We start from the raw sequence: 140262 nt of genomic DNA, 5'->3' as shown, positions 1-140262 counted from the left end.
GGATTCGCTCTGGGTGCGGTTGTTTCCGTACCCATTTTCTTTTTAATTTCGGGTTCGGCTGGGATACGACTTGGAGTGGCTTAGTTTGGCTGGGATACTTCTACAGTACTGCTGGGCCAAATTCTCAACATTATTTAATAAAAATTGGGCTGAAACTAATAAAAGCCCATTAGACAAATCTTTTATTATATGTCTATCTGCCCATGCCCATTGAAATAAGGGCATTAGGGCATCATATATTGCTTCATTATTCATACCACGACGACAGACTGTGGAAGACTAAGATAGAACGACGGCAGAAATGCTCTGATCTCTCCTTCTATGCCGACGTTACACTTCTTTGTGCTCTCCTTCTATGCCGACGTTACACTTCTTTGTGCTCTCCCTGAAGTGAAGGTCGACGAAACACTGCTCTCTGTCATCTACTCGTCTCCATTACAAGGTCTTTATCATGAACTTAGGTCATAGTATAAACTCTACAACTCCTACTAGTCCTACTTCTTCTGTAGATAATGAAGATGAAAATACTACTTTTGCCCCACTTTGGAAGTATGTAGCCAGAAAAGAAAAGGTAGGTGAGAAGGGTAGAAATTGAAAATGGCAATGCAACTTTTGCCATGGGATTTATACTTCATCCCATTATCGAGTGAAGGCACACTTGCCAAAAATAGGTGGTTATGGGGTAGCAGGCTGCAAGAAAGTACCTCTAGAATCTCTAAGTGAAATGAAAAAGGTCATTGAAGAAACTGAATTGAGGTCAAGACCTCAACATGTACCACTTCCAACTTCTCAACATTTAGGGCAGCCATCCCCGCCAATTACGAGTCGAAGTTCAGTTTTTAGTACAAGCAATATGGAGTGAATAGGAGGAAGGAAGAGGAAGGAATCTCCTTTGGAGAAGGCTTTTAATAACGAAGCCTGTGAGGAGCTTCGAAGCTTAATTGCAAGGATGTTTTACTCAGGAGGGCTGCCATTCCACTTTGCCAGGAATCCATATTATATTAAAGCTTTCACATTTGCTTCTAACCATAATATAACTAGTTTTGTCCCTCCAGGATATAATGCCTTCAGAACAACTTTGCTCCAAAGGGAAAAAACACTCATTGAGAGATTACTACTCCCAATCAAGGGAACTTGGAGAGAGAAAGGGGTGAGTATTGTTAGTGATGGGTGGACTGATGTTCAAAGGAGGCCTCTTATTAATTTCATGGCTGCCTCAGAGAGTGGGCCAATATTCCTTAAAGCTGTTAATTGTGAAGGTGAGAGAAAAGATAAGCATTTTATTGCAAACTTGATGGAGGAGATTATTCTAGATGTTGGTGAGCAAAATGTTGTGCAAGTTATTACAAATAATGCTCCTGTGTGCAAGGCTGTAGGTTTGATCATTGAGACTCAATTTCCCACTATCTTTTGGACTCCTTGTGTGGTTCATACTCTTAATCTTGCTTTGAAGAATATATGTGCTGCCAAACATACTGGTTCTGAGAGTAATATTATGTTTGAAGAATGTAGTTGGATAACAAATGTTGTTGGGGATGTTCCATTCATCAAAAAATTTATCACTATTCACTAGTCACTCTATGAGGCTTGCAATGTATAATAAGTTCGTTCCTCTGAGCTTCTTGCAGTTGCTGATACTAGATTTGCTTCTAACATTGTGATGTTGAAGAGGTTTAAACTCGTGAAACGTGGACTTCAAGAATTGGTTATTTTTGATATGTGGGATACTTATACGGACGATGACGTTGGCAAAGCTAAATTTGTGAAGGAAAAGATATTTGATGATGCTTGGTGGGATAAGATTGATTATATTCTTTCATTCACTGGTCCTATCTATGGCATGCTTCGATTTGCTGAGACGGATATACCTACACTCCATTTGATATATGAGATGTGGGACTCTATAATTGAGAATGTTAAAAGGGTTATATATAGACATGAAGTCAAGCAAATGCATGAGGTCTCAAGGTTTTTCTCGGTGATATATTCTGTTCTTGCAGATAGATGGACCAAGAGCAGCACACCTCTACATTGCTTAGCACATTCTTTGGATCCTAGGTATATTCTAGTCTAAATATTACTTTTCCAATTTCTTTTTAATTATGTTTACATGATACCAGTATTGCAGTATCTTGTTTGCTATTAAAATTCACCTTTTATTTTAACATCTACACTACAAGTATTATAGTGCCACATGGCTTAATGAGGATTCTACTAGAATTGCTCCACATAGGGATGAAGAGATTTCATAAGAGAGAAACAAATGTTTGAGGAAATATTTTCCAAACAATGAGGATAGAAAGAAGGTGAATGTGGAATTTGCTAGATTTTCAGGAGCTATGGATGTATTTTCTCAATATGATTCCTTGCATGATAGAGGAGCTCTTGATCCAAAGGCATGGTGGTGTGTTTATGGTTCCTCTACTCCTTATTGCAAACTTTAGCATTGAAGTTGCTTTGTCAACCATACTCTTATTCTTGTTGTGAAAGAAATTGGAGTACCTACTCATTTATCCACTCGGTAAAAAGGAACAAAATTCAGCCACAACGTGCTGAAGATTTAGTGTTTGTACACACTAATCTTCGCATTCTTTCAAGAAAAAGTGACCAATATAGCAAAGGAGAATCGAGAATGTGGGATGTTGTAGGAGATAGTTTTGACCCATTGGATGGTGTTGGGAAACTTGAAGTTGCTAATCTATCTCTTGATGAACCAGAACTAGAAGCTGTGTTATTTGGTCAGGGTGATCATGCTCAAGATGATGTTGATATTGTTGAATGATGAATGGTGGACTGGTGGTTGATAAACAATATTTTGTTCTGTGTTTTATGATATCAACTTTTGTTTTTTTGTTAAGGACGATGTATCTTTTGTTAAGGTCCTTACGGATGATGAATTGATGAAGCTCTTTTGTTTTGTTTTATTGTACTTGTGTGATGAAAGTATGTTCATGATATTAATATGCGATGGAATTTGGTTTATATAGTTATTTTATTGAATATATTTATATAATGTTGTATCCCGTCGCACCCATATCCTAGTTCTTGGAAGAAATGACGAATCCTCGTATCCCGTATTATGTATCCTCACACCCATATCGGGGCTTCCTAGCGGAGAATATACTAGAAAGAGAGTGGTGATTGATGATTCAAATGTTAGGCAGCTGAATCTTGAAGTAATAGTTAGCTTCTTGAAGGTATAATAGCTCAAAGGAGAATCGGATCTACAAGGGTAAGTTTAATTTCAACTGGAAACTTGTATTTTGTTCTATGAAATTACTTTTGTTGGGATATAACGTGAAGAGAACAAAAGGGTTGGAGGGGTTTGGTTTTGATTTAGATGAACATGGTTCTTGTAGGGGCAAATTCTACAATCGTTGAATAATCAACTTTTATCTTCGAGGGGCTCGTCTGCACATTTGAATCCTGAAAACGTCACAACAAGAACAACCATGAAAACTCTCATATCGGACTATGGGGTGTAGTTATCAAAAATCGTGTGGCCTCATGGGCCATATGACGACAAATCCAAGCTGGACTACCCAAGTCCACGGGTCTAGCCAATACATTTCGGCCCACACTAGGGCCCACGTGCAACCTTCGAGGCACTGTCTAGTGATAGTACAGTCACACAAAGCATGTCTGACTGTAAGTGCTAATATCTCCCTTTATACTTACTTTACTGTATTCACAGTAACTTTCCCTTAGACAAGAACTATATCTCACAGTATCTTTACTGTATTGGCGCCTGCACGGTGGCGTCGCCATAACAAAAGGCGTAGGCACACTCTAGCGCCAACTTGTCGTATGATCATTCCCCAAGGGAGCATCATCCAATCCCATTCACACCAATATTCGTGGACATGACATGTACATATCTCCAGGTATGATCTTCTATCATGAAACATCCATGCATTAATTGTTGCCCACACTACTATTATACCCCGACCAACGTGTCGCAATCACCTTATATATCTAACATCCTCACCTTACTTTTTGTCTACCAACCCTGACACCACCGAGATACTTGACTTTCATACGCTTACACCATGCAGTCCCATCCAATAGGAAAAAAGTGGGCAACACAACTTCAAAGGCCGGTCCTCACTCTCATATAAATAGTTTTTTCCTACCTTGGAGAGGAGATTCGCAGATTGTGAACTAGAAACCTAAACTCTCCAACCCCTCACTGAAACATCCAGCTTTAAACACTAAGACCATCGTCGGTCTTCCACATCCGATCTGTACTGACTTGATTGTCGGAGCCTTTACGACCGACACCCTCAGTCCGATCTGAGAGCTTTCACGGTTGTTCTTGTTATGACGTTTGCAGGATTCAAAGGTGCAGACGAGCCCTTCGAAAATAAAAGTTGACTATTCAATGATTGTAGAATTTGCCCCTACAATTTGACGTGCCAGATAGGGGGCATTTGCAGTCATTTGATCATAAAACTTCACGACAGTTATAGCCATGGTCGATATTGGTGAAGCTACCACGAAACAATTAATGGAGCTTACGTTGGCAATGAAAGAAAAGATGTCTAAAGGTAGAGAACTGACTAACACATGTTTGGAATTGTTGGCTAACGATAGTGCGGCTAAACTATCCACTTGACACTCATTTCGTTCCTGGAACTACCCCTGGCCAGTACAACGCCTCCACCTCAAAGGGTAAGGAGCCTGAGATGGTGGAAATCCATTAGAATGTAATTGGAGGTTCGCCTATCAATCTAACCAGTTCTCCTAGATACAGACCTCCACCATCAACACGTTTTCCCGCTCCTTTTGTGGGATCCAGTATGGGATCTGCTGTCAACGCGGAAATGGCTCGCCAAATTGTTAAGATAGGAGTAAAGTTAGATAAGCTTACAAACGCCACTCTTATTTCAAGTAAGATTAATGTCAACTATTACGCTGGGGTAGCATCGCTTCATTAGAGAAGTAGATTGAGAAATTTATGGTACAGTTCTCAAGCAGTAGAAAGATTCATAAGTGCTCAAATGACCTGGAACTGCCATCCAAGCACTTAGGAGCTGTTTGCTCCCGGATGGAGAGTTATACAAGGAACTCACCAAGTGCGATGTGAGGAGTTACGATGAAGCCCTCATAAAAGAAACAGTGTTTGTTCGATGGGAAGAGGATGCAAGAAGAAGACCCTCTAATCTCTCCAAAGAGGAAAAGGGTGATGACAATTGCCAAAAGAAAGAACAATCTGGCATTGGTGAGTCAAGTAATAATTGGTGCCCCCACAAGTTAGGACCATCAAACTATGTCAAGAACTGCCTCGAGTTTCCACTTCGGATACACCAAGTCGAGGTTGTATCAGTCTTGAAGAAAATGAGAAACAGCGTAAAGTGGCCACCCAAGAAGGAAACTGGCAAATGGAAGGATCCTAACAAATGGTGTGACTTCTACTAGGACACAGGGCATACTACTCTAGATTGCTTTGGTCTTAAGTACAAGGTGAATGACCTGCTAAAAAAGGGTCATTTGAGAGACTTGTTGCCCGAAAAGGCCAAGGCCATTCTGGAGAAGAGGAAGATTGATGGTGAAGAGGTGCCACCACCAGAGCCCATAGATATTTACAATGTGATTTCTGGAGGGTCAGAAATCAGTGGACTCTCTCATACCTCGACAAAGAAGCAGGAGAAGGAAGTCAAAAACCCCACCGTAAGATGGCACAAACACTTGAGACTTTCACTAATCAGGTGATGGTCTTTACTAACGATGAAGCCACCCAGCTTCTACACCCACATCATGATGCCTTGGTGATCACGCTTCAAATTACAAATTTTAATGTGAAACGGATCTTAATTGACAACGGCAACTCAGCTAACGTCCTATTTTTGGCAACTTATAAAGGGATCGGGTTAGACGAGACTCTGATTCTACGGAAGTCAACAAGATTGGTTGGCTTCAATGGCGAGGTGAGCCATTCATTGGGAGAAGTCATTTTGCTGATTTTTTCTAAAGGAATAAATAAGCAGACCAAGTTTTCGATCTTGGACTCGCCATCCATTTATAATGCTATTTTGGGTCACCCCTAGTTGCATTCTATAAGGGTCATTCCCTCCACTTACCATCAAGTACTACCTTATCCCACAAAGAATGGCGTCAAGGAAATCATGGGAGATCAACATTCTTCTAAAAGTTGCTACAGAACTACCATGAAGGGAAGGAGAGAATCTTCATAGCAATTACAGAGCCAAGTGGCCAGTCTGGAACCAGATGAGCCAGGGATGGAGAAGCTTGATGAGATACAAATCCACCCTAACTTCCCAGACCACAAAGTGTTAATCAGTGCGCAGCTGCTTGTCGAAATGAGGGAGAAGATGATTCACTTCCTGGCCTATCATTACGATTGCTTCGCATGCACTCATACAGATATGACGGGAATAGACTCAGAAGTTGTGATGCACCAGCTTAGAGTTGACCTTGAACATCCTCCAGTCAAGTAAAAAAGAAGGAAGTTCACTCCTGAGCGAAACAAAATAATCAATGAGGAAGTTCAGAAGTTGATAGATAATGGTTTTGTGACGGAAGTGCAATATCCTGAATGGCTGGCAAATGTTTTCGTTGTTAAGAAGAAGAGTGGGAAGTTGAGGGTATGCATCGACTTCATTGACCTAAACAAAGCTTGCCCTAAGGATCCATTCCCGTTGCAGTATATAGACATGAAGGTAGACGCAATAGCTAGACATGAGCTTTATGGACGCTTTCTCTGGGTACATTCAAATCCACAAAAGGAGCGGGAAAACATGTTGATGGTGGAGGTCTGTATCTAGGAGTACTGGTTAGATCAATAGGCGAACCTCCAATTACGTTCTGATGGATTTCCACCATCTTAGACCACTTACCCTTTGAGGTGGAGGCGTTGTACTGGCTAGGGGTAGTTCCAGGAATGAAATGAGTGTCAAATGGATAATTTAGGGTGTTTCGAGGTGGTGTTTGGTCGAAAGGTTGGATAGGTGGAATTTGGACTTGAGTCGGGTCCTGAAGTTGGGAAGTGTTCTGGTTTTTCAATTACAACACTTCTTCCAGCAGAGTCGCACTATCATTAGCCAACAATTCCAAACGTGTCTCTACCTTTAGACATCTCTTCTTTCATTGCTAGCATAAGCTTTATTAATAGTTTCATGGTAGCTATGGCTATAACTGTCGTGAAGTTTTATGATCAAATGACAGTAAATGCCTCCTATTTGACGCACCGAGTTGTAGGGGCACGAATGTTGGTGTGATCGAGATCGGATGATGCTCTCTTGGGGAACGATTATACTACGAGTTGGCGCTCGGGTGTGCAACCGCCTTTTGTTATGGTGGTGCCACCGTGCAGGCGCCAATACAATAAAGATACTGTGAGATATAGTTCTTGTCTAAGGGAAAGTTACAGTGAATATAGTAAAGTAAGTATAAGGGGAGATATTAGCCGTTATAGTCAGACATGCTTTGCGTGACTGTACTGTCACTAGATAGCCTCGAAGGTTGCACGTGGGCCTCAGAGTGGGCCTAAATGTATTGGTTAGGCCGGTGGACTTGGGTAGTCTAGCTTGAGTTTGTCATTATATGGCCCAGTGCGACCACATGATTTTTGATAACTACAATTCTAGGCCAAAACTAAGGCTGGTTCAACTTGGTACAAATTGAGGATATGAAGGCGACAAATTACTTTCACAGAAGAATTTTATTAACAGAGGAAACAAGAAAGTGCACAAGATTCACTAGTAAAGGAGAGTAGGGGTGCTAGGCAACATTTGATTTAAGATGACTAGTGAAGTGAGGTTTTTCTGCCTTTTGGGAATCAAGTAGCACCGCTTGCAGGATTGTCCACACGGAAGGAGTCAATAGGATTTTTGTAAGGTATTTGTAATATACTATTAATATTTCTTTTGAAATATGAAGTAATGGATTTATGTATGAAAATCCCAGGAGTAGCTGTCACATGCTGTGTGAAATAGGCACATTATATGGTGTCATTTTATCTATGAGGACATTGAATATTAACTGTCAACCCATATTGAATTATTGGTCCAAATTTTCCCATAAAACACAATACCATAAATTCATATACACACACCAACAATATTGGAGGAACATAAACGCCAAACCCATTGTAAAAATAAATTATCAGGAACATAAATGATTGCAAAATTGCCAATCTTAACCTATGCAATAACATCAGCAAACACAAAAGGTATAAGCAAATGAAAAATGATAGTGTTCTACGAAAACAATTTGTGATTTGTGAACAAGCAATCAAAACATGAATCGAGAATTGGAGGAGGTACATGCTTTGACAATGTTCTGTGAAAAGGGAACAGTCTTGAATGTGAACTAGTCGGAACAAGAGGACGATCAACCCAAATTAAGAAATGTCATATCTTGCTTTGACATTGTTTGGCAAAAAATCGTTGTGAACCATCAAGCAAACACAAGAATTGAGATTTGCACGAGGTACCTGCTTTGTCAGTATTTTGTATTTCTGTGAAAAAAGAAAACAATCGTCAACTCCATTTTGGTCAGGAAAAGGGAGCCATAGTGAACTCTGATCACATAATAAAGTGAGGGCAGGCAACGAAAAATGTCCTTTGTATGAAAATACACTCGATGAAGTAATGTTGTTTTTCATAACGGAGTGTTGGTCACAAGGCGTGGCCTGGCATTTCCTGCCAGTGATATCACTGGACACACGTCTTATCAAACAGAGTCATAATAAACACTTAAAAATTTAAAAGATAATAATTGTGATTTACATGTATATAAATAATTATATGCCTTGTTTTAAAACCTCGCAAAATATATTAGGGGTTTTAATGGTTAGTTTTTTCGATTTTTTGACATTAAAATAATCGACCAATCGATTTATCAATTGATTTTTTAGAAATATTTTTTTAAAATGATCAAACATACGGTCGGTTTGATGGCTTGTTCGGTTTCAATAGACTCGGCATTGTATAGGTATGTTATATTTTACTAAACGAGGTCGTTTTTGTGGTCGGTTATCGTTGTCGTTGGTGAAGCATCGTTTGTTTCAGATACATCCCACTGACAGAAACAGCAAGATTTGGGACATGGCAAGTATTGCCATGGGAGGCTTAATCAACAACAAATCTCGACACCAACATCCTCCTATCTGCACTCGCACTCATCAGATCGGCGCTCTTTTCCTGGTCATATCAACCTTCTTCCTCACTCGCCTCTTCGACCGCTCATTCTCTCCCTGCACCCTCGACTCCTCCCTCGATCACAGCCGCACATCGGAAGATGGGGTTGTCCATTTCACCGACGGAGGTTATCTCTCCTGGCCTTCCCGGGGCTACGGTACCCACATCTCCCTCAAGATCTACGTGTACGATGAGTCCGAAATCGACGGGCTCAATGCTTTGTTGCGAGGCAGAGATGGCTCCATCTCTCCCGAAGCTTGTCTTAAAGGCCAGTGGGCCTCTCAGGTGGATTCAGATTCCTGATTTTTTTTTGGTTTTGTACTGTTGTTGTTTCAGTTAATGATTTTTATGCATATGACATTGTGAGTAACAGCAAAATTTGGAGATAATTTAGTTCATGGAAATAAACTCTTTTGTAACTCAAATGGAGTTTGAAGTTTTCTGCTTAAAACTATGTAAGCTGATTGAGTTTGAAGTGTTCTGCTTAAAACCATGAAAGCTGAGGGAAATAGAATGTAGCTCATAAGGAGGGAAAAATTCCTTTACTGTTTGGTTAAACCATGCTTTTCAAGCTCAAAAGTTTAAAAGAGAGGGCTTGAAAAAAGAGGAGCATGATTTGGATAAGATCAACTGGGAACTTTAAATTGGTGCCTGAGGATTACCATTTAGCTAAAATTGCACATGGTAATGTCATTGCATATATTTTTTTTGTACAAACTACAGAGAAGCCAAGCCGGAACAGTCAATTTGATTTTCTTATTTTTTCTTTGATTCTTTTTTGCGTCAGTTAACAAATTAGGCGATGTAGTCTTGTTTTGGATTGATCGAACTCATAAGACACTTCTTTTCTTAACTATACAGTACATTTAGACCTTTTGTAATGCGATCATATACATGTAGATGCTCACAAAGAGTTATTTTATTTATTTGATGTAACAGGAATTACCTAATTTTCGTAGCTTGCTGTTCCTTTAGCTTTTCTCTCTTATTATTCTTCTCAGTTTTTGTACAAGAGCATGAGGAACATAAGAAAACTGGGCAAAAGATAACTGGATTGAATAACAGTTATATGTTCTTTTAATTAATTGTTAATTAATGATTTTGATCACATTCTTTATTTAGGTTAAAATACACAAGCTGCTTCTGCAATCAAGATTTCGGACAAAAAAGAAAGAGGAAGCAGATTTTTTCTTCGTTCCAGCATATGTGAAATGTGTTCGCATGATGGGAGGTCTTAATGATAAAGAGATAAATCAGACCTATGTCAGGGTACACTTTTCATTTGATTGCTTTAAGCTACAAATCGTAGTTCAAAAAATGGTCATTAACCATGTAAAAGACTATTCCTTTGTAATGTGATTTTGTGTGTTGTAATGTGATTTTTGTGTGTTTGTAATTTCAGGTGTTAAGTCAAATGCCATATTTTAGGAGATCTGGAGGCCAAGACCACATATTTGTTTTCCCTAGGTAATCTTTGGGGCTTTTATTACCTTTTGTGACCTCAACAACCATTGCAATTTTATGTTAGATGACTGATTGAATGTGTATAATCTTGCATTATGGTTTAATTTTATTATGAACCTTTTCATTTAACCTATGGTATATGCTTTGTTTCTCATCATAACAGATTCTCCTTTTAGTTCAAGTCCAAATTACTATTCAAGTACCCTATCTATGGCATCTACACTTGTATTGGTTTATTTGACTGGTTAATTTTGCAAGCTATATTCTGAAGAACCTTATTATATAGTTGTAGTACCCTTCATATGGCCTAGTGACTATGTTTTGAAGTATTCCTCTTCTAATGAATCTGCATCAAATGTACATACGTACAATTTCCCCCCTTCCAAAAAAAGAAAAAACAAAAACGCACTGCCCCACTCCCATGCAGACATATTTATTTGATGTAATATTCATCAGAAAACATACACACAAACACATTTATACTTTGTGGTGAACCAAGCCTCATGCAATTACCTTGGGAAGCTGTGGCTTGAATTTGGAAGCCTGTAACCACAATTTCAGCAAATGAGCAGCTTTGTTCTATGCCACTATTTGGGTTGATGAAAGTGCCAACAGTTACACTTTACATTTTATATTTTCCTTAGTGATGCATGGTTTTGTTTGCAATAATATGTTCTCTACTTCTCTTCGATGCTTTGTAAGGTTTTTCTTGTTGTTGATGTGTGCATACTTTGCTTTCATTGAATTGCAGTGGTGCTGGAGCTCACTTGTTTAGATCTTGGGCAACATACATAAACCGTTCCATAATTCTTACACCTGAGGTACCACGAAACTAGTGAATTCTTATTATAGATCCAATGGGTCATGGAATATTCTCTCAAATACAGTAATAAGCATTTGCCTCTTTATGTAGTTAGGTACAAATACCTTTCAAGATTAATTGCAAGTGTTGCAGTGGAAGAATGTCGTTGTCAACCATAGATTTGATGGCTTGAATCTGCAATTAAAATTTGATTTCATAGTACTTCTTATATGTCCTCAACCCGATTATTGTTTTGGTATGCGCATATTGTTAGATTTCTAGATTGTATTCTAGGTTTAATAGGACAAGGAGATGGAGAAGATAGAAAATATTAGAGCAGAATGCAACTCTTTCCTTTCACGTTCTATATTAGATCTGTTTAGGTTACACTGAAAAAGACTCAAAATACTCTATATTCAAAAAACTAGATACACAATGCCTAACACTCTCAGTCGAGCTGGACAATAGATGCCCTGTACTCTTGGCATGGAACATGTAGTAAGAAGATTATTGCTTGAAAGAGGAAGCGAAATCAATGAACCTTAGCATTTTTGGTCTTTTTTAACACACCATCACCCTTATTCAATAATTTTGTATTTTTGAAGCGACTCCTAACACATATTTTGACAATCGCACTATTTGTGGCAAATTTCCAAAGTGGCTTCTCTTTTCTCACTATAAGTGAATGATTTTATTTTAATATAGTCCAAGCTTGTTCTTTGCCTTTAAAAGTTTTTAAGCTGTTAGTGTAGGGGGATCGGACGGATAAGAAAGACACTAGTGCCTTTAATACATGGAAAGATATAATCATTCCTGGCAACATTGACGATGGAATGACTAAAAGTGGTGCTAGGCTAATCCAGCCTCTTCCTTTATCAAAAAGGAAGTATTTGGCAAATTACTTGGGTCGTGCCCAGGGAAAGGTCGGTCGTCTTCAGTTGATAGAGCTTTCAAAGCAATATCCTAACAAGGTATGTTATTTTCTGGGGTCTCTTTGGTTTCTTTAAAATGAAGGTGTCTGCTAATAGTGTTTCTTTGCTTGATTTAACCGTAAGTTGAAACACGAAATTCAACACATACATATTGTTCTTAATATATCTGTTTCCGTTGTTAACTGTAAGCGAGACATTAATGTAATCAAAGTGTTGAAAGACTATTGGTTGATTGTTTGAGTTTTCATTAATTCATCTGGGTAGCTGGAAGTCAAATTGGAAGGATTATGCAATATGAATACTACTTTTAGTAGTATTAATTTGTAATCCTAATGGAAATTTTTTTTTGGACAGGCATGAAACTAAAATTAACATTGTTTTGTCTTCGTTATTGCATATCACCCTCTTTTTTTTACTTTTTTTGCCTTTGGGCAGCAATTGATTCAATTTGTTTGATTAAGACCTTCATTGTCATGGTTTTAATTCGTGTGATTAATTGATAAGTAACATGGTTTGTATATGTTACTTTTATGGCTATTTTCTTTCTCAGATGCTAATGAATAGCATTATTTCCGAATTTATAATGGGAAGAAAACGTTGTGCAGTCATGAAGATATGACCAACTTACCTTTGTATGTCTTTTTTTCATGCTTTTACTTGGATTCGGGGTTTATTTGGATTACCAGTGATCTGAATCTGATGATTAAATCATCGGCAAGGTGATTAGTTGATTTCTTTAATTTTTGTTTGTGTTTATGCCTAAATTGCAGACTGATACATTGGTTTCATTTGCAATGTGCACCATGAAAGACAGGGCAATAGTCTTTTCAGACATGATTGACATTTTGTCCTCAAGCTCATATATACCTATTACCTTCCGTTAAGTGATAGAGCACATGTGTGTTGACATTGTAAACAGTTGGAATGTCCAGATTTGAAGTTCAGTGGCCCTGACAAGCTAGGAAAGATGCAATATTTTGAACACCTGCGCAATGCCAAATTCTGTTTTGCTCCACGTGGAGAGTCGTCTTGGACACTTCGCTTCTACGAGTCCTTTTTTGTGGTCTCTCTCTTTCTTTCTCCACACCCCACATTCACACATGTTATATCGGTCTGTTGAATAAATTTAATGTTTTTGCTGAACAGGAGTGTGTTCCGGTTTTATTATCAGACCAAGTGGAATTACCTTTTCAAAATGTAATTGACTACACCCTAATATCAATCAAATGGCCATCCACGCAAATAGGTCCCCAGTTATTGGAGTACCTGGAGTCAATACCAGGTCAAGTTCAGCACTCTTTCTTCTTACTTGGTTTTATATGGCCTTAAACTTCTAACATTGAACATTGTGTTTTTTTTTCAGATAAAGATATAGAGGAGATGATAGCCCGTGGTAGACATTTACGGTGCTTATGGGTTTATGCCCCAGAATCGGAGCCATGCTCTGCCATGCAGGGAATAATGTGGGAACTTCAGAGGAAAGCGAGACAATTTCACCAGTCAGCTGAAACGTTCTGGCTGCACAACCAATCTGTTGTAAATAGAAATTTAGTCGAGTTCTCTCGCTGGAAACCTCCCATGAATTTGCCCTGATTTTGCCTGGATAACTTTAGCTGACCTGCTAATTTCTTTCCCCATTGTTGAGCGCTGTACCAGTCGCCTCTTAAATTTCGACTCTAGTACTTTAAATTTAATATATATATCTTATGTATAAACATATGTATGACGTGTATCCGATTATGAGGGAAATTGTTGATAATAGTATAGATAAATTTTCTTCCACATCTCTTCAATTCATGGTACGTGTACTTTATTGATCTTCGCCAATCTTCTCTTGAAAATCTGTTACCATCTGATGAAGACCAAGGTGCGGCAAAATACGAAGATGAGTTGGATACAACCGCTAAAGTAAACAATGAAGCCAATCATGTATAATCAAGAGGAATTGGAGGTAGTTTGTTCCACCCACGACCGCAAAAGGAGACTTGTTTGATTAGGGACTCATTAGTTAATCTCCCATTATTATTAGTATTGGAAAATTTTCCAATAGTTGTTGCTAGTATTAGTTAGGATTCCTTACGGTAGTTATCTATTGGTTTACGTACTTAGAGTAGGAATAGGAGTTACATGCTTTCTTGGTTATATAAGCTGGTTATAGACTATTGAGTTTGGAATTGAGAGTTTTCTGTCAATCCAATATTGCTCTTAATTCTACATTTTTATCATTGGTGCTTTCATTGAGAGAACTTGTCATGACAACCGTTTCGCATAGAGATTCAATAGCAATTTGTCAAAATCCAACAACAGCTAGCTAGGCTTGAGGACTTACTCGTCAAGAACAAAAGGAAGAAGGACAACAAGGTGGATTCCAACAAAGACGATCATTATAGCGATGATAGGCGAGCGAGGTCTACGTCGGATACATCAAAACAACCATCAATTGAAGATGAAGAGGATGATCTGAATGAATTATCGAAGTCTATTTTCGATGAAAAAAAGAGTAAGACTTGAATGTGAATTCTACTGATATGGGGATAGATGAACTAACAGTCCCAGTATTCAATGAGTATCCGGATGAAGATCTATTGTTGAAAGAGAAGATCAAAGAAGAAATAATAGAGGAGAAATCTCACATTATTCAAGAAGCAGATCTTAACCATATTATGGTGCTTGTTAAATATGTCAATTTTGTCATTCCCAACAAGTTTAGCAAAAATCATGTCAAGAATAGCATCATTGATACGAAAAAAAAGTATGTCTCCGACCAATACTTCCTTGAACCCTCAACTTTAATTATCAAAGAGATCGAAGGATTCTTGACCTTGCTAAACCAGTTGGGAATGACAAAATCGACATATTCAACAGGCACCATAATATGGTTAAGATTTGCTTCTTGAATAATTTGAGATTTCTCCTCCATTATTTATTCTTTGACCTCCTCTGTCAACAATATATCTTCTTCATCCGGATAGTCATCGAATACCGAGACTGTTAGTTCATCTATCCTCAAATCAATAGAATTCACGTTCAAGTCTTCCTCTTTTTTTTCATCGCAAATAGAGGTCGCTAATTCATTCTAATCATCATGTTCATCTTTAATTGATGACTGTTTTGATGTATAATGATCACCTTTGTTGGAATCCACCTTGTTGTCCTTCTTCCTTTTGTTCTTGACGAGTAAGTTCTCAAGCCTAGCTAGCTGTTGTTTGATTTTGACAAACTGCTATTGAATCTCCATGCAAAACGTTTGAAGGTTAGCTTTGATACGATCCTTGTTAGAACCCATGACGAGTTATCTCAATGAAAGCACCAATGATGAAATTTGATATTAACATAATTAAGAACAAGGTTGGCTTGAGAGAAAACTCTCGGTTTTGAGAATAAGTCTCAATTTTTGTTTAATTTGATTGATGAGAAACGATTACAAACTAAGTTGGCTATTTATAGCCAATTTCCATGAATTCTACTCCTATTAAATATGCAAAATACTAGTCCTATAATTAAGCTCCACAACTCGATATCTTTAATGAAAATAGGAAAACATCTTCTACTAGATATATCATTGCAAAGCAAACAAATAACCGCTTGTCCTAACTCCTAAGAGATATTAACCTCCTAGACTTTTGGAGTTGTCCACTCTGCTTTCATTGTTAACTTCATATTCCACACACAAAGCTTTTGAAACTTGATGTTCTGACTTCTGAAACTTGATCCGCACAGCTCAACTGAGTTTTCGTCATCTTCATCTTATGTTGCCAGCTCGATTATAAGTATTCCTGAGCTTGTGCCCCTGATCCTCATCACCATCTCAGGGCACATTCTTTCTTATAGCTTTGTTACTTATTTTTTTGCTGGATTAATACAAATACTTAGTGTGAACTGAACTGAACAAAACATACATATTTGAACTTGACATCACAATCATCCTTCAGTTTTTTTTTCTTTCTTTTCTGAATTTTCTTACCGGATGAATTTAACTTTCAATTTTGGCAGAAGGGAGGTCCTTTGATTTTTTTTTGTGTTATTAAAAATTAAGCATAAAATGGGAAAAAAACCAAAGAAAGTAAGAATGAACAAATAAACAAAAACTAGCCAAGAGAAACTTGTTGCATGTCTTGTGACAGTGTGTCAGTGTCGTCATATAGGAGTCTCCGAACAATACAAGGCGAGGAGCTAACCACTGAATTAGTGGTGTAAGATATGTTATATTTTAACTTGCATATATTTCATTAATGTTGAATATATTTGTATTAAAATTAAATTATCATGATTGACATTAATCCCAACGATAGTTTTATTTTACAGAATTGACTTGATAAAAAAATTAATTGATATGAATGATAACCAAGTAAAAAAATATAAATGTTTTTATAAACTAGCCAACTAGGCGTGTCCTCACGTATTAACAACAGTAAAAATTTTCTTATGCACACCTAAAAACTACACACCACTTTTTAAGAGTATAGATGAGTGAGACCCATTACTTTGGATCTCACATGTTCCAAATCAATGGTGAAAATATAAGTGCGCATAAGAGAATTCATGATTATATCAAATAATTTAAACAATATATATATATAAAGTAGAATACACTTCAATTTTTGTACCCTCCTAAACTTCTAACTTTTTTATCCCACGTTTTAAGTTATTTTAATACTTAATCATGTTTTAATCTTCTATTATAATAGTTGTTTTTAAATTCTACACAACAACATTTATGATTATCTTTATCACTATACAATTTTTTATCAACTTTTTCAAATTTTAAATATTGGTTAGTAAAATGTTTTAAATATTTATATTGAAAATTTCAAATCATATATAAATTCCAAAAAATTCACTACTTCTTTTTAATTAGGATCAAATATAAATACAGCATATAAAAGTATAAGACAATTCAGTTCTTTTCTCTCCTAAACTTACAAATTTTTTATCCTGCATTTTTTATTTATTTTAATCCTTACTATATTTTTAGTTATTATTCTTATAACAGTATGCCTGTTTGGATATAATTTTAATTAATATAAAATTTTGTGAAAAATTCACAATGTAATAATTATAGTTGTAATATATATGACTATCTTTATCATTATAAATTTTTTTTATCTTTATCACTATAATTTTTTTTGCCACTTTTAAAATTTTAAAGGGAGAAGAATCGAAAAGGCCCCTGAACTTTCATCACTGGGTCGATTGAGTCCTTATACTTCATTTCAGAACAAAAATGTCACTGAACTATTACGAAGTGTCTCCATTAGCCCTGGGTTACATAATTACATTTGTCATCCAAAATCGTTGATGTGACATTGTTTTATTGACATGGCACAATCATTTTATAAACACAAAATGACATGAAAAATAATATAATTAAAACCTAATACTAACCCTAGAAACTCAAACCTCAGCCGAAGTTGCTCATATGTTCTCTCAAGACGAAGTGCGAACCTGAGGTGGATCCATCAGCTCCTATCGACATCGTCGGAGATAATCCAGTTTGGAGTTCATCGTGACATATACGGAGGATACCCACTTGATTTTTGTTGTAGTTCGAAAGGTATGTTTACCATTTCAGAAGCTAGGGTTCTTGAAATTGTTGTAGAGGTTGTTCGATTTCTTAGCAGTTTGGTCTTTGCAGGTTTCAATTGAACGATGAGTGGTTCAGATGGTGGATACACAAGTGATTCGAGCACCGATGTTGAGGATCAATTCTCAATGTAAGTGAACCATATAAATCTCATTTTCATGTTCCATGTTTAATTTCAATATAATGACTTGTGTATTTGACAATTTTTTATAGCCGGGAACTTCAATGCCTCGAGTGATTACACGTGGATATTCAAAGAAGACAAATGCAGCTACTGGTGGAGATAATGGCATAGGAAAATAGATATTCTGGTTGTGTTGTTGGAACATAATTTATGTTCTTTCTATGTGTTTGGAACTAAATGAAGATTCTGGTGATGTAATATTTAGTTTGTGTTTGAATTTTGGAGACTATTTGGTTATGGTATGAGACTATTTAATTTTGGAGACTATTCTGATGTATAAGTTTGTGTCATTTTATGAATATACAGGGGTTCATTGAATCTTGTCCAGTTTGTTCGAGGGGTTTTTTGACCCTTTATCAATGTTCAGGGGTTTAAATGTATCATTTTTTAGAATACAATGTAGTTTTTTTACTCAACTTCCATGTCTTTAAGTAGACATCAAAAAGTGAAAAAAATTGACACGTGTCATCTAATAAGTGGTCGGAGACACGTGGAATCCAAGTCGAGAATATGCTATTAATAATAAAAATTCCATGTCATTTGTTTAATGGCAAAACAATGCCATGTCAGCAATTTTGGATGACAAATGTAATCCAAGGCTAATGGAGACACTTCGTAATAGTTCAGGGGTTTTTTTTATCTGAAATGAAGTACAGGGGCTCAATCGACCCAGTGATGAAAGTTCATGGGCCTTTTCGATTCTTCTCCCAATTTTAAATAGTAGTTAGTACAGTGTTTTAAATATTTATATGAAAAGTTCAAATCATATCCAAATTTCAAACAACTTACTTCTTTTAATTAGAAATAAAAATCAAGTAATAGTGTGATAAAGATAATTCAACTTATATCTTTGATTAACAAAGTAGATAATTCTTCTTATTATCACACCAATAATTAATTATTTTATTTCAATGTACAAATTTGTTAATTAATAATCAACATAATATTTAACAAAGTAGAGAAATAAATTACAAACGTAATATTTAAAACATATTATTTATCCATTCATTAGATAAGGTGTGATAATCATTGATCAACTCTCATATCTAATCAATTTTTTTTTCGAAAGTTGGATAAATTTTTTAAAGAATTTTTGTGCGTTTAATTCAATGAATTGTAAAATTTTGAAAAGTCATAGTTGATAATCATATTACTAATTAATAATTTAATAATGTTATGTTAATGACGACTAAAAAAATCTACTTTTCCAATTATGATAAATAAATTTCTTTTGTGATAATTTTTTCAATTTAAATTTTAAAAATTCAAATACCTTATGATAATATTTTCTTTTAAATTTTGAATATGACAATATTGCGGTTAAATTGTGAGGTTTACGCATTCATCAAATATCTCTTTATTGTCTCTATTTTTTTTTATTTCCTATCTATTGTAAGCTACGAATGTCTCCAATGTTTGACTTTATTGATATTATCACTCATTATAGACATAATTAGAAGTTGAAGGTTCATGTTATACGGTTGTGGAAGGTTCCAAACTTTATGAGACCTGATCAAACAAACACAATTGAGATGATTCTTATGGATGAAAAGATAATCTCCGTCCAAATTTTTTATTTAATACAAATTAATAATCATATTTGATTTGATGTTTGATTTGTTTTTTCATAATAGGATTGTAACAACCTCTACTTTTGAAGTTTACTGGTTGTGTGTGTGTACGAAAGGTATTTGTTTGGTCTTGTAAAAGAGTTGTTGAATTATTCGGTGATGAGTTTTAACTCCATTTGGTAAGTCACTAAACTCTAGGGTTTCATGTAGTACTAATGCTTCTTCCTTTTCTTAAATATTCAAACCGGACAACCTTTCATTCTCTAAACACAACCCTTCCCTATTCTAAATACGCAAAGCAAGGGAAAGGTATTTGGTTGCTCATTCTTCCCCTGGTACTAGGTTGGGATTTGGGTTATTTGGAAGAATTTTGGATTTGACGAAAACAAGAAATTGAGGTAGGAAACTATTACTCTCTCTAATTTGGCGTCTCTTAATTTAGGTGTCAAGTACTGGAGATTGGCACTACCTCCATCGATTGATAGATGTCGCTTCCTATTGAAATTCTCGATACTCAAGGTCTTTTCTTGAACTCTAAATTCAGTTTTTCCTGTCATGATGAGTGATGTGTGGATAAATGAAATATATATTTCTTATTCTGTGTGAAAAAGAAATTTTGAAAATTATACTATACTTGATCGGGTAAGTGTATTTGCAAGAACTGGAGAGTATATATACATATAGCCTATCTTGGTTAGGTATCTGGATATCCTTGTTGTCAGGACTATAAATTCTTTAAATGGATCCTCCTAAGTGCGAATGATAAACATGTTAATCTTCACACCCCACCTTATACAGATTGTGACAATGGTGGAAGAATTCACACCTGTATGAAAACATCTTTGCTTGAACGATTCAAGGATATATTGATTGAGAGTTATGGTTACGTGGACTACAATAATGGAAAATTCAAATCTACAGGTCATAAGTATAAGTTGAATTTCATGCCAAAGACTGATGTTTCATCGCCGATAGAGTTGAACAATCCAAAGGAAAGTTTCCTTTTTGTTTATTGCCAAGAAGGATGAAACTTTTTTAATTGTTATATAATTATGTTCAAATTATCATTCTTAAATATGCTTCCTATCATTATTGTTGTGATTGACATATATGATTGAGCTTTTTTGATTTAGATGTTATTGACTAAATTATTGAAATTGATGATCTCATTCAAAGTTCAAAAGATAGAAAAATTACTAAGCGATTGGATAATGTATTAGAAGATTTGGAGAGAGTATATAACATAATAAAAAAAATTTCCCTATAAGGTGGGCTAATTCAATGGTCTTTGGCATGTAGGATTTGATTAAAGAAAGACAATTATATCCGAACAACGTTCATATTAATTTCAATAATAGGTAGGAATCTTTGTAACGTGTGCAACCATCATTGAAATCAATTCATCGTATGGTTAAACCGATAATAATGCAATAAAAGTTAGGTAGAGCAAGTAATTTTTTACATTGTTTTGTAAGACTTATTCCATGTGAAGTTGAACCAACAACAATACAAAATCATGTGTGCCTTTTACATTGACATTCGTATTAATTTCCATTGACTGTAGTGTTAATAAAGGATAAAGACCTTTTACATATGTATTCAATGGACAAAATCATCACATGATTGGATGCTTACTACCCAAGTTAAGTTCAACCCCAAAATTTGCACAACTTTATATATATGATACTAAAAATGAGGTCGCAAATAGAATAATTGCTTTAAGGTTTGTTAACTAACTAAAATATTTTCATTGGAAATTACTGTTAACATTTTCTTTGGATTTTTAATTATGTTTCATTATAATTTTTTATTTAAATTATTGATTTTACATATTAAAGGATATATACTTCTGCATATATATATATATACACACACACATAAATAGATATGCAAAAATAAAGGCTAGGCCCATTGGTCACTTCTTATACAAGTTATGAGTTATGAATTGTCAAATAACCTTAAGAAAAGCCCACTATCAATTTCTAAATAAACTAAGGCCCATAAGTGATGAGTGATGAGTTCATGACCATCTAAGATGGCCTTCACAATCACCTCTTCGACTCTTTCCATAGTATCCCTTGGTCGTGCCGTTGTGCGAGATTCAATCCACTGGTGCGACTCTGCTCATTTGATGGGTCTTTGGCTCTTTCCACTTCCGCCTTTGCTCTGCTCATCCTATGCTCATTCTCTGCTAGTTTGCTTCTGCTTATATAAGGTTTGAATGGTGGTATTCCACCTGTAGCCCACTAGCCCTTAATTGCATTTTTTATTGGTTAAGGAATTTAGATTTTTGTAAACAATATTATACTATTTGTAATTGTAAATGTATTGATTGTTTATGCTCAAATGCTCAATAATTGGATAGTTTTTGTAATGGTCCTAATGGAGTTTTGTAAACAATATTATACTATTTGTAACTTTAAAAGTAGCTTTTTTTATGCTCAATCGTGACAATTTTTTTATTGTAATAGCTACAACGTCATTTATTGCTTATATTTGCTCACAATGAAGTGGCCGGCGAAGATATCATCCCCTTATAAAAAGGTTAGAGTTCTTGCTATTCCCAGGCATGTGGGTGATATGCCATCTGTTTTAATTTGGAATAGAGTTTTTCTTTAATCCTAGGCATGTGCGTGACATGTCATTTGTTTTAATTTGGACTATAGTTTTTATTTAATCCTGGTCATGTGGGTGACATGCCATTTGTTTTAATTTGGAATAGAGTTTTTCTTTAATCCCAATCATGTGGGTGATATGCTATTTGTTTTAAGTTTCCTTAGATAACTAAAATTGTTCTCCTTACTTAGGTTATAAACGTAATGGCCCATCATCAACCACCACCTAAAAGAGGGGAACTCTATTTTCCTTATTTAAAAAGAAAGATGATATTCCTGATGATCAACAAAATGCAACAACACAAACTTCAATTCCTAATTTGCGCACTTCTGAAATTGTTGTGGTTGAAAGTTCAATTACTAATGTGCACACTATAGACACGACTTCTTTTCAACGAGATCCAGGCTTACATATCCCAATTAGTGATTATCCAATTAATCAATGAGATGAGATTAGACGTAAATATCTAAATGCAGAGCCTTTTCAACCAAAACTTTCTGAGTATCCTGGAACAGAAGTTGGGGACCAACATCGCCGATTTCAGTATGCTTGGTACAAACTATTTCCATGGTTAGAGTATTCTCCTTCTAAAGATAAAACATATTGTTTTCCGTGTTTCATTATTGAGACTAAAACATAACAATTGTGTGAGATGTGTCCAGGATTTGATGAAACCAACCCAACATATTGACAAGGTAATGAATGCACAATCAAAGAAGGATGTCATGAATAATAGGTTGCGCCTAAAGACAATAATTTAGAGTTTCGTTGGTTTGTATTTCAGGGATGTGTTTCTAGAGGCCATGATGAATCCCCTCGTTCATTATATCGAGGGAATTTTATTGAAATAGTAAATATGATGGCCGCTTTAAATAAGGATATTGTAAAGGCTGTATTGGAGAATGCCCCTCAAAATGCAACATATACAAGTCCAAAACTACAAAAGGAAATATTGCACAATCTTGCTAACACAGTGAAAATGGTGATTCGTGAGGAAATTGGGGATGCAAGTTATTGTATTCTTGTTGATGAAGTGCAAGATACTGCTAAAAGAGATCAAATAACAATTGTGTTAAGATTTGTCAATCGCGCAGACATTCTAATTTAGCGTTTTTTTGATATTGTTGGTGTTAGTGATACTGTAGCAATTACTTTGAAAAATGAAATCTCTTTATTCTTACAAGGTACAATCTCTTGTCACTATAAGCTCTACAATCTTCAACTATTAATGTTTGAATTATAGCATTACTTTGAGCTTTCTAATATTCTTACAAGGTACAATCTCCAAGTTTAAATGATGCGTGGTCAAGGGTATGACGATGCTAGCAATATGCGGGGTGCTTGGAGTGGACTTCAAGCATTATTTCTCAAAGATTGTCCATACGCATATTATGTACATTGTTTTGCCTATTGACTGCAACTAGCATTAGTGACAGCAGCTAAGGAGATGCCTTGCATTTGGCAATTCTTTTCACATTTGACTTTCGTTGTTAATCTTGTGGGTTCCTCTCCTAAACGCATTAGTGAGTTACAACCTACTCAACGGGATGAGATTGCTCTCATGTTGGCTATTGGAGAAAGACAGTTTGGTAGAGGAGCTAATCAAATAAGTGCACTTCATCGAGCTGGAGCCACTCGTTGGAGCTCTCACTATGACTCTGTTAGGAGCTTGATAGAAATGTATGGTGCATCACGTAAAGTTCTTGAACATCTCAGTAATGATGGGGCAATTGGATCTATACGTGGGGTGACTAGTGGTGTTTATGCTGCAATTATAACCTTTGAGTTTATATTTATCTTGCATTTGATTGATAAAATCATAGGAATCACAGATATACTTTGCCAAGCCGTACAACATAAATCCTTGGATATCTTGAATGCTTTGAGATTAGTTTCAACAACGAAAACTCTCCTTTCTAGATTTAGACAAGATGATTTGGATACATTTTTTGAGAAAGTGAAGTTATTTTGTACCAAAAATGATATTGATATTCCTGATATGGGTTGCCGTTATAAAGTGCATCGTTCATGTCAACGACAAGATCTTATTAGAATCGAACACCATTATCACTTTGATGTCTTCAATAAGGTAATTGATTTTCAGTTGATGGAGTTAGATAGTAGATTCAACGAGAAATCAGTGGAACTTCTTACTCTAAGCTCTACTTTGGATTCGAGTGATTCTTTCGAAGCATTTAAAATTGAAGACATGCAATCTTGCAAGCAAATTTTATACTCAAGATTTTAGTTCACAAGAAATCCATGCTTTGATATGTGACTTGAAGCATTATCAGTATGATGTAATACTTGATCCCGAGTTTGAAAGAGTTTCTACACTTTCTGAATTATGTCACAACTTAGTTACATCAAGTCACAGAACTATTAACTGACTGAGAAATTGATTCGTCTAGTATTAACTCTTCCTGTTTCGACGGAGACTACAGAATGTGCATTGGATGATAAATTTCTTGCAGATTGCATGGTTCTTTTACATTGAACGGGAACTTGCTGAGAACGTCAATTTAGATTCTGTAATAGATGATTTTTATTCCTTGAAGTCTCGTCGGGCACAGCTTCAATAGATATTATCTCATCTTATGTAAGGTATTTTGTTTCATCAACTTTAATAATGTACTTATACTAATATTTTAAGGTTATTTTATGGGTTAAATAGGTGTAATGTCGTAGATAACTCTGAAAGAAAATTTCGGGGGTGCTGCCCCCGGACCCCGTCAACTTCTAGTAGCCCCCCAACTCCAATTCCTAGTTCCTCCCTTGAGTCAAATAAATAAGTTGAACATTCAAACTTGGGATTTAAAGATTTGTTAAAAATATACCGGATGGTGTGACAAAAGATGAGGGTTATAGTGCAATTTGATATATTGGGTTACAATTTAATGTTTCTTTTAGTGACCTTTGGACATTCAAATGGTAATAACGTTTTGTATAAAATTCTGATTGATGAGAAACTAATTTGTTAGAAACTAGACACAAATATCTTTCTAACGGTATCTAATTCGTCGCGATCGAAGCTCAGATGAATTAGTTATGATTTTTGAAAAATCTGTTCGGAATGCAGCCCATAGTGCAGTTTCTGGGCTGAATCAAAGCTGTCCGGACATATTAGGTATCCGTCCGGGCACAATTTCAGGTCTTTAAACAACATGAATTTGAGCTGGTCTTTCATTCCTTCCTCACCCAAAACACTCGAATACCATTTGCTCTCAACTCTTCCTACTCTCAAGAGTCCAAGACCAATGGCGTACCTGAGTCTATGGGGGCCCTGGGCAAACTCTAAAAAAGGGGCCCCTTATTTTTTTTCCCATTATTATCATATAGTTCTTAAAAGTCTAACTCTAAAAAAATATTACTTAAATATGATTCTTCTAGCATTTTGAGATGTAAAATCATGAATTACGTTAGTAAAATAGAATTTTTTCCGCCAAATCACTTTCAATAGACAACATAGCTAGCCCATTTAACCTTTCTTGAGACACGGTGGACCAAAGATATGATTTTATCAACTTTAACTTTGAAAAACTTCTCTCTGCAGAGGCTACCGTTACTGGAATAGTTAACAATATTCTATGCAATCCATGCATTTGGAAAACCACCATCTATTGTTTGCAAATAATTTAGTATTTCAATAGACTTTTTTATTTGTTTAGGTAAAACGTTGCACAAAAATTTTAATTATAAAGCTAAATCTCTTCCATCAATATCATAAAGAGTGCCACACTTCAAAAAATTCTCAAGTTTAGTGTAATATGGATCAAACTTTCATTATCAATTGATTGTAACTTCTTAAAATCAAACAAAAACCCAAAGGTCTCTCCATATAATTGAACTTGTTCAAACCTACTTCTAAAAGGAGAAATAGATTTATCCACTATGTATAGAAAGTAATCAACTCTAAAGGATTCCTCAGCTGAACGTATTAAATCTTCATTATTAATTTCATCAAATTGTCTCTTTTTTCGAATTATTCGTTTTGCTTAAAAAAAAGGTTCAATATCTATTGAACTAGCTACTTCTTTAGCTTCAATCATGGCATTCACAAATCCACTCTCTCTATATTGTTCAAAAAATAAGATGAGTCCACTTAACTTTTTTACGACAATCTTAATACGTTCTAACCAAATGGTCTAAAATCTTAAAGTGGTCTTTCTTACTTTCTAATTGGGTTAGGCCCCTCATTTTTATTAGTTTTTTTAACTCCCAATTCATTTTCTTCATGGGCTTTATAAGTAATATTTGTAGGCTTTAAAATAGGCTGGGGTGGGTTTTAAAATAAGCTATCCTAACTAAAAAATTTCAAAAATTGGGAGCCTTGGGGCAAGGGCCCAGCCCGCCCAGGGTCGCCCCTGTCCAAGACTAATATTCAAGGTGAGAATCATCTAAAGAAACTCGATTTCATGAGATTTATGTATTCTCTCTCTCAATCTTACTTGTCCCCTCTTTCATCTTCAAGATTTCCACCCTAATTTGAAATTGGGGTTTGTGGATCATTGTAACTTTGATATATTCTACTGGGTCTTGTCTCTCCATCCTTGGTAAGTCTTCTATGTCCTAGAACTTGTTTTGATTCGATTTGATTAAAACGAAGAGTTAGGGTTTTGGGAGAAATTTAGGGATTCTTGGGTATTAGCTGTTAAATCTTAGAATCAGTGTAGTCAGGTTTTAAGATATACTATTTATCGAATTTTATCTTGGAATGAGATGGAAGGTTGTAAATGGATGAAGAGAAGTAAATTGTGTTGATGTTGATATGTAGTACGTGTTGATGAACTTCAACAAGATTTGCGGTAGTTATGGGTATTCGCTACTAATATGAGATAGGAATTTCTTATCCTTTTTATTTCAGGACACTTTCAAGCCACCGAATTGCTTGAATGGTAAGCTTTGGTTTCCGTCTCGATTATTTTCAAGGGGAAACAAGCCTTGAAGGCTAACCATTATTTCTTTGTATTATTGTCAACGATAGTGTTGTTGGTGATTTAATTTGTTGAATATATATAACCCTTGAAATGCTTGGCCATAAATTGAGCATTGTGTGATTCTTCATGCATCATGATAAATGGGTGTTTCTGCATATGTATGTTGCACGAATGACATGATTTTTAAGAATTTACACTAGACGCATGGTGAGATCCAAGGATGGACCCATGCTCATGTTAGGTGATAGATTTTATTTGGGCACATGCATGGATGATGGATAGGAGCCTTGTGATGGTCCTAGTCCATAGGATTCCCGTAGCAGTATTTATTATTGCACGCTAGCTAGTTATCCAATGCTAGGCCAAGCATGGCAGGTTGAGGTATCATTGTGGGGCCAGCAGTGAGTGGTTGCGATCACATATATGTCAACCTTCTCTCTAGCAGTTTGAAATTGACGTTGATGGGATGATTGGTGTTCGTTTCTTGGTATTGATTGAATGCTAGAGAGAGAGGTAGCGCTGGTGGATTCTCGTCGGTTTGTCACCGTAGGGAGGGAATCTGATCCGCTTGCTTGGGTGTCATTGGAGGTGGATATGGAGGTTCAGTTGGGTTGATCGAGTGCATTTGTTATATTGCATTGCATATTGTTGCATCAATTACACGTTGTTACTCTTTCAGCCTTAATATTCTTTACTTGTGTTCCACTGTTTTGTCCCTATTGAGCCTCCTGCTCACCTTATCTATCTTCCCTCCCTGCAGGTGAGACAAGACCTAGTGCATAAGCTGCAGATCCACAAAAGGGCGCGTGACAGTGGTGGCCTAGATTTTTATTTTGTTGTGTCTGGATATCTATATATATGTATGTATGACTTGTTGTTTGCATGTCATAGTTGTGTGAGTAGGTTATTATACTAGAAGTTCTATATATGTTTTGGATGTGGATTGTGTTTGGTTGGTCGAGAGTGGTGTCCCGTGACTATTGTGTGTCTGATGATGATGATGGGATATGTGCATGACTATGGACTCTGAAGGTCGGTTGATTTTTTAAAGTGTCGGATACTAGTTGGCTTGTTGTGTGTTCTGTTACAGGTTGGGTTCCCCAATTTATGGGGAGATTTTGTCGAAATTTTGAGTGAGATCATAATGACTTGTGATATAGCACGTGAGGTGCTCGTTTGTGTTATCATTTTCTTCACACTCCATGGATCGGGGCGTGACACTTACAGAGAAGCATGGGAGAGGGAAATGAAGGAGATAGAGAGGATGAATCCTGGGGCATATGCAAAGCCCAATACAATTGATCCTAGGTTGTGGTATAAGTCCCGTTTTGGTGGTTATGCTAAGTGTGATACATTATTGAACAATATATCAAAAACATTCAACTCAACCATATTGCAATTTAGAGAGAAGTCACCAGATTACAATTTAGAGAGAAGTCAATAGCTATCATGTTGGATGAGCTAACTGTTACTTCATGAAAAAGTGGGCAGAAATAAAGAAAAAATTGGAGATTGAGCATAAGAAATCTTGAAAGTGGTTGCTAAAATGGGCAGTAGAGATGAAATTTGAGGTTCAATGCATATAGGAGAAGTTTGTGGTTGATCTTGATACCATCTATTGTAGTTGCAAGAAGTAGGAGCAACAGGAATTCCATGCAGTCATGTTGTTAGTTGTGTCTATAGTAGAAGAAGAAAGATAAATGAGTTTGTGCTTGCTTGTTTCAAAAGGGAGGCTATGCTCAATGTTATACTTTCATAATATACCACACAAAAAGACCAGAAAGATGATCCAAGACACAACAAGATGAAATTTTGCCCCCAATAGTATACAAAAATATTGGTAGGCCTAGGAAAACGAGGAGAAGTTAGGTTGGTGAACCATAAAATGAGAAAGCTTCCAAGGTTGTCATGAGGATAAGCTATAGCAAGTGTGGTGGTAATAAGAACAAGGCAAGGATTTGTAGTGATGTAGGATTCCTAAAAATGTCAGCCCTATTGTAGGTGTTACCCTAATGGAAGTTGCCGGAGGGACTGTGAGGCCTAGGTCAGGTGCATCTCCAGTGGGAGTTGCTGGAGGTAGTTTGAGGCCTGGGGCAAGTGTGCCTCCAATGGGAGTTGTTAGAGGCAGTGTAAGGCCTAGAGCCACTCCAGTTAGTCTAATTGGAGTAACATGAGACATTGTGAAGCCCAATGTAAAATTTAGATTAGTTAGGCCACTTACAATACAAGCAATAGAACAGTGGAAACCATTTGATACTGGTAGTGGTGTTAGGCCTTCTGGAAACTATGTGAGGCCTTTTGGAAAGAGTTATAGACCACTTGTTGCGTCAAAAATTTCAGTGTTTGGACCTCAAACAATGCCAACAAAGTACTATGGCCTCAACACCTACACTGTGAACGATCCACATACTCGAGCAATAAGTGTTATTCAAGGAGCAAGTTATTCAAAAAGAATTATTTCGTCAACTACCCAACAAGTATTATTGTTATGCATTTTTCTTACTTTAATTTCATCAACGAATTATCTCATATTCTTCTCACGGGCTTCTACTATTGCTTATGAGAAGGGCAATACTGGAGGATCATTTTCAGGATCCACAATGAGCGCTAGTACTCAAGAGTCCATGAGCAAGTGAGAATCTTTTTCTGAGTTGATTTGTAATGGAGCTTATGAAAGTTTGTAATTGATATTATGTTGGTTTGTCATTGAGCTTTTATCTGGTTTGTAATGGTGTTATAGAGCTATATTGATTTCTTTTTGCTCTGTTGGATTAGTAATGGAGCTTCTTTTAATTATGTTATGGTTGGAATTTGTTGAAGCACTGCCACAAAAATTGATTAAATATTACCTTGAAATTCTACAAATAGAAAAATCAAGAGAATGACTAATTGCTGCCCTGACTTAACTAAGTACACCTCAAAAACCCAAAAACACCTTCATCTAATGACACTCTACTTGACCCTACCATTTTGTTTCCCTCTTCTTCCCTTCAGTCTCCTTCTTCCCTCATTCTGACTGCACCAGCGAAGATTACACTACCCCCATCATGTCTTTGATGATGAAGATTGGTCACTCTTTTGACCAGAAACAAAGAAAGAGATTGATAAAGAAAATAATAGAGAAAAGTTGTCCCGTTTGATATTCTATCTTCTCCTATTGAAAGATAGTGAAAGAAATACTCTTCCTTCTCTTACTATTATATCTGCCATTCTTCTTTTCTCTCTCGCACTCTTCTTCTTGTCTTCATGTTGGTGATGGGTCTTTGAGATTTTTGAGTGGTCTTTGTGAGTCAGTTCTGTCCGTGGTGCGCATGTGCTAGATTTGGAAACTGTAGTTGGAGAGAAGATATTGGGAATTAGGGTTCAAGGGGTGCAAATGACTTTTTTGTGAAAAAACACAAATAGGGGTGTACTTATAATTTATATGTTTTTAGCTAGAGTTTATTTAGATTAGGGTGTTCTTAGTTAAGTGAGGGGTGCAAATAGCCCTCATCTAAACTCTAAACCATAAGCTTGAGATGATGGCTAAGTCACGAACTAGGTCACTATTTTTAAGATGATTTTGTGGCTCCACCTCTAAATTGTGCTAGCAGTGAATATTAAAGTCGCCCCCAAGATAAAACATCCCAAAATCTCTGTAAGAATCGTCTTTGTACATGACGAAAATCAAACTTCTTGTGTATTTCAAGGAGAATAATCTAGCATGCGAATACTACTTAGTTAAGGACTCTATATGGTAGTTACTATTAATTAGTGTTTGCTTTCAATTAGCTTAGTTTGGTAGCCAAGGAATAGTTTTCTATTTGGTTTTGAAGTAATAGTTTGAGCAATATTTGCTTTGTCTCTCTATGGCTATATAAGTCGAGAGAACATTAGGTTTTTATTCATTGAATTAATCAAACAAAAATGAGAGTTTATTCTCACATCCGTCTGTTCTTTACTTCAATTTAGTCCAAATTATATCATTTGTGCTTTCATTGTGAGGTTCCTTTGAATGGGTTCTCAAAAGGAACAAATTGAGGGTTCAAGCCTCCACCGCCGATCTTCAAGCTTCAAATGCAGAGATACGATTTGATATCCAAGATATACGACAACAAATACACTGCTTGGAGGAGTTGATTGTGAAGGGGTTCGGGAAGAAGACTAATGCTCCAAAACCAGTCCACAAATCACATGTTCACCATCATCACAGTAGTGACCCTTGCTCCATGACTAGATCTGAGAGTGAATCATTGTCCGAAGAGAAGGGGACACTGACCATAAAAAACCATGACAAAATTCCAGCAGCAACCAAACCAATGATAAATTTTCCGTCGTTCGCTGGAGAAGATCCGATAACATGGTTAAGTAGAGCCAATCAGTTCTTTAAATTTCACAAGATAAAGAAAGCAGTGAGGGTGAATTATGTAGCTTTTTCTTGGAAGGAGAAGCCAACTTGTGATGGCAATGGATTAAACGAATCTACCATAAGGACAAGAAAGAAGTCAGATGGAAGGATTTTGAACAAGAGGTGTTTACTCGATTTGGCATGACTGGTTACATGAATCATAATGTGGCGCTGTCTCAAGTCAAACAGACTGGCAAATTATGAGATATTTTGAAGGAATTCGAGAAGTTATCCAAACCAAGTTCATGGTTGGCCTGAGAAAACCCTGGTCGACACTATGATTAGTGGGTTGAAATTGGAGTTGTCATGAGAAGTTAAAGCCCATAGGCCTCGAATTGTTAGAAAAGCTATTGAATATGCTCGTTTGGAGGACAAAGTGAAAACAACGAGCAATGACGAGCTTCCACACCTTTCTCAGAGACACAAAACCCATAACCTAATAGTGCAACCCCAAAATCTCTACCACCTGGAGTTAAAAGACTTTCGTGGGATGAGATACAGAAGCGTAGGGAAAGGGGATTGTGTTTTAATTGTAATGAGAAGTTTATGCCGGGACATAAATGCAAGTCACCCCAGGTATTTATGATCGACACTCATGAATCAACCTTTACCCTTGTGGACAAGGGTTGTCTTGAAGAGGACGAGAATGATGAAGACCAAACTTCTCGTGTATTTCAAGGAGGATAATCCGGCATACGAGTACTACTTAGTTAAAAATTCTATATAGTAGTTACTAATTTAATTAGTGTTTGCTTTCAATTAGGTTGTTATTCATTGAATTAATCAAACAAAAAAGAGAGTTTATTCTCACATCCGCTTGTTATTTACTTCGGTTTAGTCCGCGTTCTATCAGTATACAAGAACACCAAGAATTGTTATACTTGTTTTTGTCTTTCTCAAATTGTAAATCTCATAGAGACTCGTCCTTCTATTTATAACTAGTGAAAAAGTACGTCTTTTTCACTAAAAACATAACGACATGATCTTAAAAGAAAAGTTGTAATGTTTAGTTTTAAAATGAAAATAGGTTAAAGGATTTGAACTTTGATCTAGGGCACAATTTTCAAAACTTTAACCACTATCCTACCCTTCAACTCATGTTTAAGACATGCATTAAAGTTATTTTAAATATATATAAAACATCAGCAAAATTCAATTGCATCATTGTAGGTTATTTATTGTGTGTACAAGGACAATGTATGTATTTTTATGTAAATTTAGGGACTAAAAGTCTCACACTTAAATTGTTTAGGGATATATCGTTGAACTTTTCCATAATTTGCAGTGTTATTGAACCTAGCCCGCGAAGTGACTCGTGATAATAGTTTTTGAAGGTCAACCGGTTGACCCGAAGGGTCAAGCGTTGAACCGCACATTTCAAAAATAATTTATTATTTTAAAAAAATAATAATAGTACAATAAATCAAATCTTCATTTAATTATACACTAAGAGAGAGACATGGGGTTTTTTTCCTTGTGATTTGGGTCCCACACCTTAGAAGAGAACTGTTATTTCTTGTCTCTTAGGTTCCACGCCTAAAAAGACTAAAAGAGAGTGTCAAAGTTGATTTTTTCAGTTTGAATTCTCCCACATCGAAAGAAAATCAACAAGAGAGATGAAAAACTTGTTATAAATTAGTTGTTTAAGTTGCCAACTGCCATAGTTATGTGTTAATGTTGTGAAGAAATGGGACCCGTAAACGTGCGGGCCTCAAAGTTAATGGTAATAGCGTGGGTCTTGAGTATGATATTGCTATTTTTCGTTAACCCGCAAGCCGTGCATATCTCACGGTTAGTGGGTTGAACCGTAAACTCGGCGGGTAAAAAAAGGTTGATTGCTTAAAGGGGATGATTAGTGACTTGACCCATTTTTTCCAAAAAAAGAGGTTGAACCTAGTCTGACCTGCAGGCTGAGCTAGGTTCAATAGCATTGTAATTTGTCACATTGAAATTCTCCCATGTGCCATACAGGCTGAGCTAGGTTCAATAGCATTGTAATTTGTCACATTGAAATTCTCCCATGTGCCATATAGGTGTTACGCATACATTTTTCGATCTCATTCTCACTTAAAGCATGAAGGTGTCATGAATGCATTTTTTGATCTCATTTTCACTTAAAGGATGAAAGGAAAGGAGTACTTTTCCAACTTAAAGGACGAAAGTAATACTTTTTCATAATTGAGACATAAAAATAAATAAATAAATGTTTAGGGATGAAAATAAAATCATGATTGAGGGGAGAAAAAATCTTTTTACCGATCAAAAACATTCTAGAAATTTGAAATTTCAGCTAAAAGGGATTTCAACCCCCTATCCCATCCTAAATTATATAGAACCAACACCTGATCAGGTTGAATCATATTTGCACCCAAGATTTTGCTAAGTACACCCCAAAATCAACAAAAACCTTAATCTATACACACCCTCGCCTGACCCTACCCTTTCCCTCCGTATTCTCTCTTTCTCCTTCGTTTCTTTCCTCTCTCTCACTTGCACAGCTTCTCTCGCGATTCTTGGGCGATTTCTTCGCCGGAAACGTCGATGGACTGATGGGCAGAGGCGACGATGATGTTATGGATTATAAGGCAGTGATGGAAGACGATGAAGACTCCTTCGACAGAGAAGAGAATGTTGATGATGAACTGGTAATCATAACCCTAACCCAACAGAATGTGCTTGTTGCTATGGTTTAGTTCATATTACTCTTGTGGTTGTTGAAATGACATTGCATTTGCATCTATTTTCAAGGCAATGTTGTTGAGTCACCTACCCCATTGATGGTTGAAGCAGACACAACCCAGTTTTTTCAAACAGAGATAGTATGGACTACAACCTAGTTTCTTGTAAACTATGTACGAATTCCCTGGTCTTTTAGAAGTGATTTTCAATTTTTTTGATGGTTGGTTTATGGATTGTGTAGGAATTCCACAGTAAAGAGGTTGTTGTTGAGTATGCTAGGAGATGTAGCTGTAGGCATTGGAGTAGTTGGGGTTGTTAAAAGATCAGACTTGAATGATCAGAAGAGAACCCCTAGGATTTTATTTGGGTGTGAGAGGAGTGTTGGATACAGGGCAAAATGCATTCCAAAGAAGAGAAGATCATCAACAAATAAATGTGGATGCCCATTTCTCTAAAAGCTCAAGTGACAGATACAGCAACTGGGACATGGGGGTTGGTTGTTATGAATGGGCAGCACAATCATGCTTTGGTAAAAGCTTTTGAAGGGCATTCATATGTAGGTAGACTAAGTGTAGAGGAGAAGGAAACTGTTGAGAGGCTAAGCAGATCAAGGGTAAAGGCAAGAGAAATACTGAATCACCTGAAGCTCAACAAATGTATCAACAATCAAGACACTCTACAATGCCATAACTGCTCTAAGGCTATCGGAGACGGCTAGTAAGTCACATATGCAACAATTGTTCAAGTTATTAATTGAGAATGGTTACGTTACAAGACATCATTATGAACCAGCAACAAAGGTGTTACAAAACTTGTTTTGGTGTAACTCTACTTCAATTCAGCTGGCCCGTGCTTTTCCTTTTGTTTTTATGCTAGACTACACATACAAGACCAACAAATATAGACTATCTTTTTGCAATATGAGTGCAGAGGAAGAAGCAATTATGTGTGGGCTTTGAATTGCTTCAGAGACTAGTTTGAGATAGTATTGGCAGGTGTGTTCATATGTGATAAAGATATTGCTTTGATGAATGCATTGAAGACTGTTTTTCCAAGTGCCAAGTATTTGCTATGTCGAGTACATGTATCTAAGAATGTCCTCAGCAACTGTGTTGGCTTATTTCGATTGAAAGCTGAGTTTGATGATTTTATGAACTGTTGGGGAATTGTCATGCATGCAAAGACAATTGCAAAGTTTGAGGAGGCAGTGAAGGATATGCAAAACAAGTTTAAGGATCATCCAAAAGCATTGAGTTATTTTAATGATTCATGGTTGAGTAAATACAAGACCTACTTTGTGGCTGCCTGGGTTGATCAGTTTTTTCATTTAGGGAACACAACAACCAACAGAGTTCAGAGTAACCATTCTAGCTTAAAAAGTATCTCTCTAACTTAGTTGGTGGATTTGTCCAGTCTTTTAGCAAGATTAACTTGTTACTACAAGGTCAAGTTGTTGATATAAAGGCTTCATTTGAAGACAATCTAACTAGAGTGACAATTCGATTTAGGATTCCTTTGTACAAGGAATTGGTGAATGTGGTATCTACTGCTACCTTGGAGAAGATTGAAAATGAATGTACTTCCATTGGCAGTGTAGGAGTTAGTGCAGAGGACTATGCAGAAGACACTTTCTAGGTCGAGGCCACGTAACATAGCAATCGTGGAGTTGATAGATTGATTCAAGGTCATCAAATGAGCTAGAGGACTATGCAGAAGCTCAGGGCAAAGCCTTCTTCATTTTGTTTAAGACTGATATAACTTCCATGTTCATTTTGTTTAGGACTGATATGACTTCTCCTTCTTATATGATTCTGGCTTCATTTTGTCTTTCATTCCAAGTTGTTCTATAGGTATAATACATGGGATGAGATGCTTTGTTGTTGTTTTATGTTATAGGTAGGATGCAGGTTGTAAAATTAAAAAAAAATGAGGTGAACTCATAATTATTTTAATTTTATTTAGGATTTATTTAGGATGTGGCATATCCAACAAATAATAATGGGGTGCAAGTAAGATTGATTTCGATCAGACCACAGGTAGGACAAGCTGAGTCAGCCAACTCGGAACGTGCAGGGCGAGACGCGTTGTAGATCAAATTATACAACTAACACCGGCTATCGCCGGTAGATTCGAGAAAACCCCCACACGATTCATCCCCTCCTCCGCCATCCTCACTTTTCTTTCTCGCCGGATTTCTAGTCTTGTCGGAGACATACCATCTCGTTGAGAGAAGACTGAGCATAACAAATCAGTTTGTTTTTTTTTTTGGTATAGAGGGAGAGAGACCTACACGTCATTCCAATCTTCCTCCCACATATTGAATTTTTTTGCATCAGAGAGGGAAAGGAAGAAGGAAAAGGTGGGCTTGCTTGATGGGGCGGAGCAGCATACAAGTAGGTGGAGCGGTGATGGCGTACAGTCTGAAAGAGGCGTCGAATTGGTGGGAAGACATAAACAAATCTTCATTTTACGATCGCATCTTTAACGTCCTCGCCGCCCTCTATGGTCTCGTCGCCATCGTCGCCTTGGTCTGCTTTTCTGTCCCTCTCTCTTTCTCTCTCCTTATGTGCATTCCTACACGTACGACACGTACGTTTTTACGGATTGATGTCAATTAGGTCAATATTAATTGAACAACGAATTAATTGAGCACGAATTTATGAACACAAATATATGAACAAATTGAAACCATCGTATGTCTATTTGTTGTTTTATTTGTATATTAATGGGAATTCTTATATCTGGAAGGAAGAAAATGGAGGAGTTTTGTTGGGTTGGTTATTTTTTTTGTGTATAAATGAGAGAAGGAACTACCTTTTAGCTGAGGTTTCTAAGGTTTATAATCATATGTGATGAATTTTCGAATTTTGGCTCCTCATCTTTTCTGTTAGTTTATGCTCCTATGTGTGCATCTGTATTTGTCTTCTGTTAATGAGCTATGGGTCTATTGTTTCAAACTTGTTCTTCGTGTTTCCCCAGCGGTAGCGGTGTGCATTGGAAGTGATGCTTATATCAGTCTCAGTTCTTGTAGTTGTTGTACTTAATAAGGAATTTCATTTATTGACTTGCTAATTTATTTTTGAAAGGTTCAATTGGTAAGGATACAATTGAGAGTTCCAGAATATGGTTGGACCACGCAGAAGGTTTTTCATTTCCTCAATTTCCTTGTAAATGGGGGTCTGCATTGAAATCTCTCTCTCTTTTTGCATTCAATATTATTTTATTTTCTATTATGTGGATGTTAAACTTGCATTTACTGTGGTTTCTTTTCTTTTGCAGTTCGAGCTCTAGTTTTTGTTTTTCGCCGAAATGTAGAACAGTTACATCCACAGGTCTGCAATGCGCATGAATTATATATATAGTTTTTCTTTTCAGTACATTGGTTTTTAGAGTTTTTCTCGATTTAGTGATGGATATTGAACTTGTTTAGATTGTCCAACATATCCTGCTTGACTTGCCAAGCCTTGCTTTCTTCACAACATTTGCGCTTTTGGTTCTGTTCTGGGCAGAGATTTATTATCAGGTGATGCTTATTTGCAGTCCACTTCCAATCACGATTTGTAGCTGCTACTTCAGTGTAATTATATCATTAATTTTTTTAACAGGCACGTGGTGTATCGACTGAAGGACTTAGACCGAGTTTCTTTACGATCAATGCAATAATTTATGCAGTTCAGGTTAAGTTTCTCATTCATAGTTTCTCTAATAAGTTCCAGAACGAGGGAATTTTCCAAGTTCAGTTTCTGCTATGTGGAAGCTACTAATGTCGATGACAACATCATAATACTATATAGCCTTTAGCTTATAGTAAATCTATTTTTATTGGTAATTTGTTTGGAATGATAATAAATTTTTTTGGATGGAAAAAATGATCTTGTGGGGCATTGGTTTTGTTTCTAGCCTAGTGTGATTGCCTGATGCAGCAAACTTTGCAGCTAAAATACTTATGAAGTCCCTCAGCTCATAGTTTAGTTTCCTTCTTTAGTTTTCATAGTCTTATTTCGATGTGATATTTCATGTCTCAACTTTTGTTGAATCCTTTGCTTCCTGCTCTCTTAGGTTCTTTCCCCCAAAGAAGTTAGTCTATCATTCTCCTTCCTGACATGGTGAAAACAACCATCTTACTTTCTTTCCTTCTACTTGTTGTTCTTCTTTATTTTCTTTCTTTTTTGTTTTATGGAGGGATTTTCAGTACTTGATCACATTTTAGAAAAAGTCCGTTCCCTTTTTGAGATCGACTTTTTTTGTACTTGCAATACCATGGGCTTGTCCAACAACGGATTCTGACATCTATCTTAGATCCTCTTCCTATAGTTTAAGAATGTGTGGTTGCAGCTAAGTTTGGTAAACACATTGGCGAATAAGTGTTGTTGCAAGTTTTTGTTATGCTATTACTCATGCATATTTGTGACATCCATATTTCCATTATAGGCCCAGTCCTATCATGTAAGGAGTTTGTGCCAATCCAACAGGCTGTGTGTGTCTGTGACAACTGACAAGTGAGAATGAGGAATGGAATTGGCACCACTTTATACTTCAATTAATCTCCAGTTCAATTTTAGTTTAATTCCATTCGCAAAGTTAAAAGCATATTATAGGAGTTCTAACTCCTCATCTCTCTGGCTCAAATATTCAGCATTTTTTACTACTACGAATGCTTGTTTCTTTATGAGAACCAATCTGAAAAAGTTGTCATGGTTAATGAAAGACCTTCTGAAAAAATAGACTCAAAATTTCCGAGAGGAGTGTGGCGGAGTTTGATGTGTTATGCCTGAAGATCTTACTCCACTCCACCTTTTCCTTTCCAAATTGCATTGGGGAGACTTTAGAGAGAACGGTTCTTTGGCTCTCACAGATTTATGCAGATGTGTTCGTCGGGTTGATGAATTTCACATCTCTTACATCAATTTTGAAGAAAAGTTGAGGCATCAATGTCAAGAATTTCCATATTAATGTGGAAAATGTGTACAAGTTGATTTCACCTTTGGTGGTTGGTAGACTTGAAATGGGATATTAACAAAGTGGCCGTCCATTCTAAAATGTGTTGATTTTGGGAAATGTGAAACTGATGCCTCCATTGCTAAGGAGCCAATAAACTACCAAATGAAGAAGTCAGATTGAGTTATCTGCAAAGTCAATAAAAGATAAGTGGGCATGACATGAACTTCTCTTCTATATAATGGATTAATGGGATTTTACGCTAAAGGATTGGTGCAAGTGGATTAGTCAATGCATTTCCAATTTCTATCAACAGTGTTTCTTCTTGTTCTCTGGGTTTTAAGCAAGAGGATTATCTTATCTTTCTTTCTTTTTTGGGGTTATTTTGCTGATGGATGTTCGTAGTAGAATGCAATCCAAACCTGTGGAAAGAGGTTTGTTGAATGGTTTGTAGGTCGAAGGAGAAGTAAAAGGTGGGTTGGTTGGTGGGCACTCAGGGAGAAGAAGAGAGGGGTGGGGGTGGGATTTGAATGGTGTCAGATCTCCTTATGGTAGATGATCATCGAGTCTTTTTTGGGGCAGAAGTACAGCAAATTAGTCACTGGAGTAGCATTCTACTCTGTTATGAAGTTGTTACGAATCTACTGTAGATTTTCATAAAGGTAATTTGACCCCTTGTAGCCAATATCTACTGTGTGAATGCTAACACACTGATGGATTTGGGTTGGTTTAGGATCATTTTATCAAGATTAGGTTTGAGCTTGTTTGCTACTAAATAAGCCGATCCCTCAATGAGTAGCTCTCGAACGTCCTTTTCTGTTTACACCCATACGGTGGATGTCATGCACACAAGGAGAAAAAGAAATAATTCGCTACAACAAAGTTGGGAATTCAACTCTAAAATAAAGCATTTTTTTCCAACTTAAAACGATTATGAGCTGAGGTTCCTATGCTTATATTGACTATGAAACACTTGGATGAGATTCTAATGGGGGCTATATACGGCATGACAATTATTTATTTTTGACTTTATATTTGTTTTTGTTTTTCCCAAATTTTGGACTAAATAGTTAGCTAGGTTGAGCTATTATTTTGCTGGCAACTAGTTTTGTGACTCCTTGTTCTTCATAGTCCTGCATCTAGTTTGAAATAGGGTGCCTTCTGTGTCGGTTAACCAGACTATAGTTTGAATTGTTTTAAGTTTTGGTCTTCTTTGTCTTGTAACAATGCCGTTGAGGCTATTTGGTTAGCGTGTTTGTCATTTTGTTCTTCCACCTTTGTGCTTTGTAAAATTTATTTTCATTTAAAAAAATAGATACGTATATGCTGGAAATTGAGTTGGTAGCAGAACTATTTGAACAATAGCGATGAAATGACTCCTCTTTTCTATTGTTGCCCAATGCATAATAGGGTTGGAGGTTCACTCTCTTTTATGAGGTCTTGGACCTTTTTGTTTGTTTTTCTGTGTGGATGTATATAATGTGGAAGGGACACTAAGTCGATGTGCCTCATTCCTAGACAAGAGATCAGTGAGATCTATAAACTTAAGTTTATTAAAATTGCTTTCGTACTTGACTAATATCAACAGTAATTAAGATGCTTTATTACATAATATGGATTCTATAGGGTCAATGTTTTATAATGACGATGGTTTTATTAATTTAAGGATCGTAGTTTTTAGTGTTGCTACTGGATTTTTTTTTCTGGCTCTCATTTCTTTGATTAAATGTTTGTAGATCGCCATGTGGTTTGCATTATGGTTGAGACCTACCCCTGTTGTGATTGTCGTCTCAAAAATGTTCTTTGCAGGTTCTAACCACTCACCCACTAAATAAACTCTATGTACTGCTTAATAAACTCTATGTTCTTTGATGAGTACTGTTATTCACTCCAATAATTTTATTCCCCCGGCAGGAGTATCTCTGTTTGCAGCCCTTGGCTTTCTGCTTTATGGTGGGAGGTAATATTTATGGCAGTCTATTTCTTATTACATTTGAACACAATCGGTGATTCTTTGTTGTGGGGTGGTATAGAAGATTTAGCAATATGACTAACAAATTCAACATGTCAAAAAACAAATGTAAAATCTTTTTTTTATCATAATTTTGAAGTTGTTAACATCAGGGGAATCCGTATAAGCTATGGATTTAAATGTACTGTAACTAGACCATCAAGAGAATCTATTTATACCGGGCATGTATAGTAGCCGCTATTGTTTTTTGTTGAATCTATTCTGTTGTTCTGATTTAGAAGTCAGACTAAACAAAAAAGTTCATAGTATTATAAGTTTTACCGTGGTCTAAATAACTTTAGTTGTGAGACTTGTCTTGTAAAAGAGTTCTGGGTCTCATTTTCTAAAGAGCTTGCGATGTCACTGTGTCGTACGTGTTGTCCTTTAGATGGAATAAAGGTTATTTGTATAGCGAGTGTTTAGTCGTGGAGCTTGTTCAACCATCTGTATCCCCTGTCTTTGCTATAGATGTGGATATGGAGACCTTGCAAGAAATATAACTAATTGGAGTTGCCAAGTTCTTAGCACCATTATGTGCTGTCACTAATGGGTCCTTTTTGTGCATCATGTTGTCCTATCTCTTGGGAGAGGTGATGGTTGATTACATCATTTATAATGCTTTGGGGCATATCTTTCGCTACATGCACAGAATAATCGACATCAAGCTTTTAAGAATTTGTTTTAGTTTTATTGTGCCACCAAAACTATATGCCCATTCAATATCCAAGCATTTGGTTTGAAATATGCATCTAAGGGGTCAGCTATGCCTCGAGTATTTTGGGTAAGTTCTAGTCATTTGCAGTACCTGAAAACTTTGCCACTTGGGGCCATATCTAACTACTTGTAGATAGAAATTTACATGTGATACATTTCCATGTACAGAAGTAGCTTGGGACATGTTTTTACGGTAGTAACTTGGGGCATGTTTTCGATGTATCAAGTTATTGAAAACATGTCCAGTAGTTATGGAGGAGACAATGTGGTGGGTAGTGAATTTACCTTAGCTTGTTGTCCATGATTTGTGCAAAGCCAATGCCTTCACTTCTCTTTGTGATCTTCTGGCAGGCTTTTCTTGATGTTGCAGCGGTTCCCTGTAGAATCTAAAGGTCGGCGTAAGAAGCTTCAAGAGGTAATTATTTGATTCCAAACTTAGTATTATTTCTTGATTATGTCTGTGTACTTTTTTGATTTGTTATTTTTGTTTGTGATTGTGCAGGTGGGATATGTAACCACCATATGTTTCTCATGTTTCCTGGTCAGATGCATTATGGTGAGTTTATGTTAAGCTTCATTATATTGTAGTTGCCTCTTGGTATGCTTGGGACTTGTAATATGTTAGCCAACATGATGAGCCAAAAATAAGAAAAATGAAGAAAGGCTATGAGGATGGTCAATTTGATATTTTATAGAATCACATAATATCTGCAGTAATGTAAAATTTCAGGAACCCATAACATTTTCCATAAACGTGTAATTTGTTCAATTATATCTATTTACCTGTATCTCCAAGGTTCACATGTGTTAAATTTTATTGGAAATTTAAATGGTTGTATCGTTTAATTGATTCAACGCAAACCAAAGTCTCCCAAAAGAAGCAATGCAAACCTTAAGTTTCCCAAAAGAAATAGCAAGGAGTGGAAAATGAGAAAGCAAAAAAAGAAACAGCAATGTATAGCCCAGAGTTATAGCTTCAGCTTTTAATCTCTGTATTTGTTTGATTCTTTCAGGAGTGCTTTAATGCATTTGATAAAGCTGCTGACCTAGACGTTTTGGATCATCCAGTCTTAAATTTCATATATTACTTGGTAAGTTATGGTGTCTTGTTATCTTTATGCTTGTTAGCTCTAGTAATGAGGGGAATAAATTTATTCGGAATAATATGTATGGCATGTTTTTCACATATCAACTAGTGGTCGGGAAGGTTGATTTCTTTGTCCTATTGCCACGTGGCAGCTGGATGGAAAAGCTAAAGGGTTACATTTGTGTAATCTTTTCAATTTATGTTTGAAAATGCATACTGTTGTGTTCAAACTTTGCAGTACTAGTGGCTTTGCAACATTCGGCAGGTTAAAATTTTTTAATTAAGAGTGTGGATATTCTTGTCAACTGTGTTTTTACTTTGGGGAGGAAAGATTTCCTCATTGAATAAAGATCATGGCTTTTAGGATCTGAATTCAGATGGCTGACTAGTTGCTCCGTTTATTTGATGGAAACTTCATTTTAATAATTTACTTGACAGAATATTCATTTTGAGGCTCTTTTGGATTCTATAAATGTGGAGAGTTAACATAAGGGGAACTGCCTAAAAGCCTCTTACCCTAGTTAAGGTTTTTGTATAGGCAGTTTGGCACTCAAAGTGGGTCTCTTGTAAATAGCTCTCCCTGGTTTCCAATGGTAACATATAGATGATGTTCGACATCACCGACTTTCTTTCTTTCTTTCTTTCTTTTTTTACTAGTGAATGAACAGGATTTTTGACTTAATGATCAAGACATGACAGATCTTGGCTTGAGAAATTGAGTTTAGTTTGTTGGTGACGGACTAATTGATATGCCTAGTGCCAACTACAGTGTCTGACATTGTGTTTGTGATCCAATTGCCATTTTGAATGGTTGGGTCACAAGTTCTTCAAGTGTTTGTTGGTTTATAAAAGTGGAGTGATGCATTTCAATTCTTGTTGTTTCACTTGCTCTTCCAAAGGATTGTGTTTTCTCACCATCTGGTTTGTGTTCCTTTGCCCCTTGCTGCAGTTGGTGGAGATATTGCCATCTTCTTTGGTCCTCTTCATTTTGAGGAAGTTACCACCAAAACCCAGTATCACTCAATATCATCCAATACGTTAAAGGACCATGTAGAATGGCAGCATGAGGGAATTGTGTTGACATCAGAGACTGGTTCATAAACAAAGGGGGGGAACAAACATTGAGCATTGTGTTTGGAATCACAAGCTAATCTTGCGGATTTTTAGAGTGAGTATGTTTTCACAACGGATCATGGATAACGTTGTAAGGAATGACCTAAAATTGTGAAATATGTTGTGATTGTTGCAGAAAGTGATTTACTTTCAGATACCAATACTACTGACTGGAAAGAAATGAAGATTTATTTTTTGGTGGGGGTCGGGGTTTGGATTTGTTTGGGGAGAAGAAAATATCCTGGTACTTGATTATTGAGATTTTTATGTGTATGTTTACTGATGATAACGTAATCTCTTAACCTATGCCGGATTTTTTAACGGTTTGTCCATTTGTTTCCTATTTCCTTATCTTCTAATTGCAATGGATATTGAATTTTTGAAAGCTCGTAAACAGGCAGTTTGATGAACATCATAAAGGTGGTAAGTTGTAGCCCAGATTATATCAGATGCAGTTTTTCTTGTATCATCAGGTACATCAAATGCAGCAATTAAGAACATATGCAACTTAAGATCAATGGGAGCGAACCTGGACGTGCAAGGCGCTTGCCCTGTGATGCCTGCCTGGACGAGCGAGGTTTTTTCCCTGTGATGGGTGGGATCTTGTTTTGATTGTAGGACAGGGAAGATGAATGGCTGAAGGAGGATTAGAATGTTTGGGGAAGATAACTTTGCAGGTGCAGTTATATGAATGTTCCTCCACTACCATTCAAACCCCTTGTGCATGTCTCTGATTTATTTATTTTTTTGAATGTTAGGTTTTACTGAAAATTATGACTACATTTGAATGGTAGGTCTGATTATTTCTTTCGAAATCTTGGAAATTAAGTGGACTGATAGAATATGCTCATCACTCACTTATTTTTAATTGAGCTCTTCTTTGAAAGTGGAATGGTAGTGAAGTTCGGAGGATTTGAAAAATTCGTTTCACACCAATATCCCTTTGCAGTCCACAGATCCTAAGTTCACACGGAAAAGAGATGGCACTGTTGAAATTGCTTTTCCGACTCCTACTATGGCAACTGCCCCGATCTTTCCTACCATTGCAGTTATTGAGCCTTCTCTTCCTATAGCTGCTTTTGATGGTACTGGCCGACAAGTCTACGCCTTTAAAGATCCAGTTTCTCGACATTGAGGGTGTGTTGGATTGAGCTCATGTAAACATGTAGTCAAGCAATAATTGACCACCTTACCTTCATATTTATTTCCAATTGATTAATGATAAACTGACCTGTCATTAATTAGCCAACAACTACATAACTATATATATATTTATCAATTTATATACTCATGGAGTAGACGTTATAATGCAAATGAGTCATTGGTTGAGTGATAATGACTTTGCATGTACCTGACTTTAGGTCATGGATTCTAGTCTTACCTCCTCTTGAATATTTATAAAGAGGTATGTGGGTTTAGTCTATTCCTGCGTGGGCTTGGTTTGTGTCCCTGTTTGGGGCCTATTGATACCTGTACTTTCCTAGGTTTGGGCTTGGTTTGTCCCCCTGTAAATGCGTGATTGATTTGGTTCAACTAATAGGCAAAACACAAAATTACGTATTTCCAAAAACAAAACAATGAAAAGGTGGTTACAAAATGTGTAGTCATTAACTTTACATAAGTGAAAGAAAATACTAAATTAACAGCCAAAAACGAACATTGGTGAGCTCCATCGGCCCCAAGTTTCATGTGCCCTATGGGTCCATCTAAAATACTAAACTAAAAAATTGTTATAGCTGAGCTACCGTGATCTGTTACATAGCGATTAATCCTTTAAACAAGATACACGACCGTTTACAAAAAAATTGAATTGCGTAGTTTTTTTTTTTTTAAGGAATTGCGTGGTAGTTTTGTTGGACAATAATGTTGTTATAATAATAAAATTGATTTAGTACAAACAATAATACTTGTTTTACTATGAAACAATTATTTGTTTCCCATATGAGTTTTTCTAATAAAATCTTGCAAAATTGTGGTTATCAAATGATAGGAAGACGTGGAATCCATTTTGAGTATCAAAAAATCACAAAAACAAAACCGAGTGCACCGATGACCGATCCATCATCGTGCCCCAAAATCAATTAATTTATTTTTGAACAAATAATAGATAGCATATATTTATTATGGTGAATGAATGATATAATTATTTATTTAAAAAATGATACACAGTGCATCAGACTAACCTTCAATCCACCGACTTGTAGGGTCTCCTATAAAAAAAATACATTGGATTTCGCTGTAATTTAATTTAAGGACTCTACAATTTATTTACTTTTTTTACAAAAATTATGAATATGTTGATCCGATTTACGAGTTTAATAATATATTTTTTATTCCAAATACAAATTAAATTGAATGTGAAAAAAAAATGAAAATTTTAGTTTGTTGAATATAAATTTTATGTTTTGTATATATAATGTTATTTAAGATAACAAATATATAGTTGGATTCATAAATCTAGTAAAAACTAGTAGTGATAGTCATCCATAGGAATAGTATCCATAAACTCTCCATAATGACATGGCATGTTATGTCAAATGATGACAAAGTAACATTTCAAATAAATAAAAATTTCAAATTTCAAAAAATCAAATATTAAAACAAAACATAATATTCTCTTTCTACTCTCTTTATCTCTTTCTCTCTCTCTCCTCTCTCACTCTCCATCTCCTCTATCTCTCTCTCCAACAACATCCTCTCTCCCTCTCTCACGACCACCAATGGATCTCCTCTGTCCGACCACCAATCGGACCACCGTTGATGCCACAAGAAGCGTCTGGCTAACAGGAGCAAAGCCTAGTCACCATTCACTGTCAACCGTTACTAGTTTTGTCGAAAATCTACCGTGAAGTTGAAGGCAACCGCGAACAAAAAATACCAATCCAACTAATTTCGGTGTCGGCTTGACAATCCGACACCACCAGCGAACTCCCCTAGCTGAGGAGCAACTGATTCTAGTGTTGATTTCGTTTTCGTTTTATCTCAAGAGTTGAGCTTCATGTTTTATTCCATCTGCTTGTTGGGTTTATTGGTTTTTTAGTGGGTGATTTGGTTACTCTTTTGTTGGTTTATGATGGTCACCAGTTTTGGGGTCTTGATTTAGGTGTCAATCTTGCTTCTTCACCTTTTTTTTGGTTATGTAACATTACGGTGTGTTATTACATTGTCATGAATACCAATGTAATTATAATTGTGGTGAATAATGGTAATCATTTATTAAGCTTATTACGCTGTGAAAATGACATAAAATACAAGATTTCTTTTGTAAACAATATAGTGTTAGCATAAATACACTGTCAATTGTGCTCTATAATACGCGTCTGAGATAAATACACTATCGAATACACAGTGTAATAATCAACTAAGAAAAACACACTATCAAAACCATAATGTAAATAATCTGTTGGGCTAAATACATTGCCACATGCACAATGTAATAATCCATTGTGAAAAAATACAAAGCTAAAAGGTAAAATGTGTGTTAGAGAGATAAGCAAAAAAGTAAAAAATAGAAAAGTACAATAAAAAAAAGTACCATCTAAAAAATTTTATGAGAGAGAGGAGGGAAACCTCTCCTCATCTTTAGGGTTTTAATAAAAAAATCTATGTGACATGCTTACTTGATATGCCATATAGATTATAGAATTTATGGATACCAATTTTTGTGGATGTATATCATTTTTCAATAAAAAAACATTCATGATTTTTCAAAAAAAGAAAAAAAAGAAGCAGCAAATTGTGGAGGCTAGTTCGCCTAATACGGCCCGAAAGGACTGTACAAACATATGTACAAAGTACAACAATCCTTCTCAAATTTAAATGCTACGTCAGGTGGGGCCCATAAGAAGTTAAATCAAATGATCAACGGTGGAGCTGATGCGGTACTGACGGAACAAGATAAATATGTATCATTGTGGTTCACAGCTAATGCGCCAAAGGTGTCTTGTCAGCAGTGTGACACAATTATCCCAGTCACTGAATTTATTCGAATTGAATTAGATGAAATTCAAATATAAGTTATATGGATCAAAATAAAATTTTTTTGTCTGAATTAAAATGAAGTGTAAATCTAAATACATAAATCTTATTCTATTTATTTGTCTAAACTCTAATCTGAATTAGATTATTATCTAATTTATTTATCTGAATTTAAATCAATCCAAATTTGATTAATTGAATAAATCTCAAAATTTAATCCCTATTAAAATATTTTATAAATATATGCGCTGTTGTTCGTTCCGGAAACAACCCATAACGTTTTTTTTTTCTTTTTTTTTTCATTCCTACTTGTCACTTGTGTTGGTTTAGATTTAGTATCCGAAAAAAATAAAAATCCCAACAGTTGGGATTTTAGTTATTCCAATTGTTGAGGTGTATGCACAGAATTTAATGTGCATGTGATGAGTGTCATATACGTATTAAATTCCTACTGGCATTTTTTTTTAAAAAAAAATAAAGATTGTTATAACAAGAGAGAAGAAAATCAGAATTTTCAGGGAAGGATTTGTGAGGAGTCCTTGGAAGGAAAATATGATAAGGGCTCCGACACTTGGAATTCTCAGTGAAGGACTCTATCCAGCTACTATAAATACTTCCCCAAAAATCATGTGCGATCATCACTACCATCTCCTCCTCTTATTATACTTGTCTTTCTTTTCTCTGTTTCTTTCGTTCTCCGTCTGTGCGATTCAGGATGACTATCCTCGTCGACGATCCTGCATTTGGTACCTTTTTTGTCTCTTAATTTCGAGTTTTTTTTAGTATTATTCTGAGGAGTTTATTTGATTTAATTTTGATTTGTTTGTTTTTTGTGTGCAGGAGTTGAAATTGAGGAGAAGAAGGTCGCATGCGAGGAGAGTGAGCTGGTGTTGGACGCCGGATTTGCAGTGCCAGACTCCAATGCCTTCGGTCACACTTTTAGGTTAATAATCCTGCATCCATCATTGTCGATCGATCTAATAATAAATTATAATTATTGCTCTTCTTCTTATTATCATTAAAAGAATTTTAGTTTTTCTTAATCTGCTTATGCCATTCAATTTTAGGTTAATGGACTACGTTTCATTGAATGTTTTTTTTCCTAAAAAATAGGTATTAACTTTTCATATCAAGCTGAGATATCCATGACCTGGTTACATTTATTTTAATTTGAAGCAAAAAAAGAAAGAAAACCAAAGTGTAATTTACCCTATATTTGAAATTTCAATATTATCGATAATGGCTGATAAAAAAAAAACTATTATAGGTAATGGGCTGGGTGGGAAATGGGTCAGGCCCAACCTAAAGATTCTTTAGGGCCTCCAGAAAAACCTACTCAGCTTTGTGCCTTTGTTTGAAAATGCAGGCCTATTAATTGAATTAGAGTTCCCTTTTAGCCCTTTGGGCCTGGCCTATACTACTTACTGTCTTGCACTATTTTTGCATGATTGCTCTACTTTCATGGTGGTTGAAGAATTCTGTTCCATTTATGTTCTGATCTACAACTGATGGAAATTGCAAAAATCATTGAAAAGGATTATGCCCATTGGTAGAGTTGCAAGGGTGCAATCTAGACGTCGTCGGTTCAATTCCTGGAAAAGCTTCTCCACGTCTCATGTGGGGGTAAGGGGTAAGGTCCTTGTGCACATAAGTTGTTTAACTGTTTTTTTTTTTTTACCATTGACAGGGATTATGATGCAGAGAGTGAGAGGCGTGACCTCGTTGAGGGTTTCTACCGAGTCAATCACATTAACCAGACCTATGACTTTGTAAGCAAGGTTTTTTTTTTCGTGCTGATTATATCCATATATTGAAGTGTTTTAATATGTGTGTTAGTCATGTTGAAGTTTATGTTTAATTAATTAATTCAGGTGAAGAGGATGAGAGAGGAGTATGGGAAATTGAATAGGGTGGAAATGAGCATTTGGGAATGCTGTGAGCTTCTCAATGAATTTGTTGATGAGAGTGATCCTGATTTGGATGAACCCCAGACTGAGCACTTGCTTCAGACAGCTGAGGCCATTAGAAAAGACTACCCCAACGAAGACTGGCTACATTTGACTGGCCTTATCCATGGTAATTCCATTAATTTATGTTTCTTTTTACTAAATTTTTAGTATATGATTGTACTATTTGAAATGGAAAGTAGTTAAAAATTGTTTCTTAATCGGTTTTAGATCTTGGAAAAGTTCTTCTTCATCCTGCTTTTGGCGAACTTCCACAATGGGCCGTTGTAGGTAATGTTATCTCCATATATACTGCAGATTATGCTGTCAGGAAAGTGAGTTCTTGATCATGCGATTTTTTTTAAAGACTAATTGTGTGATTGTTCTCTATGTCTAATGTCAATCACTTATTGATTAAGATTGTTTCTACAGGTGACACATATCCTGTTGGGTGCGCCTTTGATGGGTCAATTGTTCACCACAAGGTCATTCATCTCAATTAACAACATGATTAAAATCAACCCTAGATATCCAACATCTTCAGTTAGTGTAGCGTTTCTCATTAATATTATTGGGAATGTTTTGACAGTACTTCAAGGAAAATCCAGACTACAATAACCCTGCTTATAACACAAAATATGGAGTGTATTCTGAGGGTTGCGGACTTGACAATGTGCTGATGTCTTTCGGTCACGATGACTACATGTACTTGGTAATTTTGCATTCCTTCACATTCCTTTGTATATGAATTTTCAGTCGAGGAACTGCCCCAGAAACTCATATTTGTGTGCCATTTCTTCAGGTTGCCAAGGATAACAAGACCACTCTTCCTTCAGCGGGACTTTTTATTATGCGATATCATTCCTTTTATGGTAAGTAACCACTTAAATGATATTGATGTTGATGTTGATGTTGATGAATATATCAACGTCAATGATCTTCTGAGCATGTTGCTTCTTTTTGCAGCTTTACATAGGGCAGGAGCTTATAGGCACTTGATGAATGAAGAAGATGTTGAGAATCTCAAGTGGCTGAAAACATTCAAGTAAAATATTCAGATAGATTATTCTTAGTACTTTGTCTTTTTGCGTTGCCAAAGAACTTAATAATAATAATACAAACTTATTGATTGCAGCAAGTACGATCTTTATAGCAAGAGCAAAGTCCGAATTGATGTTGAGGAAGTGAAGCCTTATTACCTTTCCCTCATCGAAAAGGTAAATACGCCAAAGGAGTTAACTTATAACTTTTCTTCTCTAACTAATTGCAATGGTTACTGTGTAACACATATAGTTACTCTTATTATTCCAGTACTTCCCAGCAAAGCTAAGATGGTGAATTTGGGAGCTTTTGAAGGATGAGAATGAAATTGGTGGCAGTTGAAGAAGAGTCAGATTCTATGGTTTTTCAAAGAGGGTCTTATATTTGTCATGCTTTTTCCTTTTTTTTGTTTTGGGTGGTGGTAGATTGGAACCTCCTCTGCCTTACTCTGAATTCAATAAGACTCTGAATTTCTGCCTTAGTGCTTCCTTTTGATGTTTTAAGTCATCACGTATTTTAAAGCATAATACACTTCTCTACCAAACAAACCACCATCAATAACAGGTTGATACAGCAGAAAAATCGAAACCAATCTGGTAATTGTAAAACTGTTATGAGAACACAATTATACACATGTATGTATACACTAAGAGGTTTAAGTCCCATGGTCAATTAAATATGCAAGGATAAAGAAGCCAAAATTTTTACCATTATTTTATTCTGATTCCGGTTTCAGTTCTCTGAGACTATAAGAAGATTGTTTGGTTAGTCCTTTGACTCGAGAAGGGAATGCTTCATTTCCATGATAAAGTACATTTCATTGCTTGGTATACGTAAAACAATTGGAATGGAATATATAATTTTTCCTTCAAGGATTGATTGATTGATTCCTTTTTTCAATGTGGTTGTGAAGAAAAAAATTATCACAATACATGTCAGCCTTAATTTTTCGGTCAAATGTCACTACAACAGTGATGTCTTTCATAGCGCATTAAAAGCATAGTGAGTAACCGAAAAGTGATGTAAAAGGATGTTGTTGTCGCTTTGGTAAGTGTCGTACAAGTGTCGTTAATACTGGTGTCGCGAATGATGTCGCAACGCTTTTACGTAAACGTCGCTGAAGTAATCAATTTACGACGCTTCTAAACGTTAGTAACCGCCGTGATCTCGACAACAGGATTGGTCTTTGCCAACACGATAAGCGCCGTTTATTTAGTCAGTTATGACGCTTCCAAAGCATCGCAGAAACCAAAAATGAGACCTACAACCACAGATAATAGATGTCAAATAATTTTCTTTGGGCGGGGGACTCTCTAATGCGTAAGTTAGACAAAATTCATAGAGAAATTGAGAGTAATAGTAGAGAGAGTTGGGTGTGTTTGATTATAACTTTAAAAACTGTTTTCTGTATTTGAAAATAAAAAAGGATGTAAAAACTCATCTAGTAGCCATTTTTCATGAAATTGTTTTGTAAAATTGTTACTCACATTTTGTTTTCAAGAACCAAAAATGAAAACATGGAATGGTTGTTTTGATCAGTTTCACAAAAAACTTGCGAAACCCTTCCTGAAAAACACGGGGAACGCGCAACGAAGAATGGAGGAGAGATGGAGAAAATTTACATAAATGACACATGAGTTCCAATTATACCCCAATACTTTTTGTGGAAACACCATATTGTCTTTTGCTTTATAGTTATGTGTCATGGTCTTACTCGATCATGCCTAAATCCACGTGGAGACCAATCCCCTTTGTCTGTATACCTCGAAGGTCTTATATACCATAACATTGTAATAGAGATGTTCTTTAGTATTAATTGTTTGTAGTTGTAAAATTGTACGCTAAAAGAGAGAAAACTGATAACATCTTAATGTTATGGTAGTGGGGTAGTGAAGTATCTATCCCAGAACTCCTTCATAGTTATTGATAATAGTAGGAGGTGATGTAACCTCTTTTCCATAATTGTGGGTAGTGGTGTAAATTCCACACCACCTCTTGATAATTAATAGATTAGTACCTCTTTTCCATAATTATGCTACCTTGGCCTACATCCTAATGAGGGTATTGACATGTCTCCTTACTAGTCTACCTCCGGGTAGATGGTCCTTTGACTATCCTTTCTCAGTCTTTCTGTCTTAACCGCCACGTCACTTATCGCATATTTGGTATGTCCTTTGATCAAGGAATGTAATTGACTATGATATATTACAATGCAAATGTTTGGTAATAAAGTTGGCCATTGTAATCGTAGTTAATAGTCACTTCAAACTACAGAGAGTGCTGTAATGACCATTTTTCCTGGTAACTCCATGAATGCCCATTCCCTTGCATGAGGGTACTAAGGTTAATAAAAACTTCATTCCCATTCCATTCTCACATATATCCAACATATCGAATGTTGTAATCCATCATTACTATATTAATTATTGATGCAACCAAACACATTCATTGTAATGATCATTCTCATTCACATTTGTCAATAATCTCATGCCCATTCCCATGCCATCGATTTCTTTTTCTTTTTCCCATGAACAACCAAACTAGCAGAGTTCCTTTTATTACTATGGTTGCAGATATGTTACATACCCATATATTTGCTATTTTATCATTGATTCCCTGGAGTTTTCTCTGAGTTTGAGTTTCTCATTAGATGGCGTGTGGGCTTTGCTCCTAAAAGGCGGGGCCAGTACTAATTACGATGGAATAATTTGCAGCTCAATGTCGTTGGACATACTCAAGATAATTTGCAGCTCAATGTCGATGGAACAAATGTAATTTCCACTATTTACCGTTATGGCAAATCTGTTCATTTGTTTAAAAAAAGGGAAAAAATAAAAAGAAAAATATTACTAATTTAGAGATTTGTAATGGTAAATTGTTGTTGGGTCAACAAAGATATTGTCTTTTGTTGATGTAATTGTATTGAAAAATGTGTTTTGCTGATATAATTGTATTGAGAGATGTGTTTTGCTGATGTGGCTGTATTGTGATTGTATGTTTTGATGTAGTTTTATTGGGCACAACATGGAGGTATGAAATAATGTTGTTGTCCTCCATGTTGGATGTGAAGAAATAATGTATATAAATTTGTGTTTGTTGATGTGGCTGTATTGAGAGATGTGTTTTGTTATGTGACTGTATTGAGAGACGTGATTTGCTTGATTTTTTGTGTAATAGAGATGGAATCGGGCCAATATTTTTGTTGGCCCAACAAATAGGATACCATTAAAGCACTTGCAATAGTGTTATTTTGTCTGCGTCAACAAATATGTATGAGGTTTTGTGTTTTGCTGATGTGATTGTATTAGGGGATGTGTTTTGTTGGTGTGGTTGTATTAGAAGATTGTGTTTTAGTATAGTTTTATTGTGGACAGACATCATGGAGGACATGAGAATTTGTTAGCCTTCATGTTGGGTGGAAAGGAAAAATGTATAGGAATTTGTGTTTTATTGATGTGGTTACATTGTAAGATGTGTTTTGTTGATGTGACTGTATTGAGATATGTGTTTGATTTTACTTTTATGTAATAGAGATGAGATCTAATCTTGATTTTTACTCGCCCAACAAATTATTCCCATTGCAATTGCTCTTACAGTTGCCCTTACTGTCAGTTTGGCGAGAAAAATAACATAGATGCGAGTTGGAACAGGTGTCTCCTTTGGGAACGTAGTAGTACCCTTGGTAGGTGGTGGGTGGGGTCCAGGCGACGCTTGGTCTTTGTTGTTAGGTGTATGACTTGAAAACTTTTTTTGTCAATAACCCAAATTTCTCTTACAGCACATTTGTGTTCCCTACATATTGGGCTCTTACTCTTTTTGTCCATTGCATCCTTTTCTAGACAGAGAAAGAGAGATTGGGATTGATTTTACAGCGAAGCCTCTGATTTTTTTTTTTGGGTGGGTTTTTTCTTTTTGTTGACTACAACCCCCGATTGAATACAATACTGGCTGTGCATTATTCTATTTGCATATGCGAAGTATAATAAACGACGTATTGGTTTGGTCATTGGTGGGTTTTTTCTGTGAATTACAAGTTTGATTATTTGATGTGAGAGTCGTGCAGTTTTGTGTTGAGAGCAACGTGTTGTTGATGGCTTGTTTTATTGGCCTTCACTGCCGTTGGATTTCAGTCAGACAAATTCGCATACACAGTTTGTGCGTACTTTCAATTGTTAAAGCTCGTGTCTTTGAATTGGGTCTTTGATTACTAGGTGTTCGAAAGCATTGGAAATCACATTTATACTCTCGTGTTGTTTTTGGTTTACTGTGTTTTGTTGAATTCCACACAACCCTGCTGCCAGAGCTAGATAGTTGGAATTTTGCCATAGCCGCGATTTATGATATCTGGGTCATTACTCATTAGGATTCTATCAGGTTAAGGAGATGAAAGAAAAGTCTTGCAGTCCAGGGAATTGCTTTGTGTTGAACACAGGAGCCAAGATCCCTGCCATTGGGCTGGGAACATGGCAGAGTGGCGGTGACCTTTGTGTTGAAGCTGTTAGGACGGCCTTGTCTGTCGGCTATCGTCACATAGATTGTGCACATCTTTATGGGAATGAGATTGAAGTTGGGGAAGCACTGGCTGAAGCATTTCAAAGTTCATTGAAGAGGGAGGATGCTTTCTTGACTTCTAAGCTGTATTGTACCATGAATTCACTCAATAAGATTGAGAATTATGTTAGAGTTTCCCTTAAGAATCTTGGAGTCACATACCTTGATCTATATTTGATGCATTGGCCTGAGATCTCTGCATTTGGGGATGCAACTGACCCTCCTTCAAAGTCAGGGCGTGAGTATAGACAATTTCTTAGTCGTTTGAAGAAAGCATGGAAAGCTATGGAAGGTCTAATTGATTCAGGTTTGGTTAAAGCAATTGGTGTTAGCAATTTCAGTGTTCAACAGTTGAAAGAATTGCTTAAATTTGCAAAAATTGTACCAGCTGTCAATCAGGTTGGCTTCATTGTGTTCATTCTTGTTGTATTTCAGTTTTTTTATCTTACATATTGAACTGCCTCATGCGTTTGATTGATTTTGAAAAATGCCGTCTCCATCAGCGGATAGATGCTGGGGACGTCCTTCAATCTTTCTGTCTTGATACTGATTTTCATTATATATGGAAGTCTATTTGCTTTATGTACATTGCTGCTATGAAGGCTGGTAAATTTGTATCACTAGATAACACAATCAACGTGGTAACCTTTTTAGCTTATACAAGGTTTTCTACATCATACCCTTCTCTTTTATACAGCACAATGTGTTGGAAGGTGCTATTCAATTCATTGTGGAGTACCAACACAGGTCTATTTTGATAGCAAAGCACATAGGTCTATTTCGCAAACATACCATTTGATCTATCTAAATTCTAAACTACCGGTTTACTAAGGTGCTCATGGTTTGAACGTCTTTTATCTTTTTGAGTGTATGGCTGGAACTTCTTTTGGCTGCCATGACTGAGGTATTCGGTTTTGGGTAAAAATGAACCTCCCTAATTAGTAATTAGTCTTAAATAGGGAGCTCAACTAAGAACAAGCAGGAATGTAGTTAGTAGGAACATGAATAATGAAATCGTGGCATAGTGTAATTATGACATACTTGCAGTTACTTATCATTATATAGCTACTTAGCTAACGAAGCTTAGGTTGTACGGACCAGAACACCTTGATTACTGCTTACGTTTCAAGTTTGTTCATTTTTTGTTGCATACATCTACATGCACTTTACTTTTCTCCCTCAACTTATCCTAGGTAGCACTATTGTATTTATTATGCTAAGGCATCTTTGGGGAAGTGATTACAGACACACAGACCTCCACTAGGAGTGATATTTGATGAAGGTAGGATCTTTGTCAGGATTTGTGGCTATTTGTTGTTAGTTTGTTACTAGTGCTCCTTCTCATGAAATTAATTCTACCCACTAATAATTATAGATAAATACTTGATGTTAAACGTGAACTTCTCAACATTTCGAGTTAAGATTGCATGTAATTGAGCTCTTCATAAATATGTATTTCTTTTCTGTGATCTAGCTATGGGTCTTCTACCATATTTGCTCAATAACATGAACCATCTCTAGTTATTTCTTCAATGGATTGCTGTATTTTAATGGAAGTAAACTGTAGCTTTTGAAGGCTTTGTTTTGTAAGTTCCCTACTTTCCATCTTGTCTGACCTGTAATTTTGTTAATAATAGAGCATGTTCTCTCTTGTCATCATATTGCTACCAAATAATTTTGTTAAGAATAGAGCATTTTTCTCTCGTCATCTTATAGCAAATATTTTATTCAAATGTTTTGGCCATGAATTTTAGTAATTGTCTTATGATGTTTTAGCCACGAATTTGAGGTTCGTGATTATTGTATCTTTCAGGTTGAGTTACATCCCTTTTGGAGGCAGGATGAACTAGTAAAGTTCTGTCAAATGAAAGGTATTCATGTATCTGCGCACACACCTTTAGGAGTACCTACTTCAAGTCCTGGACCATCTGATAGTGGATCTGGGGAAGATGAACCTGGAACTCCTTGCATATCATTTAGAAGATCAAGATCGGTACATGGACCAATGCTGAAATTGTCCATTGTTTCAGAGATAGCGGACATACACAAAAAGACGCCTGAACAGGTATTTCAACTCAGTTTTCTTTCTGATAATTTCTTATATATTATCCATTATATACAGTATATTCTTTTGAATATCATCAGAGTTCCTTTTCTGCCAGTGATAGAGCTAGCTACTTGGATACATTTCCTGTTCTTATCTGAACAATAATGCTTCATTAGGTTTTTGAGAATGGAGGATGTGTAGGAGCTTACAAACCATGCTTTAGAAGTGCAATATCTCTGATACTGCTTATTTTCTGGTGGTATATAATTTACTGGAATTCTTGGATCTTTGGAAAAAATTGTAGTATACCGTATCTTAAGCCATCACATCTCCAGTCCATAGGTCTTCCGCACCCCAAAACATACTCCAGTAGCATATCATTAGTATATTGTATAAACGCCTATCAGCTAAGGACTTCATTAGCAATGCTGGATTCTTCTGTTATATATGTCCATGAATATGTCTCTCACGTCTGAGTCTTGTTAATATCTAGATCCTATATGCTATGTCTACTTTGAAATTGAGGAATTTGACAGACGCAATACCAATGCCAGTTGCACTATTTCAGCCATCCTAGCCAATAAAACCCCTATTCAATTGGCTTCACCGTCAGGTCCGTCACAGTCCTTAATAAGATGCATTAGAGCCATCCATGGTTTAGTCTCGTGTACCAATCTTGAAGTTGTATGCCACACATTCCGCTTATTGGAGCCCAGTAGGCATTGGCTTCACCCAGTCTACTCTTCTACCTTTCCAAGAGACTCCAAGCCCCTAACAAGAAATGTGTCCTCCCATCTTGTGATGGATGCCACTTTACTGTACTTGGTTCTGCTGGAACAACAGGACTGCTTAGCATTCATCGTACATATGAGGTGTGCCTGCCTGTTGTGTTATTAGCTTTAAAGAAAAAGCTGGAGGTAGTATATTCTAGTCACAAAATTTCCTTTATACTTGATAGTCGGCGGCACAACAATAAGGTTGCTCTGTTGTTGCGAATGAAGTCCTAATTTTATGTACCCCACAAGTGCCAGGAGTCGTACATGTTGCCATATTATTCACTTGCATATGTCTGAACTCTCTTTCTGAATACAAATGTCATGCATAATTGTTAAATGTATGCCTCTTTGTGCTTATCATAGAATTTGCTGATGTTTAATTTAATTTTTTATTTAATCATTTTTGAACAGAGTTTGCCTTGTTTTCCATTTTGAAATTTTGGCGAAGGGAACCAAGTTTTGTACTAAATTGATTTGTATATCATATAGATTGTTTTGTTAGTACTTAGACCTCTCTTTGATAGAATACATTTAGAAGAATACAAGATGAATTTTAGATCGTGCGAAACTAGAGGAGATTAGATTAGATATTTTCGATTTGAGTATTGCAATGGTGTACTGATGCCTGCAATTCAATTAATTTGAGTACTGCGGTAGTCTTTGCAATTTGATTAAAGGGATCGGTTAGTACATTATGTCTCTCTTCCCCAAATATCTCCACACCACAACAGGAGTTTCATCTATTCCTTCATATTTAACCACCTTAACTTTCTTCAAAATCTCCTTAATTTGAATTACAAATATACATTTTGCCAACATATAATTCTTATCTCAAAACTTAAACTTTCGTAGGTTCTCCTAATATTCTCTATTGAGCAGCCTATAGAAATAGCTCCTCTACGTATGTTAATTTCTAAAAACATTTTTAAGTTTCAACTTTTCTTTTCCTGCATTTGAATTAGTTTTGTAATATCTTTTTCCTCATCCTTTTGTTAGTTTGCCAGTCTCTTAGCTTTCCTTGGTTTTACAATTATGTGGCTTTCAGTCTAGTTTTCTTTGTGTCCCTGCAGCTGCTTTAGCATCTTAATTGGACCCTTAGAGACTCCCTAAAAATATCACTAGCTACTTTTTTGAAACAAACCACCATCCTCTCCTATATGGAGTTTGCATCCTCAACCCAAGTCGCATCTAGCTTTCTTAAGAAGTTCTTGTCTAAGGCTGTCAGACTGTCTCCTACTAGTGCCAAAAACTAATGCAAATGCCATAAGAATTCTACTTGTTCTTTGTCACTCCTTAATGCGACCTTCTACTGGCCCCTATCCTATGTTGTGTGGTCAGCATTTTGACGGGATTGCTTTGCAGTACTTACAATGCATCATGTTGGACTAAATATATTTGATAATATTATGTCAAGTGTAATCAATGTGATACTGATACTTCCTCCTAAGCCAAGTATTAACTAGACACCATCTTTAAGAAATGAAAAATTTTAGAATGGCTTTGCCTTCTTCTTTTTTTCCCCTGAACTGTATTGTCGTGGACGCTCATCAAAACCTGCACAATATTTTTTTACATGTCCATATGTGTCCTTCTATAACTATGTTTTCCGCTCATCAAAACCTGCACAATATTTTTTTACATGTCCATATGTGTCCTTCTATAACTACGTTTTCCATACTAGGTTTCACTCGTATTAGTGAGGCCTTGAAATAATAAAAAGGATGTAGACACTAAGTATTGATTGAAAAGCTTTAGACAGGAACAAACTGCAAAAAAAATCCATTTAGTAGATTACCACGAATTATTTCTTAACAATTCCTGTACCTGACCCAAAAATGTATAGAGTAAGTTTTCTGACGAATATAATTTTCAAGGCCCCATTTTTTACGTTTATATTCTTCGGTGTACCAAAGCTTATAACTTGTATCTTCAATCATTTTTTAACCTCTCTATTTAGTCTCTTATAAACATATTATGTTAATCGTTTGTCTAAGCATAGTATAAAGTATAAACTGATTTTAGTAATCTACTCATGAGTCACCGTATGTTCCAACATCCAAGTCCCTACCTGAAATCCTATGATCACGTGTAACTGTAATCTACCCATGAGTCACCATATATTAAGTCCCGACCCCAAATCCTATGATCATGTGCAAGTGTAATCTACCCATGAGTTACCATATATTCCAAGTTCCTACCCCAAATCCCATGATCAAAATTTGGAGCTTCCATTGCTAACAAAAGCTTGCTTTTTATTTTCATTTCTTTTTCCAGATGCTGACCCTTTCATTGTTAAATGAATGTCCACTCAACTCCAGCTGCATTCTCTCAAGAAATAATGTAACACAACAGTATGATTGATGCTTCGTTTAATGTGAAACTTGTGTTTTGTGTGTATTGCTTAGATTTTTATGCATCATAACTATCATTTGTCATTCATTCATCTTCTCTTCTTATAAGCAGCACAGCAAATGAAAAAGAAAGATCCAACTAATTGTATTTGTACATGTTCTTGTCCTCCACTAAAAGATAAGTCTCATCTGTTGCTTGTAATGTAAATTTATGGGTTATTGTGGTTTGATCTGTTGTAGGTTATACTACGGTGGGGACTGCACAGAGGAACTAGTGTCTTGCCTTGTAGCTTGAAGCCTGATCGAATAAGGAAAAACATCGACATCTTCAGTTGGTCTCTATCAGACGATGAGTGTAATCGCTTGAACCAGATCGAGCCTCAAGTATGTTTATTCGGAAATGGTCCTCCTAATAATCTCTCTGAAAGTGGTTTCATATTAGGAAGTGGTCCCCTTCAATCCGTCCGTGAGATGGAAGATGATGTGGAGTCCAATGCCTTATTGTGATCAAGCTTGTCATCATAATATATTGTATGTGATTTCTCCATTAATGGTTTGTGAGGTTTTGATTTTGTGGATGCTGATAGAAAATTGAAAGTGGTATACCACTGATCAAAGTGGCAAATCTTTATCTGTAACCAAGGTTTAGCTTATTTTAGTTTCTTCTATGGAGGATCTTTTGCTTTGCACAGCCACTTGGTAGCAGCAACTCCTACACCTACACTTTCTCTTATAGTGATTTGATGAATGTAAATATCCGTGCGGGAGAAAATGAGGCTTTTAACTCCTCCCCGGAAGTGGGCAGCCCATGCAATAGGAAAATCTAGGAAAATAATCTCAGTTGGTTCGAACTCTCGATTTTAGTATCATCCACCTTAAGTCGAGATATAATCAATTGAACTATCGTTCCGTGGATTACTTTGACTAAAAAAAGAAGTCGAAGATTTTTAACTCCGTCTAGTTCATGATTTTGATATGTGGCTCCATTTTTTTTCCTCAAGCCTTTTAATAATCATAGTGTAGAAAAGAATGAGAGAAGATGCAAACCTCTTTTATCATGATATCATAGAAAAACTTTGTTAGTGCTCGTAAGATTGTCTTGTTTCAATTAGTGTTGTGATTAGAGAATAAAATAGAATCGAGAAATTAAAGAATTTATGCTTTTTTGACGATGTTTTTAAAACGTAACTAAAGCTTCGATTGTTTAATGAAACTAGTTGCATGCTCGCGCTTCCCGCAGCACATAATTAATTTGAAAAATAAAAATTTTTGATAATTTTTCGGTACTTTGTTACCATGATGAACAACAGAGTTTGAATTGTAGAAAATGGAGATAATTGTGAGATGAACAAATAACTACAATACATTTTTGTTAGTGTGCTAAGAAATAATTTTCTAAGAGGGAGCGATAAATTTGATGCATAAGGAAAAAATATGCTCAAAGTAATAGCAATTCTTGTTTGCGCAAAGGTCACCAAGAACATGTGTATGGACAACATTCTATGCATGGTAGTAAATGGGCAAATGATGAATCACATTCTAAACCTGAGTATTCAGTAGCGTCAACAAAGCGAAAATATGTGTCCCCATTTGTTCACTCGACTAAAAGGTAAAACTAAAAGGTTTTTAAAAGTAGCCAAGTTTGAAGTACAATACACTTTATAAAGATTTTAATTATAATGCGAGTATATTCGATAGCAAGATAATAGCACTGCGATATATAACATGACATTATTGAATTGTAACATATGGTTGATCACATGAGACGGAAAAAGCGTGATGATTGAAAACGTTTCTTAACACAACTTCAATTTAATTTGATTTTATTTTATTACATGTGACAAGAGTTTGAGCCATACAAAAGCAGATGTGACAGCTTCTAAAACACTTCAGTATTTTGTAATACATTTATCTTAATTATATGATTATGATTATGATTGTTCAATTGCTTAGCCGTTACTTTTCATTATTTTATCTTTTTTTTTATCACTTTTTGTTGTTCCTAATAGTATTTATGCACATTTAATTGGTGTTTAGTCGTTACTTTTCATTATTTTACCTCTTTTCTCGCTTTTTGTTGTTCCTAATAGTATTTATGCTCATTTAATTGATTATCATTAAAATAACATTGATTTTCCCATAATTAAGGAGAAGTTTTTTTTACCTCTCTCCTTGCTTCTCTCCTCAATTCATGGGGAAGCATTCTTAGGCCTCCATTTTATATATAGAAATTGAAATCAAAGTTTAGGAAAATTTATAGTGTTTCGGAGTTTTTTCAAAATATATTTTGTGTGCGCTTGATTTTCAAAATCTAAAATATGTATTGTGTTCTTTTTAATAATTATAGTTTCAAAATTGTACAAAAATATATATATTGAAAAACTAATTATTAACTTTAAATTTTATTATAACTAGCTGATAGGTTGCGCAATGCGTAGAAAACTCGTGCATGAGATCCATCAGCATTAATTTGTAAGCTAATGAGAAATAATTGGGGATAGAGGGGCTCTTATTCTCTCCCAAAAGTATGTTAAATCATGAATTAAATGTGTTATTAATTGCTTTTACAAATTAATTAATATTGATTTTTCTTTTTAAATTTTTCTTGACGCTTTTTAAATTTAGAGAATTTTAATTAAACTCCTTATTATTATTTTTTTCATTATTTATTTGTTTATTATTAAGTGTCATGTGACGCCACGTATAAATTCTAAATTCTTCGACTTTTATGTAGTAGTATAGATATATTTACAAAAATTGTCAACCCATCAATAGAATATATATGAGATACTAGTGTGAAGAAAAGTTTGTATCTAATATACAATAAATCCACCACACAATTTCTTAAGATTTGGGATTTTTTTTTATAGTCAAATTGTCGTGTGTAGGTTAGAAAAGAAAAGATGAACGCGCTTTGTTGGGTTTTATTTTGTATGCTGTTCTGCTTTGACAATCAAGGATTCGGTAAAGGACAATTAGTACACAGTCTATGCTTTATAAGCGTAGACACAAAGAAGAAGATTTAGACCAAAACAAAAAAAAAAAGTCTGGTTTTCCTTCATTGAGAAAATTTGAATGAAAGGTTTCACTCTTGGGTTGTTGAAAGAGACTTCTTTGTTGGAAAAAGTGTGTTGAACATCATGAAATGTGGATTTCATTCATACATATGTGGTTGTTTTTGGTTTCCCACCTGATTTTTCTTCTCAATTGAATAGGTCAATTGGACTCCAAACAAAAATAAATAAATGCACTGATTCTAGGGTTACTTCTGACTATGAACTTAAATGACTATGAATTTTAGGCTAGTATATGTCAATGCAATTATTCAAACACGTGGACCAAAAAAAAATGGCAAGTTGAACACACCGTTACGTTACGTGATGAGTCTTAGGGTACGCTAGTGTGTTTGATAGTTTGTTTGCATCTATCAAACGCATCGTTTTTGGCTTTCACGCACTGTTACTTCAGAGATACTACATGAAGGGTCTTAAGGTACACTGAGTATGTTTGATAGTTTAGTTGCGCATCTGCCAAACACATCATTTTTGGCTTGAATGCACTTTACTTTGAAGTTTTTTACGTGAAGGGTCTTAAGATACATTGGATGTGTTTGATAGTTTGTTTGTACTTGTCAAAGGCATCGCTTTTGACTTGAACGCACTGTTACTTCGGAGTTTATTACGTGAAGGGTAGGATACACTTCCCTTGAATGTAAATATAGAGAACTACTAGTAAAGAATATACATTATCGTGAGTAGCAAGCACATGGTGCGCAATGCAATGGCTTGTGAATGCCAGAGTTGACCCGCCACTTCTGCAACTTTTGATTCAACGCACATGTTTGGTCAAACTTAGAAATATACAAGAGAGCTTATTCTAACTTCTAAGCACCCAATTCACCATATCTGACCCACAATTGCCTCTGAAGTCTGAAATCTATGCGTATTGGTTGGGGTTGTGTACATGATTATGCAAACCCATTCCAGTCATCCACCATGTTCAAGCTCGAATGAAAATGATTCATAAGAATTCATAACCTAAAATGCAGATATGGATATCTGGGTTAGGTGTATATGTGTATCCCTAATCCCTATCTAGTATTGTCATCAAGACTAATTTCAATGGTAGGCAAAGCAGAAAGTTCTTGAATGTACAAAGTCAAAGGAATAATAACTAAAAATGAATTTATAAACATATGTACGATGACTATGAAGAACCAGACGAAATTAAGGAGGAAATATGTCCAACTCTTAACGAAAATGACATAACAAGCATCTGAATCAACAGCTTCAAATATGGACTTTTGAACATGCTGATATATATATATGTAACATTGCAATTAAGGTCACTACCTTACTGGGTTAGGAAATTGGATAGCTCCATTAGCAGCTTCCCAGAAGAAACTGCAACTGCTTTGTTAAGACTTGCTTACTGGTTTCTAACCATTCAAATTAAAAGCACAAAAACTATGGACAATGACATTATAACACGAAGCTTCTGCTACTGTAATTTCGTCATTTCATAGCATTACAAGTGTGCGCGCGCTGTGTTTACGTAGAAAATGGGAAGGGGAAAAAACAGCTGGGGACGCGAATAGAAGTAATGCTTTTCTTTCTATATGAACTATGAACAATAAATACCAGAGCAAAAAATCCAGAACTTTTATTTTGCATATTCCTGAGAGAACAGTATTGTAACAAGCTAAAGTTGAGTACAAAGACTTGCAATGTCTAAGATAACCCAGAATTTGTTGCGTTGGTCAGATTCCTCTCTCCACCTCGGAGAGGTGCAAATTCTGCTGCAACAAGCATCCAAGTAAATATTTACAGTACGATCACAGATCTCATATTCAAAAGACCACTTATATGAGGAAATGAAACTTCTCAGTTACAGCTATAGGAGAAATATATCTAGCTATACAATCCGCAGTTACACAATTAATGTAGGAATTATGTGCTGATGACAATGCTATCAAGCCAAGAAACTACCTGCTGAGTCGAAGGCCTCCCTTTAGGAGATTCACTCAGGCACAGACATGCAATCTCAAGAACCAGTATCATTTCCTTTTCATGCTGCTTGCCATAAATGAATGGATCAAAAACTTCATTCTCTCTATGATCCTTCTTCATTTGAATCGCCCAAGAGATCAAATCTCGTGATCCTCTCGGCTTGCACATATCCATGGGCCTCTTTCCAGTAAGGAGCTCTAAAAGAACAACCCCGAAACTATACACATCTCCTTTGTAAGTAGCAACCGAGGCTTGGCCATACTCAGGAGGGATGTAGCCCAATGTCCCAACAAGATCAGTAGTCACATGAGTATCATAGGGCAATATAAGCCTTGCAAGACCAAAATCTGCTAAATGCGCATCAAAATTCTCATCTAGAAGTATGTTACTGGACTTTATATCTCGGTGAAGGATGTGGGGTTCACACGATTGGTGCAAATAAGCAAGCCCCCTTGCTGCACCTTGAGCAATTCGAAGCCTCGTATCCCAATCCAGTGAGGATGGCCCATCGAGCTTTTCATGTAACCAGTAATCTAAACTACTGTTCTCCATGTATGAGTAGATTAAGAGCCTGTCATTTTTGTACATGCAATAACCTTGAAGATGGACAAGATTGGGATGCTGAGCTCTGGATAGCGCTTCAACTTCAGCTTGAAATTCTCTGTCCATCTGACCACAGTCACCAGAGAGCCGCTTAATTGCAACCTTCCTACCATCAGGCAGGGTGGCTTTATAAACTAAACCGAAACCTCCACATCCTATGATATTACCTTGATCAAAGTTGTTGGTAGATTTCAGTAGGTCGTCAAGGGAGAGCTCTTTGCAGTTCTCCTTATTCTGGAACAAAATCACTAATCTTGACCCAAGTTCTTCCAAATCTTTACCATTGGTGCTAGTCTCTTCTTTCTCTGGATCAACCTCACCTCGTCGATGAGTCCTCAAAACAATAACAACGAGAAGAGCAAACACAAATGCTATCCCAAATACTACCCCAACAGCCATTCCAACAATAACGTTACTGTTTTTTCTATGCTTCTTCTCTATCGAGGTCTTCTCTGGACATGGAGGGGCACCATGGTCACCACAGAGATCGTTTCCCTCAAAGCTTGAATTTGGGAATGTTGCAAACTGACCTCCTGTGGGGATCTTTCCGTCGAGTTGATTGTCGGCAACATCAAATTTTGACAGAAAAGTGAGATTCACCAAGGAATAAGGAATATTACCTGAAAGATTATTAAGAGCTAAATCCAAAGTCTCCAAGCTCGTCATCCCTGATAATTCGCTAGGTATCATTCCGGATAAATTATTCCTCCTCAAATTCAAAACATGCAGCTTTTTCAGTTCTCCAAATTCTTTCCAGATTGGTCCAGTAAGAGAGTTATAACTGAGATCCAGAGTTGGTGGAAAGCTATCAACCTGATTATACTGCAACGCCCCACTATCACTCCTCCTCATGAAAAAAGGGAAATCCCAGGAAGGCCCCTGCAACGAGAAATTCCTGCTGATGAGGCTAGGCATCCCAGTTAAATTTCTTGGAATCTCTCCAGTAAAAGAATTGTTTGATAAGTCCAAGTAAAAGAGATCCTCAAATTTTCCAAACCATCCCGGAATCATTCCACCCAAATGGTTCCATGATAAATCCAACAACTGCAATTTGGCGCACCCACTCAACCACTGCGGCAATGAACCTGTGAGTCTACAATTGGCAATAACAAGAACTTTCAACTTCTCAAAACGTATGTCAGGATCAGCCGGCATTGCTTCCCCAGGAAAGTTTGTAGTGAGTACAAGAGTATCTAAGTTCTTGCAGTTTTGTAGGATTTGAAGGGCAGAGGAGATATTAGATATGTTGACATTTGTGAGGGAAAGGTAAGAGAGGCTATCAAAGTTCTTGAAGCTTTCAGGGATTTGACCAATGAGACTGTTCCGGGCAAAATTAATTTTTTCCAATTTTCTACATAAGGGAAGATAACCAGGCACCGGCCCACTAAGATTATTGGAACCCAAATCAAGAGATGTCAAATTAATCATCGCCGAGCAATTAACATCAATAGAACCAACCAAGGAATTATTCCTCAAATTAAGCAAATTCAGCGACGGGGAATTTGACAATGAACGAGGTATGGTCCCCTTAAACTTATTTGAATGAGCTACAAATTCCTGAAACTTTGACAAGCCATAGAAAACATCCGGGATCGTACCCGAAAACCTGTTTGATGAAATGCCTAAGAAAACAAGGTTAGAGAGGTTACCAATTCCAGAGCTTAGCTTCCCATAAAACATGTTATCTTGGATATTCAGTACCTTCAGTTTCTGAATCTGAAATATATCTTCACTAATCCCACCAGTGAGATTATTCACACCAAGACACAGGTGCTCTAGGGCACTACAACTCCCAAGTCCAGGTAAAATTTCCCCAGAGAGGCTGTTCACTGCCAAACGAATAACCTCGATTCGACTAGAATTTTCACAAATTCGAGTGGGAAGGAGCCCATCAAGAGAATTATCAGAGATGTCAAGTTGTTCAAGTGAAGGAAGGTTTATGCTTTGTGGAAAAGGACCAGAGAGGTCATTAGAGCTCAAGTCTAGGAACTTTAGCTTAGGCAAATGAAACAAGGATTGTGGCAGTGACTCCTTGAGATAATTTTGAGAGAGATTCAGGATTCTAAGCTGATCCAATTTTCCTAACGATTCACTGAGTTTTCCTGTTAATCTTTTCTTGAAGAGTTCCAATTTCGTTACTCTATAATCAACAGGATCGTTGCTTAAACCAAGAGAAGAGGAAGAGTTGCAAGAAACACCTACCCAGTTACAGCAATCAGTCGAAGAATTGGAGCCCCACCCATCAATCCCTGATTCGAGAGCACTCAAGAAATCATTCAATGCCTTCAAATCCACCAAATTGCATGTCAGGTTCTGCGCACTGAGCACCTGAGCTTGCAAGCAGAGCCCAACAACAATGACGTACACCCACAATTCCTGAAAACCCATATCAGCGAGCAATGAAACAGGCCGAGACAATCAATCAATTGAGAAAGACACAGAGAGGACTACGTGTACAATCAAGAACCAGATAAACCAATCAAGGTTTTCGTGGTTTCAAGCATTTTTGCTGAGAAACAAAGCAAAGCAGCAGAAATAAAGCAGAGAAAGAATGATGGGTTCTTGGGTATAAATTGTAAACGAAAGAAGAAGAAGAAGAAGAGAATAATGGACCAAGCACAAAAGGAAAAGCAGAAAAAGAAAGCCAAACACAGAGGCCGAGCTGTCAAATAGAGAAAATGAAGAAAGAAATTAAATAGTAACAAGGAAATAGTGGGTTTGGCTTTGACTTCAACACCCGGACAGATTAGGGTTGCTTCTTCTGTCTCCTTCAATCTTCCAAATGTACCCGTAAAGGGAGAGAGAGGGTGATAATTTTTCAGTTGAGGCATTTTCAAGCTTCAAAGCTGTCTTATGGTGTCCGTGATAAAAAGATGACCGGGAAAAGGTTGAGGATGACCGGGTATTGCCGGTCGAGGTGGATTCTGGATGGATGTGGACGAATGACGAGAGAAAAGTCAAAGGGTGGGTGGCGACTTCCACTTGTACGAGGCCGCCTTTATTATTATGATACCGTTGAGGAAATGTGACGTTAGTTATCTTTTCTTTTCTTTTCTTTTTTTTATAAAGAAAAATCATAATTATTTTTTTTTCACATGAGAACTCGCAATCACTATCTGATGTTTTTGCACAATAGCCTTCAAACCATATACGCTAGACAAATAAAAAAATTGCATACATGGGTTCAATAGGAAACGAACCCACAACTTCCAAAGAAAATAAATGAAAATTTCATATAAAAACTCGGCACTAATTGAACATTCAACCTCTAAAGAAACAAACTCTCTTAACCTTTAGATTAATAGTTGATGCAAGTTATTTAAATTGATACTAAATTACTCTCTTCTAAACTACCTTAATGATTCATGGTTCATAGATTTTTTTTTTTTTAACATTTTGGCGGTTGTGGATTCAATTCATACAAACGCGTATATGGAATTTATATATACTTGTTTGACATTTGTAATGTGCAGGCTATTGCACTAACTCATAGATTTTATCCATGGCAGAAGTGAAAGGTAGTGGACATACAAATGTAAGATGGTAACATTTTGACAACGCGTTTAGGAGGAGTTCAGGATCAAGGGCATCATTAGATTGAGAAATTTTGTCACAAACACCATTTTGATAATTATCCTATTAGGTGTTCTCACAATGTTGGGGGATAACCCAAAACACCTTCGAGCATCTTTTTTTTTTTTTTGAGAAATTTTATTTACGTAACATAAACTATTAAGTTTATACCACTTATTTTAACTCTATAAATTACATCAATATTTTATAAATTTATATCAAATATTTAATAGATAACCTAAACTATCAAATATTTATTTTGAGAAATGAATATTTAAAAGATTTAGAGTATGGTTTAGAGGATCGATTAAAGAGAAACTGTAAATTTGTGAAAATTTATTTTTACTGTAAATTTAGAAAATCTGTTAAATATACGTTGTGGATGGTCTAAGTTCAATCCAACATATATGCATTAGTTATCGGCCGAAAAGTTTAAGATTACATTAATATTAGAGGAAATGGACAAATAAGTAGAGTCAGTCAGTCAATCAATCTACCAGGAATTGGTATTCACGTTTGTAAGCTAGCTTTAAAAACAATTAGATGCCCTGATTTAAGTACATCTTGAGTTGGGTCCACCGGATCACCACTGGGTGACCTCTTTCCTTACGTAAAGCCCAAGGTTTTTTTTTTTTTTTTTTTTTTAAAGAAAGAAAGCCCAAGTTTCTCGTAACTATATATAGAGAAATTCTCATGTACACATCTAATTTACACACTTAAAATACATATTTATATGTTCATCATTGATTTAAAATATGTGGGACCCAAAACAGTGAGTCTCACTTATCATTTCACTCATCCACACCCTTAAAGGGGTTTGGATGTCATTTTTATAGGTTGGGTTGGAGCCTTTAGAAGCAAGAGGTTGGGAAACCAAGAGAACGCTTCGCGTTTTCTTATCTTCTTCCCGCCCTAGGAGTAGGAGTAGCACAAAAAAAGGGATTTGCATTATTGACCCAATGAGAAACCACTAACACCTTCCTCGTTGGGGCTCTGCGCACTGGGAAAACGCTCTAGCGGCGGGAAACCGGCCACTAGTTACAAAGCTCCAATAAGGTATCGAGAGGGCAAGGTTAGCGAAGAAATTTCTTCGCACCCGACTGTGATAGCCTAGCCCTGCCCTCTCGTGTGTGTATATATATATATATATATATAATATGTCTGCATTTTTGGTTTTTACTGTAAATCCCCATAGAAAAATTCTTAGGGATCCCAGTAAATGAGATATCAGTCATCCTAGTGACTGATATGTCACTCTCTGATTCAATCACTAGGTTTTATGAGGTCCTACACTTACATCAATCAAGAGATAAAGATAAATTACTGCGATGACTAGGATCTCAAACACTTTTGTTCTTATATATATACACATATATAAATAGTCAAAAAAAAAAAGTATTCAACAAAACACCTTTGGTGGAACTTATTTTCTAACTTGGCTCCGCCGCCATCAAGTTAAAAAATGCTATTAATTAACAAGAGATTATGTGATTTTATGATCTCCTCATTCACTTGTTATATATATATATATATATATGATTTTTCTAAACAGATTAAAAGACTTTTTTGTTCATGCAAAGCTGCTAATTTGTTGTTAAAAGGATTAATATCTTAATAATAAAGTTATTTGAAGGTTGACAACATAATTAAATTTAAAATTAACTTTCTCAATTACTTTCAAAAACGCGGATAATGTAGGGATCTGAGATTAACAATAGTATAATTAATACTTTAAACTACTAATGTCAACTATAGTAATCAAGATTAAAAGACTATTCTATGTAAGTTTCTCCTTGTTGGGCCGACCACGAAAATATATAGGAAGAAAGTCAAATAGTTAGGCTTTTTTCCTTTATTATATTTGCATTTCAAGACTAAAAATAAAATAGGGTTAATTATACTTTTCATCACCGAAATATATGTATTGTTCACTTTTAGCACCTAAAGATTTTTTATTACTATGTCATCACCCATTTTTCCAAAATGAAACAAAACAATCCATCGGGCAGATTTTGTACAGTGTCGGTCAGATGTCCCGTTGATGCGGCACTAAGTCAACCAATTTTGGTCAAAAATGCTTATGTGGTTCCATATCAATGCTCTTTTTTTTTTTATAAAAATCTTCTATTTATATTGACTAAAAATATATTTGATATATTTTATTTCCTTCATTATTATTTGGGTTAATTAGCAATAAGTCTCTCACGTCAGTGTGATCAGACAATCATAATTCACTCATTGGAGTTTCGATTGATACAATTTTTACATAGTTCGAAAGAAGACTCTAATACCTACATAATTGCATCTAATAAATTTTTGGAGATTCGAACATTTCAGTGGTCAAATCGAGGCTCAAAGTTTGAGCATTAGAGTTGTGTTTCTGACATTAGTGTGTTCAGACAGACATAACTCAATAGTTTGAGTTTCGATTGAGGCAATTTTTGTTACATTCGAAGACAACTCTAAAACCCACAGAGTTGTGTCTCATATATATTTAGGGATTTGAATGTTTAGAGATCAAATGGACGCTCAAAGTTTGTGCATCGGAGTTGTGAATCGTATAAACATAATTCTAAACTAAACTAATCTGCACTAAGTTTACCTGTACTAAATTTATTTGCACCAAGTTTATCTACACTATCTATTATGCAATATCTGTTGTGATTTTGTTATACTTAGTATATATTGAAATTTATCGGGACTAAATTTATCTGTATTATATATTGTTGTTTTGTTATGATTAGTATATAATGAAATATATCTACACTAAATTTATATGCTTTTTCTGTTGTAGTTTTGTTATGGTTAGTATATATTGAAATTTATCTAAATTAGTTCATCTATAATAGTTTATTTGTATACTCTGTTGTGATTTTCTTAATTATTAGTATATATTGAAATTTATCTGTACTGTTGATATATTTATATGCAAAAATTTTCATCTCAAAATATGGATCTTATTTGAAAGAGTTTTTCATACTGATTTAGAATATATATTATTTTTTTCAAAATCTATTATGTATTTTGAAAGATAAATCATTTTTAAGTTTCGTTTAATAGAAGAAAAAAGTTTAAAATGATGATATCATGCATGAAGAAAATGTGGGAGAACTAAAATGAAAAGACATTGATTCATTAAAACTTTGTAATTTTATTAAATAAAAGGGGCACATAGATAGTTTCATGAGTTTTATCCCTATTAATAATGTTTTTTACAGTGTCCTTATTGGAACATGTCTTTCGCATTGTGTCCTTATTGATAATTGTCCCTTATTATTTTTGCATCTCAAGACTGAAAATAAATATATTGACTAAAAATATACTAGAAAGATTTACTTGGAGGTAAAAGGCATATAATTATTTGATCAACATATTTGCACAAAAAATTCCATGATGATTAAATTGGTTACCACCATGCATGGGTTTTCTTCTTGACCTAGCTACAAGGATGGGACTATACATTTCTATTTTTACTTTTAATGGGGAAACCCACCTCAAAATTCATGGTTACATGGAGTGACGGAGTCAAAAATTTATAGAAGAGGGACAAAGTTAACAAAGATTTGGGGCAACGTCTCTAAAAAATTTGTTAAGGGTTATTTATTGAAAAGTGATCGGGAACAAACAAAAAGATATATAGTAATTACATTACACATCACAAAATTAAAACAGAAAATACTCAAGATAACAAAATTAATTATTAGGTTTAAGTCTTGGAGTTGAAGCTTCATTATAATGTTGCTCTTCAACAACAGAAGTTGAGGGCGATTTACGATATTAGCTATTATTACAAAGGACAAGAATGAGCCGAGGTTAGGAGATACATAAATATATGATGTAACCTTACATGTTCATTTAATAGTGAAATATCCAGTCGCTCTCTCACATGAACGTAGGTAAATTACCAACCACCTAAAATTTTGTCTTGTTCTTTATTATTTCTTGCTTTATCATTCTTTTTTTGAGGAAAGTATGTAATTTATTAATAATTCAAAAACAAGATATCTGTCAATACAGTTTTCTTGAGCCAAAGAGGCTCATTGGGTGACCTCCATACATGGCTAAACTGACTTGTTGAAGCAGATTTAACTATCACGTGGACCACCTTGTTTGTAGACCTCGGGCAAAAAACTATATTGAAATCATTCTTGCACGGTAACAAATCACAACATTAATATTTATCTTATTATTATAGGATAATATATACAACACTTATCCCTTACCCACATAATCTCAAGCTTTTGAGGTATTGAGACAATCCCATATGGTATCCATGCACTTCATTTCAATAAATATATATGTATAGAGAACCCTATAACATATTTTCAAGATTTCCACAAGAATTTTATAAACACTAATGATCAAAATTGTAGTATAATTAAATACCCACTAACTAGTCCCATGAGTGGGGAAGTGCTTTTTGACCTACTTTACTTACAAGAGAGAGAGAGAGAGAGAGAACCACTACAACTTTGATAGCTATATGAAAGAAATTTCAAGCCACCATCATAAACTTATAAGTGCTATATATTGGATATATATTATTGTTATTATTATTATGCGAATCATTACAAATATAGTGCCCAATGCAATGATGGTGCACTAATTAGCCACAAAACGCACACAACATTATAATGACCTGATTTTCTTTGTTAAATATGAAAATTGATTTCCCTGGTTCAATTGAGTTATTGCCACGTTTCACGTTTCTAGTGGCCTATTAGTTGTACATTCTTTAGAGTTAAGCCACTCCCACACATAAACTCTAAAAAAATAAGTTCCAAATTGAAATTTATTTTAGACCGTATAAGTTAACTTATGTTATAAGTTTCACCAAACTTAACAATTTATTTCATAACTTATAAGTTAGTTTATTTTGAAAATAAATAAACTCTGTTAAACAGAGCCAATAATTCCTTTCCCCCAGAAAAATTAATAGTGTCAATGATAATATTGTGGAGTTTGTCTCTCTCCACGAAATCATGAACTTTGGAGTGCTCATGGACCCATTGATTATGACCTCTTTGACCTTTATCATGTACTAGAATATACATTTTTCAGGTTTATAGTCATTTTAGGTGGAGGAGGATTAAAACACATCAAGAACTTCTCTACAGGTACCTATCCGAACATATATGGAATTTTCTTTTGGAACGAGATAAGTTGAAGTAACAGTGCATGATGCAGTTGATTCTGTTCTTTGTTGGACAAAAATGTCAAAAAAAATGTGAATAAGAAAATGGTTTTCCATTTGAAAGACTTGTGATGTAATGGACTTATGTTTATAATACCCATTTGTTTGGTTAATACTTAGGGCCCAAGCCCACGAAATTTAGCAAGCTCCTGCATCCGAGAGAGCAGTAGGGATACTGGAGAACTATCTTGTCATATCACACTTCAACTGTTCGACGAATAACCTGACCCATAAACTACATCAATTTGTTTTTCGTGAAAAGACACAATTACTAATACATCTCTTCAAAAGAGCTGCATCGTTTCATTTGACTAGAGAAGACGTGACTATTGGTAGATGACGTCCAAAATTGTCTTGGGTCTTCATAACACAATATTACGCTTAGATTTATTCCTCTTTTGACTTTATTTTATCCATGTTTGTTGAAATAGTCATGTATAATACGTAAAATTCTCTTTGGTTTTTTTATTTTCAGGAATATTTATCCAAAATTGGGGTAGAATGCCATATTTGAATACAAAGTTATATCATTGTTGGGCTTTGAGATAAAAGGTTTACAAGTAAAACTTGGAGATTGAATGGCAAAACTCTTGCTCCTTTTGGCCCAATCAAAGAAGGCCTAGACTCACATGAAGAGTACAAAGAGGATTGGTCCAATAAAAAAGAAGTCAAATAAACAAAAGGAAATAAAAAGAAGGAAGAGGTGGTACCCAACTAAAAAAGGAGAAGAAAATCAATAGAAAGCTTAAGAGAATCTTTGGTTTCAATTGAAGGAAACCAAAAAGGGTCCCTGCTAGTTAGGGTTTTGGCTTATCGTCTCTGTGAGTGTCGTTATTCCCATGTGGAAATAAGATGAATTCTATCTTACACTCTATGGAGAATTTCTCCCTAACAACGGCTGAGGAAGAGGCTACTGTACTAGATTCATCCAAAATTGAAGAAAATGTACAAGAAAATGCATAGAGTTTAATCGGTAAAGTTATGTACCATCGAGTAGCTAACAAACTTGTAGTGGGCATTTCGTTAAGGCAAGCGTGGGGGCAAGGGGATGCTTTCAAATTAGTAGATATTGGTCCTACTCTATACCAGTTCATGTTCCCAATGAAATGTCACTGCCTCATACGCTAAACGATGTGTCGTAGTATTTCGACAATCATTTACTGGTCGTGAGGAGATTTGAGCTGGGTATGACTACAGCTAATATCTATTTTAACGACACTCCTTTCTGGATCCAGATCTAGGGTGTCCCACTGATATGTCACTCACTAGGAGTTGCAGGAGCCATTAGAAGATCAATGGGAGGATATTTAAAAGCAGATGACTGAAAAATCATGAAAATTGACAAGCGCGTCCTACGTTTGAAGGTTATGGTTGATCTAAATGTCCTATTAAGGCGAGGTTGCTGGATAAAGGCTGGCTTGAAAACCCTCGGATAGTTCAGGCTCTCCATAGGATTATACAAAATCAAGACCCTGAGGTTCTTTTTTCTCTTAGAATCTAAGCTTTCTCTTTCTTCTTCCAACACTCTTTGTGTTTAGCTACAATGCTAATCTTGTTTCTGTGTCCCTTGCTCTGGCATGAGTGGTAGATTAATTGTGCACTAGACATCATATGTTGATGTTACAATTAAATCTTTTTCTCTCAATCATGTGGATATGACAATTGAGGAAGGTGATATGGTGATATAGCTTAGCGTTTTATAGGCATATATGGGCAATAAACTATTGTTAGAAGGGAAGAAACATGGAATCTTCTACGACAATCAACTGCATATGCCATGGGTGTGTGGTGGGAATTTCAATGAAGTGGTTTCAATTGCTCAGTTATCTAGTTCAACATCCCAACCTGACAGTAGAATGCAAAGCTTCGGAGAAGCTTCAAATCACTGCGACTTCCATGATTTAGGTTTCTTAGGCCACAGATTCACCTGGACTAACCAAAGGTAGGATTCTAACTTCTTATAAGAATTCCTTAACTGAGTAGTCGCAAATGATACCTGGCGAGATATTTTCTCTAGTTCCAAAGTTCATCATTTTACATGTTTAGTATCTGATCACTGTCCAATTTTGCTAAATATGGCTTGTCAACTAGGACTTCCAATGGCAAGTAACCAGCTTCGGCCAAAGCGATTCCACTATGAAAAATTCTGAACTCGAGTAGAATCGTTTATCGAGAACTTAGCTCAGATATAGAATGGTAATGTCTTGGGTGATGGCCTTACTGGGTTCAGTAGGGGACATACTCATTGCTCAAGGATACAAAAGAGGCTGCCAATAATGGCAAACTCAAGAAGTGAAATAAATGAGTTGTTATACCAGAAGGAGATCGCATGCCAACGATCAAGACAGAATTGGCTTAAACATTGGTGATAAAAATACACGATACTTTCATCAAGAAGTAAGTTTGCGGAGGTGAAGAAATATTATTACAGGGTTACTGGCACCTTGTCGGCCCAAACGTAACAAATGTAGTTTTGAATTTTAAAATGGAAGCATTTTTAGTCAACCAATAAATCATACCCTTGTGATTTTGACCTTTAGAGTTAAATCTTCAAAAATTCCATCTCAGTTAAGACCGATTAGTTTGTGTATAGTTATTTAAAAAATCATCTCAAAATGTTTGAGCAACCGGATGAAGTCTGTCATGCCAATGATAATCTCAGACTAGTAGAGTGCCTTTATTCATGGAAGGCTCAAAACTGACAATTTAATTATGGTTGATGAATCTTTCCATTATCTGAATACTCTCCGGCAAGGGCAACATGGATATATGGCCTTAGATATCAAATATCTTTGCAAATGTTGGACTTCTTGCACAAAATTTCTACTACAACCACCTTCTATTTAAGATCATCATCGACATTAGCCACCATATAGTTTGAATCCCTATAGTAGGTTCCTTTGGATGAATTGATCATGTCATGTTCTTCCTTAAGGACTCTTTCGTAGCAGATAGATCTGGCGGTCAAGTGAGAGAAGTCTTGGAAGTCCAAGTCATCGAACTTCTTCCTGAATTTAACGAGCATCGCTTTCACTGCCAAGGCCACCACTTTTCCTTCTAGAATCTCAGTGTTTCATCGAAGTTTAGCTTCTTTGAATCTGGTAAGAAACGACTCAATTGCCTCTTCTAGAAACTGAGTGATTCTTGACAAATCTGTCACCGTGACTTTATGTTAGTCTTTGTAGAATTGCTTATGGAAAGTCTCCTCCATTTCTATCCATGTATCAATAGAGTTAGTGGATAACTTGATATACCAAGAGAAGGCTGTACCCGTGAAAGAGTTACCAAATAGTTTGAGTTTGTAATCATCCTCCGAGCCAACTTCACCACACTGAATAGTAAAGTGAGCTATGTGCTCCATGATTGATTGGGCGTCTTTTCCAAAGAGAAATCAGGAGGCCAAAAACCTCTGGGAAGTGAAATATAGTTCGCCCTCTCAGTAGAAAGCCTACGGTACATGGGTTTCCCCAAACGCGTAGGGCCTAGCATGTCCTGAACTATATTCACGACCTGATCCCTGTTCATCGCCTACTGAGGTTGTCGCTGAATCATCTGTGGCTGGAGGTAATTTTGTTGAAAATCAAACGAACCTTACTCCCCCCAAGTTCTGCCTGGAGCTAAGGTTGGTGTTGCTGCTGTTGTGGTTGAAAATAATGCTCTCTCCAAAAATCTACAAGAGGTATCACCTAAGGGGGCCTCTGGTTTGCCTCGTTCATATCCCTCTGCTCGTTTACCATTGTTCACAAGGGAACAACCTGCTGTCAATGATAGGAATGACAGTAAGTGGAGCGAAAGAAGTAGAGCTTGAAGGCATCACCTGAAAAACTTTTGTCTTGTATTCCAAGGTTTGGAATATTTTGTATAGGAGCTGAAGGAATAGCAGCAGAAACTGTAGCTAGGTTAGTCACAACAGGGTGGCCATTGCTGCTACTGAGATTTGATGACGATTGGTCGATCTTCATCATAGTAGCTAGCTCTGTTAGGAATTGTGGCGACGATTAAGGTAAAGCTAGTTGTTGAAAAGTCTACATCGACAACTAAGGAACAGGTGTTGAAAATGCAACTTGTTGTGAGCCTTGTTGCATTGATTGAAGAACTTGTCAGAACAGGTGCTGAAAATGCAACTTGGCTATTTGCTCCATGGTCTGTATCAAACTATGGTTTGTTGAGGAGATTTCCTGGCTCATGAGTTTGACGAGTACAGGGCTTATATTACCTTCTCCTTCACCTTTGTCGGAACGAGTAGGTTGAAAGTTGTGTGATTCCCTTGGTGAAAGTGGTGGAGATGAGTTAGCAACTGGTTCACTTATTGCTGCTTCTCTAGTTCTTTTTGTCATGACTACAAGTAACTGACACTTCATGTCCCACCAGGTGTGCAAAAAATATGTTGGTTATCTTCTGCTCTGGACATAAGATCTCACAATTTCGGCAGTTGGGAACAGGAGTTTTGTTAATAGAGATGTAGGATTTGCAGGTATGTCAAGGCTTGCTGTCAATCCAAAGGATTTAATAGGATTGTTGTATGATTCTACACCGAATCTGACCTTTGCACCAAACGAATTATGCACAGCTAGAGAATACAAGGCTGCTAGCTCGAGGATTGCCTTTCTAAAAAAGGACTTAAAATGCCTGTAGTGTCAATCTGGAAAAAGAAGGAAATAGAAGACTATCACTGGAATGAAAAAGGGCTTCTATTGAAAGGAAATTAGAAACAACACATTGCTGGAATGCATCAGGATCTTCACTAAAAAGGGATACATACTGGGATGTAGGCGTGCTTTATAAACTAAAACTAAAGACATAGTAGCGGGGCTGAAAAGATAAATCTAATAACTAGTTGGCTTGGAGCCATGCTAAATAAAAGGATAAGTGGTCGGAGCCATGCCTAAGAAATTAAATAAGGATTGAAGACGTTGGGTCCGTGTTTGACGCGGGGTGTTTTGTTGTTTCTTCTTCTTCTTCTTCTTTCATAGTGCCAAGTGATGGACACTTCTTCTGTTCTTCAAGTATTTGACGAGATACATCATTGGGATCGTAGTAAGACCACTTTCTTGTTGTTGGATGGAACGACTGGTAACCCCTAGTTGTATCGTTATTAATAATTTTTTTAGGTTGTTCTTATTGGAAAATCTTTCACATTGTGTGGATAATTGCACCTTATTATTTTTGCATGTCAAGACTGAAAATAAATAGATTGACTAAAAATATACTAGAGAGTTTTACTTGGAGGTAAAAGGCACATAATTATTTGATCAACATATTCGCACTAAAAAATCCATGATGATTAAATTGGTTGCAACCATCCGTGGGTTTTCTTCTTGACCTGGCTACAAGGATGGGACTATGCATTTCTATTTTTTACTTTTAACTAGGAAACCCACCTCAAAATTCATGGTTATATGCAGTAACAGAGTGAGGAATTTATAGAAGGGCGCCAAAAGTTAACATGAGTTCGGGTGTAGTGCCTCTAAAAAATTTGTTTAGGATTATTTTATTGAAAAGTGATCGAGAACGAACGAACATCTACATTGTCATTACATTACACACCAAAATCTAAAACATAAAATATTCAAGATAACAAAATAATCATTAGGTTTAAGTCTTGGAGTTGAAGTATTAGAATGTTGCTTATGCACGAGAGAAGTTGCGGGAACTTCACGATATTAGCTATTATGACAAGGGAGTGAAGGGAAGGACTTATTAGCTGATTAATAGATCACTTCGGAATGGCGTATACAAAGCCTAAGTATTCCATTAGTGTTTATCTTTATCATTTATCCCTGGAATTTTCTGAAAGGTAACTATCTCGGTTTCATATATAAATCTTTATAATCTATAAATTTCTATATTTTATATAGAATCTTTGAAAAAGGCTTTCGAAATCAGGTCTTTTCCCGGAGGTCTGGAGAAAGCCGCAATCAATAGGATTTTCCTAACCCTGCCTTCCCGAAAGGAAGAAGATAAAAATCCTAACCCTTTTCGCTTTAAACCTTGGCACAGATCTAAGCTCCAATGCCCTCAAAAAGGCAAAATGAAAGAGAATAAAGGGGAAAAAAAGAATTTTTGCCTTTTAACAGTTTTTGGGTCTTGAAGTACTATTTCCGCATCCCCTTGACCAAATCCACCAACGTTAGTATTACTCATGGCTAATCCAATTTTATAGATTCACCCTTTGAAACAAGAAAAATGCTTGGCTGATAAATAACTCACTTCTTGGTCTTCGACCCCCTCAGTCACTACGAACGCCCCCGATCAGTGCAATGGGATGTGTCTATTTATCTATCTCTTATGGTTAATATATATTGATTTAATAGTGAAATATCAGTCGGTCTCTCCCATGAATGTAGGTAAATTAAATTTGCGTATCTTAATTTTTATTATTTCTTGCTTTCATCATTCTTCCAACGGTAACAAATCACAACATTAATATTTATCTATATTAATATTGGATAATATATAATACACTTAAGCCTTGCCCACATAATCTCAAGCTTTTGAGGCTCCGTTTAGATGAGCGGATAAGACTCCGTATAGTATAAAATTATCTTTTAATGAATTTATCGGGTGTTTGGACGATTTTTAAAATACTCGGGATAGTATAACTTTATACAAAAGTGGTTCTTATACGATGTCAACCGTACAATATTAAAACACCTCCAACTCGTTTTAATTTTATACAGAGCGCTTAGTATAAGAAATAATGTGTCAAATGACAAAAAAAGACCCTCAGGCTCCGTTTAGATGAGCGGATAAGACTCCATAGAGTATAAAATTATCCTTTAATGAACTTATTGAGTGTTTGGACGATTTTTAAAATCCTCGGAATAGAATAACTTTATATAAAATGGTTCTTATACGATGTCGACCATATATTAAAACACCTTCAACTCGTTTTAATTTTATACGGAGCGCTTTGTATAAGAAATAACATGTCAAATGACAAAAAAAGACCCTCACTTTCACTTTTAATTGAGGGTAATCTAGATATATTATCACAAATCTTATACTATACAAGCCTAATATCATATTATTTTCAAACACCGGATAAGATTAAATTATACATCAACTTGTACAAGGATTAAATTACACATTGGATAGGAAAATTATATTATCCTATATAAAGTTCCAAACGAAGTCTGAGGTATTAAGACAATCCCATGGGGTATCCATACACTTCATTTCAATAAATGTATATGTATGGAGAACCCTATGACGTATTTTCAAGATTTCCACGAGAATTTTACGAACATTAATGATCAAAAATTGTAGTATACTTAAGTACCCGTACCTAACTAATTAAATACCTACCACCGAGAAGTGCAAACACAAATACTATCCCAAATACTAACCCAACAGCTATTCCAAAAATAAATGTATTGGTTTTTCTATGCTTTTTCTCCATCCAGGTCTTCTCTGTCCTGATATTCTCTGGACATAGAGGGGCACCATGGTCACCACAAAGATTGTTTCCCTCAAAGCTCGAATCTGGGAATGTTGAAAACTGACCTCCTATGGGGATCTTTCCGTCGAGTTGATTGTAGGCAACATCAAATTTTGACAGAAAAGTGAGTTTCTCCAAGGAATAAGGAATATTACCTGAAAGATTGTTAAGAGCTAAATCCAGTCTCTCCAAGCTCGTCATCCCAGACAATTCACTAGGTATCATTCCGGATAATTTATTCCTCCTCAAATTCAAAACATGCAGTTTTTTTAGTTTTCCAAATTCTCTCCAGATTGGTCCAGTAAGAGAGTTACAACTGAGATCCAGAGTTGGTGGAAATCTATCAAGCTGATTATACAGCAATGCCCCACTGTCAATATTCCTTCTCATGAAAAAAGGGATATCCAAGGAAGGCCCCTGAAACGAGAAATTCCTGATAATGAGGCTAGGCAACACAGTTAAGTTTCTTGGAATCTCCCCAGTAAAAGAATTGTTTGATATGTCCAAGTAAAAGAGATCCTCAAATTTTCCAAACCATCCCGGAATCATTCCACCAAAATGGTTCCATGATAAATCCAACAACTGCAATTTGGTGCACCCACTCAACCACTGCGGCAATGAACCCGTGAGTCTACAATTGGCAATAACAACAACTTTCAACTTCTCAAAACGTATGTCAGAATCAGCCGGCATTGCTTCCCCAGGAAAGTTTGCAGTGAGTACAAGGGTATATAAGTTCTTTCAGTTTTGTAGGATTTGAAGGGCAGAGGATGTTGGATTTTGTATAGCAATAAGAAAGTCCCACATTGGACAAGTATAGAAAGAAAGAGTAGTTTATAAGTGTGGACTTAACACACTTACTAAATTGGATAAACATTCATAGATGGGCTTGGGCTATATGCTTGGGCTATATATATATATCAAAAGATATATTATTTATTTTTTATTTTTTATCCAATTACAGTTTATTTTAACAGTTGTGTTTGTCTGATCAACACAACTTCTCTACAAAAACTGCTTGTAAACTGCTTCTGTCTTATTCTATAAATACCATAAATAACATGGTTTTCATATATCAGAGTTTCTGACATTCAAACCTTCACCACAAACCTTTTGATTTGAGAGAAAAAGCACCCAGTAAATTCGCCAGGACCAAGAATCAAGTGCAAAATTCTTGGCTACAGATTGTTGAATCCTGGTGGCAGACGCTCATTGAACTACAAGCACAAGAGTAGGAGCGAATTTCTGCTATAGGACATAGCATTGCGCTATCCTCAATCTCAATTCAAGTCAGTATTGTAATTGTATATTTATTGTATTTAGTTTGTTTTAATAAATTCTTTAAATTCAATATTCTATGCACTGTCATTCTTGATTGTTTTCCAACAGAGGAAATATTAGATATGTTGACATTTGTCAGGGAAAGGTAAGAGAGGCTATCAAAGCTCTTGAAGCTTTCAGGGATTTGACCGATGAGACTGTTCCGGGCAAAATTTATTTTTTCCAATTTTCTACAAAAGGGAAGATAATCAGGCACCCGCCCACTAAGATTATTGGAACCCAAATCAAGAGATGTCAAATTAATCATGGCCGAGCAATTAACATCAATAGAACCAACCAACGAATTATTCCTCAAATTAAGCGACTTCATGGACGGCGAATTTGACAATGAACGAGGTATGGTCCCCTCAAACCTATTTGAATGTTCTACAAATTCCTCAAACTTTGACAAGCCATAGAAAACATCTGGGATTGTACCCGAAAACCTGTTTGATGAAATGTCTAAGAAAACAAGGTTAGAGAGGTTACCAACTCCAGAGCTTAGCTTCCCATAAAACATGTTATCTTGGAGATTCAGTACCTTTAGTATCTGAATCTGAAATATATCTTCACTAACCCCACCTGTGAGATCATTCACACCAAGAGACAGGTGCTCTAGGACACTACAACTCCCAAGTCCAGGTAAAATTTCCCCAGCGAAGTTGTTCAATGCCAAACGAATAACCTCGATTCGAGTAGAATTTTCACAAATTCGTGTGGGAAGGAGCCCATCAAGAGAATTATCAGAGATGTCAAGTTGTTCAAGTGAAGGAAGGTTTATGCTTTGTGGAAAAGGACCAGAGAGATCATTAGAGCTCAAGTCTAGGTGCTTTAGCTTGAGCAAATGAAACAAGGATTGTGGCAGTGACTCCTTGAGGTGATTTTGAGAGAGATTCAGGATTCTAAGCTGATCCAATTGTCCTAACGATTCACTGAGTTTTCCTGTTAATCTTTTCTTGAAGAGTTCCAATTTAGTTACTCTACCAGAATCAATAGGATCGTTGCTTAAACCGAGAGACAAGGAAGAGTTGCAAGAAACACCTACCCAGTTACAGCAATCAGTCGAAGAATTAGAGCCCCACCCATCAATCCCTGATTCAAAAGCACTCCAGAAATCCTTCAATGCCCTCAAATCCACCAAATTGCATGTCAGGTTCTGCGCACTGAGCACCTGAGCTTGCAAGCAGAGCCCAACAACAATGATGTCCACCCATAATTCCAGAAAATCCATATGAGCCATGACTCATGGGAGAGGATGCAAGAGAGAGGATGAACAAAAAATAAGTTTATGACATTTGACTGACTCTTGGCATACTTTGGAATCATAGTTTTTAAACTCGGACCGATTCATCGGTCAGATTCAGATTGTGAAACCCGTGAACATGTGGTCTTTGGGATTTTTTGTTTAAAAAAAATCGTTTGTGCATTAACCTGTGTCAAAAAGTGGGTTAAACCGAAAAATCCGACAACCCGAAATCCGACGAGTGAAAAGAAAACCCGCATCTATTGTAAAATGACTTAAAAAAATATATTTTATTTTTGTTAATGAATTGTGAGCCAAATATGTAATTTACTTTCAATGGACACAAAAATATTTTATTTTTGTTAATGAATTTGGATTTTGTGTTTGGTTTATGAATTGTTTATTTGATTTGCCTATTGCTATAGAATTTGGTAAATTTTTGCAGAAAAATTAAGGCTGAATTGTACAGGTATTCTCCTCTAACTTGCTATATAGTATATAGTTATATAGTATATAAATATTTATTATTTTATTATTTATTAAAAACCCTTGGTTCAACCTTCATTGTAACGGTTGAACTTCGAAACCCTTGACCCTTCAGCCTTGACGATTCGATGCGCGGGTCAGGTTTAAAAACTATGCTTCAAAGTTGGGATATACCACTTCGCAAAAACTAAAATAAAGGGTTAATAGTATTTTTTATCACTGAATAATTTGATCCAATAACTCGACCATCATTTTTCAAACGTTTCAGTTTAAGTATCATGATAAATGGCACAATGAAGCCTTCACTTGTTGCATCAACATGGATTCAAGTCGAATTGATAACAGTAGTGCTAGGTAGCTCATATAGTGGTAGCCCATGAAAGTCCAAGTCTCTTAGACGAAATTTTAAAAAGTTTTTACTTTCAAAATACATGTTAGATTTTTTTAAAAATTACATATTCAAAATCAGCACATAAAACTTTTTCTAACAAGATCCATTATAGAAGAGTTTTATCGGGTAAATCTTAGTTCCATTTCTTTTTTCAATGGAATTTCTTAATTCCATTATTTTTTCAATGGAATTTTAAAACTAAATGAATTCAGAATTAAAATAATGAATTCTACACTGTGCTTTAAAAACAATATAATCTATATTAAAACAATAAATTTTGGACAATGAATTATGGGATAAAAGAGTAGAATTAAAACTATTCCATTGATTAAATTGATGGCGTAAACATGTTGGGCTCTCATGAACTATCATACTGATGGACTACATGTCATTTTCAATTTGATAAATGTAGATCCTAAAATCTGCAATCAATTTGTTATCGTCGATCGAGGCCTATGACAACCCTGCAAAATCAAAAAAAAAGGGGTTGACCGTCAAACTTGGACACCAGTGTGGTGTCAGCCGAATAAGCTCCGACGGTCAAGTCAGTCAACAGTGGGATTTAAGTGAGAGAAGCGAAAGGCTTTTACAGAGAGAGAGAGAGAGAGAGATACCAGGTAGTTCAGAGAGTAAATAAGGAGGGGTCCTCTCCTATTTATAGTGTTCCAAGTCACGTGATCAACACATGTAGACTGTACGGATAAACTTCTTCATTGGGCAGTAATTGGGCCCGTGGCGCAATCTGAGGCTCATTTGACATATAAAGCCTTGGCCTAAAAGGCCTGGTATTGTACCTATCTAATGGTGGGCTTTGACCTTCAGCTTGGGCTTGCGCTAATCGTACCTTCGGATGGACATTTGGGCCAGTCCAACCATGGGCCTCACCGGCTCACCGGAACTTTCGACTTTTGCTTAAATATCTTGGGTCAACGGTTTTTGGCCCATACAATTTGTCCCCCACTCTCAAAGTTAAGTTTCTTGACTTTGAGAGTAGTTAGGTCGTCAATTCGGACGAAGGTCTTCGGCCATTTAGGCTTCAAACGTTAGACTCTCGCGGGTCCAGTTGTTCTGTTGGACGAAGGTCCTTGGCCACTTGGGCTTGAACGTTAGACTTTGGTGGGTCCAGTTGTTTTGTCGGACGAAAGTCCTTGGCCACTTGGGCTTGATCGTTAGACTCTAGCGGGTCTAGTTGTTCTGTCGGACGGAAGTCCTTGGCCACTTGGGCTTGAACGTTAGACTCGTGGGTGTAGTTGTTCTGTAGGACGGAAGGTCCTTGGCCACTTGGGCTTGAACTTTAGACTCTCGTGGGTCCAGTTATTTTGTCGGACAGAAGTCCTTGAGCACTTGGGCTTGAACGTTAGACTCGCGCGGGTCTAGTTGTTCTGTCGGACGGAAGTCCTTGGTCACTTGGGCTTGAACGTTAGACTCCCGGGTCTAGTTGTTCTATCGGACAGAAGTCCCTTGGCACTTGGGCTTGAACGTTAGACTCTCGCAGGTCTAGTTGTTCTGTCGGACGAAGGTCCTTGGCCACTTGGGCTTGAACGTTAGACCCTCGTGGGTCTAGTTGTTCGTTTGACAATGTTTATTTTTGCCGCTTGTGAGTTGAACCTTTTGTGACTTTTCCATTAAATGAGGCTGCCAGCTGGCTACCAACTTTGACGTTTGGTTTGCCAAAAGTTATCTCTTAAGGGTTTTAGGGCATTAAATGTATCCCTTCGTGCATGTCTCTTCAGAAGAGGTGCAGGGTAGAAGCTGCCGTTTCATTTTTCTAGGCAATCATCATCTAGGCAATAAATGACCCTAGTTTGTTGTGTTTCTTCCTATAAAGGTACACAGACTATTTTTCTTTTTACGTTGCAGACGTTTCTCTAGAGCTTCTTCTTGCTTTGTTCGTGGTCCTCCTCTGCTTCGAGGTCTCGCTCTTCTATTCCCAGGTGAATTATTTGGCATTTTTCTTGAATTTCTTCTTGTCTTCGTCTCGCTTCTTCTTTTCGCGGTGGTTCTTTGCCAATTCTTCTTTTATTTCGGTTTATCCCCTAGCCAGTCTTCCATTTTTCTCCCATCGCGTCCTGCCACCAACCTTGTTATTGGGTGGAGTTCTTCGACAGGCGGGTTCAATGGCTTCACCTTCCCGGTTGGAGGAGATTGCCAATCTCAGAGAGTCCGATTTAGACGAGCTTATGGAAGACAGGAGGTTTAATACTGTAGATGTAGAGGGTTTCGATCATCAAGTATCAGTCGATACTAATGTTACTGTGGCAAGGCAAGAATAGGATGACGAGACAGATTCCGATCGACTAGCACCATTACGAGTGGTACGCCATCCACGGAAGACTCACCATTCATCTGGCAGACGTTATGCCAAGGCCTTAGGTTAACCTGGCCCAAGTGGAGGCCAAGCAGTTCCTATTGTCGATCATTCGTTCGAAGGGATTGTAGTCAATGGTAGGCCCTGAACTTCCTAGTCAAAAATGAAGCCTCGGTGTTAGATGGAAATAAGTTGCTTAGATTGAGATATTCTTATAATTTTTTGGTCAAAGTTGAGGTAAAGGCCTCCACTTTCTACCAACGAGTCGATTGGGAAGTGCTAGGTTGGGTCGCTATGTACGAGGCACCGTTCAAGTTGGGTTTGCGTTTCCCCATTCTGAAGCTGGTAAGGGACGTATTGAGATATTTTTGCATTGCTTCCACTAAGATAATGCCGAACGGATGGAGACTACTGCTTGCAGTTGAATGCTTGAGCAAGAAAATGGGTCATCCGTTCGGATATCTGAGCTGTTGAATTGCTATTACGTAAAGGAGCATCACGGGGATGCAGGTCGCTATACATTCAATCTCTTTAGGAATAAGAAAGAACATCCCATTTTGGAGTTGAATTCGGCCGACAGGGGGTTCGGCTAGATCAAATACTTCCGGACGACTCTCCATTTCACTATGTCTTCTGACGATTCAAATGGTTTCGCTACTCAGCTGGCTGCGTTGAAGGCTCAAATGGCGGAAGACAAGGCTGTAGCAAAGGTCGAGAGTTCCTCTGTCCGGGCAGAAAACATTACCCTGAGAAGTAAGGTAGAGCAGTTGATGGCCCAGCTTTCCACGCCGCCCCCAGCCTCACAGGTTCGTCTCAACATCGGCTCGATGCAGTCGCTGGACTCTCCCAATCCAGCTGAAACTTCTTGTCAGCCACGTTCTCAGTCATTTAATACCCCGCACCACCCTCTGTCGGTCGGTGAACAATCTAATGCTATTCACGGACTTCCTCCGCCCCTACCAACTCGTCCGACCATGACAACCAGTGCCGGATTATCTTACTCCTCTGAGGGTTTAACCGACACATAGAGACTGACCGAAGTCGAGACGTTCCTCGGAAGACTTCCCGGAGTAACGATGTCGATCCAATAAAGCTTGCCTGACAGTTATTCAGACTCTCCATTGGCCGATCTCATCACACTGGTGGAAATGTCGAAAAAATTTCATCTTTCTAACATGCGCTCCTTCGATGGAACGAGCGATTCGGACGACCACATGGCTCAGTATAGACAGAGGATGCTCACCCTTACTGTGTCGAGAGAGTCTCGCGAAGCATGCATGTGCAAAGCTTTTGGATGTTGTCTTACCGGTCCAGCACTACAATGGTTCATCAACCTCCCTAATGTCTCCATCAATTCATTCGCCCAGCTGACAGATCTTTTCATAAAACAGTTTGCCAGCAGTAGGAGGTTGCCCAAGGCTTCGGACGACCTTTATAAGATCAAACGCCGACCGGACGAATCTCTTCGTTCATACATTGACCGTTTCTTAGCGAAGAAGGTATTGATCCCTAATTGCAACATAGATATAGTTGTCATGGCTTTCAAATAGGGTTTGTCACCCTCCGACGAACTCGACAAGGAGTTGACGAAGTTCTCGTGCACCAACATGGAAGATATACTAGCTCGTGCATGGGCCCAGGTGAAATAGGATGAAGATGAAAACAACCAACCACCACCTTCGATCGAGAGAAGCTCCAAGAATACCGGGGTAGGCAAAGACCATATCCCAGATCATTGACCCCGAGGGTCAGAGCGATCGCGACATGACAGACGACAATACGATCGATCTCGATCTGCTTCGTTCAGCTTTCGGAAGCCAGAATACGCATTTAATATTGAACCGGCTGAAATGATCTCCACTCTCAAAAGCTTGGGAAACAAAGTGTAGTGGCCCAGCAAAATGAGGTCCCCAGCGGATTGGCGGGACTCGTCGAAATGGTGCGACTTCCACCAAGACCACTGCCACACCACTCGAGATTGTCGGGGTTTGCATGATGAAGTGGTTGAGTTGTTGAATCGTGGACACCTCAAGAATGTGCTGATCGAAAAGGGTAAAGAGACCATGGTCAGAAGGAAGGAGCGAGAATTACCCACCAGTTCACCCTAAGCCGAAGGGGTCAGTTGGAGTAATTATCGGTGGGTGTGAGATAAGTGGCATATCGCATTCAGCTGCAAAGAGGAATGCTCCAAAGGCTGTCAATCCAATCCTCCGATCCACAGAACCTGTCACACCGTCGTCCGGTCAGATTATAAGTTTCATTGATGATGAAGCAACGAAATTACTCAATCCACATCATGATGCTTTTGTAATCTCTATTCTTGTTGCTAATTATATGATTAAACGTGTCTTAATTGACAATGACAGCTTGACGAATGTCCTCTTCCTAAGTTGTCTCAAAGCAATGAAAATCGACTAATCTAACATTGTCGGTGGGTCAACAATACTCTTGCGGTTCAGTAGAGAGCAAGTCTATAGCTTGGGAGAGATTGCCTTGCCGATTTACACCGAAGGGATAAACCTCAACCCTAACTTCTCTAAATAGTGCCTCTCCGTATAATATCATACTCGGTCGACCGTGGATCCATGAGATGAAGGTAGTACCTTCCACGTACCATCAGCTGATACGGTTCCCTACGAAATGGGGGTCAAGGAAATTAAGAGAGAGCAACTTGCTTCCTAGAACTACTACACCAATGCTTTGAAAGGCAAAACAAATGACTTATAGTAATTACAATAACTAGCGACCTCGAAATACCAGTCAGCCACAGTCGAACGAGGTGCGCCAGACATGGAAGAATTGGAGGACACACAGATCCATCCAGACCATGAGGATCACAAAGTACAAATCGGCACGCGCCTTGACTATGATATCCAAACAAGGTTGATTGAATTTCTCACGCATAATCATGATTGCTTCGCATGGTCGCACGCCGACTTCAGGTCGATCTAGATCACAAGCCTATCAGGTAAAAAAGAAGAAAGTTTGCGCCTGAGCGTAACCGTATTATCAACGATGAAGTCCAGAAGCTTATTGACATAGGCTCCATTCGTAAGGTCCAATATCCAGATTGATTAGCGAACGTAGTTGTGGTTAAAAAGAAAAATGAAAAGTGGAGGATCTGCATCGACTTCACTGATTTGAACAAAGCATGTCCAAAAGATCCCTTTCCTCTCCTGCACATCGACATGCTGGTCGATTCTACCGCTGGGCATGAGCTCCTCAGCTTCGTGGATGCTTTCTCGGGCTACAACCAAATTCTCATGCATCCGGACGACCAGGAAAAAACTTCATTCATCACTGAACGAGGTATTTTTTGTTATAAAGTCATGCCTTTTGGTTTCAAGAATGCAGGATCGACATATCAAAGGTCAGCCAACAAAATGTTCGCTACTATGTTGGGCAAAACCATAGAAGTCTACATCGATGACATGCTGGTGAAATCCTTGAAAGTTGAATGCCATCTGGAGCACCTGTGGGAGGTGTTCGAAGTACTTCGAAAATACAACATGAAGCTAAACCCAAGCAATTGCTCTTTTGGAGTGTCGGCCGGAAAGTTCCTTGGATACATGGTAACTTAGAAGGGAATAGAAGCGTATCCGGACCAAATTCGATCAGTTCTTAAGATCCCATCGCCAGGAAGCAGGAAGGATATGCAGAAGCTGACTGGAAGAGTAGCGGCCCTCAGTAGATTTATCTCTCGCTCATCCGACTGGTGTCTCAGTTTCTTTAGCATTCTTCTCAAGTCCAAGGACTTTGAATGGTCGACCGAATCAGAAGAAGCCTTGCAACACCTGAAGCAATATTCAGTGTCGACACCACTACTATCCAAACCAAAGCAGGGTGAGTCACTTCTGTTATATCTTGCAGTTTCTGAAACAGCTGTTAGTGTAGTATATGTCAGCAAAAGCTTGCTCGATGCCGAAACATGATACTCCCAACTTGAGAAGTTGACCTTAGCACTCATGGTAGCCGCTCGAAAGTTGCGTCCATATTTCCAATGTCACTCGATCATTGTGGTAACAACCTTCCCGCTGCGTAACATACTCCACAAGCCTGAATTGTTTGGCCGATTGACAAAATGGGCCGTGGAACTCAGCGAACATGACATTGTGTTCCAGCCCTGGACGACGATGAAGTCTCAAGTGTTGGCTGATTTTGTCGCTGACTTTACTCCACCGATCGAGATCCAAGCAAAACACGAATTGTTATGCCTGACGGAGCATCTAGGAGGAACTTGGTCTCTCTCGGTCGATGGTTTCAGCAACGTGAACTGAAGCGAGCTCGCAGTTGTACTCATTTCACCCTTAGGAGAAATAATGCAGCAATCCATCTGTTGTGTGTTCCGAGCCACAAACAACGAAGCTGAGTACGAAACCCTTATTGCTGGATTAGAGCTCGCAAAGGAACTTAAAGTAAAAAAAAATTTCGTTCGGTCAGATTCATAGTTAGTTGTTAATAAGTTGCTTGGGACTTATCCAGCTCGCGGAACCAATACGATAACATACTTAGAATTAGCAAAGAAACTTCGAGACATGATCGAGGAATTCATTATAACACAAGTGCCACGTCTCAAAAACTCGCATGCGGATGCATTGGCTAACCTAGGCTCTGCCCTACAGACGAGCGAACCCCAAATGATACCAGTTGTGCACCTAGAAGTCCCGGCAACCCAAGATGTTGATAAAGTCCTTGCAATTTCCATTGAGAACAGCTGGATGACCCCTTTGATTAAGTACATTGACAAAGGAGATTTGCCGTTCAACAAGAATGCCGCCTGACGAATCAAAGTAGGAGCTGTCCGGTTCACCCTTTACGAGGGTCAACTTTATAGGAAGTCGTACTCAGGACCATTACTCCATTGTGTGACCACCAGGCAGGGTGGAAACGTTCTCTCAGAATTACATGAAAGGGGAGTGTGGAAACCATTCAAGAGGGAGAACTCTGGCCAATCGAGCCTTAACAAACGGCTATTTCTGGCCTACGATGAGAGCGAATGCTACTAACTTCGTCCGACTTTGTGACAAATGCCAACGATTCACCCAAGTTTCTCATCTTCATCCTGAGAAACTTCATCCCACGCTCGTACCATGACCCTTCATGCACTGGGGAATGGATATAGTTGGCAAGTTACCGGTTGCCTCTGGCCAAAGAGTATATGTCCTCGTCTTGACAGATTACTTTACGAAGTGGGTAGAGGCAGAGGCTTTCAAACTAGTTCGGGATAATGAGGTGAAAACATTTATCTGGAAGAACATTATCTGGAGGTTCGGTATTCCTAAAAAATTACGACCGACAATGGCTTACAGTTTTTGAGTCATCAATTTCAAGTTTTTTGCGACAAATATGGGATTGAGTTACATTACTCCACTCCGCGCAACCCACAATCGAACGGACAGGCGGAGTCCTCCAATAAAGCCATTATGAGCACTTTAAAGAGAAGGCTTGAAGGCACTAAAGGCAAGTGGGCGGAAGAATTGCCAGGTGTACTATGGTCTTATCGGATGATGGCCAAAACTCCGACATGCGAAACTCCATTCTCACTAGTGTATGGATCGAAAGCAGTCATTCTCGTTGAGGTTGGGCTTCCCTAAGCCAGATGTCAATGGATCAGCCAGAGCACAAACGACGAATTATTGGAGAAGAATCTTGACACAATCGATGAACTCAGAGAAGAAGCCAGGGTTCGAACAGCTATTTATCAACAAAAAGTGGCGCATCACTACAACAAAAACATCCGAGCTAGCATGTTCGGTGTTGGAGACTTTGTACATGGAAAATTTTTTCAAAACACCAAAAAGCATGGAGCTGGGAAACTGGGACAAACTTAGGAAGGACCGTATCAAATTAGAGATGTTGTCGGACAAGGAGCTTACAAGCTTACAACCAAAGACGGTTGGGAGTTGAACAATAGTTGGAACGATATCCATCTCAAATTGTATCATTTTTAACTAAGTACTCCCTCTTTTGATCATAACTTTACTCGAGTAATTGGACATGCTATAGATGAGTACATCAACCAACGCTATATTTAGAAGGAAAGTGCAAATCATATCAACACATTAAGAAGATAAAATATTCAATCTTCTCAGAAAATTCCAAACGCAGTGGATAGACCAAAATGGCCAAACAAAATTAGAATTCCTACGTAAATAACAAACGACACACCTAAGCAATGCTAGAGTTCCTACGTCAAACTATGCATTCAATCAACGGGATCAAAGTTTCCTCTTCGTTTTTTCACATGATCGAAGTTTCGACTGATAGATCACGAACTTTCACGGCGAAGGCTATATACTGTTCCTCATCTTCAAATATTCCTCTCGCATGTGAAGGCAACCTTCAAACAGCTAGAGAACGCACAAATAAAAATTAAACATGTTCTCCTCTGTATAACATCGAATCACGAGCAAACGAGGCTTACCCGGAAAGCTTGTGTAGCGTTGAAATCGGCAATGCTCTCTGGAGTATAATCAGCAAACTCTGGAATGTCGGTCGGGAGCATAAATCCGCTAGCTACCGTCATAAACTTCTTAGGATCTGAAAAAGAAGAAGTCCCGGACGGGAAGGAGAACGTGACCTGGTCGGTCGGTTCTTCAATATCTTTTACTTTTCTCTTTGGCCTTGGATCCCTTGGTAAAGAGGGCTCGACTACTATTATATCGGGCTCGGTCGATTGAGGGACTGCAAAAGTCTTCTTCGTCGCAACCATTTTTTGGGAACCTTTTCCGGCCGAAGATTTAAATTTTTTGGCAGCCTAGGCAACTCTTTTTCTCCTCTCAAACGCGTCCATCGGATCCTTTACTTCAGCGGGGCCCGCCATCGAATCCTCTGCCAATCCTCTTTCTTCTAAGGATAAGTGCCCAAGAAAAGAAAATTTATATCCTAAGTGTTCGCACGACCTTGTAGAACATAAAACAACACTCAGATCTTTTAACTTAGGGACGGGTATACCTTCTTGTATCGCTTTAATGTTCGACCAAAGAGCACTGTTGAGGAGATTTCGTTCACTCAAAATCACCTTCCAGTCTCGCTCTTCGTCTGGCAAACCATGGATGAACCGGTCAAATTTGTTTTTGAAATCCTCGCAGGATGGTACCGTTCCCAAGTTACCTGCAAAAAAGGAAATATGAGTATTTGTCAGTGAAAGCCGAATGACCGAACTTTGAATAATCACTCACTTGCAAGCTGCCAGGAAAAGGGAATTCCGTCCAACACATCTGGACCGAAAACCATGTCACCCCGAACCCAAAAATATCTGGGTTTGTTAAGGCACCAAACTGCAATCAATTTGTTATCACCGATCGGGGCCTATGACAACCCTGCAAGATAAAAAAAAGGGTTGAAACTTGGACACCGGTGTGGTGTCGGCAGAATAAGCTCCGATGGTCAAGTCAATTAACAGTGGGAGATGTTTAAGTGAGAGAAGCGAAAGGCTTTTAGAGAGAGAGAGAGAGATACCAGGTAGTTGAGAGAGTAAATAAGGAGGGGTCCTCTCCTATTTGTAGTGTTCCAAGTCACATGATCAACACATGTAGACCGTATGTTTAAACTTCTTCGTTGGGCCGTAATTGGGCCCGTGGCCCAATCTGAGTCTCATTTGACACATAAAGCCTTGGCCTAAAAGGCCTGGTATTGTACCTATCTAACTGTGGGCTTTGACCTTCAGCTTGGGCTTACGCCAATCGTACCTTCTGATGGAGCTTTGGGCCGGTCCAACCATGGGCCTCACTGGGCCTTTCGACTTGTGCTTAAATATCTTGGGCCAACGGTTTTTGGCCCATACAATAATGATGACGATGGAGAAATTGTGGGAACGAGAGTGTATGGGTAGAGAAAGAGATGGCTTCGGGAGTATACGGAGAATGAAGCAAAGTCAAGGTTTTGATATTTTTTTTGCCCCCTAGATCATAAGAGAAAAAATAACGTGCCAGGTGTAAGGTTGAAATTTTATTTTCATACATTTTCACATAAATAATATTCAAATGAAAATCCATGTCACCAACTGTTAGGCCACATCAGCCTAAATTAGTTGTTTTTGACTTTATTTTCTCCCATCAGATGTTTGATTGCTCGAAAAGGTAGAAATTTGTCTGTGTGATGAGTTTGAAACAAATTTAATTTTGATACTCAATTTGAAACTTTTGAAAAATGAGTGGCCGAGTTGGAGTGGGTCAAATTATTCAGTGACGAAAATTGCTATTACCCAAAAAAATAGGGTATCCAATTAAGTACTTGTTGGAAGACTATAATTGAACATGTGATACACAAAAATGGATTTTTATCCATTTTTTGTACTTGTTGGACATGCTCTTATAATTTATAAGGTGAAATCATTTTCTTTTCACATGAGAACTCCCAATCACTATCTTACGAGTTGATTTTTTGAAATCTATGGCTTTTGCCTCATATAATGAGGCAGGTCATTTAAATTGATGTCATTGATACGACGTGACATTATATAATGCATTGTCAATTGTTATTTGTTTTTCATCTATTAAATTGATACTAAATTACTTTCTCATAAACTATCTTCCACGATTCATGGTTCAGATAGAGTTTTTACCTTTTGGAGGTTGCACGCATATGAAATTTCTATATACTCGCTTGACATTTTTAATTTGCAGGCTATTACACTAACTCGTAGATTTATCCATTACATAAATAAAGGTAGTGGACAAAGAAATGTAAGATGGTAACATTTTGACAACTTGGCTAGAAGGGTTCGGGATCAAGGGTGTTAGGTTGAGAACTTTCATCACGAACACCATTTTGGCAATTATCCCATTAGGTATTACGACAATGTTTGGGTTAGGGAGTCCATTGTTGTTTTCTAACAATTGGTATCGGAGCGAGGTTATTTAGCTTGAATGTGGGTTGTATATGTGTGATTTCTGGTTTCACTTAGTGGGCTTGACCCTGATGTAATAATTGTCGCAAGTACACAATTGACTGAAATAATATAGATAATGCAACTATGATGTCAAATCCGATAGAGACAAGTATAGCTTTGTTCCCTACCTCAATAAATTAAGTGATATGAACAAAGAAAGAAGAGAAGAGAGAGAAAATGAAAATTTAGCCAGAAAGAAAATAAATTTCAGATTATTGTTGAAGATTTTGTAGACAATAGGAGAAAATACTAGGGTAGTCATTTTCCCAAGCAATCCAATTATAAGTCATAAAGATCAAGCATACAATACAGTTTCAATTCAATGGTTGATTCTTTCTCAATTGTGTTGGTTCGTTCAGTCGCGGTGCCAATAAATATCATTACGCAGGGAATTAATCATGTTCGGTCGCAGTTGTTAATACAAAGCTAATTACCCATTAAGATCTAAAGAACCATACAATCAATTAATCCTCTAAACCGTGGCCTAGGCCTTCGACAATTAATATTTTCAATCTCAATTCCATTAAGACATGTGAATTCTAGTCGTTCCTTAGTCTTGGCTAGATTAGTCTATATGCAAACTTGAATGGTGATCAAGCAATCAAACATACAATAAACTTTTAAGCACAAAGATTAAAATTATGAATCAATGAATCAAAATTGTATACTTGAAAATTGAATCAACTTGTAATTGTCATGCTAGGCTACATCACACCCTAACAAAGAAATTTAGCTGCTCATGCTACAAAAACACAAGAAAACTAAATATGAGAAATCCATGAAACAGGAACAAGAACAAGAACAAAGAGAAAAGTTAGAGAGAAGAACAAGAACAAAAACTAGAGAGTGCGACTCTCCAACTCTCTTCCTCTTGTACCTGTGAACCTCCTTTATATAATAACAAAAGCTTCCTTCGTAGTGTGAAACTAGGACTCCTAAATCTTAATACCAATCGGAGGTTTCCTTCAATTGAACCAATAAAAAATATTCTTTTATTTTCTTAATTGTTGCAAGTCAGGTCTTCCTTTTTTGACTCTGTTTTGTTTCCTTCTTTCTTGCCAAAACATTTCCTTCAATTAGTCCTTTTTTCACTTTGCCGTGCACTGCAAGTCTCCTTGGGTTCCTTCACCAGCGGGATCCACATTGATTTCCCTTGTTTTGAGCTTCTCACGTGAAGCTCAAAATTCCCTAATGAAACTTGAATGGCCCACATGTGATTCCTTCTCTTGTTTTGGAATGACTTTGATAGGTCACCACAAGTGAGGGGAGATTGCTATGAAAAGTCTCACATCACTAAAATACAGATCTAATGCAGTGGCGGAGTTGGGATGAATTGTCACCGGGGTCGCACTTTCTATAATGATAAACAATTATATGCCAAAATAACATACTAAGCGGACAAAATAATATTACAGTTTGACAAATAACAAAGAAATTACAGTTCTTCCCTACGAGTCTTCATATTCTGAAATCGCTTCATAATAGTCTCATTATCAATACTATTAAAAATTTCTTTCTCAATATAGACAACCAAGCTATCATTCATCCATTTGTCTCCCATTCGGTTACGCAATCGGCTCTTCACAATATTCATAGCAGAAAACACCCTCTCCACAGTCGCAGTTGCAACCGGTAAGATCAATGCCAACGTGATAAGCGTATACACGAACGGAAACACTACATTCTTCTTTGTCTCTACCATCTTTTGAGCAAGACCCGCAATACCTTTGATACCTGAAATTTTTTCATTGTTACGCACATCACTACTGAGTAACAGAGTAACCGAGGTAGCAGAGCAGAAGCAGAGCGGGACCAGTACAGCAGTACTCCAGTCGTCGTGATGCGCAGTGGCAGTGCCAACAACTTTTCTTTGAGAGGTCAAGACAGCGAGATTCGAGAGGGAGATCAGAGTCCAGAGAAACTTGATGACGATGAGATAGCGATAGAGAGAGTTTAGGTTACACTTCTCTTCTTCTATTCTTCAAAACGACATAGTATTACTATTACATATATTAAATTTTTTTTTTAAAAAAGTTGAGTGGGGTCAGTTGACCCCACTCTACCCATCCATCTCCGCCCCTGATCTAATGGATGTGTTATAAGCTCAAATGTTGCCTTGACTTAGTAAGACGCATTTTAAAATCGTGAATCCTAAAAGACCCTAGAAGGTCCTAAAGTCCTAGAAGCCTTGTGATGGGTTGGGCTTGTATTTGGACTTGGGAAAGTGGACAATATCTTACAAAGATAGTCAAATTTGGAATAGAGAGTCCATTGTTATTTCCTAACACCAACTTCCAAGCAATGAGTAAAATATGCATAGGGAAAATCAAGGATTAGTCCTCATTGGAGAGTTTTGTGTTCCAATAAGGATACTACTCAAAAGTCTTATTTCATAAAGTTCATGCAGTTTGAACTAATATTTCAAAAAGGACAAAAAGTCAAAATGTATGGTTTTATTATTTGAAATATCCTCATCTTTATCCTCAAACATGGCACATGTCTCTTGCACATGATTCATTTCTGACCTCCGCCAGAAGCTTATTCTCCACCGTCAAAAGCTTCGTCTCCCTTCTCATGGCTTATTCAAGAGTTTTATGGCATTTTTTTAGTGATTTTTCATCTCGATTTTTATTGTATGCGAACTAGATCTACTTATACTCACCACCGGACTTGTAGATCTTATTGTTTTGCTTTGATTTGTCATCACATCATTATTTTTGACAATTTCTATGGTGATTTTCGTGGTTTTTTTGTTCTGATTTGGGATCTATAGATTGTAGGTGATTTGTTATCTGTTTCGATAAATTTGATATATGTCTTAATGTTATCTGTTTTGCTAAATGTTATATGTCTTGTTAAAATGTTATATGTCTTTCATAAAATGTTATCTGTTTGAAATTCCAAAACAGATAACATATCATAACAGATCCGAAACATATATTATATATGCAGATTCACATCCATTTCAAAAGAAAAAAAGAGTTTGAAAAAGCAATAAAACCTCAAAAGTGATGCACCTTGGTCCGTGACATTGATTGGGGGTGTTGATGATCGTCAGCGTTGGTCGTATTGCCCGGATCTAGCTCTTTTTCAAATGATGGTCGTGATTTCATGAAGCATTTTCGGTGAATCATGTGATTTTCTACTCTCCGTGATGACTGGGCTTTGATCGGACTGACCTAGAGTTTTATTTCGATAGTTAGTTCGTTCGTCGAAATCGATGGTCGGACGGCCAACTTTCAATATGGTGCGCAAGGAAGAAGGAAGAAGAAGAAGAAAGGAGGAAGAATAATGATGGAGGGTATTTTGGTAAGTTGATAGGCTTTGTCCTTTTTTCTTAAGTTTTTTTTCGATTGTCCTTGTTGGAATACAACTTTTAATTTTTGTCCTTATGGTTAAAAACCTCATTTTTTATAAGATACTCGATTGCTTCTTTATCCGGCAAAAAAGGCAAAATGACAATGATTCTTTTAATAACACAGATACAATTAGGGACTCAACTTCACATAAGTGTTGGTAAAGACATAGTGCAGTGACGAAACTCGCCACATACATTTTGAGAGGTGGGTATATGAGTGTGTAAACAACTCTTGCACACAAAATTCTCACAGTGGACAAGGTCGAAGACAAACGGGATCTTCATAAACCTTACCCTTACATAATATGCGGAAATACTGTTTCTAAAAATTGAACTTGTGACTTTTAAGTTACGTCCCTGCAAAATCTACTACTAGATTACATGTTTGTCTTTTTAGAGGTGAGCAAGTCCAATCCAATATATATGCATTAATTATCAGCCGGAAAGTTGGAGATTAGGTTTATACATTAATATTAGAGAAAATTGACAAACAAGTAGACTCAATCAATCAATCTAAAGAGTAGCACTAAAGAGTTAAAACACTCTTACTTAGTGTTATCAAAACTGACCCGTGCTTGAATTTTTTGAAGGTTCAATTGGTTGGCCAGATGGATCAAGGGTTGAACCGTACTTTTTAAAATAATATAATTTATTTATAAATAATAATAATAGTATAATAAATATAATCTTCACTTAACTATATATGTTTGTGTGACTTTTATACAAAATACTAAATACCAAATAGATCAATAAAGATAATTAATAAATTTAAGATAGGAAAGAAAAACATATAATAGTATAACTATGAGTAAATACTCATTTTGGTCACTGAAAGATATGCCTCGTTTCAACTAGGTCGCCTTGTTTCAACTAGGTCGCCTCATTTCAAATTTCTCAACTTAGTCACTAAGCGGTGAAATTTTTCTCACGGCATGTCAATCATCGGAATATGCCCCATGTCTACCAGAGTGTCATGTGCCATTTTTTGCCGAGTCAGCATTATGTTGCAAGTATGTATTTTTACTAAAAAAATAAAAACACATCATTTTTTTTGGGAAAACAAACCCTGGAGTAAACAACATTAGGTTTTTGAAGTGTTCCCTTCCTTTTTCAAGTTTCAAAGCCCACGATTTTCATACAGTCGTTCGTCGAGGGCTACCTTCCAAGCATTACGGGCTACCATTGTTCACGTTGTATATCATTATCGACATCAATCCTTCAGTCATCTAATAGATGTTTGTCATAGTTTTGTTTATCATTTAATTGTACTACCTATGTATTGAAATAACATAGGCGGGTGAAGTTGCTGGTGCTATATGGTAATCGATGTCAAATCATGTGAGTAATTATTAGAAATGGATATGTATCCCTTTTTATTTATTTAATTTACTGTGTGAAATTTGTTCGACCTTGATTTAAGTTTCAGGATAAAAGCTCCTTGTGCTAAAAAAGGCAAATAAAGGGAAAAAGTGATGACAACAAGTGTTGAAGCTGATGTTTTTTCTCCTTTTTATCTGTCTTTCATTCAAATATGTCGTTTTAGTTCTTGTCAAAACTATGTCGTTTCTTTTGCTTGGCCTTTTAGGTCTGTAATGGTCTCTTAGTGTAAGTAAGTATAGGAAGTATTGTTGTTGTGATTCTCTCTGAAATCTCATTATTCCTTGGTCGTTGATCTATCTTATTGTGATGGAATGTTGAGTGTGTTGATAATCTTACATGGTATCGGAGCAAAGATCGTCTGGTGCTGAACTTCTGCAACTTTCATCTTCGTTTTCATCTCAGTTTCTCAAACGAATCCAGAAAATCCAACAACCATCAGTCTGCCCATCTTTGCAAGTGAGAAGTATGACTACTCGTCTACCATTCTTCGTGCTTATTTTAAATTGAAAGGGCTATGGGAGTTCATCAAGTTTGGGTATCCTATATGTATGGCTGTAAAACTGAATCCAGCAGAACCTCTGTGAAAAAGGGGTATGACAAGGGTGTTGTTGATGAGGATAAAAAAAAGGAGACTGAAAAGGAGAATGTTGTGATGAAGGACATAGAAAAGAACAATACAACTCTTTTCGTTATTCAAACCACTGTGGCTGAAGTAATTTTTCCACGTATATCTAATGCTAACTATGCAAAACAGGCTTGGGATATTCTTAGCACCGAGTATCAAGGAAACTCCAAGGTACGGGTTGTCAAACTCCATAATCTTTGTAGAGAGTTGATGAATTTATTGATGAAGGAAGGTGAGCTTATAAAAGACTATTATACTAGAGTTATGGATGTTGTGAATCATCTACGAATTTGTGGTGAGGAAATGCCTAACAGGAGGGTGATAGAGAAGATTCTTATCGATTTAACTCCAAAATATAACAACATAGTGACCATAGTGGAAGAAACAAAAGATCTTGAGAATATGACTGTCAGTGACTTAATTGGCTCATTAGAGGCTCATGAGACTTGGGTAAAGATAGAGGGCCTCCACGTTGATGCTATGGAAAGTGCTTATCAAATGAGGATGACTTAAGAAAGCCAGAAAAGTCAGGGCAACAATGTCTCCTCTAGTAGGTGGAGCAAACAGTCAGCAACCAGACCTCAATGCTCCTTTTGCAAGAGGGAAGGACATTCAAAGGAGTCATGTTGGGTCAAGGCAAATCCCCAGTGCACCTTATGTAAGAAAGAAGGCCATATGGAGGAGCATTGTTGGAACAAAGGAAAGCCTCAGTGTAGAGGCTGTGGTAAATTTGGACATCTATGGAAAGAATGTAGAAGTAAAGACAAAGATAAACAATAGGCTAATCTGGCTCAGGAGATTGATGATGAAGAATTCTTATTTCTGGCATGTTTTAAAAATGTTCAAACCAAGAATTCTGCTTGGTTTCTCGACTCTGGTGCAAGTAATCATATGACAGTCAATATATCCCTATTTAATGAGTTGGATCATTCATTCACTACTCAAGGTGTTTTGGGAAATAAGGAATCAGTCAAAGTTGAAGGTAAATGTATTGTATTTGTCAATGCCATAAAAGGAAGTCCTTTAATTTGAGATGTGATGTATGTTCCTAAATTGGATTCTAATCTACTTAGTGTCGGACAATTGATGGAAAAAGGTTCATCCTAATTTTTGAAGGTGATACTTGCAAAATTCTAGATGGAAGTAAGAACAAAAAATTGGTGGTTTTAGTCAAGATGCAGAGGAAAAGAAGCTTTCAACTGGACTTTGATCTTCCATTAGTGTCTCAGAATCATTCAGAAACTGGCTTTGAAATTGACTACAGAAGAATATCATCTATGGCATCAAAGGCTCAGCCATCTAAGTGCTCAAAATTTGAAGAAAATTCAAGATCCTAAGCTGGTTACTGACCTACCTCGATTTGATGTCAAACCTCTTATCTGTAGCAGTTGCATGGAAGGCAAACAGAAGCGTAAACTTTGTCATGATAATTCAATTTGGAGAGCCAAAGACTGTCTCGAACTTGTCCACACTAATGTGTGTGGCCCCATGCACACTCCTACTTCAGAAGGTAACAAATATGTTCTACTCTTTGTTTATGATTTCTCCAGGATGACTTAGGTTTATTTTTTAAAAGAAAAGTATGAGATTTTCAATATATTCAAGAAGTTCAAAGTTTTTGTTGAAATTCAATCAGGCAAAATACTCAAGATGATTCGAAGTGATAGAGGTGGTGAATACACCGTTAGAGAGTTTAATGAGTTTTGTACAAGCAGTGGCATTCATCATCAATTGACTGTGGGATATGCTTCTGATCATAATGGTGATTCAGAACGCAAAAATAGGACTATCATGGAGATGGCCAAAACACTATTGGCAGGAAAAAGACTTCCCAAGTGGCTGTGGGCAGAAGTAGCCAATACCTCTGTCTATCTGCTAAATAGATGTCTTACCAGTGCAATGCAGGGCAGGACTCCTTTGGAAATTTGGTCAGGTACTAAACCTTTAGCCAAGTATCTTAAAGTGTTTGGAAGTGTTTCTTATATTCACATTCCTGATGTTAAAAGAAGCAAACTTGATAAAAAGTGTGAGATTGGTATTTTTCTAGGTTACAATAATCATTCTAAAGAATTCAGAGTATATAATCTGGAAACAAATAAGCTAGTTATTGCTCGTGATGTAGAAGTTGATGAGAAGGCAATTTGGGATTGGACTGAGAATATTATTACACATCCCACTAATGTTGAATCTGATACTTCGCAAACTAAAGTGGGAAAGGCATATGACTGTTCTGCTGGAGATCATGAAGGCCATAATTCTGTTGCTTCTAATGAGGACAGTTGTGCAGGGGAGGTAATTGAGCCAATCCCAGAAGATTATGATGATAGTTTGGGTTTTGAAAGGGGTTAGTCTGATGATGCTAGCTTTGAATCTCTGGTGAGGAAATATAGAAGCCTTATTGATATCTATTCTGAATCTCCAATGAGAAAGTATAGAAGTCTTAATGATGTCTAGTCTTGTAAACTGACCTCATTAGAGCCTAATAGTCCTTCAAAAGCCTTCAGGAATCGAGTTTGCTATTTTAACATTGAAATCCCTGGCACCCCATGAAAAGTTGTTTCATAACTCCACAACTCCTGTTTAAATAAATGTTTATAATCTACAAAAGATAAGTTGGTCATCAAATAAACGGTTATAATACTCATACATAAGTTTGGATACATAAGATACATAATGACTTGGCATGGTGATTAGGATCATGACTGTGCAATTTTAAAATTCAAAATCTCAAAAGGGAAAATATTATTTTAAGCTGGCTTTGTTATTTCCAATACAAAAACCTTCAAAACCTCGGTAATCGCAAGTGGAGAGAAACTTCCAAAATTATCCCAATATGTCGTCCATCACTCCTCCCCTGTTTAGACCTCCGGTGAGTTTTTTTCATCTCCGGTGATAATCGTTTGTGCTCACCGTTGTCGGCATCTCCGTGACAACCGTTCTCTGGCCTGGTCTTGCTGTAGTTCGGTTAATATCGACAAGCAAACCCACATCGAAGTTAAAGGTATGAACTTTGAGTGAATAATTTGTTTCTAAACAATTTATTTGACGTTTAATGATCTTTTTTACTCGATCTCATTGAGTAGGTAGAAAATAAATTTAATTACACTACCATTGTGTGGTGCCACCATTTTCATCGCTATCCGGATTTTCTTTGTCCCCGTCTTCAGCTCCGGAGTTAGCTTCCAAGTGAGGGCGAGGTGAGTACAGTTATGGGCGATTACTTTTAGGGCTTTTTTTGTTCACTATTTGGTTGGTGAGAAAATTATAGGGAAAGCAGTCTCGGTCTTTAGTTATAATCATGGACTGAATTCAGCCAACTAACTGTTAAAAGTGAATCTATAGTTGTATTTGTTAAGCTAAAAATTGATTTTTTTTTATTACACTACCATTGTGTGGGTATATAAATACACTGTCTATTTGAGAGGTTTAATGGGTTTGTTTTGCTCAGTTCCATTGTGTAGGTAACTAAAATCTTTGATTACACAACCATTTTGTGTGGGTATATAAATACACTGTCGATTTAAGCGTTTTAATGGATTTGTTTTGCTTTGTTCCGCTGTGTAGGTAGATAAAAACTTTGATTACACAACCATTTATTATGGGTATATAAATACACTACTGATTTGTGAGTGCTTGATTTTTTTTTTCACACTTCCATTGTTGAGGTAGCTCAAAACTTAGATTACACTACCATGTTGGTGGGTATATAACTAGACTACAGATTTGTGTGTTTGAATGTGTTTGTGTTGCTCGGTTTAGGTAGCTAAATTTTGATTACATTACCATTTTTAATAGGTATATAAATACACTGTCGATTTGTGAGTGATTGAATTCATGGATGCAAAATATATAATACACTACTGTAAAGTAAGGTCATTAATGATACAATTGGGTTGAATGGTTTACTTCAATTGGTGGGTGGGTTGAATTTGTTAAAACCTCCCCCTAGTGTATAATACATTAGTGTTTTGAAGAATGTATTGGTACAGTACAATAAGCATAAGGTAATTGGTTTACTTTTTGGCTTTAATGATTTATTTTACTGTATAATACACTACCAGTTTGTATAATACATGATTGTTTTTGCATAATGTTAATACTAAAATTTGTTGTTCTAGTATGGCCAAATTACAATACTGGTCTAATCTGCAAGGGATAGCGACATTATTAAGAAGCGTTCGATTGAAGAGTAGTCATAAAAAGTTTTAGCAAATGACACCTTTTTGGAGCTTATACAAAGTGTTGAAGAATGAGGAGCATAAGGAATTAAATACCAAGAAACATGATTTGATCGTACAAGACATTATTGGCGCCTACAACGATAAGCGTGGATCATTTATTCTTGGAGATAAGAGAGTTACTATTACAGAGAATGATGTTTCTTTGATATTTGGAGTAGTGTCTAGAGATATTCCATTGAAGATAGGCCGAAACAAGAAGCCTGATGATTGTGACTTTGTGAATCGAAGGTTTAATGGAATTGATATGATGAGATCGCCCAACATAAAGCAAGCAATTGACAATGATTTGGTGGGGGATACTGACGAGGACGCAAAAGATGTTGCACGTTTGTTTGTGCTATACACATGTCTTACTTTGTTCTTTTCAACAAGTGCAGATGCGTTACCATGGGCTTTAGTAAAATTTGTTGATGTGGTTGAGGACATGAAGAAATGGAATTGGTCGCAGGCAATCTTAAAGAACATTTTGCAATCAATTAAGAAGTACCAAAAGGAAACAAACAAAGTTACAGGTTGTGCAACTTTGATTTCGGTAAGTAATAACTACTTTGTGCGATTAGTACTTGATGTGTATTTACAGTGACAGTTTATGTGTATTTACATGCAGTATTGGTTTTGTGAACACACAACTATTTTCACCCCTATAAAGTCTGGCGTGTTCCCAAGATTTGAAAAGTGGGACGTAAGTGGATGGCGAAAGGACTTCAAAAAACAGTATATACGCACTTTGGTGGGGGGAAGGTTAGTTAATTAAGTAAATTTATCTACATTTAATTAAAACTACATTTATAATTACTTTGCCTATTGTATAGTGTATTTTTATGTTTTTTAGTTCAAAATACTTAAATACTTTACTTAATTATAATGTATTTGTAATGTTAGTTCACATAACTTAAATATTCTACCAAATTAGAATGTATCTATATTGTTTTGTTTCACTATACTTAAATAATCTACCAAATTATAATGCATTTATATTGTTTTTGTTCACAGTACTTAAATACTTTATTAAATTATAATGTATTTATATTGTTTTGGTTAACATTAATTAAATACATTACAAAATTATAATGTATTTATTTTTATTTTGTTCATATGTCTTAAATACAATACCAACTTAGAATGTATTTAACACATATTTTATATGCATCCGTTAATAGGTGATTGAAGGTGAATTGTCCGTGGATGAAAAAGAGAGAGAAGCTCTGCGGAATGATAGTGTGACATTGGAAGAAGGTTCTGATGCGGACACACCAAGCATTAGTTCAGTTCACAGTGATCCATCATCTGAAACTGACGATGGCAGTGATAATAATGTTGAAAAAAAATCCTGGAGGACAACAATCAATTGAAGCATCCCAAAGAATACAAGAATTGGAGAAAGAATTGAAGTCTAAAACGAATGCTCTTAAATTGCTCCGGGTTGAGAAGGATAAAGAACAAAGAAAAACTTTGATTACATTACCATTTTTGTTGGGTATATAAATACACTGTCGATTTGTGAGTGATTGAATTCGTGGATGCAAAATGTATAATACACTACTGTAAAGTAAGGTAATTAATGATGCAATTGGGTTGAATGGTGGTGGGTTGAATTTGTTAAAACCTCCCCTTAGTGTATAATACATTAGCATTTTGAAGAATGTATTGGTATAGTACAATATGCATAATGTAATTGGTTTACTTTTTGGCTTTAATGATTTATTTTACTATATAATACACTACCAGTTTGTATAATACACGATTGTTTTTGCATAATGTTAATACTAAAATTTGTTGTTCCAATATGACCAAATTATAAGACCGGTCTAATCTGCAAGGGATAGCGACATTATTAAGAAGCGTTCGATTGAAGAGTAGTCATAAAAAGTTTTTGCAAATGACACCTTTTTGGAACTTGTACAAAGTGTTGAAGAAGGAAGAGCATAAGGAATTAAATACCAAGAAACACGATTTGATCGTACAAGACATTATTGGCACCTACAACGATAAGCGTGGATCGTTTATTCTTGGAGGTAAGAGAGTTACCATTATAGAGAATGATTTTTCTTTGATATTTGGAGTAGTGTCTAGAGATATTCCATTGAAGATAAGCCGAAGCAAGAAGCCTGATGATTGTGAATTTGTGAATCGAATGTTTAATGAAATTGATATGACGAGATCACCCAACATAAAGCAAGCAATTGACAATGCTTTGGTGGGGGATACTGAAGAGGACGCAAAAGATGTTGCACATTTGTTTGTGCTATACACATGTCTTACTCTGTTCTTTTCAACAAAAGCAGATGCGTTACCATGGGCTTTAATAAAATTTGTTGATGCGTTACCATGGGCTTTAGTAAAATCTGTTGATTTTTTTTTCGCACTTCCATTGTTGAGGTAGCTCAAAACCTAGATTACACTACCATGTTGGGTGGATATATAACCAGACTGCAGATTTGTGTGTTTGAATGGGTTTGTGTTGCTCGGTTTAGGTAGCTAAAAACTTTGATTACATTACCATTTTTGTTGGGTATATAAATACACTGTCAATTTGTGAGTGATTGAATTCGTGGATGCAAAATGTATAATACACTATTGTAAAGTAAGATAATTAATGATGCAATTGGGTTGAATGTTTACTTCAATTGGTGGGTGGGTTGAATTTGTTAAAACCTCCCCCTAGTGTATAATACATTAGCATTTTGAAGAAGGTATTGGTGTAGTACAATATGTATAATGTAATTGGTTTACTTTTTGGCTTTAATGATTTATTTTACTGTATAATACACTACCCATTTGCATAATACGCGATTATTTTTGCATAATGTTAGTACTAAAATTTATTGTTCCAGTATGGCCAAATTACAATACCGGTCTAATCTGCAGGGGATAGCGACTTTATTAAGAAGCGTTCGATTGAAGAGTAGTCATAAATTTTTTTTGCAAATGACACCTTTTTGGAACTTGTACAAAGTGTTGAAGAAGGAGGAGCATAAGGAATTAAATACCAAGAAACACGATTTGATCGTACAAGACATTATTGGCACCTACAACGATAAGCGTGGATCGTTTATTCTTGGAGGTAAGAGAGTAACCATTACAGAGAATGATTTTTCTTTGATATTTGGAGTAGTGTCTGGAGATATTCCATTGAAGATAGGCCGATGCAAGAAGCCCGATGATTGTGAATTTGTCAATCGAAGGTTTAATGGAATTGATATGATGAGATCGCCCAACATAAAGCAACCAATTGACAATGCTTTGGTGGGGGATACTGATGTGCCAAATATATACATATATTTATGCATCTTTTACACCTAAGTTCATCCCATTTTGAGTTGATTAAGAGTTGATATTGCCTAAGAGAGCCTTATTTGCATATTGTAGGTGCCAAGAAAAAAAATTTAGGAAAATAGTGCAAAATGATTTCCGATCGATCGGAGCCATTCTCGATCGATCGGACCTGCCAAAATACCCAAAAACTCATGGAGACAGATTGTATTTCATATCGATCAGAAATATTCCTGATCGATCGGATTACTATTCACAACACAGCAAATTTCGCGAAAAAACTCCGAATTCAAGTGGGTCCGAACCAAAACGACCCCAACTTGTATGAGAAACGACATAGGAGTTTAGGGAAGTATAAATAGGTAGTTTTTAGGGTTTTAGAGGGACTCTCACACATTTTTACACATTCTACCACCATTGGAGATCTTGGAGCCACCATTAGAGCTTGGAGAAGAAGAGGGTCTACAAGGGGGTTTTCTCTCTCCTTTTTATATCCTAGTTTCTATGGTTGATTTCCTTTGTTTAATGATGTATTTTGCTTCCATGAGTGGCTAGATTTCTTACTAGGGTCTTAATGTAACCAAACCTTAAAGATTAAATAAACTTGGTTTCCTTATTTCTTGATTTCTCTCTCTCTCTCTCTCTTGATTGTCTATGGGTGTGATTAATACTTTTGAATGTTTGGCCATCATTTAATTGATTTGTTGCCTAGATTGAGACCAGAAGGAGATATCTAGGGTTTGCCTCAAGCCACAGATGATTTAGGGTGCATGAACCATAGGAATACAGGTTTGTGACTTATGTAATCGTTAAATGATTGTCATAGTTCTCAATGGGTTTTTGATATATTAATCCGATTGCTAGGAATAATGTGGATTTATATTGAAAATACGTTTGATGTGTCTAGGAATAGAACATTGAATAGGTTGAAAAATCGATTATCATTATAGAGAGAGGAATTAGGGATTAAAGGACCAAGGGAATTGAATTGGATAGGTGAGGTGACGTTAAGCACCCTAGTGCTTTTCATCCTTGATTTTATACTTGTGTTTGATTTGTCTTTGTTCTTTTTAATTATTCATCTCTTTATTACTTGTGCGATTTGTGCGCTTGCAATTAAATCCATATCAGATACTGAAGAGGACGCAAAAGATGTTGCACATTTGTTTGTGTTATACACATGTCGTACTCTATTCTTTTCGACAAGAGCAGATGCGTTACCATGAGCTTTAATAAAATTTATTGATGCATTACCATGGGCTTTAGAAAAATTTGTTGATTTTTTTTTCGCACTTCCATTGTTGAGGTAGCTCAAAACTTATATTACACTACCATGTTGGGTGGGAATATGACTAGACTGCAGATTTGTGTGTTTGAATGTGTTTGTGTTGCTCGGTTTAGGTAGCTAAAAACTTTGATTACATTACCATTTTTGTTGGGTATATAAATACACTGTCGATTTGTGAGTGTTTGAATTCGTGGATGCAAAATGTATAATACACTACTGTAAAGTAAGGTAATTAATGATGCAATTGGGTTGAATGGTTTACTTCAATTGGTGGGTGGGTTGAATTTATTAAAACCTCCCCCTAGTGTATAATAAATTAGTATTTTGAAGAATGTATTGGTATAGTACAATATGCATAATGTAATTGGTTTACTTTTTGGCTTTAATGATTTATTTTATTGTATAATACATTACCAGTTTGTATAATACACGATTGTTTTTGCATAATGTTAATACTAAAATTTGTTGTTCTAGTATGGCCAAATTACAATACCGATCTAATCTGCAAAGGATAGCGACATTATTTAGAAGCGTTCGATTGAAGAGTAGTCACAGAAAGTTTTAGCAAATGATATCTTTTTGGAACTTGTACAAAGTGTTGAAGAAGGAGGAGCATAAGGAATTAAATACCAAGAAACACGATTTGATCGTACAAGACATTATTGGCACCTACAACGATAAGTGTGGATCGTTTATTCTTGGAGGTAAGAGAGTTACCATTACAGAGAATGATGTTTCTTTGATATTTGGAGTAGTGTCTAGAGATATTCCATTGAAGATAGGCCGAAGCAATAAGCCCGATGATTGTGAATTTGTGAATCGAAGGTTTGATGGAATTGATATGATGAGATCGCCCAACATAAAGCAAGCAATTGACAATGCTTTGGTGGGTGATACTGACGAGGATGTAAGAGATGTTGCACGTTTGTTTGTGCTATACACATGTCTTACTTTGTTTTTTTCGACAAGTGCAGATGCGTTAGCATGGGCTTTAGTAAAATTTATTGATGTGGTCGAGGACATGATGATGAACGTTTAAGGAACGTTTTTTGGGCAGATCCGCGCAACAGGGCAGCTTATCATGAATTTGGTGATATCGTTACGTTCGATAGACATACCTAACTAACAAGTATGATATGTCATTTGCCCCTTGTCGAGCAATATAGTAATGCTTTGCTGAAGAAAATTGAGAAGGAATGCTAGGCAGATTTTGACTCAGCCAACAAGAAGTTAGTGTGTGTTACAAAATATGAAATGCAAATGCAAATGCCAAACATAGTGACCCACGTGAAGTTTTTAGAGCTTCAGAAGGAATTGAGTGGGGTGATGTATTACGGTATCAAATCAATGTGTACCGTTGAATTAGGCACACAATACATTATATACGAAGACATTTTTAATGGTGAATGTGGCAAGAAGAAAGTTATGTTCACTGTGATGTATGATGGACTTAACGTTGGGTGTTCTTGTTTGAACTTTGAGTTTAAGGGTATTTTGTGCAGGCATGCTATAACTGTCCTTCTGGCAAATGATGAGTATTTACTTCCGACACATTACATATTCCCGCGGAGGAGGAAAGATGTTAGAAGATGTCATTCTCGAGTGAAGATTGAAGTGCGTAAAACTTTCTTTATTACCGGAGTGTGTATATATATATATATATATGTTGATTTGAACATTGAAAATCTGAATAGAGTTTGGCTGGAGGCAATGGAAGAAGAGTTAAATCAAATTGAGAAAAATGAAATATGGTAGTTATGGATCTTCCTGCAAGCAAGGAGGCTATAGGTGTGAAATGGGTGTACAAAACAAAGTTAAATCATGATAATACAGATCAGAAATATAAGGCCAGACTAGTGGCCAAAGGGTACTCTCACCAATTTGGAAAGGATTACAAAGAAACTTTTGCTCATGTGGCTCGCATATAAACAGTTAGACTTATCATTGCTCTGGCAGCTCAAAAAAATGGAAATTGCACCATCTTGATGTAAAATCAGCCTTCTTGAATGGCTACCTTCAAGTCATTGTGCAACAGGCACCAGGGTTTATCAAACAAGGTTCAGAATCTCGAGTTTTTAAGCTGAATAATGCGCAAGCTCCAAGAGCTTGAAACAGTAGAGTGGATGAATATTTTACCAGTCAAGGGATCAAGAAAAGTCCTAGTGAATCTACTCTCTATGTTAAAGAATGAGGGAATGGGAGTAAATTAATAGTATCTCTTTATGTTGATGATCTAGTCCTAACTGGAAATGATGAAGGGCTTATAAAAGATTTCAAGAAGAATGTGAAGGATCAGTTTGAAATGAATGATTTAGGGCTCATGACATACTTCCTAGGTATTGAAGTTAACCAACATGAAGGACATGTCTTTATCTGTCAGCACAAATATACTCAAGAGCTTTTGAGCAGGTTTAGTATGGAGGAATGCAAGGCTGTAGCTACTCGTGTTGCATCTCATGAAAAGTTTTACAAAGAAGATGGGTCTTCTAAAGCTAATCCTGGTCTTTATAGATGTATGATAGGGAGCCTTCTCTATTTATCCTCTACTCGTCCTAACATACAGTTTGCTATAAATCTTCTCTCACAATTCATGCAAGCTCCTAGTCAGACTTATCTCAGTGGAGTTAAGAGAGTGTTTAAATATCTACAAGGTACTCTAGGTTATGGAATCCATTATTATCACAAACCTGGGGCTACTTTCCAAGGCTATTCTGACAGTTATTATGGAGGATCTCCTGATGATTTTGAAAGTACAGCTGTATATGTTTTTAATCTTGGCTCTGGAGCTTTTACTTGGCTCTCAAGGAAACAAAAAACTACAGCTCAGTCCACAGCTGAAGCTGAATATGTGGCTGGAGCTCTGGCCGCAAATCATACTGCTTGGCTCAGGTATGTTTTTGAAGATCTTGGTGAAAAACAGAAAGGGCCTACCAATATTCTTTGTGACAGTAGGTCTGCCATCTATATGTCTAAACATCATGTTTTCCATAGCCGTAGCAAGCACATTGGTATTAAATATCATGTTTTGCGAGAAGCTGTGAACAACAAAGTCATATCTCTATCTCATTGTGCAAGTGAAGATCAATTGGCAAACTGCTTTACTAAGGGTCTCCAGAAACTCAAATTTGTTGCCTCAAGGGCTAAACTTGGTGTGGGAGTGAAATAGCATCAGGAGGGAGTGTTGAAGCTAATGCCTTTTCTCCTTTTAATCTGTCTTTCATTAAACTATGTCATTTTAGTTCTTGTCAAAATCATGTCGTTTCTTTTGCTTGGCCTTTTAGGTCTGTAATGTTCTCTTAGTGTAAGTAAGTACAGGAAGTATTGTTGCTGCGGTTCTCTCTGAAATCTCATTATGCCTTGGTCTTTGATATGTCTTATTGTGATGGTATGTTGAGTGTGTTGATAATCTTACAATAAGAATATGGAGGGTTACAGTAAGAAGAGATACATATCCTTTCTTAGTTAAATCAGTGCTTTAAGAGTCTGCAGCTTGGTGTGAGTTTTGATGACAGATATGTTGCTGGAGTTCTGTGTGCTATTGTCTCACACCTTGCTGATAATCTTGTGTCTTTTCCTCAACAATGCCAAGGGAGCAACTATTGGTAATGTGAGTGTTTATTTCACATTTCTGTTTTCTATATAGCTATATATGTATGGATTTATGTATTTCTTTTCCTATGATTTGAACTCCATTGATTTCTTGGGCATTACCTACTGCAGGATGTGAAGAAGCTTAGATTGTGGGGTCTTTTTACCCGTGGCCTCCCTCTTCAGATTGTTATGATTGGAACACTTACTGGGGATATATAATTCCTTCAAAGTGTTTGTTGGGCTGTAAGTTCCAATCTTTATTTGTGTAGTTTGCTTTGTATTCGTTTTTCAATTCCTTTCCTATTTGAATTGTTTTGTTCAGCTTACGAAAAAAATGTTGTTTTGTTCATCTATTCAACTTGAAATAATGAGGCGTGTCTATCACAGGCCAACCACCACTGGTTCGGTTAATTAGCTCATATATATGATGTTAGAATTCCTCTTTTATCTGCACGAAGCTTTAGCCCTCAATGGATATTGAGTTTGAACATTCTCCCGAGTGCTTAAATTAGCATTTTTTTTTGCATTGAGTCTGAATCAAGAGTGAATACAACCTTATTTGGAGTTGATATTATTAATTTAAGAGAACCTCGACTACCCATCAACTTTGTCTCTCATTTCTTATTCCTTTTCTGCTTAAACAACCTACAATAGAATATGGTTATGAACTGCAGCTACACCAAGAATTTAGAACGGATGGGCTTTCACTTCTCCGAGAAAGCTGTTTACCCTGCAGTTTGAGTGGTGGTTGTTTCGCTGTTCATGGAGTTGCTGGGTTTTTTTACTCAGAAATGGCACACTACTGGAGGTCTTGAGACAGAATTCGAGCAAATATGTCACCATTCAAAATTGCATCATTTATATCTTTCCATAATTTATGATTAAATAAATTGATTCCAAATTTGCTTTTGCTATATTGTACCACCAAGTCAAATAATTATTTGTCACCTTATTTTCAATTTTTTCCCGAAAAACGAGAAATGGAAAACATCGGTCTTCTTTGTGTTGTAACTAAAATAAAAAGAGAAATTTTATTTGTACACCATCAAAATAATAAGTTTTTAAAAGTTTTTTCTTTTACACATATATTCCTATTTATAATGACATATAAACCCTTTACTAAAAATAAAAAATTAATAGATATTTACATATTGAATTAGAAAATACTAAATTTACACAACAATTTAGTAAAGAATCTTCTCATCTTTGCGAAGGAGATCTGTGGCTGCAGATCCTTGGCATGATCTTGAGATTGGTACATTGGGATGATCCTGTTGCACTTTCGTAGTTAAATGCTTTAATTTCTTAAAGTAGATCAAGCAATCTAATTATGTTGCCAATTTTTTCCTGCAGGACCTGGATCTTCCATGAACATCAATGTTGTAAGTGTTCTATCAGACTTCGTTGTCAAATATAGTTGTATAAATAGCCTTAGATCCGAGACTTATCAATCAAGTGGATGTGCAGATCACAGACTTTAATTTGACGATTATAATTTTCTTCACTTAGGAATTAGATGCATATGATAAACACAAATAATGTATGTGTTGGCTAGATCTTCTTGAACTCGGTGGAGGGTTGTGGATTTTGTTTATTAGTGGTGTAAACTTTGACAACTTCATATTTTACAAGTAAATGACACTTTGGTCTATTTATTAAATTTTGGGGGTAAATTTCTACGGTTGGAGTAGGTGGTGTAAACTTGGTAGTTAGATGTGTTGAAAACATGCAACTCGCGGAAGCGTATAAGGATCTCATAGACATAAACGATAACTAGACAAGTTTCAAAAATTTCTTATCAAATACTAATCACCATAGCATAAACTATATATCAATTAATTGCAAGTAGATCATTTACCTTGAGATCTCTCTGATTTGATCTCCAATAATCAGGAACGAAAGATGAAGTCAGCGAGTTTGTTACTAAGCTCATACCTGCGGATCTTCCACCGTATGCACCAATTCCCAAACTTGGATTGAGAGGGTGGTCTTTTTTCTCAAAAAACTTGAAGAACACAAACCAAAACTAGTGGGAACGATTAGAGAGTAGAGAGTTCAACTGGTGTCTCAAAGCTTGTGTTAAAAAAACACATGTACTTATAGGGTTAGGCCACAAATAGGGTTTTCTCCCTAGATGGGTCGGCGCCTATCCCTCTCCCTCTCTTAATTTCAGTCCGTTTTGGTTTTCCTGTATCTTTTAGTATTGGGCTTTTGAGCTACAGTGGAGACCAACTAGGAAAAATAAAACATGGACTTTCTATGAATTTTAATTATCAGCCCAAACCCATGTACATAATTATAATTCATAAATTATAATATATTTCACTAAAATATTATAATTGCACTTGCTGTTTTATCTCAAATTAAATCTGAGCCTTTCGTTTTACTTGTTCATAAAATTCCTCACGTTAAGTTACAGATACCCGCCAATTAAATATGTCACGGACATATAATATTTAATTGACATTTTTAAATATTTCCTTGAACTTACCGCTTAACTTATTTGAATGTGTCGAATTAATTAAAATCCACCTGCAGGGTTTTGACACAATCTCAAATCCTATAAGCATTCTCAAGAGGGTATCATCAATACATAATTGGACATGAATTTTATTAACAAATTATTTTTCATCGTACATGTAATGTGGTGACCCAACTCACTTGGTGTTTGTTGGCCTGTACAAAAAGACCTCACCCTTTAGTAAATCAAAGTCTCGTACATTAAATGCACATGCACTAATAATCTTTAATAGATTAAAAATATGAACAATTCTATAACGTGTGTGAGTGTACAATTTTCCATATAGTCAAACTCGGAAAATTGACTCACACGTAGTCTTGATCAACACACTCCGATTGTGCTGGTATAGTAAGTTCAAGCTTTGCAGCTCTTCGTAACCAAGAAATGTATACTGAAATATCACACCACAGCCAAGCCGACGGTTTGTTCAATTCTGCCTTAGTTGTGATCACTTACTTATATTCGATAAGAACTTATGAATTGATCTTTTGTGTGCGAGCTTAGACTCTACACACCAATTCATATATCATATAGAATAAAAGACACTGATGCCAATATGTTTTTTCTCATTTTAAATGCTAATATATTTTATTCAAATAAATAAATCGAGTTTGAATATTACATAAAATAATATTCTTTAGCATATTATTCCTATCAAGATAGTGTGAAAATAAAATTTATCAAATAAAAAATACCATAAAAATTAATCCAAATTCACTCAGGTCACGAATATAGACCATGGCTGAGTGTGTGCCTGCTTGACACGTTCAAGATGATATTAAATCAATGTTATAAAAATCATGTCAGACATTGCTTCAGGTGAGGGAATGAGTCATTGGTTCACTAATTCAACCAATGTGTCGATCGAGCTATAAATTTAATTAAAAAAGTAAAATTATATTAATATTAAAAATAAATACAGTAATAATATCATATGATCATCCATTAAAAGTTTAAGAAATTAGAAAATCAAGTTCACATCACATATCTAATACAGAACAATACATCGAATATATATAGAAATCAACTTTCACATCGTAAATTAACAATATATAATAAATAATTCAAAATTCAAAAAATATTTTGAAAAACCGTCCGGTTTTATCGCCATAGTTCAATGATCATAAAATCGTTTTGACTTTACATGTTTATCCAAATATCTTGCAGGAGTGGTATTTTACTAGAACCGTAACAACGCCTAGTGACCAATACATCCCTTTACGCAAAGGCGGAGTCAAGATTTGATATTGGGGGACTGTTAAAAGTTTATAGGGGTCCGAAGGCAACACCCCTGGAAATTTTTTTAGGGCTATTTATAACATTACATCTATTTAATTGACATCACATGTTATTAAGATTAACTGATTAGACATTTAGGTTTACCGATAGTTGAGAGTCTTGAGACGAACTTACGAAACAATACGGACATAGTTTTGCAATTGAACTATCATGTTATTCAACTTGAAATGTACAACGGCTATGGTCTTTGAATATATACAAGCTTTGTATGAACTATGTTGGTTACTAACACAGATTTAGACAATATAAAAAATAAACAAAATATCATTTATGGTGCTTTTGGTACGAGGGTAATGGGGTGTAATAGTTACAAGGGTAATTAAATTTTAAGTTTATTTATGTTTGTTATGTCAGTATAACTTTTACTCCTGTAATAAATTTTAGTAATTGAGCTTATTTTTTACACATAACGTTTACTAGTGGGGGGACCTGGGTAATAAAAAGTAATGAGAAGTTTACTCCAACCTATTATCCTTTTAAATAAAAAATTTTAAAAGCTCATAAGTCATATATACACATATATATTATATATTATATATATGTATATATATACACGTATATATTATATATTATATATATTTATATATACACACACATACACACACATATATATACACACACACACTCACATATGCACTGTCTGTGTGTATATACACACACACATATATATACATACACACACATATGCACTGTCTGTGTATATATATACATATATATATATATACACATATACATACACACATATATATATGCATATACATATACATAGACACACACATATAAATATATACATATGCACTGTCTGTGTATATATATACATATATATATATAATACACATACATATATACATATACACAGACAGTGCATGCACTGTCTGTGTATGTGTGTGTATTATATATATACATACATATTATATATATATATAAATATAAATATAAATATATACATATACATATTATATATATATATATAAATAAATAATGTCGGGCTTGGGTCGGGCTCGGGCTGAGCCAAAATTGGCCTGAGGTGTCTGGCTTCGGGTTGGGCTGACCCAAAAAATGGAGCCCATGCCCGCCCAAGGGGTCGGGCAGGGCCGAGCTCGGATCTAGGCCCGCGGGCCAAATGATGACCCCCACTCTTGTGTTACGTCTTTGTCATGGATTTGAATGTTATGAGATTATTTTGTTGAAATTGTTAACAATTGTTATTATATATATATATATATATATATGTCTGGCTGTGTGTGTATATATATGCATATGTATCTATATTTTTAAATTTTTGGTACATGATAGTCGTAACAATAAAAAACATAATCTCACTTTTTTCTAGTTTGGTTCATTACAATAATAACAAACAAGGGTAATGGTATTACACCAGTAATGTATAGTCGTAACAAACAAGAGTAATGAATACTTGGGTAAATTTTACCCTTCTTTACCAAACAAGGGTAACACTTATTCTCCATAATTATTATTACCCTTGTAACATTTACATGAGTAACAAATTATACCCCCAAATTCTTACCCTCTTACCAAACGCACCCTTAGATGTAGAAAAGCTGGGATGTTTTTATAATGAGAAACTAAAGAACATGCATACCCATTTCAATATGGCCCAAGTAAGGATTTGATGGAAGGCAAGGTGAAAGCCCAGCTTTATCCACATAAGAAGCCTAATATAATCGGAAGACGAAGATCTTTCTCCAATATGTTGGGATTAATTTCTTAAATGTATAAGTACATAATTATTTTTACCAAAATTTTGAGAGACTACAACCTAAGGTAGTGCCCTTACATACGCCGTTACTTTTATGGTTAGTTGACAGTGTTCGATATTAATAACACTGAATCAAATACATCATCTATCGTCATGCTTAAGAGCTAAAAATCAACCGCAAAATGATAAATTGCATCCCTCAACTATTGATCGGGTTTCTTTTCGTTTCTTAGCTCTTTTTTTTTTTTCTCCTTCTTTCATCCCCAACTATGAGAAAATACCTTGTTTGTCCCTCGAATAAATCTGGCGATGGAAAAATCTAACGTGGCGTCTTGTTGTTCGTCAGATCATATTTTTCCGGCGTACCACTTAGGTGCCACACAAGCATTTCCCGATCCCAATCTCACTTGAATGATGAAAATGGTACTTTCCAATAGTTGAGTGATGAAAATGAGAGGAAAAAAAGTTTATGGACGAAAATGAAACTCGCATAACTAATTGAAGGACGGAAAAAAAAAAACCTTTTTACCAAAGATCAACTTATTCAAGCCCACTTATATCCATCCACCCGAATCATCACAATCGTTAGTGGATTGCATTGACTTTTTTAAAATCAATTTCGACTCAGCCTAGTTGGGTAAATTTACTTAACTCTTGAGTCCTATATTAGCGCTATTTGATTCTTATTTACATTAAAGCCCTTCACTATTCACTTAAAATAACGTGCAAGGTGGGGCCAAAAATATCTTCACGGGCCGGCGTCACACTACTGTGTTCGGTTTCGCCGGTTGAGCTGAGCTGTTGACCGAGCCTTCATGTCATGTCCTCACGTTGTTGACCACTTCCTCTTGTCATTTCTTCGGTTAAACCTCTCATAATCTCCTCCATAAAACCCCTCCGGTTTCTTCGTTTCTCTCTTGAGTCTCGACCATCTCCTTTCCATTGCTTTCTTCGCTTTCCGGTTTGTCGTCCTCCCATGGCATCTTTGTCTTTTTAAAGTAATCTCTCTTTTTAAATTCAATCAATGGGCTTATCCAACGGAGAACACGCCGTCGACAGTGAGAAAGGGAACACGCCGGAGAATGAAGTTGTGGCCGGGAATAAAATCAACGGGAAGCTTGAGCAAATTTCGAATGGATACGTTCACTATTTGCATTCCGATTCTCAAATTTCAAACGGCGAGAATCGTGTAGATGAAGATATTCAAGACTCTGATAATGGTGTTTTTCAAGCGCCGGAAGACCTTTTGAAACGAGAAGAGGAAGAGTTATCGGAAATCGAGATGGAGAAGAGCGAAGTAGAAGATATCGTTGTTAACGATTCGGAAACGAAACGACTGCTGGAAATAGAAAATTTCGCCCCCGAGATTCGCGAGAATCATGACATAACCGTTGAGAAAGACATCAGGGGGCATGAAGGGATTGAGCAGCCTCTTGTGCAGCTCCCGAAGCCAGAGGCACCACCCGGCGTATCCATCTCAACCACACCGCTTCCGTATAACGAAGACGATTCGAACAAGTTGATACGATCGCAATCCTTGACGGAGAATTTCAACGTCGACATGCCGGCGATCGGGAAGTTTATACGAGAGAGAAGCAATAGCATATCCGCGGCGATCGCGAAGCGTTTGTCGTCTCTTAAAGATAGCGGTGACTTTGACGATTCGAAAATGAACTCGGTGGACTCGGAAGTGACAGAGTTCAACATCTCCGGACTCAAAGTAATCGTCAAGCTCAACAAGGAAGACGAAAAGCTGAAAGGTCGCATAAGCTTCTTCTCAAGATCCAACTGTAGAGACTGCACCGCAGTTCGCACGTTTTTCAGGGAGAGAGGATTGAAGTTCGTTGAAATCAACGTCGACGTTTATCCTCAGAGAGAGAAAGAGTTGATTGACAGGAAAGGCAATTCACAGGTGCCGCAGATTTTCTTCAACGAGAAGCTGTTTGGAGGTCTTGTGGCGTTGAATTCCTTGAGGGACAGCGGGGTTTTTGAGCATAGGTTGAGAGAAATGTTAGAGAAGAAATGTCCGGACAGTGCCCCTGCACCGCCTGTGTACGGGTTTGATGATCCGGATGAGGAGTCAGCGGACGAGATGGTGGCGATCGTGAGGGTATTGCGTCAGAAATTACCCATCCAGGACCGTCTGATGAAGATGAAGATCGTCAAGAATTGCTTCGCAGGGGCTGAGCTTGTGGAGGTGCTGATTCATCACCTGGACTGTGGCAGGCGGAAGGTACGAATTTTACTGTTGTTTCAATATGTCAGTTTGCTTGATTACCTGTGTCGCAAAAAGAAAACGTACTCCACATTTTATCACCAATAAAATATTTGACCTTAGACTTGCATCGTTGACCAAAATTGCTGACTCTATTGACTTTATGTTTCGAATAGAATAATCAATATAAATTATGAAGTGGTAATAATAATTAAAAAATTAGAAATATAAAAGAGTCTCAAATCTCAATTTCGCTTGCTTTCTATGGCAAAACACTAATGATGGCAGTCTCCCTAGAAATACATAAGGAAATTATAATCCGTTTATTGTATTCCAGATTAACTCAGAAGAAGACAGGGCAGACAAACACAAAGTGAACTTTTGTGTAAAAGAAGTCCTGTTAAGCGTAATAAACGTCATTGAATTGTGTAGTTAGTTGGGTGGAATCATTAACCAAGAATGATGGAAATGATAATGGTAGTTTGTGGGTGTCCATTGCAGTGTGGTCTATTATTGGGTCCACTTTAGGATTTGATCATTTATTCATTTAGGACATGACTCCCCTTGATTTTTTTTCTCTGAGGAATCTGACAACAACTGCATTTGGTTAATAAACTAACAGCAAAATTGTGCCCACAAGTTGACCAAATACCGTGGACTTCCCTGCTTTTGTTACCAAACCCTGCGAGCTACACTGATTCTTTAAGAAGTCTGAAACCACGAATATCCATCTGTTTTGAGTCCTGGACTTGTTATCATGAGAACAATTTCAATAGTTGGTTGCCCTTCAACTTTCGTCTTGTAAAAAAAGTGAACCCGTACAGTTATGACTTGGCAATTTTTTTTTCCTTCTTTCGGGCCCCATTTGTTAAACTTTGTTTTTCCTTTTCATTTATAATGAATTGCAAGAATTTCCACTTGGAGTAGTTTTTTTATTTGAAGTAAATAATTAATGAGTTTCCAGATCTATATTGCATGATGTAAACACTTAGGTTGTAATTAGTTCATCACAACCCTTCTAAGAATTTTTCTACATGTTCTTTTCATTATAAAACTGCTATTGTCCAAAATTCTGATTTTCATTCAAAACTCACTCCTTTTATGTTTTAAATTCTTTTCCCTGGGTTTGGAGAAAGAAGCCTTTTTTGTTTTCCCTTTTCTCCTGAGCATGACAATCACCGATTAAAGGAATTCCATATAATATGAAAATGAAAAATGCACTAAACTCTTAGACATTTGTTTAATATCTTTATTATCGTCATTCTGGATTTTCTTTGGCATCATAAACATTTCCCGTATTTCTTTATTTAATCATAGTGATCAAACATAATATAGTGAACATCTATTGCCAAACCGATTGAAAAGTCAAACCAGATTAGATGGGATCTTAGCAAACTAGTAGCTGAACTAGAAGATTCTGTACAATTTTAGGTGACCATTGAGTACAACAGAAAACATATGCTGGACTGCTAAATTTAGTGAGTTCAAGTTAAGGTAGACTGTAGTTCAGATTTTGAAATTAATTTTGTTTCCCAGTACTTATTTTTTCAAAAGTTGAAGTTATTTTAGTTTTGGGAGGTGATTTGCGTGTAGTATCATTTTTTCATAGCTTCCGTATCCAACAGTATTCGTGCTGTTGAACTGTGTTTCACTATGAATACTGGGATCTTCTGAATCATCCGATTGTACAAAATACAATTTGAAATGTTTGGATCTTGAACGAAGTTCTTTTATAAATGATGATATTACTTTGTATGACAACTCCTGTAGGCCGTTGATATTGGAAAGCAGATAGCAAGGAAGCACTTCATCCATCATGTATTTGGGTAAGTCTCAGGATATATGAACCTATATGGTTGTTGGTTTGGTTTCTTAAAGTTTACAAGTTCTTTTTTTTCTTATGTTATGTTTCAACTTTCATGTCAATAGGCAGAATGATTTTGAAGATGGAAACCATTTTTACCGTTTCCTAGAGCATGAACCGTTTATTCCCAAATGCTACAATTTCCGAGGATTTACTAATGATAGTGAGCCCAAGCCAGCATCTATGGTTGGTCAAAGTCTCACCAAAATAATGGCTGCCATACTTGAGTCCTACGCCTCTGACAACAGGTGCCATGTCGATTATACAAGCATCAGCAAGAGCGAGGAATTCCGAAGGTATGATCTCAATTCATACTCTTCGTACGCTTCCTTTTTATTCCTTTATTCCATTAGACAGTTCTGAGTTCTGACCAAATGAGAAATATTTGATCATCTTAGTTCTATTTTTAATTTTGAGCTTTTAAACTTGATCTACTGTAAGCAGCAAAAATTTCTGTTAGCAAATTTGAATTGGCACAGTTGGTCACCTCTCGAAGAAGAACCAATTACGTTCTGGTGTCTTGAAACCTTTTCATTCAAATGGATCTAATGGAACAACTAAGATTGTTAAGAGGGCAGTCGATGAGTTCATTTTTGCTTTGGTGTTCAGTGCAGTGAGGGTTGGTAGGATTAGTCCTAGGAACAGAAATATTATTTTAAATTTATCAGTTGAAAATGGCGAAATAGATCGCCATTGCTGTGTATTTATGGAAAGTGAACTAAAATTTATTGATATAAATGCTGTTTAATCTGTTCATGGATTATAGATGAGGTCATGGACATCTACTAGGCTGCAAAAATAAGTGTGAAAGATTCTTTTCTTTTTTTCCTTTTTAATGTGATAATTGATATGATAGGAAAATCAATTAATTACGTGGAGGGACCATCTTCATGAGTGGGGGGAGAATTTCACTTGATTCTAAGACTCTTTCCCCTCTTCTTTGGCATACATATAGGAATAACTAAATACACTCACACAGTCACACACACATATATGTATGTCGGTGTGTTAAGTGCATATTACAATAATTGCACTAATGTTTCAGAACTTCTAGTGAAAATTAAACAATACAAATATAGAATTGTATCATAAATGGGAATACCATATAGTCTCTGTGAATCATGTGGTTACTGCGAACTAATGTGGTATCATCATCTATGCAAGAAGCCCTTTCATTTTAAACAGTATTTCTTGGATGTATCAAGCAATATTATTAGTTGGAGAATGTACGAGAGCCACGGAACTGTGTTTTAAGGATGAGTTAGTTTGTTTTTTTTTTGCATGAAGATGTGTTCGTTTTCTTAATTTCGGATGTGGTTTTGAGTAGTTATATTCTGATGCTTGCTCTTTACTTGTTGTTTAATTTGTCTGTATTTTGTTGAGAGACTATGGCGCAGAGTTTAATCGTTCTTTTCCTTTTATTGTTGAGGCATTGAGTATGACCATTTAAAAGACATAACAGTTTGTTTAGGATCCAGTAGCTCTTCAGTAGGGAATTCCACTGTTCCTTAAGTGGACTGTAAACTTATATCATGTCACGCACCTCTCAACAAATTAATTGGGACATGTTCAAAGCATCATATGATTTGTTCGTCCAAGAGTCCATAAAAAACCCTAGGGGAACAAAAACTGTGGAGGAATTTGTTGTATTTTTGTGCTGAGTCCATTTAAGGATGCATTTGTTCATTCTCTTGGAATTTACGTTATTTATACATATTCCATCAAAACAAAATACCTAGCTTCTGAAACTGCCAGCATAAACGAAATCTTTTAAGCACGGTAATTCTCTAAAGGATTCTTCTCTATCATTTGTGCAGATATGTAAATTTGACTCAAGATCTTCAAAGGTTAAAACTCCTTGAATTGTCATCTGACGAGAAGTTGGCCTTCTTTTTGAATTTGCATAATGCCATGGTGATCCATGCTGTAATTAGGATAGGGCGTCCTGAAGGGGTGAATGATAGTAGATCTTTCTTTTCTGACTTCCAGTATATTGTAGGAGGGTATCCATATTCCCTCAATACAATAAAGAACGGTATTCTCAGAAGCAACCGGAGAGCACCCTACTCCTTGGTCAAGCCCTTTGGTACCGGAGACAGGCGTTTAGAGGTAAAGAATTTCCATCGGTTTACTTTCTGAGAGAACTATAAGTTAATCAAATAGGTATTTATGTCCATCCGGAAACATATTTTTCTATTTACTCATCCAGATGGAAGGATACAAAAACATTAAACTTGTTTTTCTACACATTTTAACGAAGCAGAAAAATAATTTACTCATCAAAACAACTCTGTTAATGGAAGCTCCATAGGCCTTATTTTTGTGATATTATATTGCAGATCGCTCTTCCTAAAGTGAATCCATTAATTCATTTTGGACTTTGCAATGGAACAAGGTCGAGTCCTATAGTAAGGTTCTTCACACCCCAAGGGATTGAACCTGAATTACGGTATGCTGCAAGAGACTTCTTTCAAAGGAGTAGAATGGAGGTGGACTTGGGAAAGAGGACAGTTCATCTCACACGGATCATTAAGTGGTGAGTGATAAGAGCATGCCTTATTCTAAAGATATTTTTAATCTCTTTTCTGCTTATATAAACTATTGACTAGGAAAACCATTACAGTAGCTTCAAACAATATGTGATTGTTTCTCTCATTCAATTAATTGGATTATTAGTTAATTTTTTCGACACAGGTTCAGTGCTGATTTTGGGCAAGAGAAAGAAATCCTGAAATGGATCATCAATTACTTGGATGCAACAAAGGCTGGTCTTTTAATGCATCTATTGGGTGATGGAGGGCCAATTAACATTGTGTACCAAGACTACGATTGGTCTGTGAATTCCTGATCATTACAACTTGTCTTTCTATTGGATATGCTATTGAGAGAGAGAGAGAGAGAAAATTGGATTGATATCATATAGTATAGAAGAACCTGGCTTGACCATTGAGCAGAGGTTTCACAGAGGAAGATATAGGAATTTTGAATTACAAGGATTGGATATTTTCTTTAATATTTCTTCTCTGTTGAATTTCGGGCAACAAATTTACATCTGGGAAAGCGAAAACAAACTCCAGTTATGTGGAAACGTCTCTTCCCTTTTTCCTGTTTTTGCATGGTGTCTGAGACTCCCCACTCGGATGCGGAGTGTATTCCAAATCAGCTTAGGAATGGGTTCATAGGTATATATTTTGTGTAGTTCCAGTGCTGGAAAGTCATCATAGTTATATAAGAGTTTATGAAGGGTTTTGGAAGCGATGTTTTGAAATAAGTCCTGTTGATGACAAAATTATGTACGGGGGTTTTTACTCATATGCACAAAAATTCAAAATTGTATTCCAACAAGGACAACCTAAAATTTTTTTTTAGAAAAAATGACAAAGTCTGCCAACTTATCAAAATACCCTCCCTCCTCCTTTCTCCTTCTTCCTCCTCCTTCCTTGCGCCATCATATCGAAAGATGGCCATCCGACCATCGTTTTCGACGAACAAATTACCTAAATGAAGCTCTAGGTTAGCTCGATCAAAGCCCAGTCATCACCGATAATAGAAAATCACTTGAGTCACCGAAAAAGATTTATGAAATCAAGGTCACCGTTTGGAAAAGAGCTAGATTCAGGCAATACGACCAACACCGAAAACTATCAACACCCCCAATCAACTCCACGAACCAAGGCGCATCACCTTTGAGGTTTTATTACTTTTTCGAACTCTTTTTTTATTTGAAATCGGATATGAATCCGTACATATTATATCTGTTTCGAATATGTTCTAATATGTTATCTGTTTTGGAACTTCAAACAAATAACATTTTATTAAAGACAGATAAGATTTTAGCAAGACAGATAACATTATGACATATATCAAATTAATCGAAATAGATAACAAATCACCTGCAATATGCATACCCAAATCAAAACAAAAAAATCACGAAAATCACCACGAAAACTATCGAAAATAATGATGTGATGATAGATCGAAGGAAAACAGCAAGATCTACAAGTCTCGTGGTAAGTATGAGTAGATCTAGTTCGAATACAACAAAAAAGGGGATGAAAAATCACTAAAAAATGTCATAGATGATAGAACTCTCGAATAAGTCATGATTCGTTTCTGACATTCGCTTTCGACGAATGTCAGAAACGAATCATGTGCATCAGGCATGTGTCATGTTTGAGGATGAAGATGAGGGTATTTTAGACAATAAAATCATATATTATGACTTTTTGTCCTTTTTGGAATATTAGTTCAAACTACATGGACTTTATGGAAGAAGACTTTTAAGAGTGTCCTTATTGGAATAAAACTTTCCAATGATTATTCCAATGAGGGACTTGTCGTTGATTTTCCCTTTTGTAAGTTAGAGGGAGTGTAAACTCCTACAATACTTGCTCCTATAAGGACCAGAGTTTTCTCACAACATAAATAAAAAAACTTCAATCCCGCCCCTCTTGAAACCTAACCATCCTTCCACCCGTTTTAAAACCGTTCGATCACGTAAGTAAATAACAACCATCAAATTGTTTAACCGGTAACAACTTATGCCTTCAATAGATATAAATATTTTAACGGCAACGCTACATTTATGGATACGTACATAGAACATCCATAACCAACGTGACAATCCTACTAAGCAAGTGACATTGACAATTTCAAATAATTAAAGACATGTCATCTAAATTGAAAAAAGAAGGGGCGATTCTCGATAAAACCATTTCACACAAAAACCGCAATCAAGAAAACCTAGATCTCTCTTACGAAGCAGACTTCCTAAGTTTCATCTCTGGCACGTTTCTTCCTGATTCAGAAGTATTTTGAGTTGTAAAATCGTATACGAAGGCCGACGATTATCATCTCTTACTCAAATCGTCTTGTCTTGTTCCATCTGAGCACAATTCAACCCCTATGAGAAACTGTGTTCAAGGTTGTTGGTGTTTTTGGGTCAGGAATAACCAATAAATCCAATGGTCCCCATTGTGGTTTCCATTTGTCAAATTTGTTTCCATTTCCCTATTTGGAGGTTTGCTTTTGTTGGGGAAAAATTAGTAAGACCACCTGTTTGAACACACACTCTCCAAATCAAACACAACACTGATCCTGAGTATTTTTAGGTTTCTCAGTTTCTCTCTTATGGTTGTACTCTCTCTCTCCAAAATCAAACACATAGATCACTGAAGCTTTTGATTTTGAGTATTTTTAGGTTTCTATCTTCTGGTTGAACTCTCTCTCCAAAATCAAACACATAGATGTTGAAGAGCTTTTATCGATTTCTCCTCAGCACCCCCTAACCAAACAAAAACCAGAAAGAGAGAGGGAATAATAGGTGTTCCTAACAATGAATCACGTTTCAACGAGTTCTATCTTTAATTGAAGAAGACTCCCTTGTATTATTAGCCAAGATCTGTGTAAAATAAGCAAAGAAATCTCTGATTCAAAAGCTGATTATTCTTTCTTCTCTAGATACAAGGTCAAGATCTAGTTGTTAGAGAGAGAATACAATACAACAGAAGAGAGAGAAGTTAGAGATAAGTCATGAAATTGAAGATGCACAGAGAATACAAACCGAAGGGAGAGAAGTGAGAAATTGAAGATAATTGAGATAAGAATGAATTTTTTACTAAACAAAGTTATAACCATGAGATATAAATCTTTTAATCTGACGGTGGAGAAGCTGAGCAGGTTAATAACCAGTGCACTATTGCATCGGTTCCCCCCTCAATCCAGTCTTTAGGTGGTTCCACAATTGTTGCTGCACTATGCCAGTAACTAGCTTGTTTCCTAATTTTTTGCTTCTATCCGTTGATGTATTTGCCCATTTAAAGGCTTATTATTCTATGAATGAATATCAGTGCACAAAATTTCTTCTTTCATATAATTTACGTATAATAGTGGTATCAGAGCTTGGCTGGAATGTAGTAAACAAAATTCTCTTTTCTTGTACAATCAACTCCGTTATGGCTTTCAAAAATTTTGTGCAAGAAGTTATTCCTCGCTTTGATGGTCACTATGACCATTGGAGCATGCTAATGGAATCTTGAGGTCCAAAGAATATTGGCAGGTGGTTGATGTTGGTATTATAGAATCAGCAACAACTGAGTTTGAGGGACTGAAGTTAAAGGATATGAAGGTTAAGAACTATCTCTTACAAGATATTGATCGTTCGATATTGGAAATCATTCTTTCCAAGAACACCTCCAAGCAGATTTGGGATTCCATGAAGAAGAAGTACCAAGGATTAGCAAGGGCAAAGAGGCAGCAACTTCAAACATTTCATGTGGAGTTCAAAATGCTTCGAATGAAATCAAGAGCGTCGATTACATGTTACTTTTCAAGGACAATGGCAATCTTAACAAGATACGGATCCATGGCGACAAGATGGAGGATGTCATTGTCATTGAGAAGATTCTTCGATCCATGACACCAAAGTTTAATTTTGTTGATTGCTCTATAGAGGAGTCCAAAGATATTGATGAATTCTCAATTGATGAATTACAGGTTCATTGTAAGTTCATGAACAAAAAATTAACCAGCATGAGAAAGAGGATTAAGCATTAAAGGTCATATGGAGGAACAATTCTTCGACACAGAATAGAGGAAGGGTAGAGGTAGAGGAAACATGGATCACACAAACCATCAACAATAAGACAACCAATTTCAAGATTCTCAAGGAAGAGAAGGCCGAGATAGGTCTAATGTAGAATGCTACAGATGCCATAGGTATGACCATTACAAGTCAAAATGTTGAACTAATTTGTCTAAAGGACAAGGAGAGATGTCTAATTTTATAGAAACAGAGGAAGAAATATCTTTGTTGATGGTTTGTCATGTAAAGGAGGTGACAAACAAGAATTGATGGTATTTAGACGCCGGTTGCAGCAACCATATGTGTAGAGCTATTATGGTAACGCGAAATACCGATTTAACATACCGTTATCGAAACATTGGTTACTGAATTTTTGCATGGACTGGTATATTGTTACCAATGATACGGTATGGTAAGTTTACCAACATAATTGGTACTGATAACGGGTTTGAGCTTCCAAACCGTCGGTATTTATCGTTGCTGATACATATATACAATATTTATTATTTTTTAATTTTATGTAGATTAATATTTAACCATTAGATCTATTTGTTAAATAAATCAGGACCGTTGATATGTTATGGGTTAAACCATAAGCACACGTCTCTAATATCTCTCACTCTCTCTTTCTCTCTCTAATCTCTCTACACTTTGATCTTGACGCGAATCACCAGTAACGTGAATCGGCCATTGTTGCTCAACTACTCAAGCATTGTATCTGGTTAATGTAATATTGTAATCTTATTATTAATTTATGCAAGCAGTGGTACTACACTATTGTAGTACTAGGCTACTGGCAGTGGTTAAATGTTGGAAAATTTTGATTATTTCACTTGTTTGAATGTTTGATACTTGCTAGATTTAGTTGATTGACAGGTATAAATTTGTTTATTTGGATTGGTAAATTTGCTTATTTTGAATGCTTATTTGGAAGCACTGGTAATATGGTATTGTTTCAAACTTTCAAGGTTAATTTGTTGGTAGTTTGTAGATCGATAAATATACTGATTACCGGCTACCAATACCGATTAAACGGTATACTGACCTACTATTAATCGATGTTACCGGTAACGATAACGGATACTAATTATGTGATACCGATAACGGTTACCGTTACCGTAACAGCCTTACAGATATGTGTGGAGACAAATTTGTATTTTCTACTTTGGATGAACTTTTTTGAGATGTTTTGAAACTTTGAGACAATTTCGAAGCTCATGTCATGGGCAAAGGGAAGATAACAATCCAAGCCAAGGGAAACTCTATTCAGACTATCTCTAATGTTCTTTTTGTTCCAGATTTGAGAACAAACTTACTTAGTGTCGGCCAGCTTCAAGAAAAAGGGGATGAAATTTCCATCAAAGGCGGAATTTGCATAATTCTAGATGACAAATTAGGCTTAATTGCTCAAGTCAACATGACATCAAACCGAATGTTTTCCTTATATGTGCAAGATACTATTAATTCTTGCTTCTCTGCGAGATTGAAAGACAGGGCATTGTTATGCCATTTTTGCTATGGACATCTAAATTTTGGTGGATTAAAGACATTGCAATAGAAAAATATGGTGATTGAGCTTCCTGAAATCTCAAGTCCTTCTCAAGTTTGTGAAGGGTGCATTGTTAGCAAACAACATTGTGATCCTTTTCTGAAAGGACAATCATGGAGAGCAAAGAAAGCATTGGAGCTCGTACATTCCGATCTTTGCCAGCCAATAAATCCATCCTCTAATGGATGTAAAAGATGCATAATCACCTTCATTGATGATTTTAGTCTGAAGACATGGGTTTATTTCGTGGTGGAAAAATCTGAAACCTTTATATAGCCTTTAAAAACTATAAAACACTTGTTGACAACGAGATTGGATGCCCAATAAAAGTTCTTCACACTAACCATGGTGGAGAATACATCTCACATGAATTTTTAAATTTTTGTGAGATCCATGGAATCGAAAGACAACTTTTTCAGTTCAAAATGAGTAGTGGCATTCCAAAATTTGAATATGGTGCGGAGAAAAATGCATTTTTCTTGGTGTTAGTGATCAATCAAAAGCATACAAATTGTACAATCCTATCACCAAGAAAATTGTCATTAGCCGTGATGTTATATTTGATGAAGATAGAATCTGATCTTGGAGTAGCAATGGTGTTGGACAGTCAATAGTAGCAGATTTTGATGGTAAAAATGAAGAAGAAATACAACTGTCTTATCAACAACAAGCTCCAGCAGTTTCTACTCTTGAAGATCCTCAAAATGAAGTTCCTACAACATCTAAAACCTCATAGGCAATAGTAGAATATGATGAACATGTTGATGCTATAGCAGGTTCACACCTTCAACATGTTAGAAGAAGACTAGCGTGGATGCAAGACTATGAGGTAACTGTAATTAATCATTTTGAGGATTTACTTACCTATTTTGCCCTATTTTTAGGCTGTGATCCAGTAACTTTCGATGATGCAGTCAAAGAATCAAAGTGGCAGAAGGCTATGTATGGATGCTGAAATTGCATCCATTGAAAGGAAGAACACTTGGGAGTTGACTGATCTTCCAAGATGACACAAGACAATTGGTGTGAAGTGGGTGTACAAGATAAAATTGAACAAGAATGGCGAAGTTGACAAATACAAGGAAAGGTTAGTAGATAAAATTGAAGGAGAATGGTGAAGTTGACAAATACAGTGAGGAAAAGGGTGTCTTCTTGATTGGGAAGAAAAGCGTTCAACTAACTGTGAACGACATCATACTAATTTTTAGTGTAGTGTCTGGTAATATGGATGTTCATTTGGGGAGAATGAGGAAACCTACTAACTTTGACTTTGTGGATAGGAGATTCAATGATGTTGATAACATGAAGTCCACAAGTATTAAAAAGGTACTAAAAGACGCAATCGACGGAGATAAAGATAGCAATGCGGAAGATGTTGCATGCCTTATGATGCTATACACATGTTTGACTCTATTATTCTCAACTAGAGCGGACCACATTTCGTGGACTTTCATTTCTTATGTCGGGGACTTGGAGCAAGTAAGGAAGTATAATTGGTCAAAGAAAATTGTTGAAAACTTGATCAAAGTTATGCTCATATACGCATGTCCGTAACTTACAAAGTTATGGACGACATTTTTCTATTCATAGCTGTGGGGCCCAAACCTGTGGACCCCATAGAAAAATCCTAAGTCAATCATTTGAGTAAGGCAAAAACACGTACGCTCGTATTATGGGCATCTGTATGTGAGCATTTTTTTGTGTATATATATAATCTAATTAGAAAGATTCATTCTCAACCAACTCAAACTCTATTAGCTCTTATTAGTTAGGCATACTTAATTACAATTAAAATTGATTAACTATTTTTTCTCTTGGATTAGTGAATTCTCAGTTGGAGCCATTGAAGCAGCTCAACAAAGCTCTTGCTCCATCCACAACTACTCCAAAGTTGTGGATGGAAAAAGAGGTTTAGCCGCTTAATGACCATCAACCCATGAAAGATCCTCTTCATCTTTGCGAATGCGTAGGTATGTCAGAAAAATAGTTCTTAATCAATAATTTTTTATTTTAATTTTGTGCATTGAGGCATTTAATTGAAGAATAATAATTAGAGTAAATTGATTTCAGCGGATACAGGTCAAGTATGAGCACATTGATACTCATAAACTGCACCCTTGCAATTGATAGAAAGGGACACTCATCCTCTCTGTAAGATGATCTAAGCATCAAACATGAACAAAATCTAAATTTGACTACTTTTCAAGATCAAATGCACGCTAATCAAAGATACATTACATAGATGGAGTGTCCCATGATGTTCATAGATTAAGTGTCATCCTTCTTGAGAGAGAGCCTTTTGGAGAATTTCTATGTCTATTTTCATTGTTAGTGTTGGTATGCACACAAAGTGCATGCTTATGGGGTTGTAACTCTCCTTTGCGAGTTCCCTACAATTGTCATGTGCAGTTATAACTTTATTGGAGGGGTTTTAACCCATCTTGGATGCCCTCTAATAAGAAATAATAGACCTACACTCTTTAATTCCCATCAAAATCATGCATGGCTTTCCAACTGGTATAATTGACACTTGTTTTTCTGCTTTAATATGTCCTCTCTCAACCTAACACTTGGTGGTTGGTTCAGGCTTATATATCACTACAAGAAATAATAGTTATGCCGACAAAACAAAATTTTGTCGGCTGAAACACTTTAACCGACAAATTTATTGGTTTCTTCGGTAAAAAACTGGGCTAAAAATTCTATTGATGGGAAACTTATCCCGACCATGTTGCTGACAAAAATATTCGTCGGGTTTATGTTAACCACAAAGTATTGAAATTTCATCGGTAAAGTAGTTGTATTTTACCGACAAATGTTTTTATATCATGTTTTGTCAGCAAAACGCAACGCGGGCTTGTTTTACTTGCGAATATTAATTTTTCTGGAAAAAATTAGACCGACGAAAAGCCCTAAAATATTGACCCCCATCACCCCACTCCCTCGCAGATGGTACACTTGCGCTCATTCTCTCCCTTTCTCTCCGTACCTTCTCTCCCCTGTCTGAGTTCAGCCCGCTTCTGCCTCTGCCTCCACCTCTCTTCCGTCTCTTCGTCCGCCTCTCCGTCCATCTCTGTCATCTGTAGATCTGGAAACCCTTGCATCATTTTATTCACTAAACGGTAAGGAATTGACCCTTGATTATTCTACAATTTGTAGCATGTGTTGGGATATACTATGGGAATAGGAATGCACACTTGATTCTTCAAGTGTTAATTTCTTAGGTTTTTTGCGATTCATGTTTGAGTCAGGTCGACTTAGGTCATTCTCCCTAAATTAAAAGTTGAATTTTTGTCATTTGAATATATTCAAATCTCCATTGGATTGATAATTCATATATGGTGTATGTCGTATCATATCAAGCACTTTTTGGGCAATGTATGCATGTTCATGTCTACAAGATGTTACAGTTCTGTCTGTTGTGGTTCAGAACGTAGTCGTTTTCTCGTTTTCTTGTTTTGCCTTTTCCTTAGGTGGAGACTATTTGCACTCCCCTGATTTCTATTGACTTCCTATTTTTCAAAACCACCTAACACGCCCTTAACAAAGTCATTCACACCCCATTTTCCTCTCTCCTCTCACGCGCACCATCACCGGCCACCACTGCCACTGCTTATTTTGGCCACCGTTTTCTATCATTGACCTACCGAAAAGCTTCTCTCGACCCTCACAAGCATAATCCAACCAACCTCGCCTCAAACTGTCGCCCGTAGCCTCCGAAATCGTCCTTGACAGCTCGTGGCCATCGTGAAGAAAAAGCTCTGATCCGGCTACGAAACGGCAAACCACCACCACCAATGAGTTCACCGACCAAAGAAGAACCTGACCCAGCCCAAGGCCTGTCGAAACTAACACCAGAATGCCCCATTCACATCCCATTTCCCTCTCTTCTCTCACGAGCACCATCACAGGCCACCACTGCCACTGCTTGGTCTGGCCACCGTTTCTGGCCACTGATATACCGAAAAGCTTCTCTCGACCCTCACAAGCATAACCCAACCAACGTCGTCTCAAACCGTCACCTGTAGCCTCCGGAATCGTCTTTGAAAGCTCGCGGCCATCGTGAAAAAAAGCCTTGATCCGGCTAAATCCGACGACGAAACGACGAACCACCACCACCAACGAGTTCACTGGCCAGAGACGAACCAGACCTACCTCTTGACCAGCCGGAACTAACACTGAAATGCCTGACTAGAGTTCACCGGCTAGAGACTCAGGGTGGCTAAGGGCCGCGTTTAGACTTTGGGGAAAATTGGGTGTCAATGAGAATCTAGGGAGTACAAATAGTTCCCACCTTTTCATTATCTCTGCGATCTGCTCTACGACATCGTTTTCCTTCTCCAACAAAACGCGATCACCTCATTTGAATTTTGTATTACTAATATACTTATTTTATTGGTGTGATGACCGTTAGTCATCCCTACCGTTGAAACTCTCTGTACTTAAAGCTTGGCTTGTTACCGTTGCAAGATAACTTGCTCAGTCATGATCTAATAAAATTTTCTTCTTCTCTCAATTGCTTTTCTGTTCAATCAAACTATTTCACAAGACTTGAAACCTAGTATTGCAAGAGAAAGTTGTAATCCTATTATCCTAGAAAGTACGATGACAACAAATTGTGTCTGTTTTGTGGCTCCTATGTGTTCGCAACTTGAATTATGAAGAGACTTTAAAACACTTAATTAGAATTAAAGCATCGAAATGGTAATAATCTAACAAAAAAGATGCATGCACAATCATTAGATTACGCAGAGTGTGAAGTCTAGTTATGTATATTAAGCATAATCATTTAGTAAAATTAATTGTGAAAATAAGAGAAATAGATTTGCTAAATTTATCTGTCATTACCTCATCATCCGATGAAGAAATTCAGTATCATACATAGAGGCGAACAATTGGGACATGAGCCATCTTTGCCCGTCCTTGCATATATTTTCCCACATAACGTTGGCTCGAAGGCTTTTTAACGCCCAAGTTCAAGTATTGGAGGAAGCCAAACTTTAAGAAAGCTATCTCACCGAGATCGTCCGGTTAGTCGAGCTAAGCTAAGCGGCAGTTCTTGGGGGAAAGTTGACTAAATAAATTGAATAAGTGTAGGTGAATCGTTGAAAATTCAAGATGGCCACCAACAACTTGCAAGACACATAAGCAGAAGAAAATCAGAAAGCCCTTGGCATTCAGTGGAGGGTTGGCCAAAAAAGCACTGACGATCAAGTCAATAAAGACGAAAAGCGAAAAAGTTAGATGCAGTAGATGCAAGTAGGGTGGTTGTGCCCATGGAGGGAAGCGCGGTGGAAGAAAGTGTTTAGAGGAAGGAGGATGAAGAAGATTGTACTCTGGTTGGTGTGAGAGTTGACCTTGTTCTCTCTTTCTCCAAGAAAGAAAAAGGGTTTTTATAGTTTAGGTAAAATAAATGATAGTTTGGGTTTCAAGGATGTCCTGTAAAAGAACGATTTGAGAGTGGTGTGTATCAGAAAGAAGGGTTGAGTGATTGGTAACAAAAATAATATGTCACCAATTGTGGCTTGTCCTCCGTGATAGGATGGGTGCAAGTTTCAAGGTTGCATGTGGTAGGTGACCTAACATTATTGATGCCAAAGAACGATCTGTGATTAGTCGAACCCTAAGGTCAACCCTGGGTATTATGGCTAGAGCCAATGATGAAGGCAAAGTGAAAGAGACATAGTGGTGGGAAGTAGCTTGAATCGAAGTGGTGTGAACAGAGTGTCTAATCATGCACGTGATATGAACAATAAAAGTAGAGTGTATGGCCGTCATACATAAGGTGGATTGTGGGCCTACTTTCGTATAGTCCATAAGCGTTCATACTGGACTCAATGATCATGACAAAAAATCAAAGATCCTGACAAAAAATTGTATTGTTTGAGTGATCATATGTATTCCGTTTACTATACAATCTCATATGATCATTCTCATGTGCTTAATATGATTTATCATGAGTAAGATTGAAATTTTCAATTATGATTTCTATACGATTAATGAATGCAAAAAAGTATGAAGCGCTCTTCTTTAAATTAGTGCTCTATTTGATCAGTTTTATTCACTAGAAACACAATGTCAATCCATCAAGAAGAAGATACAACAAGAATTGGAGAAGCTCGCTAGCTTCCACCACTCAAATGTGATGGCTCAAATCAAAATCTAAATCACCACTGACAATATATATTCTACATTTTAAGTCATAATATGGATGTTGGTCTCATTGTCAGTGCCCCTCATTGTAAATTGTTGTAAATTCACACTCCTATACATGTCAATAATATTGTCCGTCAACAATATTATCCATTTTGGATTATATCCTCGCGAATCATGGTTCCTTGAGCCGTCGCGGAATCATGATTCCTAGAGCTGTCGTCCTACTCCAATGGTTCCTAGAGCCATCGTCGCGAAACTTTCCCTCTGCTTTGAAATGAAGCCCCTAGTCGTCACATGTGAACCTCTCAACTTTGCCAGAAAAGTGCTTCAAAAAAATCTTGAGATCTCATGGATTTTTCTTACTGTCACTCTCCAGCCGGACCAGAAGCACTACTCTCTCAACTGGTTTAGGTTTGATTCTTTATTTTTCTTATATTCTTTATTTTTTTATTATTTATATTGTCTCAGGTTTAGGTTTTGACTGATTTAGGTTTTGTGGTTTTGATTTGAGTGCCACGCTTGTAATTGTCAGGCCATACCAATTAAAAAAAAAAGTTGAAATTAATTTTTCAACGCCACATTGTCTCGTTGATTTTCTGAAAAGATCAAAATATGTCTGAATTATTATACTAGAACACATTCAAACTTTATGTTACTAAGTTGTAACGGTTGAACACAAGGATGAAGTCAAAAAATGATATTGGAGTGGACTATCTGTTAAAAATTTCAGCGGGGGTTTGGAGACAGCGTCTCGAAAAAAATTTTTAAGGCTATATTACGACAAGAATTCATTAAATGATATTATAAATGAACATGTAAACAAGTTTAAAAATACATAGACACATGTACATATATACTGCAAGGTCATAATGATAAAAGTGTGAGTGATTGACTTTCTTTTTGGAAAATTATAAATGAATAAAGAAAAGGTGAAAACGAGAGAGTAAAAGTAGACACTGTGGGACCGGGAGTATTAAAAAGTTGTTTTGAACAATTGTGAATCCCACATCATGTGGGCCACATGTTGGAAGACTGAGGCCAGTGAGTCATATTTGCTTAGTAAGTATATATATATTTTTTAAAAATTTTGTGAAAATACTTACTACGACACCCTTGATTGAACATTCTATAAATGAATTAGAAAATGATCAATTTTTCGGTAACGAAAATATACTTAACTCTCCTAACATTCATAAATTGAATTGATTATATTAAATCAAATATTTTTTAATTAATTGAATGACACATATCAATTATATTATACTTAA

At 36.5% G+C, this 140262-nt stretch overlaps 10 protein-coding genes across 13 annotated transcripts; 7 read left to right on the top strand and 3 right to left on the bottom strand.

Moving 5' to 3' along the window:
* Nucleotides 1-9000: 9000 nt before the first annotated feature.
* LOC119984958 (probable glucuronosyltransferase GUT1) lies at nt 9001-14156 on the top strand. Its single transcript, XM_038829089.1, has 8 exons — nt 9001-9446; nt 10284-10430; nt 10564-10628; nt 11377-11446; nt 12180-12398; nt 13279-13422; nt 13506-13641; nt 13723-14156. The coding sequence occupies exons 1-8, from the start codon at nt 9069-9071 to the stop codon at nt 13950-13952; spliced, it is 1389 nt and encodes a 462-aa protein (XP_038685017.1). The 5' UTR covers nt 9001-9068; the 3' UTR covers nt 13953-14156.
* Nucleotides 14157-36364: 22208 nt separating this feature from the next.
* Nucleotides 36365-44521, top strand: LOC119993980 (tobamovirus multiplication protein 3-like). Its single transcript, XM_038841195.1, has 11 exons — nt 36365-36845; nt 37404-37494; nt 37597-37649; nt 37748-37840; nt 37923-37994; nt 40992-41064; nt 41170-41215; nt 42332-42395; nt 42483-42536; nt 42994-43071; nt 44017-44521. The coding sequence occupies exons 1-11, from the start codon at nt 36690-36692 to the stop codon at nt 44107-44109; spliced, it is 873 nt and encodes a 290-aa protein (XP_038697123.1). The 5' UTR covers nt 36365-36689; the 3' UTR covers nt 44110-44521.
* Nucleotides 44522-48646: 4125 nt separating this feature from the next.
* LOC119995194 (inositol oxygenase 1) lies at nt 48647-51626 on the top strand. 3 transcript variants are annotated; one of them, XM_038841616.1, is made up of 12 exons: nt 48647-48904; nt 48999-49101; nt 49694-49788; nt 49860-49927; nt 50030-50234; nt 50336-50395; nt 50537-50589; nt 50694-50816; nt 50907-50976; nt 51071-51149; nt 51240-51321; nt 51416-51626. In XM_038841616.1, the coding sequence occupies exons 1-12, from the start codon at nt 48874-48876 to the stop codon at nt 51440-51442; spliced, it is 996 nt and encodes a 331-aa protein (XP_038697544.1). In that variant the 5' UTR covers nt 48647-48873; the 3' UTR covers nt 51443-51626. The 3 variants fall into 3 exon arrangements, with proteins under 3 accessions (XP_038697544.1, XP_038697545.1, XP_038697546.1); XM_038841617.1 differs by lacking the exon at nt 49694-49788 and having other exon boundaries at nt 48651-48904; nt 49846-49927; XM_038841618.1 differs by lacking the exon at nt 48647-48904 and having other exon boundaries at nt 49633-49788.
* A 3351-nt stretch (nt 51627-54977) lies between these two features.
* LOC119985623 (aldo-keto reductase family 4 member C10-like) lies at nt 54978-61561 on the top strand. Its single transcript, XM_038829914.1, has 3 exons — nt 54978-56095; nt 57510-57761; nt 61111-61561. Exons 1-3 carry the CDS (start codon nt 55529-55531, stop codon nt 61375-61377), a joined length of 1086 nt encoding a protein of 361 aa, XP_038685842.1. The 5' UTR covers nt 54978-55528; the 3' UTR covers nt 61378-61561.
* Nucleotides 61562-65507: 3946 nt separating this feature from the next.
* LOC119991849 (phytosulfokine receptor 1) lies at nt 65508-69311 on the bottom strand. The gene has a single exon (XM_038838343.1). The coding sequence runs from the start codon at nt 68868-68870 to the stop codon at nt 65820-65822; it is 3051 nt and encodes a 1016-aa protein (XP_038694271.1). The 5' UTR covers nt 68871-69311; the 3' UTR covers nt 65508-65819.
* Nucleotides 69312-82276: 12965 nt separating this feature from the next.
* Nucleotides 82277-85283, bottom strand: LOC119988231 (phytosulfokine receptor 1-like). The gene is made up of 2 exons (XM_038833201.1): nt 84082-85283; nt 82277-83459 (listed from the first exon to the last, which is right to left on the bottom strand). The coding sequence occupies exons 1-2, from the start codon at nt 85248-85250 to the stop codon at nt 83432-83434; spliced, it is 1197 nt and encodes a 398-aa protein (XP_038689129.1). The 5' UTR covers nt 85251-85283; the 3' UTR covers nt 82277-83431.
* On the bottom strand, nt 82538-83383 carry LOC119995510 (phytosulfokine receptor 1-like). Its single transcript, XM_038842029.1, has one exon. It carries the CDS (start codon nt 83381-83383, stop codon nt 82538-82540), a length of 846 nt encoding a protein of 281 aa, XP_038697957.1.
* Nucleotides 85284-90339: 5056 nt separating the features above from the next.
* LOC119995509 lies at nt 90340-90856 on the top strand. Its single transcript, XM_038842028.1, has 2 exons — nt 90340-90490; nt 90609-90856. The coding sequence occupies exons 1-2, from the start codon at nt 90340-90342 to the stop codon at nt 90854-90856; spliced, it is 399 nt and encodes a 132-aa protein (XP_038697956.1).
* A 9486-nt stretch (nt 90857-100342) lies between these two features.
* LOC119995508 lies at nt 100343-103207 on the top strand. The gene is made up of 6 exons (XM_038842027.1): nt 100343-100352; nt 100531-100640; nt 101983-102008; nt 102233-102284; nt 102389-102525; nt 102640-103207. Exons 1-6 carry the CDS (start codon nt 100343-100345, stop codon nt 103205-103207), a joined length of 903 nt encoding a protein of 300 aa, XP_038697955.1.
* An 18136-nt stretch (nt 103208-121343) lies between these two features.
* LOC119989280 lies at nt 121344-127819 on the top strand. Of its 2 annotated transcripts, none has more exons than XM_038834721.1 (6): nt 121344-122860; nt 124613-124668; nt 124772-125002; nt 126524-126815; nt 127046-127242; nt 127383-127519. In XM_038834721.1, the coding sequence occupies exons 1-6, from the start codon at nt 121652-121654 to the stop codon at nt 127384-127386; spliced, it is 1989 nt and encodes a 662-aa protein (XP_038690649.1). In that variant the 5' UTR covers nt 121344-121651; the 3' UTR covers nt 127387-127519. The 2 variants fall into 2 exon arrangements, with proteins under 2 accessions (XP_038690649.1, XP_038690641.1); XM_038834713.1 differs by having other exon boundaries at nt 121346-122860; nt 127401-127819.
* Nucleotides 127820-140262: the final 12443 nt, after the last annotated feature.

This window comes from Tripterygium wilfordii, chromosome 3 (assembly GCF_013401445.1).
Source record: "Tripterygium wilfordii isolate XIE 37 chromosome 3, ASM1340144v1, whole genome shotgun sequence".
In the NCBI taxonomy this organism is placed as follows: domain Eukaryota; kingdom Viridiplantae; phylum Streptophyta; class Magnoliopsida; order Celastrales; family Celastraceae; genus Tripterygium; species Tripterygium wilfordii.
This window is presented reverse-complemented; position numbering and strand designations above follow the sequence as displayed.

Excerpts from the sequence above, each read along its gene's own strand:
- LOC119991849 (XM_038838343.1), bottom strand. The coding sequence starts at position 68,870 with ATGGGTTTTCAGGAATTGTGGGTGTACGTCATTGTTGTTGGGCTCTGC.
- LOC119984958 (XM_038829089.1), top strand. The coding sequence starts at position 9,069 with ATGGCAAGTATTGCCATGGGAGGCTTAATCAACAACAAATCTCGACAC. Across the intron at positions 10,431-10,563 it reads TAAATCAGACCTATGTCAGG|GTGTTAAGTCAAATGCCATA; the intron begins GTACACTTTTCA and ends TTGTAATTTCAG. Across the intron at positions 13,642-13,722 it reads GTACCTGGAGTCAATACCAG|ATAAAGATATAGAGGAGATG; the intron begins GTCAAGTTCAGC and ends TTTTTTTTTCAG.
- LOC119993980 (XM_038841195.1), top strand. The coding sequence starts at position 36,690 with ATGGGGCGGAGCAGCATACAAGTAGGTGGAGCGGTGATGGCGTACAGT. Across the intron at positions 42,396-42,482 it reads GGCGTAAGAAGCTTCAAGAG|GTGGGATATGTAACCACCAT; the intron begins GTAATTATTTGA and ends GTGATTGTGCAG. Across the intron at positions 43,072-44,016 it reads TAAATTTCATATATTACTTG|TTGGTGGAGATATTGCCATC; the intron begins GTAAGTTATGGT and ends CCCTTGCTGCAG.
- LOC119989280 (XM_038834713.1), top strand. The coding sequence starts at position 121,652 with ATGGGCTTATCCAACGGAGAACACGCCGTCGACAGTGAGAAAGGGAAC. Across the intron at positions 122,861-124,612 it reads TGGACTGTGGCAGGCGGAAG|GCCGTTGATATTGGAAAGCA; the intron begins GTACGAATTTTA and ends CAACTCCTGTAG. Across the intron at positions 125,003-126,523 it reads AAGAGCGAGGAATTCCGAAG|ATATGTAAATTTGACTCAAG; the intron begins GTATGATCTCAA and ends TCATTTGTGCAG.
- LOC119995194 (XM_038841616.1), top strand. The coding sequence starts at position 48,874 with ATGACTATCCTCGTCGACGATCCTGCATTTG. Across the intron at positions 49,928-50,029 it reads TTAACCAGACCTATGACTTT|GTGAAGAGGATGAGAGAGGA; the intron begins GTAAGCAAGGTT and ends TAATTAATTCAG. Across the intron at positions 50,590-50,693 it reads GGTCAATTGTTCACCACAAG|TACTTCAAGGAAAATCCAGA; the intron begins GTCATTCATCTC and ends ATGTTTTGACAG.
- LOC119995509 (XM_038842028.1), top strand. The coding sequence starts at position 90,340 with ATGAGGTCCCCAGCGGATTGGCGGGACTCGTCGAAATGGTGCGACTTC. Across the intron at positions 90,491-90,608 it reads GAATGTGCTGATCGAAAAGG|CTGCAAAGAGGAATGCTCCA; the intron begins GTAAAGAGACCA and ends TATCGCATTCAG.
- LOC119988231 (XM_038833201.1), bottom strand. The coding sequence starts at position 85,250 with ATGGCTCATATGGATTTTCTGGAATTATGGGTGGACATCATTGTTGTT. Across the intron at positions 83,460-84,081 it reads GTCAACATATCTAATATTTC|CTCTGCCCTTCAAATCCTAC; the intron begins CTCTGTTGGAAA and ends AAATCCAACATC.
- LOC119995510 (XM_038842029.1), bottom strand. The coding sequence starts at position 83,383 with ATGCCGGCTGATTCTGACATACGTTTTGAGAAGTTGAAAGTTGTTGTT.
- LOC119985623 (XM_038829914.1), top strand. The coding sequence starts at position 55,529 with ATGAAAGAAAAGTCTTGCAGTCCAGGGAATTGCTTTGTGTTGAACACA. Across the intron at positions 56,096-57,509 it reads TTGTACCAGCTGTCAATCAG|GTTGAGTTACATCCCTTTTG; the intron begins GTTGGCTTCATT and ends TGTATCTTTCAG. Across the intron at positions 57,762-61,110 it reads ACAAAAAGACGCCTGAACAG|GTTATACTACGGTGGGGACT; the intron begins GTATTTCAACTC and ends GATCTGTTGTAG.
- LOC119995508 (XM_038842027.1), top strand. Across the intron at positions 100,641-101,982 it reads TAATGATGGAGGGTATTTTG|GCGGGTGAAGTTGCTGGTGC; the intron begins GTAAGTTGATAG and ends GAAATAACATAG. Across the intron at positions 102,285-102,388 it reads GGCCTTTTAGGTCTGTAATG|TGTGTTGATAATCTTACATG; the intron begins GTCTCTTAGTGT and ends TGGAATGTTGAG.